Source organism: Harpia harpyja, chromosome 1 (assembly GCF_026419915.1).
Source record: "Harpia harpyja isolate bHarHar1 chromosome 1, bHarHar1 primary haplotype, whole genome shotgun sequence".
NCBI lineage: Eukaryota > Metazoa > Chordata > Aves > Accipitriformes > Accipitridae > Harpia > Harpia harpyja.
In genome coordinates this window covers 38,359,679-38,503,857 of record NC_068940.1, presented here as the reverse complement: position 1 = coordinate 38,503,857, position 144,179 = coordinate 38,359,679, and the positions used below count along the sequence as shown (strand labels likewise).

Genomic DNA, 144,179 nt, shown 5'->3' with positions numbered 1-144,179 from the left:
GACAGTGGAGGGGACAAGGTCTCCATGTGGCACCGCAGGGATGCACCCTCCTTCTCATTCCTAGACTGCAATTTATATAAAATTGAATTTTGTACCATCCAAATGACCATGTCTGTGTAATATATTGCATTCACGATGTATTTAGCACATGATTTAGTAGAAAATTTGAAGCAGAAGTATGTACACAGTTCTTAATATAAAAATTGAAGCAAAATTAACCAAGACTATCATGTGGAAATGAAACTTTGAAACTTATTTAAAAAAATCAGGCGCAGACATCATCATGCCAAAAACCCCCATCGGCATGAGTCATTTCAAGTCTCTTCCAGGGAAAAAGCACCAAAATGCTCATGTCCTGGTGAAGCATTTCACTTCTGACTGCCCATGCAGGCGGGTCCCAGCACCCCAGAAATGCTCCCCAAACCCAGGTGATGCTTTCTCAGTACCAAGGGAGAAGAAACCCAGGTCAGTCCCATGGCTGTGGCCAAGGTGCTTTATTGTCCACGGCCAGTAATTGAATCAGCCACAGGTCTTTTCTATGTTTTCTAGTATTTGACTTCCCTGAAGTGCAATGTACTTCCACAATCTATCTGTGTCATTAATAGGTTTTTATCATAATTGTATAAGAGTTTATAGTCTAGCAGGGGGTCGATAATCCCTTGCAGGACCTGCAGTCCGCAGAGTGAGTTGGCAGCCACAGGTGAGTGCGTGTCGGGGCTGCCAAGGGAGCCCCATGCTGTGGCTGGGCTTGGCAGGAGGGTTTATCTGCCGCGCTACCTGCTGTTATCGTCCGTCCTTTCACATGGGTTTATCAGTCAGTGGCCCTTCCTTTTACAAACTGTGGGGGCTTTAATTTAATAATCTCGACAAGTGGAGGGGGCTGATGACAGGAGGGCTGGCTTGCTCCCACGGCACACGTCCCCTGGGGCAGACAAGCGATGGCAGCTGGCAGGCTCCAGGGTGGGAGCTGAAGTCCCCTGGGATGAACCCATGGCGGAGGGTCCCAGCACCTTCCCCAGGGCAGGGGAAACTGAGGCACACACAGCCACGCGCCCCAGGCGAGCCTGTGCCAGAAACTGGTCTAGGACCACTTGGCTCCCCCCACCCAGGGCTTCAGCTCCAGCTTCCTGGGGGGGGGAGAAAAGGACTTATCTGAACTTCTTCAACACTCAGAATATGTTTGCTTTGGCTCTGGGTTAATATGTATCGGCTTACTCATCTGATAGAGAGATCAATGAGCAGAGCTGGCCGCAGACAAAAGACGTGACAGGTCTATTTTCTGCCCATTTCAAAGCCTTCAGCACCGGCAGCAGCACAGGGCTCCCCCTTGTTATCAGCAGCCAGTTAAAGCATCTGAAATTCAGGCTGAAAATTTTTGCACGCTTTTCCATCAAAAATCCTGACTGCATTGGGAGGGGGCGCGGGAGCTGCGCCTTTCCCAGCGTCCGTGCCCAGGCACGCACGAACAGGACGAGCATCACTGCGGGGCAGGTTAGGGGAGGAGGGAAGGGAGCTGCCACCCTCACAGCCAGGTTAGGGCTGGGCCTGGAGGGAAGGAGAAGTGTGGTGCTGAGAAGCCTTGCCCGGAGCATCCTGCCCAGCTGTGCCCGGCAGCAGCTGTGCCAAGTTCAAGCTCCTGGCTGTCCCCAGCCAGGCTCTGCAGCCCAGCTGGCCCCTCCTGCTCCCGTCCCTGTCCCCATCATCCTCCCCTGATAACACAGGGAACAATAGCAGCGGCAGCAAACTCAGGGCCAGAGCTTAGTGTGGCTGAGCAGGTAAACCAGAGGAGGGACAAAGACAAACACAGCAGAAAGGGCTCCTCCAGGCCCAAGGCCAGGGCCCTTTCAGGGATTAAGTCCCCTTGTGCTAGGGTGAAGCAACCATTTACCAAAGCCGTTGCTATAAATCCCGGCAACCCCATTGGCAAGAAGGGTTTGGATCCACCCCATGCATGCCGTGGGGCTGCGGACGGGGCATCTCCCTACCCTTGCTCCCCATCTGTACCGAGGTGCCAGCAGGACCAGCTGCCCCCACCCCAGGACCCCCGGGGGCAACAAGAGCCAGCTTTACCCCTGCGCTGGGACCAGTGCTTCATCTGCTCCCATGGGAGCTGGAGGGAACCCAGGGAGCGGGACCCCATGCAGAAGGACCCGCCATCCCCACCAGCTGCTGGACATGGCTGCGCTCAGCACCCCTGCCCACCCAGCCGCTTGCCTGCCGGAGGGGAGTGAGGTGGGAGCGGGGAGCATCCATCATGCTGGCCCAGCAGCTCCATCCAGCCCTGGCTCGCATGCCGAGGGGACCAGCATCCCTTTTCTCCACACACCAGCAGCCAGCGCCAACCAGGCTCGGGGCTGTGCCATGCAGCATCACCTCCAGCCCGCTCTTCAGCCCCCACCAAGACACAGTCTGGCTTTTCTTTCTCCCCCTGCTTTCTCTTGGCAGATAGTTCGCTGACGTCTTGTAAACTAAAAGCAGGTTGATTTGAATTTTCCGTGGATGGCTTGGAGTCACGGATAATTCATTATTCACACTTCTCTAATTAAACCACTGCCCAGCAGGCGAGGCAAGGCTGAAACCAGCCAAATGTCCCCTGGCCAGTGCAGGTCAGCAAGGTCCAATGTGGCTTGAATTTTGGCCGTCGTGTCACTTACTCTTTGCTACATGGAGGACACAGAGCTGCTTTGATAAGCGATGTCCCTGAGGTGGGAGGTTTGAAGGCAGTGCAGAGGGGAGGGCAGCCCTTTGAGGAGGGTTTTTCCAAACCTGGGGCCCAACCCAAAGCCCTGCGAGAGTCTTTCTGCTCCCGGAGAAGGTCTGGACGCAGCTCCGGTCCTGCAGCAGCGACGTGGAGCCATGCAGTGCATTCATCTAACTGTACACCCGCAGAAGGAGCTCACAGCCAGCTTGTCAGGGTTCGCACTCGCTGCCTTTGGCGCCGAGGCTTGCTTTCTAATTCCCACTGAAATCAGACTCACTGATACTATTTCATTTTTTAATTCCAGCTAGCTATAAAAAGAGAGGACCACTGCAGACAGAGGGACTGACGCCTACGGCTGCCGGAGCCAGGGCAGGGAGGGATGGGTGGGCTGCCCCAGCCTGGGGGTGGGTGCCCATCACCCAGACCAGGATGCGGGCTCCCTGCCGAGCCGGCCCAGCAGCGCTGAGCGAGGCAGCTCAGAGTGGGGAAAGGTGCCGCAGGACGAGCTGGATTAGCACATCTTGCTGCAGCAGCCCTCCCGCTCCCCAGAGCATCCCTCCGACCCCCCAGCCCAGGGGGGGCTCCGGGCAGGGCGGGCAGGGCGCCCGGGAGGAGGGCGCGTGTTCCCAGCCCTGCTGATGAGAACTCCAAATGCGGTCGGTGGGCTGCTCTCCGCAGGCAGCTCTCCACCGCGAAGGCAGCCAGGGCCATTTTAATCATTTCCAGATTTGTGTGGGAGGTCAGGGCCCTGGGGTGCTGCTCCATGTCAGTTTTATAAACACGGCAGTTTTTCCAGATGGTCTCTGGCTCCAGCCTGGCTAGCAGGTTGATTGGGCCAGACCAAAATAACAACAGGTGGAGAACAGGCCATGACTGCCTGACGCTATCTCCTTTTTCCATCTATTCCCCAAATGATTTTTTTTTTTTTTTTTTTTTCCAGAAAACAATTAAGTTTTGCCGGGGCAAGGGTGGGTGCAGCTGCCGGCCTGCGAGCTGAGGCCCCACGCCTTCGCTACGTGTGTGAGAGCAGCATCTGCCTCAGCACACTGAGCCAAGCCAGGGCCAGGGCTGGGCTGGTCCCCCGCTCGCTGCCGGCAGGGCCACCGCCGGGCTCCCAAGCGCTCGGCAGCTCTGTAGCCGGACAATTTTCCTCCATCCTCCGGCGGGGCGGCTGAGTCAGGAGATCAATTGCACACCAGCAGCCTCTTTCATCCCTCTCGGTTATTCTTCTGAGTTTTACAGTGAGGTGTATTTTTTTATCTTTTACATTAACTCCCAAAGAAATTTAGTGCCAACCGGGCAGGGTGGCAGCATGCAGCCTGCACCCCACATATTGCCAGGGCTAAGAGGGAGCCCAGCATCCCAGGGCTGCCGGGGTCCAGCCGGGGCTGCTGGATCTGGTGCTTTCCCAACACGGAGCCAGTCCACCAGGACCGCTCAGATCCTGGCAGCTCCATCCCCTCCAGCCACGGAACATGGCAGCGCTCCCAAACGGATGCTCAGCGCCCTGGGGCTGAAAAGCCAACCAGCACAGATCCCATCTTTGCCTTCGCACAAGGGCACAGCCGTGGCTCCGATGCACCCTGTCCCTCTCGCATCGTAAACCCATGAGCGAGCGGAGCACCGGTGGGAGCATGGCTCGGTGGCGCTGGCGTCGGTGCAGCACCGTCGGCTCGCCCCAGCCATGGCTGCTCAACCGCAGGCAGCGCTCGCTGCAGCCCAGGCAGAGCTTGCGGCGTGGAGACGTCTCTGAGCTGACACCCGGAGGGATGGAAAAACCACAGTTGTGTACTGGAGACGAACCGAACTGCTGTCCACATAGAGGGCCCTTTCATATTTCCCACTTGCCTTCGAGTTAACGTCTCTCCGCAGGCCAAATCTTCCCATACAGGAGATGTAGTTTTGGCCAGAGATTATAAACTGATTGTGGGTGTAAATAAAAAAATTGCATATGTAGTACTACTGCAAGCCAAGCCCAGCACATGTGCCTCCCTGCATCTGCTCGTGCTCGCTGTGACTCGCCCCACGCATGCCTGCGTCCGTGCATGTGCACAGGGACTGAGCTGAGGACAAACAGAACAAGGGGGATAAAGGAGGGAGGTTTCCGAGGACCCTGCTCGGAGGGAGGTTTCCAACGACCAAGGGGAGGTGGCCCACCATCCCCTCTGTCCCTGCGGTGTAGCCCCCCTCTCTCCACCTCCAACATCCAAAATCCTCGGCAGCATCCCCTCCTCGCTCTGTAGCAGCAACCTGGCATCATGCATCTTTATTTCCTAGACTCGGGCCAAAGCTTAATTAGCCCAGACCCGTCACTGTTCGCACAGCTAACACTGACACCTTTCTTCAGCCTGCCCCAATTTCTTCCATAGGAAACAGCCTGCTCTTGCTCCCGCACACCGACTCTCAGAGAATTGCATGTCTCCCACTGCTAATTACACAATCCCAAAATAAATCTGTATAAATTGCTCGCTGTGTTGCAATTTAGCATTTAAGTCCAATTTGTTTTGTGGCCATTAATGGAGAAGAGGCTTCATCCCATGACCAGTACAAAGCACCGGCAAGCGAAGGGCTCTGGCACTAAACCCAGCTGGGTGGTGGGATGTAGCTTGTGCACGTGCTGGATTTTCAGCCAGCGTGGCCGTCACGATGGTGCTCGAAGTGGGGGGATCCTCGTGCACAAATCAGCAGCCGGGTTTGCTAGCGTACGTGGCAATGGATGTGCACCCAGAAGTGGTGGGAGACGGGGCTGAGTCCTGCCCACTGGGAGCAGGCAGCACGGTAGCCGCACGCTCCCAGCCTCTCCCCAGCCCACCTTGTCTGCTCTGGTAAGAAAGCGGGGGGTTAGAAATGCCTAACCCTGTTTCTATCACCTCCTAAAATGGAAGTCGCAAGCACCGGGCGGCGGGTCTGGACAGCTTTACTCCCACAGGCAGGTAGGCAGCGAATCTGGAAACCCTCTGTGGTGTGGGAACCGGTGGCTCGCCTTCCCCTGGCCCTTTGTTTAGGAATCCCATTTCTGCCATGTCTAAATATGCCCTAATCCTACAAACACTTCCCCTCCAGGAGAAGGAACAGGCCTTTCACTGATTTTTCTCTGCAGCCCTTTGCACGCACCTGAAGCCTTGGGATAATAAGGAATGACTTGGCTCTGGTATGGCACCTTTTCCCCTTGAATCTTATCACCCCCTCCATAGCTTCAAAGTGTTATCAGCCCCGTTTGCAGGTGGAAAACTGGAGTTATGTTTCAGCAACGGAGGAAATCTGGTTTCAGCGCTTCCAAAGCGCTGCCACCGCATGATGCAAAGTGCTGATCCAGTGCAAACGCATTCTGCCCGAGTGTATATATTCAAAATGTTTTGACAGGTTACTTTCGTCGGGCTGGCTTTTTGCCAGCTGACATCTCATCCGTCTGTGCCACACCAGCTGCACGCCAGATCAGCTCTCGCCTGGCCTCCACTGCCCGCAGAAGGCGACAAAACTCCCTGCAACTGCAGTGGGACCAGCCCTATACTGATCTCTGCAGCCCAAGAAAGCACGAGCTATAGGATATGTGTATGTTTGATCCATACCTCTGCAGTGTACAAAGTGTTTGCCCCAGATTTCGGGAGCCCATAACAATTTCTTCTCCTATTGGCACTAACGACTTTCTGGATGCTGACACCCAGAAAGTGCGCTAGCAAATGCTGTATTTTCAGGCTTAGGGGAATTGTTCGTATAAAATCATCGAGTTTCTTTGGAGGATTTGGGAGTTCAATAAATCAAGTAACCAGGCAGGCTACAGCCAACAACACTACAGGAGTTATAATTGGAAGTGACACACTGTAGATCTTTCTCCAGAACAGTGTTGGGTGGAAATTACATCACTTGGGAAAAAGAAATGGACAGGAGGAAAAAAAAGACAAAAAAAAAAAAAGATTAAAAAAGTGCATTTTTAATAGGGACATTGGATAGAAAAGGGCCCTGAGGCCATGCCAAGCTAGGAGCAGCTCTGGCATCTGCAGCCACAGCAGTTTTGCTGCCCAGCAGTGCTGCTCCCATGGTCTGGCATGGGAATTGGGACTGAGGACCACCAAGCACCACAGCACTGCTATGACCTGACCCAGAATCAGGCACATGAGGTTAATTTTAATGCCTCCAGGAGCACTCACGCCTGGGCCCCATGCTTTGAGGGACATGTCATGCTCCAGAAGAGCAATGTCTTTAACTTGGTAGTTTCTGGACAGTCTCTCTCTCCCTGGCATCCACTTTTTATTATTGTCTGCGAAGGCAGTATGTTTCTAAAATTAATGCAGTAAAACTGCACACATACGTACTCGGGGATGGAAATGGGCTTAAACACCAGCAGACGCATTTGGAAGTGCCAGGATGGAAAAATGTCTCCAAGCGCCACATGACTGTCTTGCTACAGGAGCGCTGGGAGTGCTCCTGCACCCTCGGCCGAGTCAGGAGGGCTTATTATTCCAGCTGCTGAAGAGAATATGTTTATATACATGCACATGCATTAATGCACATACACACAAGTGTATAACACGCACGTTACCCGCCCGATCGCATTAACAACACATGCACGTGCCCACGCTTTTGCATGCACCTCGCCACAAAGAGCTCTGTGTTTGTGTATATACACGCTTGCAAACGTATAGATGCATATGTGTGCATCTCCCGCGCTCGTTCAGCGCCGAGGGAAGGAAACAAAGGCTGGGATCCCCGTGGATGAAAGGGGAGGCAGAGGAAGGGCAGGAGCAGCCCACACACCAAGCCGCCCGTGGACTGCCCCAGCGCCCCGCGTTCCCAGGCTGCTTCCAGAGGCGCGGGCGAGCGTCCCTTATTGCTTGCACCTGGCTGCTATTAAGTATTCAATCAAAAAGGGATCACAAGCCAGATATAACTAATTCGGAGGAACTTTTTTACACAACAAGCCCCTTTCAGTTTGCTTGTTTGGTTTTATATCTAAAGCTAACTCCGGCGGGTTTGAAAATGAGCAGGGCTCTTGGCTGCTGCAGATAGCGGGGGGGACACGCCACGTTTCCAGCAGACAGAGGTGGGAGTTCTCCTTTGGTGTTTTAAAAATAGCACTACAAAGACAGGCGGGCTGGGATCCTGGCCGTGTTCGGAGGGGGGTGACACAGCAGAGCTGTGCCCCAGGCCGGTGCTGGGGCCAGGCCAGGCCCCCGCAGAGCTGGAGCGTGTCCCCCAGAGCTGATTTTCAGATCCTCTGCTCTTGTCTTCCACCGCGGTGAGGATCTGGGGCTGCCTGGGTCTCCCCTGGATGCTGAAGAATAGACGGGCCGTTGCACAAGGTGCTGCCCTCGGCAAGGCTCGCCTGTGACCTGCTCTTGCACCCTCCCCAAAATTGCAGCCACGTAGGGCAGACCGTGATGTGGGTCTTAGCACCGGGCGCAAGCCACGGAAGCTCTTCCAGCCCTGGGAAAGCACCTGATGTGCAGGTCCCCATAGCACATGGCTGGCTAGAGGTATGTGGGCATCACAGGAGACTGCCAAATGCTCCCCATGCTGAGCCATCGCAAAGCAGGAGGAATCGCGGAGGACATCTGGGGATGAGGCTCTGACCCCCCAGCAGCCCTGTGCCAGCCCTGGGTCCCCAGCAAACAGCGGGCAGGTGGCAGAACTGGCCCCAAACATTTCCCACCCAATGGCTTTGCCCATATTTCAACAAGGAGCTCAAAGTGTCATCAATCATTTGTGAGACTTCCTTCCTCTACAGCTGAAGAGTCCCATCTTCTTGTTGAAACATCCACATTAAAAATTCCTTTTCTTCCACCTTCACAGAAGCCCAGCAGCAAATGCCGCCGGCTCCTCCAAAGCCTCCTTTAAATCCCCATCCTAAGGGGAGCTACTTTTCTGAAGTGCAAAAAATGAAGGGAATTACAGTAATAATCACACGTGTCCTGTAGCTGCTGCCTGCAAAGCCTCCAGAGGTGCAAGTGCCTTAACCCTTGCATGCCCACAGCAAGCACCGGGTCCCCGCACCAGCCCACCTCCAGCTCCACTCAGCACTGGGGACACACCACGACTAGTCTGTCCTGATCACCTACCCCGAGATCAGAGTGTGGCCATGCTGCTCTGGAAGTGGCAGAGCCATTCCCTCAATTTCATACCATCTACATGCAGTAAATCACCAGTTTCCTCCTCGTTTCCCCCCTCCCAGAAGAGACCAGCATGAGAAACTCACCCAGTGTGTGGGTGTCCGGGGATTTACACAAGCAGCGGGCAGAAACCAAAGGCTTCCCGCAGCTTGGAGGCTTCCCGTCCCACCAGCCCCCAGGAATCCTGTCCAAAGTGTGCTTATAGGGACCATATGCAAGGTATTCCCGAAGGGCACCCTCAGACGCACATGGGCACGCTTGGATGTCGGCTGGGACACACCGGCTTTTAGGGGAAGGCTCCAAGGAGTTTTTAATTTAATGCTGGCACTTACCCTGGGAAGAATTTCCCAAGTAGGTGGAAATTCACAATCGCCATCAACACGGGGAGAAAGGAGGAGAGGGGAAGGCATCGCCCTTCCACACTAATATTCCTCCTTTTGGGGACAGTTTTGGGTATGTACTCCCCGGACACTGATATTCCTCTTTCCCGGGAATTGTAGCTGTTTTAAAAATTTGGCCAGTATCTGCATGTTATTTACCCCAGCTTTTGGGTTCCCATGCTGCCTGCCTCCTGTTGGTAAGGGGACCCGAAGGACCGCAGGGGCTTTTTGGGCTCAGCTCAGGCTCGGGCTCAGCTCCGGGGTGGGAGGGAGCTCACTGGCCAGCTGGTTTGTTTTCACTCAAGATCAAACTCACTGCTTGTCTCGGTGGCTCCTGACAGCTCATCCTCCCACGGCCGCTGCCTCCTCCGGGAGGGCACAGGCCATGCCTTTGCTGGAGGTGTCCCCGGGAAAACCAGCGTCACTGTGGCCGGCAGCTGAGGGACCCCCCCAGCCCCACTGGCACCCCTCATTCGGTGGCCCCGCAGGGGAACGGGGCTTCCTGGCTCCTCGGGATGATGCAGGCAGCATCCCTCTCGCTGGCCCCAGCCTCCGATGGAGGGAATTAAGGAGCGGATTTGGCTGGGAACAGCCCCCAGATTGCTCTCACAGGGAAAGGGGGGAAGGCAGATGTAAAGCTTTGCCCTAGGAAGGACATTAAAGACCTTGCCCTGGAGAAGCACCACGGCGTTGGGTGATGGCCAACGTGACTAAGCCTCCTCTTCCTCTCTCCTCACCCCTCTGTCTGCGCTGTCAGGACTTTTTAAAAAGCACCTTTAGTTTTGCAATGCTTTTGCTCAGAGCCCCATTACTCAGGCTGAGCTGGCCCTGTTTCCTCACCGAGAGCTGCATCCCCTGCCTGATAAGATAAGCTCCCCAAAGAAAGGTTTTGGGACCCTGACTCACTGGAGAAACTTTTTCTGCGGTGCATTTGTACAGCTTCTAACACACTTAACTATTTGATGGGCTTATCACTGAAATTCAAATGTTCATCTATGTTCACTGGAGGACAACCCCTTATCCAGGAGCAAGGACATCCCCATCAGGTGTTAAGCATGGAGACTCGCCCTATCTGCACGCCTCCAGCCTCGATACATATTCAAAGCCTTTTCTCAGTCCTGTCCCCAAAACCCTCCTGCCCAGGCCTCCTGTGGGGACTCTCCCAGTACCACTGGTGCTGGAGCCCTGTTCAGCTCGGGCTCCGGGTGGAGGGTTAACCCCCCCACGGCAGAAGCCCTGCACCTTCTGCAAGCTCCCAGCCCTCCCCAGGCAGTGCGGAGGCTGTCTGTGCCCCTCGGCCGTGGGCTGCAGCCAGAGCAGCTCCAGACTGCGATTCCCAATTTACAGGCAGGATCTGGCCCCGGGTTATCGCTCCTGCTGCTTCTGGCAGCCCACGTCTGGCTTTGCTGCTGGGCAATAAATCCCCAAAGAGAAGCAGCTATAAGGTCTCGATCCAACTGATCATGGACCCCCAAGAGAAAGCAGCTCCAGACCCCAAATATTTGCTCTGGTCAGCCCCCTTGAGAAGGCACCAGTGGTTCTTTTCCAGGTATGCTAAGCTCTCTCCCCGAATGATGCCAGCCCTGGAAGCTTTGATTGCATCAATAGGGTTGCAGATGCTGCTGATACCGGGTGGCGGGAAAGAAATCCTCTTTCATGGGCAATAAACCCAGGACAGGTTTGGGAGCGGTTTCTGGGCGTGCTTGGCTCTCGATTCTCTGGGCACTGCTAAGACAGAAGGAGCTTCAGGGATGCTTCCCACCACCATCCAAAACCAACACCCTGGGCTCACCCTGGGGCTGGCCCCAAAGCACCCCCCCATCCCCAGGGTGGGCTGCCTCGGCACTGGCAGCCACCCCACTGGGTTGATGAGTGCGTAAGGGCTCTGCACACCCAGCTGTGCCTCTGTGGCAGCAGGACCCAGCAGGTTAATGGGCGGCTCTGGAAGCCCCCAACAACTGCAAATGATCAACCCCAGGGGGATTTTTTTCCTCCCCTCGGCTCTGGAGTCAATTGTCAGCCCTGCTTTTAAAGACACCCTTGTCGGCAGCCCGGCTATGCTTTTCTGCTTCGGAGGAATTCCTCTAAAACAATAATAGTGACATTGTTCCTCACTTTGCTGGCGGTTTTATAGGGCTCACGTTGGAGAAAGGTGACCATGGCTGCCTTTTGGCCACATGTGTTTACACAAGGAAATGCATGTGGGTTTTGGGGTGGCGCCTGGAGTCAGCAGCCGCTCTCTGTACTCCTGACCCTTACAGAGCTGCTTTCTTGCTTCTGGGTACGTTTACTGCACTCCAGATGTGAGCTGGCTCCAGCAAGGCTGCGGAGCGCCAGGGATCTGGCATCCCCAGACTCATCAGTCCGTGGGGTAGAATGCCATGGTGGTTGTTTTAAAAGCTGTAATGCGTCTTGGTAACACATCATGATTTATTCAGCCCTTGTTTGACAGGGCGCCTTTATCAAAAGCTGATGCGAAGCCCGGCTGCACCGCGCGCTCCGGCTCGGTGTGGCTGGCTGGCGAGGGGCGGCTGGGAGCCGGTCCTTCCCCAGGGACAGGCTTTCTGGAAATGTTTTGGCATGGGGCTCCCGGCGAGGTGGGTCCCCACTGTGCCACCCACCCCAAGGGGCTGCATCTGGGGACACCCATGCTGCGGGTGCACCTCCGCAGTGGGGTTGATTGAGCTGGCGTAGAGATGAGCCCTGAAGGGTGTTTTAAGAAAAGCAATGTCCCCGTAGCCGGTACCGGGGAGCCACAGGGCTGCAGGACGATGAGGTGGCCTGGGGGGTGACAGTCGCACGTGCCACCATCTTGCCTGGCAGAACCCGGGCTCGCTGCTGGCCTCCCTCTCCAGCACACGAGAGAGTCGCTGAAAGGAGGGCAAAGAAGTGAAAATGGAGTTTGGGGAAAACCAGGGCAAAACTGGAGTGGAGCGTGGGCAGCAAGGGAGCCCCGGGGGAGGCACAGTGGTGGCAGGGCTGGGGAGTCCCTGCCCGCCTGCGGCTCCCATCACCCCGCCAGCTGCCCTTTTGCTAAAACCCATGCTTTGTTTCATTTTTCTGCCCTTTAACCGAATGAACCACAAAACACAGTTACAGGGGAAAAGGGGAACAAGGGACAGTTCACAACCTGAAAGCAGCTTGCTGCTGGCCCCAGCGGGCAGCGGAGAGGAGCCCGAGGAGAGCAAACCCTGTCATGGGGCCAGGGCTGTGGCTAGGAGACCAGTACAGCAGCTGGCAGACACCCGGTAAGGTTTGGGGTGAGCAGCCCAGGACAGGGCGGCTGGCCCCGGCACGGCAGGGCTCCCCCAGCCCCGCATCCCTGCTCCAGCCCCAGCCTCCTCGCCCGGTGCCTCGGAGGTGCCGTTCTCATGGGCACAGATGGACGCAGGACACTTTAGCCCCAGATTAAGAGTGAGCCTTTTATTTAGAGATATTTATTTGCTTTTTATCATAATGGGAAAAAAAATGAAACAGCAGATAGAAGAGGAAGGAAAAAAAACCCAATCTGGGTCAGAATCTCACACTGGCTAGTTCACTTCACAGTTTAAGTAAATAGTTCTCATCCCAAAACCCTTCAGGGTCATATAAATGTGCCTCTTCGCATGGAAGAGACTATTTTGATAGTAGCTGGGTGCCTGATGAATTTGCAACTTTCCCAAACTGTCGGTGTCTAGAATGTGACTCGGTTTTTCACAGTGAGATATAAAATCCTATCAATTAATCTAACTTTTATTGCACCTCTGGGGCATGAACGTGATGTTATTTAAACAAATGGTTCCCATTACCTTCAATTATTTTATAAATGTTTTTCAGTGATTTATAGGCTTCTATTAAATGGACAATATACTTCTGTGCTCCTCGAGGGGGTAAACAGTAATCTAAGGGCTCGGGCTTGCTGATCTTTTTTTCTTTTTCTCCTTCCTTTTCCACATGCATAAGAGGCTGCCGTTTAATTAACGGGGAGGTGGGGAAGAGCCCAGCCAGACGCCCTGCTGACGGCTGCCTTCACCGAAGCCCGGTCCCCCCGCGGCGAGGCGGCAGCTCCCCGCACTGACACCCCATTTGCACCGCACCCCGAGGGTGCTGGGCCCCCCCATTCGCCCTCCCTGGGAAGTCTCCTGCCTTCCCCCTCTGAAAACCCTCGCGCTGTGACAGGCCTAAGCAGGGGGATGGTTATTCTTGACTTTTTTTTCCAGCGCCTTTGCCCACCAGCTGCGCTCGTGCTGACTCGAGCAGCGTGCGAAAGGGATGCAGCCGGCTCTGGCAGGACCGGGTGTCTGCCTGGGGTTGTTGGGATTGTTCTGCAACGTACAAGCGATACAGCCCTGCTTCTGCTCAGGAAGGGACAGGGGGATTAACGTTTTGCTCCTCTTATATATGATTGAAGGAATTTCTCCTGCCCGGGATATCTCCCTGCCCGATGGAGAAAGCTCCTGGCCAGCCACTCTGCCGTGCCTCGTGCTTTGGGGACACAGTGCTGCCATCAGCAGCTACTGCACCCCTGTTTCCCTCTGCAGCCCGTGGGGACCAGCAGCCCTGAGCCCCAGCAAGGCCAACCCCGGCCCCAGCTAGCGCAGGGAAGGGATGACGGATCATTTTTTGCAAACCCAGGCTCTTCTCCGAGCAGTTTCATTCTGGGCTGGATTTCGGGGGAGGCCAGGGAGGGTCAGAGCAGCAGGACGAGCCAGCGATGGGGACGGCGCAGAGACGGCTTATCTTGGCGGGGGTCACACCGGGACGTGGTTTCTGGAGCAGTGACCCCGGCTGCCACCCCGGCACAGGACCCCATCCATCTCCCTGCCACAGCACTCCCCTGCTAACCCTCAGCGCTGCACGCTGACAGACAGGACGGCAATTAAGCCCTCACTGAACTAATTCACTTGAGCCTGTCTACATTTCAAACAGCTTTGGAGATAGGCTCTGTTTACAGAGCCTGCCGCCGTTTATTATTTTTCAGGGGGTGTTGCACTGAGTGGGGAGGGGAGATGTCATTTGGGGAAGATAAATAGGGCAGAAGACCCTGTAAAGACAAAGGCCTGAGCGTGGCCCTGCTCGGCCTTGGGACAGGGCTGTTCTCTGCAGAGGGAGCAAGTAGAGGATTTCCCGGCTCCCAGCTCTAGCTGAGGCCACGCAAAGCTCGGTGCATGTACCCAGGGGCTGCTCCCAGGCTGTCGCCTGGGCCACCCCAGTGCCGGCGCAGGCAGGAACCGCTCCAGCGCAGGGGTACTTGGATGGGCTCCATCTCTTCTAATGAGGATGATGATAATTTATAGGCGATCCCCTGGCACAGCAGGGCTCCAGCTCCACACCCCCCCCTTTCCTTCCTGCCGCTGTGCTGGGACTGGGCAGCAGGAGGGAGCTGCAAGAGGTTGCAAGGTGCCCCATGCTTCCCTCCCCGCTGGGATCCGGTGCCTCTTTGCTAGCCATGGCGCTGGAGCCACTACTCGCCATCACCACCCTCTCCCCCTGAAGTCCTGCCAGGCGCAAGACACAACCCCCTCCTCCCCAAACCAGCCCGAAAAGCACAGCTCGATGCCAAGGCAGAGGATAGTGCGGTGTGACTACAGCTACCCTTTACAGGTGTCCCTGGGAGAGATGCCAGGGAGGTGGGAGCGCAGAAGCAGGAGAAACCCCTGCAGGAGAGCTGCCAGGTTCAGGGAAAGGGGACCTTTCCTGCAAGGGAAGGTTTGGGGAGTCCTGCAAGGGCACAGCCAAGGAGGTTTCTTTGATGCTGGGGGGTCGCTGGGAGGAGAAGTTCTGGGCAGGCCTCTGCCCCACGGGTATGGGGATGCTGCAGCATCATGAGCGAGCAGGGAAGCCCAAACTTGCTCCTGCATGTGCATGGAAACCACGGCATGTACCCTACAGACACAGGAGAGAGACGACAAGCCGCTGGGGCCTGGGCCATGCGGGAGGTGCCTGTCCCACCCCCCCTGCCAGGGCTCCTGGCATGACCCTCCACCCTGGGACCTGGGTGCCACATGTGCTCAGCCCCTCCGCTGCCCAGCGAGCCCTGCTGCCCTCTGCCACCCCCCCCCCAAAGCCCTGCCGGGGGTCCCACTGGCTGTGGGGGGGCTGACCCCCTCCCCAGGGCCTGCGTTACCATCCTGCGGTTCTCCAAAAACAAATCCTTGTTTTCCCGAAAGGCAAATACTGGCCTCCAACTCAGGGCAGCATTTTTCCAGCAGCTGGCCCCAGATTTCTGCCTCAAACTACAGGCACAAAGAGCCTGCCTCGGCTGCCGGCAGACCCGCTTGATTATTTTTCTTGGCAAATGACGACTCCCTCGAAGTTGTTAAACCATTGAAAATAGCTAATAAGGTTTTACTTAATTAAACGGCGCGAGGCCTCACAATGTCGATCGTCACTTTTTCCCTTCGCCTTGCGCTGCTGCAACATCCCAGATGGGAATTACCCGGCCTCTGCTCAGGATGGGGAGTGCACTGAGGAGGGCTGCGGAGGCATGGATAAATAATAATAATAAAAAAATATCTTCACCTACCCCCTTGTCTTTCCTTTGCTTAAATCAGGTCATGTCTGGAAGACAAAAACACTGCTTGGAAGTCAGGGTTTGGAGCGATACAAAGGGCAGTCTTGTCTAAAAAGACTGGCCGGGAGTCAAAGCGGTGAAGCGATCGCTGTCCGGGGCTGTTTGCACAGCAGCGACTCCGAAATCGTATTTCACTGCAGCAGCAGAGAGTCTTCATCGGGTTTCTCCAGATTTCGGCTCAGGTCTATTTCTCGCTGCAAGGTTATTAAAAACACTTGAACCTGAAACAGTCTCATTGTGTCCACACGTTTGCTATTTATTATTATAAACAAGGGTGTCAGGGCCATTAAAAATAAATCAAAGCGGGTAAAAAATGAGTAAGAAATACAAGGAAACAGAATGATTGAAAACACCCATCCCAGCATCCAGGGCTGACAATTCCCACTCACAGGAATGCCTTCTGTGCTAGAGAGAGGGAAGATAACTTCTCATTTTTCTTTTCCACCAAACTGCATCCTTTCCCCAGCCGGGGATGCTGAGCTGCAGGGAATGGAAAGAGGAATGGATCCAACTGCTCCTGGACTCCGACCGGGATTACTGCCGGCACACGTTCGCTCCCACTGAGGGATGTGAGTGCGGTGTCTCACAGGCATCTTACCCGCTGCAAATTGGCCGGCCACCAAGCAAAAGCCAGCACGTTTCATGTGCCCACGAGGCCGTTTGAAAACGCCACCAGCTCGTCAGAGCCGGGCGAGCAGTTTCTGTAGCAAAGCTCTGTGGTGGGGGTTTGGCTGAGCAAGAAATGATGGGTGAAACCACCACCAGAAACCCACTGTCACCTTTCAAAAGGTTCTTGGGGCAGCACCTCTGCCCCCCCCCCAGCAGAGCAGCCCTGGGAGCAGGTCCCAAGGTGCCGGCTTTCCTTCTCCTCCCAGCGGGGCGCAGGGCCGGGATGTGGAGAGAAGATCGGCACTGGGGTGCAGGATGACAGAGGATGCACAGGAAACGATGTTAAAGAACAAAAGCCCCAAAATCTGTGGTTACGACTGAACTGTGGGAGCTGCAGACACAGAGAAGGGTCCAACCGGGGGGGGAGCAGGCACACCCAGGGGTTAAATGGTTGGGAACGGGCAGCTTCATTACACCACTCTGTTCAGAGCATCTCAGTTACTTGACATTCTTAAAAATCTTTAAAAAACCAACAGAGAAGCGGCATTCTGCTCTCGTTCACACCAGGACATGTCAAAAATACAGGTGTTATTGTACAGAAACGCTAAAAAACTGCTCGTGGAATTAAAAGTTAAAATTGTTCACAAAAGCAAGACCTTTTGGCTCCGACATGGGAAGACACAAAGTGCAAGTTAAAGCGAAGCATCTGGTTAAGTTCAGGCTCACCTGCACACAGGCCTGGGCAATTTTCCACCTGCTGCCAAATGGGGGGGGTGGCCCAGAGCACCCCTTTGCTCTGGCAGCCCATGCCGTCCCTCGTCCCCCTCCCTGCCCACCCCCCCCAGCATCTGTCCTGGTTTTGGCTGGGATAGAGTTAGTTGTCTTCCTAGTAGCTGGTACAGTGCTATGTTTGGGGTTCAGTATGAGAAGACTGTTGATAACACGCTGATGTTTTCAGTTGTTGCTAAATAATGTTTAGTCTAACGTCAAGGATTTTTCAGCTTCTGATGCCCAGCCAGCGAGAAAGCTGGAGGGGCACAAGAACTTGGGAGGGGACACAGCCAGGGCAGCTGACCCAGACTGGCCAAAGGGGTATTCCATACCATGTGATGTCATGCCCAGTATATAAACTGGGGGGGACTTGGCCAGGGGGGATTACTGCTCGGGAACTAACTGGGCATCAGTTGGTGAGTGGTGAGCAATTGCATTGTGCATCACTTGTTTTGTATATTCCAATTATTTTATTATTTTATTGTCATTTTATTATTGTTATTATTATAATTATTAGTTTCTTCCTTTCTGTTCTATTAAACTGTTCTTAACCCACGAGTTTTACTTTTTTTTTCCAATACTCTCCCCCATCCCACTGGGTGGGGGTGGGCGAATGAGCGGCTGCGTGGTGCTTAGTTGCTGCCTGGGGTTAAACCGCGACAGCATCCCTGCAGCAGAGCCTGCCCGGGGGCTGGAGGTAGGCTCCTACCCCCTCCTTCACATCCCCTTTCTTGGAGCAAGAGCTCCACAGTGGCTAAGCAGCAGTCGGTCAGCCCATCGCCCAGCGTTTTCTGCCTTTCTCTGCAAGTTACTGGTGAGAGCATTAACGGCCTGGAGGGCAGAGGCACCACTCAGCGGGGGGTAGGGACACCTCAAAGCAGAGTCCCCCCATTAGTAACGGCGGGGGCTGACGAGCCAGGTTTCGGTCCAGTGCCTTGCCGATGGTGGGACAGCCAAGACTCTCCGGCAAGAAATGGCATGAGCTGGGGCACATTATCTCAGCACTGCTGCTTCTACCAGCTGATCCGATAATCTCATTAAAAACATCACCTGATGATTTCTCCCTTCAATAAACCCAGGGCAGTTCACGCCCACCGCAACAGCCACCCTCATCCTCTTTTAACCATTTCCCATAGCCACTCTCCTGTCTCCAGACTGACACCAGAATCGCACTACTCCACGCCGCGAAGCCCACCGCAAACATGGTTGTACTCAAGCATTTGACTTTTACTGATGCCAAAGAGAAATGATTCAGCAATGGGGCACATACGGCAGCAGGAACAGAGCGGCTGGTGCAGGAGCTCTCTGCCCCATTGAACGTCACTGCTGTAAAGTGAGTCGAGGATGTTTTTAGAAGCAGCAGGTCAGTTTGTCTGGATTGTGTGTCCTTCAGGTGGTCTCCACAAAGAAAACAGATAGTCTTCGCAAGGAGTAACAAATCCACACCTTGATGTTAGCTGAATACTTGTTAATAAGAAAGAGGGTGCTGAAAACCCATTCCTGCACTGCTGCTTCTCAGGATACAGGAGAGACACATGCTTTCACCAAGGCAACAACAGGAATCTTTGCTTTGTCAGGGTTGATTTCATTATTTTGCAGGTTTCACCCGATTTATGACTCCACAGTCCCTCTGGTTTCATTTCCCTTCTAACTAGCATATGCAACCGTCATAGCTGCATTGCATCAAGCCAGTGGAGACGCGCAGCAACGCAATCCTGCAAACCATGCTGCGAGGGGGATGCGGCGAGGTGTGCACCATCGGCAGGGGACCACAGCCGGCAGCGGTGAGCAGCACCCAGGCAGCACCCACTGCCCCAGCCGGCCAGAGCCCACACCCCCACCGGTGCACCACAGCTCAGACCAGCGTCACATCATGAATGCTGAACTCAGCGTTTTGCCCTTAGACAGGCCACCACTGGGTTCTGCTTACGTTGGCAACCTCCGGTTGAGGTGAACTCCTGCACGAGAAGAGATAAAGGATGTCCCCAGCTCAGATGCGCTGCCAGCAGACAGACCAAAGGACACAAGCACACGGCCACACGCTTCTTGGCCAGGCGAAGCAACCTGCTGGGGCACAAATCCCTCCCCATCCACCCATTCCTCAGCTGTGTGCCAGCACGGTCTTCGTGCTTCCGACCCCACGATGCTGCCCGGCTCGGGGCTGTACGTGTGTCACGCTTTAACACAAGGCACAGAAGGACCTGGCTCGTAGGCAGGTCGTGAATAACGTGGGAACGGAGAGGGGGAAAACCAGCACAAAAAGCCCAGGGTAGAAACAGCAATCTCTGGGCTTAGGTTCTCACTTAGGAGCAGCATGATTCTGGCTCATACAATAAAAGCCACACGTGGGGATTATCAGAGTCATTCCAGCCCAAACCCTCAAAAATTATAGGTTATAACAGCACATTTCTGCCTTACAAAATTTCATAGCTTGTAAACAGAGATAACTGATCTAAACCACAGCATGCAAACTGATGGGACACCACCTTACTCCGAGAAGCTGGTTTAAAAGTCTTATTTCCCAAACTGTTTTATTATTACTACAGGTAATAATACACCCCAGGTAGGAATGCCACGAGGCTATCAGATGGATGGATTCAACCTGCAGATCACACACAGGCTGTGCAAACCCGAAACGTGGCAGGGAGAGGCAGGACCGTGACTCCCCGAGCAGGAGCAGAGGGCACTGAACGGCGCAGCCGAGGGGAGCGCTGCCTTCCCAAGGGGAACACGATTCGTTAATTAAGACTCCTTTTCCCTCACTGCTCCACAGTGACAGGGAAGATTTTGACAAGCAAGAACCAAAGGCTGCCCTGGCCTTCTCAGGTTTGGATTTTCTGGCTGTCAGTAAAAGAAATTATGGCCCCCCAATTTCAGGAGCTCCTGTTCAGCACCCAACACAGCAAACATCTCCCACAGTGATATTTTGGGGGTTTTCGACCAGAGCTATAAATAAGCTATGTGTTTTGGGGTTCATTATTTCCGCGAGCGTTTGGCCGGGTTGACTATCCCCAGTGAAGCTGCCAGGTGCTGGATGAAGACACCACCTTACACCAACCCTTCCAGCCTAAACACCAGAATTATTTTTATTAAATCCACCCTAAATACCTGAATTATTTTTGTTAAAGCCTCCCTTTTTGCCCATGCCCTTAACACCTGTAGCTTTCAAACCTTTCATAAGAAAAAACACCTCCATAAGGTGAACTCCCCCACTGCACCTCACCCCGAGCAGCTCTGGCAGCCGTCCCAGGTAACAGGGAATTCGTAGCAGGGTCTAACTGGGGGAAGCGGAGCCATCCCTAGGCAGGCGAGCATGACGCCCTCCCCACTCACACCCTCCCCGTTCTGCTGCGGCAGCGGCTCACGCCGACGAGTAACCCAGGCAGACCCGTGACGTCTTCTCAGGTTGTGATACAGCAACTTAAAAGGAAGGAGACCGAGGTCAACTGCTGCTCTCGCTGCAGGCACCAGCCCCGAGGCGCAAACTCATCCCCTGGGACCCGGCCCCAGTACGCTCTCATCTGCGGAACAGCATCTGCCTCCACAAATAAGTATCCTGCACCTCCAGCAGGACCTAGCTTTGGCATACAATGCTGTTTGGTTTAGGGCTGGAGCAGGCCAAGTCTTGGAGAACAGAAGCATTAAAACCCATTGAAAATGATGGAGAGCACTAGAAGGGTCTTGCTTCACACCAGTTGGAGAGCAGAGAGGGTCATTTCTCACCACTCAAGTTTGAACACCAACGCTAATGGGTGGCATTAGGAATATCTCAGAAAAACCACACATTAGAAACTCATTCTTTTTAATATGTGTAATAATTAAAAACATGGCTCTGCATGCTGGATTTAATGAAATCCTCCCCTTCTGGCAGGCCTGCACAAGCCAAAACCAAGCTTAAAACGAGTGGACAGTGACCCTTCAGAAGAAAGGACGTTGAAAGCGTTTTTGTTGTACTGGCAGGGCGAGGGGAGGGGAAGGGACACAGGACCCGGGACTGTGTTTTGCTGGGAAGCATGACGACATCCAGGGAAGGAAGGGAACACTCTCAGCCTTCTGGCCTAAATTATCTGCTAACACAAATAATCAAATTCCAGGGACCACACTGCTCTGGCGCCACTAAAACAAGGGGGAGGCCTGGCCCCAGCACTGCATGAGCAGGTGGCAGCCTGCGTCTGACCCGCTCAGGATATTCAAGTGCGATATACAAAATACTGATGCTCTCTAAGGAAGCCAGCATCGCTCACAGTATCGTGGGAAGTTTTTAATGGCTCACTCAAGGCAAGGCCTCTAAAATGTTTATGTTAATACTTACATGTTGGATAGCCACTCATTTGGTCTCAGCTGGAAACCAGTCCAAACAGCTGAGAAACATCTGGCCGCTAACCTTGGACAACATCTAATCTGGTAGCCCAGGGATTTAAGAGGTCTCTTCAGTGGGACAGAAGTTTGGCAGATACCTTACTGAGTTCTCTGCTCTGCTATGGTTGTTTCTCAAGTCCTACTCACTGCTCTGGGACGACACATACAGCCGGTGTACATCCCAATCCCATTTACACAGCATCCCAGTCTCTATGACTGCAAAAAGCTGTAATTGGATATTACTCCCAATTTCCAGGAATACTCCTGAAGGTGTGTGACCGTGTGTGTGCTCCCCCCACCTTGAAAGGAGAGAAAGCAGCTGTTTGCCAGCTCACAAAAACACACGTCTCTCCATTACCCTGCCCTAGTCTGCGTGTGCGCAGGATCAGTGCCGCCAGCCCTCCAGCCTCCCCTCTGCTCCATCTTCCCTCTGCCTGCCCTTACTACCAACAAATAAGCATCTATCTGCCCCAGAAAGCCTCTACCACAAAGCAAACAAAAATCCTGTTTTCTGTAGATCTGGAGACCACTATCAGGCCAATTATGAACATGTGGTTTTAAAGTAGCTCTATAAAAGGAACAAGTAGAAAGGAAAATGGGCTCATCATTTCTGATGAAGATGGCTCAAAAGTTTGCTTCCCTTTTCTTTTCAAAACTCCTGCTTGTTGGTTTGGGTTTTTTTCCAAAAAGAACTTCAGCTTTGGCTATCCTGAAACATTCTTTGGTGAGTGGAGAGCTAATGAAATAAGACAATATAAAAGAATAGATGTTGAGCAATAGAGAGGGGGAAGGGACTTCTAGACAGACCATTTGACATTTGTTCTCCCCTCCTCTTACCCATCAAGGTATCACAAGGCTTTCTAGACATGTCAGGGCAAAGCCACCAACAACCTGGCTCGAGAGGTAGAAAATTAGGACAGGACCCACATTTCTGAAAACCCTTTGTAGGCTTTATTAAAAAGGAGATAAGGATGAAAAAGGTGACAAGATGCTTGACAGATATAAAATTATGAGAATCTAGCTTATCTCCTTATCTTTCACGTCGTCTTCTGTTCTTTGCTTTTATGTTACAACAAATGTGGGAGACATCAGGGGAAATGTAAAGGCACAAGCACCAAGGACGTAGCACCAAGAAGGGAGGACTAGGAAGAAGATGCTCAATAAAGGCTAAAAAAGTCTCTTTCCTAGCAGAGGCTGAGCGTGCTCACTCTGGTCCAACGAAGCACTTAAGCGTGCGCCTAACCTAAATTTGACTTCACTTGGGCTCTTCACAGGCTTAAAAGTTAAGCACGTTCTCCAGCAATCTGCTACAGCAAGACCAGAGAAAATGAGAAGCTACTAAGGGACCTGAATCATAGTCAACAGCAAGGTTAGCATGCTTTTGGAAAGCACCCTAGCCAAAGATTAATGCAATATGGCAATTTCCACTGACTTAGGAAAACTCTTAAGCCATCAGAAAAAGCTTCTTAAATATAAAATAATATGTAAAAATATTTAGGTATTAAGAATATCACCATCAATTTCTCTTCACCTTCTTTCAGCTCAAGGTAGATAGAGCTTGAAGCAGACACACATTTACACGTATGTGCAGAACTGGAACTCCCTTGTTTCAGTGTAAGCTGGTGCCAGCTTGAAAAAAATGTTGAATTCACTGTGCTGTGTCTTGATGTAGGAAACACTATCCTGTAGGCAAAGCACCAACCTCAAATGCCTAACGGTCAATTCCCACAAACAGCAAGGTAAGCCACAAATAGCTCCTACAATTCTGGCAAGACACTACAAAGACTGGTATTTGGCAAAGGAGTAAGAGCATGTCCTACCGCATATCTCTGCTGGGTTTGTTTCCCTCGTTAAAACTGGCATAACTTAACACTGTTCCTCTACATCACATCTGCCTGGTAGTGCCACAGGGGACTGCGGTATCAGGGCTCTGAGGCAGCGCTAAGATAAAGCATTCAGAGCAGCCCATCCCTCGGCCAGGCTGTTTGCCCAGACCGATGGGCACAGCCGCACTCGCCGGCTGCTTTTCCTGCTCTGCGTCCTTGTACAAGTCTAGGGTGAGCCGCAGACAGCACCGACATCTCACAGAGCAGCTGATGACACTTTCTGGCTTAAAAATTATTACTCTAATGATAGTGGAAGAAATTTAAATTTGAAATCCAAAGCACTGCAAGAAGTTGCAAGAGCACAGGAAAGGCATATTTAAGCGTATACTCCCTACATAAACACACAGAGCTTAATTACAACAAAGCAAAAAGCAAACAACAATTAGTCTTTATTAACAATCAAAATCTCACTGCAGTGCTGGTTTTCCCCCTAGCAAGTTAATGCCTGTACAGTGAGAAAGTAATTATAAATAGGCTTTTAAAATTGAAATTGATTCAGGATAAATATGAAAAGTGATTTCCACAAGAGGACTTAACATTTAAATTGAGCAGCATTTGCACCTTACTCAGACCCAAGCCTTGTAAAGCTTGCTAGCTCCCTCTACCGTCTTCATACTCTGAGCTGACTCAAAAGCTCGTTCCACAGAAAGCACCAGCAGGTGAGGGGTTGTTATGGGAAGTGTCCAGCACATTTGGTACAAGGATGGCTCACGGACCCTCTGCAGGAAGCACTGAGGGGCAGCCACATGGCGATCTCCTGCTCAAACCCATCTCCTCCCTGAGCGCCGCTTCAGCCACCTCCAGCAGCACCTGCTCCGAGGAACAGCATTTATTTTACAGCCAATCCGCTTATTTATTATCCCCTCGTATCTTTCTCTTAAGAGACACTGGTTCAGGACATAAACTGAGGGTCAGCAGGGATCAACTAAACACTTTGCCTTTATACTGCCAGAGTTAGGATAAATACAGGTAAGACACAGTTCCGTTTCCCCACCTCATTTCTGAAACATAAACAAGCAACCAGGCTGTGGGACAACTCGTCCCTTCCACTACATAGTTTGTAGGTCACATACATTGACAAAGCTACAACACGTAGATTCAATGGCAGCTGACTCTTAGCACGTTATTTTTCCATACCACTCCTACTTGGTTGAGAGTGGAACAGCAGTGCATTGGAGCACTGACGTGTTCAAAGAGTGTAACTCCTAGGTGAGAAAATTTACAGCGAATGCCCCTTTTTTTAAAGCACCACCCAACTTCGTATGTCCAATGTTAACACATGGCTCTTGCCAGTACAGCTCCCGGCAGAGCATGGCCCAGGTCAGGGTGGAATGCCCTAACCTGTACAACCTGCAAAGCAAACCAGACAGTTTCAAGGTTTTGTTACTTGAAGTACGAAGGTTGGGGGAGGCCCCAACATGCACCAACCAGGATATCCTCCTGAACAGGGCAAGGGCACTCTTACAAGAGCTCTGAAAAACAGAGATAATCAAGCAGCACGCTGTAATTATCAAGCATTGTTCTGATTCCCATTTAACATCTTTAGATACCAAGCTATTTTAAATAAACACACACACACGATGCTGACAAAGTATTAGTCTCATTGTCTTCATACCCTCCAAGCTACCAAAGGATTGAGTAGTATTCCAGGCTAGAAGCCAGCAGCAAGTTTCACAAAGTTTCACAAAAGGTCATTCCCTTTTTCATTCCCAACCCAGGAACAACCTTGTTTCACCACAACGCTGAAGTGAATGCACGAGTACCTTCTGGCAATCCTCTGAAGTGGAGAAGCTTTACGCTTGAAAAGGCCAAAATTTCACAGCCCCATTTTCATCCAGATTTGGAGAGGTGGTCAGCTTTTTACACTTCACTATTCGAGGGAAAACAGGTAAAATTTCAGGTTGTGAAGCTCTCCTTGAACTTGACAGACAGCGTAACATGCAACTGTATGGGGATTTGATTTCCTCAGGACTACAGCGCATAAAGGTCATTGCAATGACAGAGTACCTTCAGACAGCACATGTATCTAGAAATTCATTTCAGCAGTGAAGTGATGCTAAGATTCCTTAGCATCACTAATGTTACCAATTGCCAAGTCTATGGGAGTCTGAGGTTTAAACTAAAACTAAAGATTCTCCTTGGCACAGCAGCAGCAGCTGGATAAAGACAATTGCCTTTCGCCACCAGTTTACATACTGTTAGCTAAATGTGATCTGTAGGAAGATACTTCCAACAAATCAAGAATTCCATAAGGGATCAAAATTCTAAACATAAATACAATTAAAGCCTTCTAATATTAATGCACACTTTTTATTATATTAAAATCAGGCAATGGTCTGATACAATAAAAAGGCTGCTTATGGAATACTGTTATGTTAAACTTTAATTACAGAGGATGTTAAATCCTTACAACTAATATTTTCCTCAAAAGAGTTAATGGAAACATCAATTGTTCATTGACTTGATAGCTGCTGCTTTAAAATGTGTTTATTTTTAATTTTTCTTTTTTTCTTTTTTTCTTTCTTTTTTTACACAAACACTGAATTTTTCATAAAACTTAGGACACACTAGGTTGGTTGTATGTAAGCTTGCATCCACATTTCAGCAGTTAGTGGTCCGAAACAGTAAACCAGAAAAGGCAGTGATTTGCCAGGATGCAAAGCCAATAAAGGTCCTCAATCTGCTGTATGCACTGCTTCCCCAAAATCTTCACTGAAGAGATTTCTCTTCTAAGACTTACAGAATCCTAATAAAATCTACTACACTGATTTGATTTGTCTGGAGTCATCACATCTTTAGAATGGCCAAACTTAAGTGCAACATTTTGTTAATTAACATTCTTGGGTCAATCCAAAGCACCAAAATAGAACTATTTGAGCTGGAGCATGTGTTCAGAATCTCTACGTGCAGAGTTTCCCCATTAAAGTTTGGCAGCAGAAGATTTCAGCAATCCTGGTAAATTACTGCTCTTTTCACCATGTCAAAAGCCTATCTAATAACATCAGCCGTGGCCAGCTTGGCGGTGTGGCAGCAGTGCTGGAGGGACAGGGAAAATCCAAGTTTGCGAGCAGAATAGATACTCTTGTTTCCCAGGCTGGTGAAGACTAAATTTGTTGCAAAACCAAAATGATAAGCAAGAGAGAACAGGTCAAGTTATTGCCCCAACACTTACCCCTGCTGGCCAGGGGTGAGAAGAGTCACAAAGAGGGGCAAAAAGAAAGCAGCACCCCCACTAAAAGAGGGGAAGAGGGAAGAGATTAAAAGAACCCTGAATCCCTCACCCAAAGCCCACGTCACTGGTGAGGGGGACCAGGAAGAGAAATACAATCTATGCCTTGGCCAAAGGGAAGAAGGAAAGCTTGCCCCAGATTATCAGGGCATTTAAAAAAAACCAAAAACAACCAAAAACAACCACAGTCACATTCAGCCTTTACTAGAGATAGCACAAAGGGAGGGATGACTGAGGTTAGCACACATCCCCACTAGTAGTCCATAAAGCCCAGTGTAGTACTGGAAGCAAAAACCTTTGTGTCTACTCTAATAAATAGCCCTGAGCTTCGACTCTATTGCAAAAGACAGAAAAAGAAAAAAAAACCCAGGCCAGACACACAGCAAGGTGATTGTGGGATGTATGCTTTCACAGTTAAGTTAGATGTGCCACACTGGTCTTGACAGTAATAAATTTAAATAGACTTTTCCTGATACCAGAAGTTCAGCTATGTGGACAGTGGTTACACGACAGGATTATTTGTTATAGCACAACTTATATTTCAAATGAAAAAAATTAGTATCATTTACAGTATCTCAAGAAAAACTTCCTTTGAATGGGAACTTCCTTTCCAGTATTTTGAGGTCTACAAGATGCATCTAGAAAATTTACTACTGTGGAAAATGAAGACAGCTTAAATTGAATAAGGGGGGCATGTTTGTGGTTTTTTTTTTTAATTAATTGCTGTAACATTGTCCTTCAGGTGGCTGAGGAAGTTTCATATTTTCTTTAGACATCATTAGACGCCGAAGCTCTTGCAGAACAACTTTGATACTATAAGAATTCTGCCATTTTGCTAGGACTGATATGGCTCTGGGGTCCACCTAAAATAGACAAAAAGACCATTCCTGTCAGAATCGATACGTTTGATATAATTAACTCCCCCCCCACACCCTCCAACTAAAGATCCTATAAGAAATCTGAGCAAGAGAAACCAAAGAATGCAAAAGAAGCAATTGGTTTCCTAAAAGCGTAATAAAACCCCACATGATGCAACTATTTGTGAGTTGCAAAAGGGCAGGAAAAGTCAATTCTACGTTTTGATTTCAGAACACACTTGGCTCATATACTTCCCTCCTACCCCCTTTCCTTCTACTCAAAGAAAATGGCATCAGCAAGCAATAAATAGTTAAGCGAGTTGCAAGTATAAACAAAGCATTAATTGGAAGCTGCACATGAAAACCATGTTAAAATTAGTAAAAACCAAAGACTTACCACTCCATTAGAACTATTTACTCCATTCATATTAATTTTTGTTACAAATCTTACAAATGGAGGTGCTTCTGGATACTTAGGCCCACATTCTATTTTAAGGCTGTATATTCTGTTTTCATAAATTGTCTGAGGGGAAAAGAAAGGGTGGAACAATTACATCAGGCAGTTCAATAAGCATTTGGTTAAAACAGTGGTTACTTTAGGGACATGTAAACTACTAAACATAAGGGCACCCACTTATACACTATGCTGGCTACCTCTGTTCCGGGCTCATTTTATAATATTCAGAGTATCAAATGTTACCTCTTCAGGGTAATAAATTCTAGTGGTCTTTTAAGCATCAAATCTTCATATAAGGAATGAAACTGGTATTGCTTCCCATTCACCAACTGAAATGATATTTTTAATCATCACACAGCTCAGATACCTACTTTCCAACCAATCTTTACAAAGCAGCTTTGTTTTATCAGTTTACTGATCACACACACTACCTTGAAATTGAAGCCACAGCTTTAGCTTAGGCAACTATCTGAAGTCAGCCTGTCCTAGAACTGCACTTGAAAAATATTCTTTGGTCATAAACCAATGTGCCAGTTCTCAGAAAGGGGAACGCTCCAAGATTCAACACATTGCAAAGTACATCCTGATCCCAAACAGCATTATCACTTTGTCTCCACCGCAGTAACACTCTGTTATACTTAACAGCTAATAGAAATCATGGATCGTGAGTTTTTAACTAACCAATCAATGGGTATAGAAGAGAGACAAACATTAACAAGGCTACATTGATTCTTCAGTATTTAAAATTAATTAAAAGAAACAACAACAACAATGTTATTTTGCAGTCTGAGAATAACTACTTTTGATGTACTGATCTGGTGCAGCCTGGCACAGAGCTCCAGCTAAGCTGGGCAATATAGGCAGCTGGCAGAAATATACAACAGGAACAGGATCATCGTGGAGAAGTTCAGGCAGTCAAGCTCTCCTGATTTAGAGCTTCTGACACAATTTCCTGCACCCTCAACATTGCAATGAACATTAAATTCGCAAGGCAGCGACCATGAGCAAAAATCCAGGTGAACATGTGAGCGCAGATGCCCAGAAGCAGCCAGCAGCTCTTGCTTACTTGTGGCAGCAGAGCACCACAGCTCCATCAGGATCTTAAGAATGGTTGCCCAACGTACAAAAACTTCTCACATAAAACCCCATCCAATCCCTTTCAAGGGCCTGTTATGCCCCTGAACATCTGAGTATTTTCCTTAATATTAATAAGCATTTTGATGCAAACCACTACCAAAAATATAAGAACTGACTTCCTGATTCAGCTGCTGTTCTCATCTGGGCAAATGAAGTGGCTTTAAACCAGCCTGCAGCCACCCGTGGTGGGACCAGCACCTGGCCAGTGCTGGCTGGCAGTGGTACCTCTCGGTTACTCCTCCAGCACCTCAGCCAGGGCGATGACAAACTGAATGCTGTCACAAAGTTTTGGGGAAAAAAGTCATCTGTCAGCTCTGCTTGGCCTGCCCAGGTCTCCTGATCGAGCCCCTGAGCATGCCTTGTGCACAGAGGAATTAACAGCCCAGAGGTTTGTGCAGTTTTTTCGGGTCTTTGCAAATAGCCACACCACATTAAGACTAGTGAATGGAAAGCCTTGACCGTGCACATGTCTAGAGCCGATATAAAATATGTGCACATAAAGCTGAAGTTTTGACAGTGCCACTGTTTTTAAATAGCTTGTATAAACAAGATGAATCACTGGCTGCAAAATCATCCGCACAAAGTCTGGAAAGGAGAAGCATGCTTCCATGTATGGTAGCAGGGACACTCAAAGCAGCAGCACATATCTAACTCTGCACCACAGTTCATTTTTCCCTCTGGGATGCCCAGTGTAAGATTCTTCCACCTGCTACAAGTGTGACTGCTTTCTACCCAGAAGGAAATAGGATTGAAAATTTTTTTTCCAGAGCCAGTATTGCCACATCCTATTAAGAAAAAAAATGGTAATAATATCACTGAGTATGAACAGTGCTAAAAGCAGGACAACCACTTAGCAAACAAGAATGACTGAAAGTTCCCAGAATCTCTCTCAATACAGCCTGTCGCTTTCAAGCAATAAGCTAAAAAGAAGTCAAGACACTTTTGGAAAAAAATCTATATTCATAAGTGTGTCAGAAACACAAAAGAGGCACAGCTGAATCATCTTCTGTGATAGTCCTCTAGCCCTGGTTAGCAGTATGACATGAACTAAAAATTTCTATCACTGCTGACAAGTCAGCAAGTACCTGTTTGCACATTTCAGTTTCTATTTAATTTTCTAAATTAGATTTCAAGGTTGCTTAAATTTTCCACAAAGTGTATGCACACAGTGAGCTTTCTTCACAGTCTTAATGCAGGCTCATTAACACTCTCCTTATGTTCTAAAATCAAATGCCCTTCTAGAAAATTATTTGGGCATATCATAAACGAAATGATCAGGAATGGGGAGATGTTAACAATGGCAGACAAAAAGTAAACACCACTTCTGGATGAGACAGAAAATACTGCACGTGTAATGCCATTATAATATAAATTCTTGTACAACCTCACTGTATGTCAGAAAAGGCAACTGACAGAATGGAAACACATAGGGCAGTACCATGATTAAAGGTCTGTAAAGGTTTCCATACAATAGATTGAGAACACTGGAATTACTGAGAAGTGGTACTGAGGCCAGATATAGAAGACAACATCTACTATTGCAGGAAGGAGAATCAACTGCTTGCACTTCATGGTAAGGATATTAAGGAAACAGAACAGAGATACACAGTGAAACTGGAGACAACAGACAAGTTTTGGTTTCAGAATACATACAATACACAATACATACATACAATGCACAATTAAGACCTTAAGTTCACTACCAGAGTGGAGACCCACAGTGTAGTGGGGCTTGGGGGGGGAGAAGAGAGAGAGAACGCAACAATACTACCAAAGAGACCAGTAGCATTATAAGAAGCTACTTCGGGAGAGAACATTCAGAGAAGAAACTGAATTCATTAAAATTTGAGTTGCCTGAGTTAGCTGAAACTCTACAAGAGCAAGTCAGTACTGCTGCAATAAAGAACAACCCATAAACTCAACAAGAAACAGCAGAAAGACTAGCAGTACTGAACAAAACATCCACATTTTACCTACATTAGCTCCACATGTAATCTCACTAGCCTAAGGATTTTAAACCTTGCTGTATTCAAGAGTACAGGATACTAGAATCCTGGAATCTCAAAAGTTATGTCTTAATGAATCTGTAAATATAAAGCAGACATGTAACAAAACTAACCAGAGAAAGGCACTAAAAATATTCCAAATTATAAGCAAAAAGACATATAGATACATGAAACCCATTATTATATGGAACTTGAACCTTCAACATAAATCACTTGCTAAAGCGTTTTTTCACCCATTTGTGTTTTGTTTTCTACTTCAGTGGTTAGATTAAGAGAGGAAAAGGGGGAAGAAAAAAAAATAACAGTACTATTTTAATATTTAAGTGGATACTTACTCTTGGAGGCCCAATAATCATTCCTGTCCATCTTGTAAGTGTCATATCTTCATCATCTTCGAGGCCCCAGCTAACTGTTCCATCACCTACTCCTTTCTGACCTTCTTCAAGTTCTTCCAACAGACGAAAATTACGAGGAACTTTTACTCCTGAAAACAATCATAAAAATATTTTGAGTCGAGAAATCTAGTAAAGAAATAAAGCTAGTGTAATTTCACTGATACTTCTGGTCATTCTACGGAAAATACTTTGGGTAAAAAACATAAAAATATCACTATTTTTTGAATGACAATCTTTCAACACTATGAAAAAGATATCCCCATATTTAGCCTAGATTTTACAAGCAAAATCAAGGTATCCACAACTAAACATGCTATAAGGCTAACAGGCCAGATATTAGGGCAGGCAGTAAAATGGAAGGAAATCTCTGTCCATTCAGAGATAAACACAGTATTATGGAGCTCTAATTAGCGCTTGTCTATATGATTTATAGTATAAAAATTTAGAAGATTCTACAAAATGACACCATGAGAGGCTTGACATCACTCAACTCACTCAGAGCTTTTAAAAATACCATTCAAAGCAAATGAAACTCACTCATAACATTAGTAGGTTAATCTGAAGTTAATTTAAGTGGGCTTTGTCAGCAGCAATAGCATCCTTTGTACTTATGACCTCCACCACTGAGGAAGTTCAGCACTTCTTAATTGCTGGCACATTTATCCTCAAAACACACAGCAAAACAGGGAAATTTTCTTATCCCCATGTGCTGGTTTTGGCTGGGATAGAGTTAATTTTCTTCACAGTAGCTAGTATGGGGCTACGTTTTGGATTTGTGCTGAAAACAGTGTTGATAACACAGGGATGTTTTTGTTACTGCTGAGCAGTGCTTGCACAGAGTCAAGGGCTGTTCTGCTTCTCTCACCCCCCCACCAGCGAGGAGGCTGGGGGGGGGGCACAAGGAGTTGGGAGGGGACCCAGCTGGGACAGCTGACCCCAACTGACCCAAGGGATATTCCAGACCATAGGATTTCATGCTCAGCATATAAAGCTGGGGGAAGAAGGAAGGGGGGTACATTCAGAGTGATGGTGTTTTGTCTTCCCAAGTCACTGTTACACATGATGGAGCCCTGCTTTCCTGCAGATGGCTGAACACCTGCCTGCCGATGGGAAGTGGGCGATGAATTCCTTGTTTGCTTTGCTTGCGTGCGCGGCTTTTGCTTTCCCTATTAAACTGTCTTTATCTCAATCCACAAGTCTTCTCACTTTTACTCTTGCGACTCTCTCCCCTATCCCATCGGGCCAGGGGAGTGAGCGAGCAGCTGTATGGGGGTTGGTTGCCAGCTGGGGTTAAACCGCAACACCCCATTACATTAATGGAAAACAATGGCATAGAGACCTTAGGTGACATATGCAAGGTCACACACTAAGTCCATGGTGAAGGAGGATCTTGAATCCAGGCCACAGGGGACTTAATTACTCATATTCTACAAGGTATCTGTACCTCAGTCATCACAAAACATAAATGCACTCTAGGCCACCACTTCTCCTTTGTATTGGGTTTGCGTAGCAAGGTTTTGGTAGCAGGGAGGCTACAGGGGCAGCTTCTGTGAGCAGCTGCTAGAAGCTTCCCCCATGTCTGATAGAGCCAAGGCCAGCTGGCTCCAAGATGGACCTGCCGCTGGCCAAGGCCGAGCCCATCAGTGACAGTGGTAGCGCCTCTAGGAGAACACATTTAAGAAGGGAGAAACAAAGTTGCTGCAGCGCAGAAACTGCAGCCAGAGAGAGGAGTGAGAACATGTGAGAGAAACAACCCTGCAGACACCAAGGTCAGTGAAGAAGGAAGGGGAGGAGATGCTCCAGGCGCCGGAGCAGAGATTCCCCTGCAGCCCGTGGGGAAGACCATGGGGAGGCAGGCTGTCCCCCTGCAGCCCAGGGAGGTCCACGGTGGAGCAGATATCCACCTGCAGTCCAGGGAGGACCCCACGCCAGAGCAGGGGGATGCCCGAAGGAGGCTGTGACCCCGTGGGAAGCCTGTGCTGGAGCAGGCTCCTGGCAGGACCTGTGGCCCCATGGAGAGAGGAGCCCACGCTGGAGCAGGTTTTCTGGCAGGACTTGTGACCCCGTGGGGGACCCACGCTGGAACAGTCTGTGCCTGAAGGACTGCAGCCCGGGGAAGGGACCCACGCTGGAGCAGTTCAGGAAGAACTGCAGCCTGTGGGAAGGACCCACGCCGGAGAGGATTGTGGAGGACTGTCTCCCGTGGGAGGGACCCCACGCTGGAGCAGGGGAAGAGTGTGAGGAGTCCTGCTCCTGAGGAGGAAGGAGCAGCAGCAACTGATGGCAACCCCCATTCCCCGTCCTCCTGTGCCACTGCAGGGGGGAGGAGGTAGAGAAAATCAGGAGTGGAGTTAAGCCCGGGAAGAAGGGAGGGGTGGGGGGAAGGTGTTTTAAGATTTGTTTGGTTTTATTTCTTATTACCCTACTCTGACTTGATTGCTAATAAATTAAATTACTTTTCCCTAAGTCTAGTCTGTTTTGCCCATGACCATAATTTCTGAGTGACGTCCCTGTCCTTATCTCGACCCATGAGCCTTTCGTTGTATTTTCTCTCTCCTGTCCAGCTGAGGAGGGGAGTGACAGAGGGGCTTTGGTGGGCACCTGGTGTTCAGCCAGGGTCAACCCACCACATCCTTCCAGGTACCTGTGTGAAGCATATCTCTCTCCAACAACAACGAAATTATTGCCAGCATATATTTAATAAAGTTATTTTCACCTGACATACAAAAAGGTTGGATCTGGGGTTTGGAGTTTCCCCCCCAAATAGTATGAAGTTAACTATTAACAAGCAAGTAAAAACAGAAAATCACAATTAATCCCTTTCTTCACTGTCACTTATTTAGTACAGCAGAAAGAGAATGGGAAATCAGCCTTTCAGTGTATAAAGTGAACCCAGCAAACTTCTCAGTCAGAAGCCGTGGCACTGAACTCTAAGAACATCAGAAAGGGACCAAGGGCTTTGAAAATCATCTCTGTAGCTGCTTGGCAGTGTGGAAAATGCAGGAGATTTAAGGTACTGTGAAATGTAGCAGTGCTTAAAATCGAGTAACTCTGGTAGCTTTAAAATCCCTTTTAAACATATTAACGACCTAAAGAAGCTAAATGTCAGTGATGATTTTGCTGCAGAATCAGAGCTGCCCAAATTTCATTCACTACAAAGCAAGCATAAAAGAAACCAAAAAAGCAAATTACTAAAGGAATTAGTTTGTTGGCCAGTTTCATACACATCTAACAAAATCATGTTCAAGAATATTCTGGGGAAACATGATTCAGTAACACAGCTGTAGCAACAGTATGAGGAGAAACCTGGAATCAAAAAAAGCAGCGTCAGAAGACACCAGATCTGCACTGGCTATACCAAACCACACGTATGGGGGCTGTTGAGCACGACTCAAATACAACTCCATGCCAAATCTACATCTTCAACTCCCAGCGAGACCGTGCTGTTACCATGGCTGCTGAGTAATACAAATCTTTGGCTGCGAAAGAAAATGAGTCAGTTGGGGCCGGTGAAGCCATCGCCCTAAGATTAACTGAGCCCCAAACCCTTGGTGGTAACAGGACCTCTTGGGGACCACTGTCACCTCCCCTGCATGAAAACTTCCAGTGTTTCCCCTCCCAGCAAGTCTTAAAAGTACGAAGTATGTATCTTGCGTACCTCGGGCATATGAAGGTTCAAGTATGCGGTTCATACCTGAATCATGACAGATTAGCCATCCCATTTTTAATTATATTCCCAAAGCTCTCCAGCTGTAGTTAGGAGAGGCAGAGAAGAGAGCAGTCTAGCTCCAACACAGGGGATAAGAGAGCTAGGGGACAAGAGAAACAGATGGAGTACGAGTTGAAGGACAAGGTGGCACCTTTACTTACACACACACTACCTATTTCAGTATTTTTGCTGCAGTGGATGCATGGGAGAGCTGGAGATGGGGAATGACTCACAGCTGTGCGATGCCTAAAGCTGCTGTCTGGGCGTCAGCCCTGCCTGCGGGCACCCCGGAAAAGAAACAGCCAGGGAAGAATGACAAACAAAAGGTCCTTCTGGAGGGTGAACTCCACCCTTCGGTCTGACACAGCAGCTCTTCAACAACGCGGGTGATGCCGCAAAGGAAACCGTCCGTGGCTATTATTAGAAACCCAACCTGAGCCTCTCCCCGCTCACAGAAGCGATAAGCTGAAGCCAGCAGAAGACCTGCCTCGAATGTGTTGTGTTGCCAAAAAATACTCTCTCTTCTGGACCACAACAACACAATGCTTAACAAGCATCATCTCAGTCTCCATACTTCAGTACTTGATAATACCACTTCATATTTACCAGTAGTGCAAAGACAATTTACTGATATTTAATTAGACCAAAACAAATAACCGAGGAGGAATCAGCTTTATGGCAAGAAGACACAGGCCAGACACCAAAGGAGGAAACAAAAAATATTGCCTGTCTACCCTTCCTCTGAGCATCATGCACTCTGTTCACCGAGTGAGGCAGGAATCCTGTGCGAAGAAAATTAAGCGATCATGTAATTAAAAATTACATCATCACATATATATTCGAGGAGGCCACAACCAAGGCTGAAAGGCAGTCTTAATTCTGACATTTGCTAACCAGAGCTAGGTTTGGCGTTACAACCTTACGGGAAGAGAAGGCAACTTTATTTCCGAGCTCTCCCCAGACACAGCTGCTCTGATTCACCATGAATCAGAGCCATAAAGGAGTCACACAGGATTTTAGAGTTCTCTGATAAGTCTGAGGTCTACAGAGAGCTAGCTAGTCATATCGTGCACTGGCTCCTACCACACAGAAAACATTAACATAATTTATTATTAATTCCACAGCAACTGCTCACTTGTGAGCACTACCGGAGCATCAGTGGCAAAGGGAGGTGCGAAAAGCGAAGTACATATAGTTGAGTTTTATGCGCTTCACAGTAAATAAATTATGAGATGATTGATCACTTTACAATGAACCACACTGTCCAACAGCATCATTGCCTTCTAAAAATGTTTTATCCCTATGCTAAAGCTCAGAGGAAGACCAGCACGTCAGCCACTACAGAAGGCAAGTTCAGAGTCACATCAAAGACGGTAACTCAGCTCCCTCCCTGACACATTCTCAGGAGATTCAACAGGAAGAAAAACACACATATACATATAAAAGACTATGGCCATATGATCATAAATGCTTTAAATAATTTCTAAATAACCTGCCCTTAAGTAAGGCAGAATAAAAGACCAGATTCACCTTTCTGGTCAGCCTGGAAAGATGCACAAAGCCATTAAGCCAACCCCACCTCCTCTTCATTTGCAATGGCCTGGAGCACTCACGGTCGGCCACCACATCCTGCAGGGACCCAAACCTCAGAAACCACGCAAGCTTTATCACTTGTGGTCGTACACAAACACACCATCATCATGTTTGCTGTCCACCAAGATTCCTAGAGAGCGATCTGATCTGTTCTAGGCATACACGGTTATTTGCCAAATAACTTCCATGGCTAAACCATGGCAGATTCAGAGTTAGGAGATGTCCTGCGCCAGCTGACACAACCATGAGTCAACTCCGTGTGGTCCTCCCACCCCCCAATAAATACCTTGCATAATCTTTTCAGTGTAGCAATGGACACTTTCAAGGCAGTAACCAAACAAACCTGTTTTTCTAAGAGTCCTTCATTTAACGCAAGAAAACTTAAATAAAGCAAGAGGCAATTAAAAAAGTAATCAGGTTGTTGGAAGTACTTTCAGTTATGCATTTTAATTTAGCCTTTGCTATGGTTCAAGAAGACTCTCAAATAGCAGCTCCATTTGATACAAAAATACAATCATATCTATAGAATTGCTTCACTTGCAGCTTGCCTGACTGCACAGAAATACTCCCAGAAATGGAACTGAAAAAACATTTCAGAGCAAAAGGAGGTATTTACTATTAATCGCAACAGCAAACTTATGAAAGCTAAATTAATAACTGTACTGACAAGGTAAGATCTGTCAGAATCTCACTAAGTTAAGTTCCGCACTAGGGAAGAACAGAATTATTCCCAGAAGACAGTTAAACGCCAACCTAAACTTTTAAAGACCTTAAAGCACTCAGATTTACTTTATATCGCAGCATTACTAAAGATACACAGATACACAACTAAATGTGTCTTACGATAGTTTTAAGAGTGATCTTACCAGTCGAAGATTTTTCTCATCTTAAATTTACATTCACGTGAAGTACACAGTATGTTTTTAACAAGTTAAAAACAACACTTTTTGACAGACTATGCTTTTTAATCTTCTAATTTTCCCCAGTTATATAGTGGAAGCAATTCCAAATTCAGAAACTTTATCAAGCTGAAAACAGCACAGTGAAACCAGTGAAACAAAGTGGACAATATGCCTTTGAGAGTAGATCCTCCTCTTCCATCTTTTTCAACAGTGTCAGTAGAACAAAATATACACCTCTCACAAAAACGTCAAGAATACATTCCTCTCTCCTTTCTAAAGTGAAATCAAATTACAAGCATTTCTCTTCAGGATTAAAGCACAAATATACTGCACAGAACACCTCAGCAAAGCACACAGAAAATGCACTTCACTCGTTAGGGGCTCTAAAAAGAGGAACTGTCTTTTTGCTGAAGGTTCTTGACATCTTCACCAATAACAGCTTACTTATCAAATTTAACTCTGCCTTCTGGACTAGTTCCTGATTTACAGTAGCTCAAGTGAACTGAAATAAAATAGCTTTAAACACCTCTGTTGCTTAATATTTTAAAGCCCCTTCTGTTGCTTGTTTTTGTGTATTTGATATTCAGCCTTAATTACATCTTTTCCAATATATTTCTCATCTCTTTGCAGAGATTTCAACTACTGAAAATTTGATAGCTTACCCTTGCAGCACTGCAATTGTAAAAAATAAGTAAATCATTCCTTGTCACAATGGTATATAAAGTTTCTGAAGTGATGGAATATTTAAAACTGAAAAAAGGCTTTCAGCAACTGTCACAAAAATTTTCAGGAGACAGGAGCTTTAGATTTCTTGCATCATCTTTATAGTCATGATTTCCACTCTGATAATGCAGACTGGTACTGAGAGGTTTTGCAGATCCAACATAACACCCTGAGCACTTGAAACAATCTGAAGTGTTTTCTCTGTGTAAGCTAGGTTCTGTCTTTCAATACTTTAAGCACATTACTTGGAAAGAGATCACTTTAAAACATTTGTCTGAGGTAGACTGGCAGCATCATTGAGGTCTGAAGCCAAATAAAGCTTTCCAGCAGCAGAAGAGTTAGAATCAGATGCATTCTGTGGCTTGTATCACAGCTGAAAAGCAAAACATTACCAGCTCAGCTAGAAGTTACTCTAGAAAATAAGTCACCCTGAACTAGCATCCTGGACAAAAATCTTTACACTAAATCTCACCAGTAGAAAACCCACTATTTCCTCTTTGCATTGTGAAAAGAAACGGTTGTTACTGACCGAGAGCTGAGCGCTCTCCTCCAGCTGCCTCTTCTACCCACAAAGTATCGCTAGGTTTTCTTAAATTCACACCACCCAACAAAAAGTGAATGCACAAGCAGGTTCACTGATTTTAAGATAAGCTTTGAAGAGCAAGACACCACATCGACAGACTAAAGCAAAGTTACCTGTTCAGTACGGGACTCCAGTTTTAACACCAGAGCTGACAAGCGCAGGTGGGGAGCGGCAGAGGCAGGATGCATGCCGATCCGGGCTTTGCTTCTGGGCCAGGCCCAGGTCAGACTTGGGAGGGAAGTGCACAAACTAATCAGTAGGTAGAAACAGAGTAATTTCATCTTGACTTGCAATAGTTAAAGAAAACCCCTTACAATGTGAAAATCCCAACCTTCATACACCTTACAAAATTCATCAGTATTATATCTTCTATGATCCTTACCCACTTACATATTTAATACACTAATGAATAATTTTAAATTCTCAGCCAGAGCAGCATTTTTCAAATATATTATGTAATTTATATCATTATACATGAAGAGATTCAACTGAGTATCTTCTTGCAAGAGTTTTGAACTATTTACCTTTGTATTTAATCTATTGCATCCTGCCATTATAATACACAAAGAAGCTCTGCAATGAACTCCTTTAGCACCCGCTATTTCATGTGCTTTTATAGTCCACCTTATTTAAGAAGGCATAATTTATCTTCCCATTTTCTCTTAAATTATTTTTTTCCCTTGAGTATTTTACTTACAGACTTAGAAAGTACTTGGTGGCTGGCAATATTTATTTTGAGATAACAATGACTATTGTATGCAGTGCACTCCAAAGGAGATATCACGGTCCATTTGCAGAGGCAGGGCACACCTTCTATATCCTTCAATACACAGTTTCTTCTTCACTGTAATGTCTCATTTGCTTTTCACAAGTGTCACTTTGAGTTTACAGTGAAGTTATGGGTTCCCCAACAATTACAAATATATACTTTTAATATACTGTACTAAAACCTATCTGTGCTCTTCTCTCTGTTAGGAGCATTAAGCCATATATCAGCACTACCATGACCGTACACCTAATGAATTGTCCTTCTGGAGTTCTTCACGTTCCTCTGACTCTGAGTAACTTAAATCTGGGCAAATCATTTTACTACTCAGTTCTTCCAGGCTGTTGGTAAACACAGTGTCTATCACAGCCCTGCAACAGACCCCCTAAACGGACCTATGAGAGAAAAGTGGGTTAAATGAAGTCATTAAACTTTTCCCAGGACGAAAGTTAAAGAAACAGGATTCCACAGGCCAACATGGTCAGGTTTTGATCCATTACAATACCAAGTCTACAGTGACGTGGAGCAAGCTCCTGTAGCCTAACTGCAACATACTCCACGAAGCCCAACTTCCCTGGGGGGGACGGAGTACATGAGCCTCTGAGCCCTTGATTTCTTGGCTAGATCACCTCTGGTACCTGAGCCAGCTGAGCATTCCTGCACGACATTTCAGTCTGAAGGATGGACAGACATACGCTTACAGTGTGGGTGTTTGTAGTCTTCTATGAGGAGCCTTATTAGAATGATTAAAGTCAACCCTTATCTTTTTATTCAGATATTAATTGTGTGTGTGGGAAACCCACATCATCAGCAACACAGAATTCTCCTCTATGTAAGTGATACTGGTGGACCTTACATCATAACATTTCTTCCAGGTGAGGGTTGTTTTTCGCCCTGTTAATTACTTCTACCTGTTTATTAGATACAAATATAAAGCTTACCAGTCTAATTCCCAGGACCAGCAGCACTATGACTTTTTTAAGTTACAGGGACATTTGGTACCATTTCTTCCTCTGGGTCAGTAGCTGCTTTTAAAGAAAGACTGAGTATTTTTCATCCTCAACCTCTGTTTAAGCTCCTTTGCTGAAATACTATAAACTCAGGATTATCAAACATATTTGAGTGTTTTATAAACAAATATGAATACATTAAGATTCCATGAAACAAGTATTAGCAAAATCTGTTTTACCTATGAGTAAAGATACTACTAAGCTTCTTGCCCAAAGCCCCACAGCAAATCAATCAGCAGTGGAGGACAAGAAGGTGTCACTTCCAGGCTCTATTTGTGTGTGCTAGGCAATGCCTTCAGTGCAGTGTCAAGAAGGAACCATACAAACTGCATTGCAGTGCCACCACCACTATCAGTAACTGGACACTATGTTGTTCTCTTTATCAGGAGACTCTCCATCCTTTACTAACACCACAAGAGAATGCAGACTGCTGCTGGTAGGACAGCCTATGATTTAGAGCCAGACAAAGCTCTAAGGCTCCCATCAATGTAAGCTGCTGGCCTGTATCTGAAGGTTCTCCCATACTGAATTGAGGGTTTACTGCAAAAGTTCAGTGTTACTGCAACACCTGTTTTTAAGTCACACACTGATTTATTTTTTTTTCATTCCCCCTCCCAGAAGCAGTTAAACACACAGGATACCATGAGTAGCCGAAGTGCAGCGCTTTTGAAATGCCCACATTGTTGACACAAGAAACTGATGCCCCTACTCATATCTACCTGGCTGCATATTGCTTCGTGCCTCCAGCACTGAAGAAACAAGACAGCTTTCAGAAATCCCTGACATAATAGGAAGCAATCCAAAAGGCACAATGTGGCTAGCAGATGATGGTTAACGACAGCTTATCAGAAAGACTGTTTGTTGCAAAAGGAAAGCTGTGCAGTAGGACTAGCTTTGGACTTTATCACTGCAGTCCAAGTCCCTTTCCACACATACCCCTCTGTGACCACCCAGACAATTAATTCATGAAGCTGCACTGGCTTAAAAAGAAAAATATTTGCCTTGTTCTTCCAGCCAAATACAAAATGAAAAGTCAGCAGCTTGAAAGGATTCTTGAAAAAGTATGGTAGCCAGAATAATGTGACATCAGAGGGGGAAGAAGGCTCCACTACATTTTTTGTGTATTTTAATCAAGTGTTCCAACACCTTGGAATCACATACATTCAAACACAGATCTCTAAAACACAATTCTCAGAACAACATCCACTGCATCTTAAAAGTGTTATTATAAACTTGATTACTACAAATTATCTGCATTGTGACGGTTATTCTTAAAAGCTGAAAGTGGTCATTGACAGAGACCTATCTGTAAAAAAAGAATTCCAAAATATTTTTGTTATATCTTCAAGAACAGTCTTCTGGTGATCTCATATTTAAACTTCAAAGGAAGCAATTTGAAAATAAACATTACAGGGGTGCAGTTGAAACCCTATACGGACTTCAGAAAACAGGAAAATGAAACTGGCTAAACAGAAGTGAAACTAATTTATTCGATCTGTTGAAGTTCATTAGAGGATGTCAGCAGAAAAAAAACCATTCAAAAAGTAGCCGCAGTATTCTTGTTTAATGTGCAATGATAAATGCAAGGATGGGGTTTGTTTAACTACTCAACGCAGGCGAGAAGCAATTTTAAAGGGGAAAAAAATATACCGACTTCTTGAAGCATACGTGTCCTGACAAGGAAGTTACATCCTTCTGATGTAAGAGGAAGGTATTATTAGTGAAAAAGATTTCTAAAGCAGCTAGTTTCACCCAGGTAACTCTAGTCACGGCTCAGTGACTACTAAGACTAGAGAACCCTGGGCGAGCTCTGACCACACAGAGCTGGCCAGAAGAGGAGTACGCTCCGAAAAACGCCTGCACGGCGGCTCTGCGAGGACAGGCACAAGCCGCCGCGCTGGCTGCGCTCAGGCGGCTGCCCGCGGCCGGGGCCTCCTCGCCCCAGGTCCCTACCTCAGGACCGGGGCGAGGGCCGCGGGCCCGGCCGGACCCGGGCAGGGGGTCCCGGCTCCGGCAGCCCGGCCCAGCGCGCCGCCCCAGCCAGCGCCGCTTCCCGGCGCCGGCTGGCAGAGAGGCCGGGGCAGGCTTCCCGCAGGGCCCGGGCTGGCTCCGCTCACCCCTCCCGGCCCCGGACCGGACTCGCCCCGCCGGGGCCGCTCCCACCGCGAGGCCTCGGCAGCCCCCGGGGAGGCGCCGGTCGGGCCCGCACCGGGAGCGGCGGCAGCGGCGAAGGAGCGGGGACCGGCCCCACCACCGCCCCCGGCCGGGCACCGGGTCCCCCTCCGAGCCGCAACCCCTCGGCCCCGCCGCCGCCCCCTCCCCCGCGGCCGCCGCCGCCCTCGCCCCTCCGCCGGGCGCCTCCCGGCCTAGCGCCCGCCGCCGCCCCTCCAGCCCCGACACACCCAGCCGGGCCCCGCGGCCGCCGGCAGCCCGCCGCGCCGCTCGCCCGCGGCTGCCCCGCGGCGAGGAGCGGCCCCGCCCGGCCCCCCCCGGCCCGCGGCCCCTCAGCCCCGGCGCCCGCTCACCCGCACCCGTGGTGGCCGCCATCTTGTGCCGCTGCCGCTGGAGCCCCGCCCCCTCCCACACGTCAACGCAACGCGGGAAGTGCGGCTTCGAGGGCGCGGCGCGCCGCGGGCGGGCGGGCGCGCTAAGGGGAGGCCGCGGCGGGGAGGGGAGGGGAGGGGCGGGGCGCGGCGCGCGGAGAGCCCTGTGGTGCAGGTAGGGCGCCTGCAGAGCTCCGTCGCGCGGGCGGGCTCCCTGGGAGGGGCAGAGCCCCGGGGGTCGGACGGGGGCCGCCGGCGAGGGGACGAGACCCCCCCCCCCCGGCCGGGGCAGCCGCGGGGCTCCCTCCGCCCCGCTCCGGCAGGCAACCCTGGGGAAAGCAACCCCAGCGAGCCCCCCGGGGAGCTCTGAAACACCAGCGCGCTCTCGAGCGTTTAGCAGACCGTAACAGTCAAATGCAATTAATAGGAATAATTGGCGAACTATGTTCATTACGGCCAGAACACGAGCAGCATTAGCTCTCCTACTGCTTTACAAATATTCACAGTCACTTTGTAATAATCTGACACCATTCATGCATTTGCATCCCCAAGTTCTTCCTGTGGCAGTTGAGCGAGGGCAAGCTGAGCGGGGTAATTTAACTTGCTGCGTCTCGCTTATGGCCCTCCAACATTTACAGCCGACCAGTAATCTCCACTCCAGCAGCACGCAGCCCGACACTGGGCTGTGGGAACATGCGGACGGGGGTAAGGGCCTTCATCCCAGCGGGGTTACGGTCTGGGATCGGAACGCAGCAGCAGGCAGACAGGTACAGAGACCGAGGGCAGGGGCTAGGCCATCCTCTCTGCAGAACAGAGGACGTGAAGCACGTCCACGTGGTGCTTTTTGTGTTTCAGGAGGTTGCTGTTGTCCGATACGTGGCAATGAAAAATATTTTCAGGCCTAAACTAGCTGATGTGAATGGAGAAGAGCTGTAGCCAGAAGAGACATGAGGAACATCAGGAAGATCTACAATGCTGTGTTTTAATCAACAGTGCATCTTTCCTTATCCCTCTCCAGTTAGTACAGTAAAAAGAAAAAAAATAAAAAAAGGAAATGAATTCCGCTTTGTCTTGCAACACATATTCCAAAACCTGTACCCCAAGACATCGTACGAAAACTTGCAGAGATAATTACAAAACAAAATGTTTTGGAGACTCCTTGCATTTTAAGCCATTTACCTGGTTAAGTCAACCTTAAGGTACTCAGCATTTAACAGCAAACAGAGCCAAGGTACTGGTTCTATCAGTTATTCCTTGAAGCTACTTTAAAATAGCAATGCCGGTCTTAGCAGTTGGATTTTATTTCATTTAATTCCAATGCCGCATTTTGGACATACATGGCCGAGAGGTGCAATAGCTGAAGACAAGAGCAAAGCAGCTAGGTGGCACAGGAGCTCCGTGAACCCGGCCAGGAGGTGGGCAGCAGTCTGCAGGAGAGTCCCCGCTGCTGCTGAGCACACCAGGAGAGCCATGGTTGGTATCAAACTGCTGGAGTCCCTCTCGCTCCAGCTTTGGGGGGGCAAGGTGGGCGACTAGTTTAAACCCCTACCAACCACACCTCCCCTTCCATTTCTTAGGCCTGCTGCTAGTCAAGTTCCAGGACGACTACAGACAGACAGACAGACACTGCACCTGAGCCAAAACCTCCCAGTTTGGTCCCGTCTCATCAGGGCAGGTCTGCTGATGCTGGCCATGCTGTCTTGTGCAAACAGCTGTGGGCCAAACCAGTCCTGGAGCTTTTTTTTTTTTTTTTAAATAGCGCAGAACAAAAACATGCCAGAAAGACACACTTCTGTCAATGCACTTGTGGTCCATAGGCTGCCTTAAAGAGTACCCCCTTCCCTTGAGCCACCGGTGCGACTGCCTCACGTTTATTCCAGCAAACACTAGCTCTGAGCTGGGTTTCTCCTTGTTTGTCCCCAGTATTTCACAGAGGCAGCAGACAGGTCAAGGCTGCAGACGAGCGGAGAGAACACAGATAACTTGGTCCAGCAGCAAAATGAAACAAAATTGGAGAAGTCAAAAGACATCAGAAAGCTGAGCACTTTGAAATGCATCCATGGGAACTTCAAACACCAAACCCAAGCCCATCAGGCCGTCCTGAAGACTGGCTTAAGAAAAGGCAGAGCGGGATTTTAAGGCACTTTGCAGTAATCTTCCTCAGTTTACCACAGTGCAATGCTTCCCCTTGCAGATGAGTCCCCAAACAGCTCTGCTTGTAGGACCTCTGCAACATCAGATATACATAAAGAAATACATCTGCTCCTGCTAGGCCCTCGCATCACCACGAGCAGCCGGCCAGCTGGGGGGCAACTACAGACTTGGCAGAAGTTGACGGCCTGAAAGATCTTCTCCTGAAGGTCCAGGGAGCAGGATACTCCACATCTGCCTGTGGAGGTGAGAGACTGAAATCAAATAGCTTTTAAAAGCATTTGGTTAAAGTGAAATACAGGCCATCTCTGTGGAGTTTAAAAGGAATGCCTTATTCTGCTTTAGCTCTAATCTGTTTGTAATCAACTTAAGACAAATTTATCTTAAGCCAGATTTACAACTGTTAAGAAGGATCCACACAGCCTTTTGCTCCAGAACTGCGGTACTGATTTTACGGAGGCATCCACTACTTTAAATGGCTGGAACATTTTCCAGAAACCAACTGAAGACCAAAGAACAAGCCAGTATTATGCAGGTATTCATTAACCTTCCTCCAAGGAGTGGGAAGCTTTAAGATACACCTCAGCTCATAGCAGGGAGGGAAAGATCAAGGATTACAATACCAGAACTTGCTCACAAGCCATGCCCCTCACCACTGCCTCTATGAACAGCGACATGAATATGGGACCCTGGGAGATGCCAGCCATGTCGGGTGTGTTGAGTCACTCTCAACGAGAGCTGCCTCAGGAGTCGAGCACAGCATCAGCATGTAAAACAGCATCCAGCTATTAACTGCTGTCCCAGTTTCTCATAATTAAGCAAGATTAACAGATAGTCCCAGCAGCCACCAGTATTAGTAGCTCAGATTTGTTTCCAGTAAGACTATAGATCAAGTGGCTGAGAGAGGTTTAGGCAACAGCAATTGCCTTTAACAGCACTCTTGAAGTACAAATTCCAATAATTTATGTGCTTCAGATCCATTTGTTACATACACTGCACCACTGCTGTTCACTTGGCACTTAAATTTGCAGGAAGAGATGAGCTCTCAAAGGATTTAGTGCTTAAGGCTGTTTTACACCAGAGTCCTGAGCATCTACCCAGTTCTATACTGGGCTTTGACACTGGTTTACGTAACTCAAACTGGGGTTGAGGGTGAGGGGCAGGAGAAGAAAAGTGTGAGGGCAGGAGGGCAGGACTACAGATCTGTTAGAATATGGATTATGGGAGTCTCAAAGTAGAAGCAGGCATGAGTTTAAACTTCTGTCAAGATAGCAGAAGTAACTACTGCAGTTCTTTGTACTCACAGCAATTGATGTTGTTTCCTAAGCATTACTACACCTCTAAAACTGAAGGACACTCACACTGGAAGGTGAGAAGAGGAAGAAGCATTCTTTGCTCGGGACGCATGGCAGTTTGCATCCCCACCTCACCAGCATTCAGCATATATTCAGTTCAACACCTGTCACACCTGTTATGCCAAAGAAATTTAAAGTAAGTTTCAGCCGCAAATATTAACAGATCTAACTTCACTGATTCAGAGTAATGATCGCCACGCTGACTTCCATGATAGCGGAAGTTACCTTTCTTCCCACCCAAATTTAATATTCACATCTCAATTTTTTTTAATATAAAGCTAAAGAGTCAGTGCTGAAAAATTAAAACAAGTAGAGACAAAACTACTTCTAGGAACAACTTTGAGCCAACAGGTTTGGCACAGAATCACACCTCTTAAACACCTAGACCTGGGAGAAGTAAGCAATAATTAACTAAGAACCTGCCAGCTTGCAACAATCTTCCCCAACCAAGCCTGCAACCTCCTGGTTGCTCCCCCAGGTGCTCTGTGTTCTTATACATGGTGTGTTCTTACACATGGCCTTCCTTGCCAAGGCTTTTGATAGCATGGGTGGGAGAAAAAGGGGAAAATCTGCTCTTTTCACCAAACATAGTATGAAATCACACACCCATCTTCCACAGCAACAGCATTAAAGGAGTATTCCTTCCTCCTCCTCCAATTTCAACTAAATGCATTTTGAGACTCCCACTAAAGTGGAAGTATTCTTTACTGTCAAAGCTACATAGAGACCTGGTATTGACTGTGACAACTGGAATAGACAATAGTTTCATGGAATGCTATAAAGTTCTCCAAGGGTCTGAATCATTTAAACACATTAAATATTTTGTATCCAAGGTACCAACTGTGATTTTAATCTGCAGTACTCAGCTCAGATGCATCTGCATTCAGCAGTTTCCACTGAAGAAGAGTTGCGAAGTCCCAGCCCTTTCAGAAGTTGTGGTCCTTCGTATCTGAAGAAGTTGAGATCAAGGTCAGTCTAAACCTGTGACTCAAAAACACCTTACCATGCTCTTCAGGGAAAGACAGTTTGAATTCAACACAATTTACAGCCAGGGAAGGGAAAATAGTCTTAGATTTGACCATCACTAAGCTTCCATTTAGGAAAGAATTAAACAAGATGCAAATCACATTAACTTGATCAAGTTCCTGTTGGATGTTCTTACGGGAACTTCTCCGCCTGCAATCCAGCAGAGTTACTCCTTAGCATCCAAAGCAGAATTACTTAGACTTCTTGAAAATTGTTGAAGTCTGGCATAATATAGTGTCAAGCTCCTACAATGCTGACAAACAATTGATCATTTCAACCTAAACAAGACTTAACAGGCTGCGAAGTGTTTCAGGTAGCTGGAACAGCATGAAGCATTTTGTAACCAGTGATCAGGTTCTTGGACTAAGTGCTGACAATGCATGAATGAAGAACAGCAACAAGACTTAACGAACATGATTAGTATTATCCAACTGCTTTGTTATAAATATATTATATACATTCAAACATCACATTAAAATATTATTCCATTACACCAGAAGAGATTAAGGCTTTATATTATTTACAGAAACAAGCAAGCACCTTAAAAAAAAAAAAAGAACAAAATACCAGTCATTGACATTTCCCTTCTAACATTACAAGTTTGATACCTTGAGCTCTTTAATACAGCTATTTGCAATGTGCCCAATGCTAGAACTATTTTAAACATTTATTGTCAGGGTAGGAAACACTTAATAGAAGACTCATCAGCGAGCACTCCACATGAACAAATGCGAGCATGTGTTGTACTGGGTGCCCTCCCTCTCCTCAGAGGCTTGTTAAGTTGAAGGCTTATGCAGAAACGGTTTGCTCAATTCCACGTAGATAGTAGAACAATTTTATTTTAAGGGAAGCTGAAGACACTTGAGGATTCGTGGCCCACTGGTGGAGTGGGATTCTCAAAGTCTGTTCCACATCACATCAATTAGATTTAACATGATAGCGAAGACAGAGCTCTAACTTTATCAATTACTAAGTGCATTGAACAGTGATGATTTTATAGGCTTCCATTACTCTGACACACTGTTTTCATGCAACGTATTTGGACTCAAACATGAAGTGACAAACTGTTGTCACCGTTCCCCCTATAGGTCATAGGCAACAAGCTATTTTTGAAGTGTTAAATAATGTTGATACAACACATGTTTACTATGCCACCATGTACCAATGGAGTGACTGTCCTGCCTTCTGGCTTGCCTGATAGCCTTATGAGATACAGTGATGAAGCATTTTCTAAGATGTAAGCAGACATGGCTAAACAAAAAGGTGCTCAGTAAGAGTAATCATCTTCATTTCAAGTATTGTTTTAAGAATTAGTTCTTTTCATTACAGTCTGTGTTAGCACTTTTTAGTTTGTGCTTTAGAGTCTGTTATTTCTTTGCAGGTCTTGAATTTGGCTGATGGCTTTATTTTTTTTTTTTTTTTAAAAACAACATTGGCAACAAGTTAAGGATTGCAGAAGGCTGGCAAAAGTTATTTAATTTTCTGAGCCCATTTCATATCATCTGCTCTTGGCTTCTCCCCAGTAACTCGTTGGATAATGTTCTCCAAACACCTCCAGAATCTTATCTTCTCTAATGGATAGTTCAGCCAACCTAAGTGATTGCAAAGGAAGGAAAGGATTAGTTTGTCATAGCACCCAAAGTTCAATGCCTCACAATGTTTATTTCATAACATTCTTTTAATGAAACACAAGGTAAATGTAAGGGGAGTTCAGAAGTGGGCTACTCTATGGCCATTGCAAAGCTATCAGAAAACAGACCATCAAGCTGAATGATTTGTGCTAGAAGCCAAGACATTTGTATTAGTAGCACCTTTGAGTATTGAAATTTAAGGAACCAAACAAAACCCCCAACACAACAATTTCAGCTATTTTCCCCCCAATTAGTTTCCCCATCAACAAAGCCAGCTCAGCTTTTCCCTGTGTTTCTCATTAGGTAGTACAGCAAGAAAGTAAATACACACAACATGGCTCTAAAATCTCAAATACATTATCAATGCCACAGTTTTTAGAAAAAAAGAAATAATAAAAAAAATAAAAATAAAGATTTCTGTTTGGGACCTAAACACCACTAAGGCTCAGCAAACAAAACAAAGTTTTTTCTTAAACAAAGCCTCATGTTTAGATAGTTCCAACATCAGTTTTCATTTCTAAGGTACTTAAATGTGACCTTGGGCAAAATTAAAGTTTTCATAACTGATTGCTAATGAATCCTGTGATGGGGAAATCTTGTTGTAATACCATGCTGCCTTTAACAGTAGCTGACATAGGACACTTCCCGAATTAAAAGAGCAGCACCACTAGCAGCACACTCCCAAAGCTGTACAACTCTGCTCTCAGGGCGCTTCTGCTTCCCAGTAACCAGAAAGGTTGTAACAGGGTAATGTGGGACAGGCTTTTACCATTTTATGTAAAAACGGCAGTAAGTGCCATCACTCTCCGCATGCAACAGGAATTTAATACATCTTTCCTAGCCTACAGATTTAGGGTATTTTGAATGCTTTGTAGAAACGTTGCACTGTACAGACTGTGAGGCTGGAACTCACACCGGCTTAATAGGCCTCACCCTGAATTCAGAAGAGCTTTATGCCTCAACTTTTAGGATACTTATTAGCACATTAACTTGATTTTCTGATACTGTATTTTGATGCCAACCTAACTACATGTAACTGATAAGAGAGTGCACAAAGAAGCAATTTCACAGGGTTTTACTGCATAGTAACTTTAGGCCTCTGTTTTATTAAATAGTTGTCCTGGTTTCGGTTGGGATAGAGTTAATTTTCTTCCTAATAGCTGGTGTAGTGTTATGTTTTGGATTTAGTATGAGAATAATGTTGATAACACACTGACATTTTTAGTTGTTGTTAAATAATGTTTAGTCTAAAGTCAAGGATTTTTCAGCTTCTGATGCCCAGCCAGCAAGAAGGCTGGAGGGGCACAAGAACTTGGGAGGGGACACAGCCAGGGCAGCTGACCCAGACTGGCCAAAGGGGTATTCCATACTATGTGATGTCCTGCCCAGTATATAAACTGGGGGGGACTTGGCCAGGGGGGATTGCTGCTCGGGAACTAACTGGGCATCAGTTGGTGAGTGGTGAACAACTGCATTGTGCATCACTTGTTTTGTATATTCCAGTTCTTTTTTTATTATTATTATTATTATATTTATTATTACCATTATTATTATTTTCTTCCTTTTTTTTTCCTCCACTGGGGGAGCTTAGTTGCTGGCTGGGGTTAAACCACAACAATTGTAAAACTAGGAAAACCAAAAGAAATCAGCACTGGGAAATGTTATTTCCCTGTAGAAGTTTTCCTACAACCAGGAAGAGATGGATGTACACAGGGTTATATTAGTTATCCCACACTTGGTGAACTGTTCCATAAGCACACGTTACACTTCACTCATGTACATTTCTGGAAAACAGAAGACAACAAAACCAAAGGAGAGGCAGGAATGAAGAAGTTGTTACCACAATGGAAACTGAGCTAGCAGAAGCAGTTCGTGTTAGAGGACAGAGCTAAAACGCAGGATAGCACAAGCAAGACTGGAATATGGGAAAGCTGCCGCAGAGCCAGCTCTGCCAGGTTTGAGTACCATCCCTACAGCGGTGACACAGCCAGCAGAAGGAAAACAACTGTTCTTGCTGGTGATGTCTTAGACTATGTGTATAGCTATTACGGGACAGAAATACTAAAGGGAGAGAACGTTCAGGATATTCACTGCTGAAAAATACCATATTTCTAGAGAGCTAGATTGTTCCTAATCAGACACAACTACAGCTTTAACAACCTATTGAAACAGGCGCTGTTTTCAACCACCTTCAGTAGTTGGACATGACCTTCCCTAGCTCACTTGCGATCCGGCAGCTCCACTCAACTCACTGTATACTGGTGCCCTTTAGGAAATCAGCCCATGCAATTCTCATTAACACAGCCATCACCCCTCAAGGAATGGATGACTCCTTCCTGGTGTCTAAAAATGGCAGTCAGTACGAAAGCTTTAACACTGGGAATGCCAGAAAGCTCCATTATCTGATACCTTCCCTGGCAATGATACAGTGGCAGACATTTAGGTACACAGGTCAGCTCTGAAACCAAGTATATTCTTTGGACTTGGCTGTCTACTCTTAAGTCACTAACAAGTGCATTACAATAACTAGTCCTATTTTATTCTGTAAAGGCCCCTTTTAAATAGTGTATTGATTGCGTATTTCTGTCTGCCTCCTCACTTCTACCCTAGAAGAAAGAGAATTAGGGCTGCAGAAACACTTTCCTCCACTGGAAAATCCAAGTATACAATCTATCATGCTGTGTTATGCCAGGCTAGTACGGTATGAACACTTACAAAAAGCCTGGAGTGAACAGAAGCACATGCTGGGGTTTTTTTAATGAGAAAAAACACAACTAGCCCAAGACTGCTAATAATGGTCAGGTTTAAACTTTCAGGACATAACAGGACTGAAAAAAAGCTCTTCGGGTGGCAAGATTTTTGCCATCATCTGTCAAGTTACGCTTCTTAACTGTACCATGTTTTTACATGACATTCTGGTTATCAGAACTAGATTTGTTCCTTGGCAGAGATTTCAAAACCGACATAAACTGTTGGTCAAAGCCAATGACAGAATGAAGAACCAGAGTGGTTTATTTCCAGCTGTTTCATTAATTTGATAACTTATTCAGGATTGCGCAACACTGGTGACTGAGTATACCCTGCCTGTACAGTGGGCATAAAATTGAATATAGATATAAGAGGAACCTAAAGCCAGTTTTCTGCAAGCCTGTTCACTCCTCTGCCCCAAATCAGAATGAATGAATGCTGAAAATCCAGAAGCCTTGCTTAGAAATGAGCATTCAAGGTAAGTTGCGCTTGGAGATGATAGGCTCTTTTGAAGGAACAGCAGCTTTAAGACTTTAATGAACAAAATCCATTACTAGCATGAGATTACCAAGGTATCGTGCAATCGATCTCAGTACCACTGACTATCCTATCAGGCTGAAAGTTAGCTTTTAGCCAATCACAAATCTTCCCCCCACATTTTTTACGCAACAAAAACAACTACAGTTTTGCTAAGAGCTTGTGCGGCTAAGAGCACAGTTAACTTCACCATGTCATTTTCTAGGTCTTTTAGAGGCTGTCACTAAATTACATCTTGCCAGGTGAACTGCACTAGACTACTAAAGAGAGCTTGCAGTATGAACCAGATGGCAGTACCAGTTGTAATGCAGAAGTACGTCTCGTGTGGAGACACATGATGGATCCTGTGATGCTTCCGTGGCAGGATAACATGCCAGTCCTGTAGAAATATGACCCAGCGTGGAAGACCAAAGTACGTGTGAGACCACTTGTGAATCTGGTTCGTCATGGTTATGAAGATGATAAGGGCAAAGACATAACACTCCCAAGGACATGTTTCACATAATGCCTCTGCAAAACAAGATATGTATCTTTAAATACCACTTACGAAAAGGTAAATCTCTACTAGGAAAATGACGTCTTGCCTAGTCAGAGCTGCCTGATGATGGAGGAACTAACAAAGGCCTCAACAAAGCTGCTTTGGCAGAAGTGTCACAAGAGCCAGTGAGCCATAAGCAATTCCAGAATGTCACAGGACAGGCTGGTAAGCGCCAATGTCTGTCAACTTGCCATAAACAGGAAGTCAAACTCCGAGTTTACCATCTATAAAATTAAATTAGTCCTTTAATTCTTGCACTTCTAGTTTGCAAATAAAGTACTTTTACACAGAGATGAAGCATTTTTATACACTTCAGAACAATGAGTTTCCCTATATGCACACAGTTTGATCCCTCTTACAAAAAGAGTATTTACTGTAACTTCTAATGCTTCTTTGCAAGACTCTTCAGCCACAGATTCTCTGCTGAGCTAGAGAATCTAGCTGTCCCACCTTCTAGTTGCCCCACCTTCAAGAAGAAAGTTTCCTTCCCTCCTCCCAGGAGCATCGTGCTTCCAACAGCTATTACTTGTCATCTCGCATTCATTGATTTCTCCTAGCTTCACACAGACAAATGTTCATTTAAATATCAACAAAAATGCTAAAGATGCAAAAGTCAGAAGCAACAACTTACCTGGGGAAAAAGAAAAAAATTTGTACGCCATGTTTGCCAATGGGACTAGTGTCATAAAGCAGTTGTCTCCATTGGTCTCTATAAAATCATGTCTGGTAATTGCTGTAGGGTCAATATGATGTTCTCTAAAGGGTCTGATGAAAGCCTGAAAAAACAAATTGATAAACATGACACCATGGCTCAATAATGATCTTGGAAAGAAAAATATAAAAAAAACCCCCAAAACCTCGCATGCATTCAAATCTGATGACAGAGTTTAAGAGAGTTCCATAGTACAAAGCACGTAAGCAGGATTCAAACTTTTGAGATGACAACACTTCAGATAGTTCAATTTACATTGGCAAAGCAATTCAGTTCCCAGACTCAAATCCAGTTTTTCATTGCTTTTCAGTTTTATTCTTAATTTTCACTTAGGACCTTTAGCCTCTAGATCTCAAAACCAAGGCATCAGCATCTTAATTTCACAGACAAAATAAGCCTGTGAAATTCACAAATACCAGTCACTTGCTAAGCAGCATAAACCAAGAAAACACTAAAAAAAAAATGAAAATTCAGCCTAACATTTTGTATAGGCTACAGATGACAGCATTAACAGACTAAATGCAAGTTAAATGACTAGACAAATCAATGTAAGTCAAAAAGACTATACAAAAGTCTCCTCTAGGAGTAGATATCACATCTGAATACACAATCTCAGAGGAGACAGAACAAAGGTGATAGGACTGGGACAGTAAAACAAATATACTTGTTTGCCTTAAACACATACATCATGCACAGTCTATGCAAAGGTGTCCTGTGCATAGGTTCCTGCAGTGCTTTTTTTTTTTTTTTTTTAAACTATGGTCCAGATACAGGGATTCAAAGACTACTAAGTCTACTGAAGGTGAACAAAAATAAGCCTAAAACCAACAATCTTAATTCTGCTGGTTTAGTTCATGTATTTCTGGATAATTACAAGGAATATCCCATATACTTTTTTTTTTTTTAAGAGATCCTTCTAATAGAGCACTGTGAGGAGTAATTAATGGTAGCCATGAAGAAGTTTATTTTAAAAAACAGATTATTGCTTATTATAGAAGTCAGTGCACCCTCCACTAAGCATCTGGCATTTGTAGCTGTATTGGGTTTGTGTAGCAAGGTTTTGGTAGCAGGGAGGCTACAGGGGCAGCTTCTGTGAGCAGCTGCTAGAAGCTTCCCCCATGTCTGATAGAGCCAAGGCCAGCTGGCTCCAAGATGGACCTGCCGCTGGCCAAGGCCGAGCCCATCAGTGACAGTGGTAGCACCTCTAGGAGAACACATTTAAGAAGGGAGAAACAAAGTTGCTGCAGCGCAGAAACTGCAGCCAGAGAGAGGAGTGAGAACATGTGAGAGAAACAACCCTGCAGACACCAAGGTCAGTGAAGAAGGAAGGGGAGGAGATGCTCCAGGCGCCGGAGCAGAGATTCCCCTGCAGCCCGTGGGGAAGACCATGGGGAGGCAGGCTGTCCCCCTGCAGCCCAGGGAGGTCCACGGTGGAGCAGATATCCACCTGCAGTCCAGGGAGGACCCCACGCCAGAGCAGGGGGATGCCCGAAGGAGGCTGTGACCCCGTGGGAAGCCTGCGCTGGAGCAGGCTCCTGGCAGGACCTGTGGCCCCATGGAGAGAGGAGCCCACGCTGGAGCAGGTTTTCTGGCAGGACTTGTGACCCCGTGGGGGACCCACGCTGGAACAGTCTGTGCCTGAAGGACTGCAGCCCGGGGAAGGGACCCACGCTGGAGCAGTTCAGGAAGAACTGCAGCCTGTGGGAAGGACCCACGCCGGAGAGGATTGTGGAGGACTGTCTCCCATGGGAGGGACCCCACGCTGGAGCAGGGGAAGAGTGTGAGGAGTCCTGCTCCTGAGGAGGAAGGAGCCGCAGCAACTGATGGCAACCCCCATTCCCCATCCTCCGGCGCCGCTGCGGGGGGAGGAGATAGAGAAAATTGGGAGTGGAGTTAAGCCCAGGAAGAAGGGAGGGGTGGGGGGAAGGTGTTTTAAGATTTGTTTGGTTTTATTTCTTATTACCCTACTCTGACTTGATTGCTAATAAATTAAATTACTTTTCCCTAAGTCTAGTCTGTTTTGCCCATGACCATAATTTCTGAGTGACGTCCCTGTCCTTATCTCGACCCGTGAGCCTTTCGTTGTATTTTCTCTCTCCTGTCCAGCTGAGGAGGGGAGTGACAGAGGGGCTTTGGTGGGCACCTGGTGTTCAGCCAGGGTCAACCCACCATAGTAGCTGCAGATGTATTATACATCTCAAATCTAAATCTTCAGTCATCACCATTCTAACACTACTACATTTACAATAGGGGCCAGTAGCACAGAGAACCATAAAGATTCCTTATTGAAGCATCTTCATGTTTTACAAAACAGCTTTTAGAGTTTAGCCACAGGAACAATTTGCCACATCTCTGTGTTTATTGGCCTTTTTGAAGATCTAGACTAGTCTAGCCAGGTTTCTATGCTTGTGGTATCACAGGCCATTCCCACAGTACCTTGGGAAGGTTTGCAAACACTGCTATTGCAAAACTGTGTGCAAACCTTAAACAAGGTGATAAAATGGAACAGTGTCACCTTGCACATGTCACCTAGGGCAAGTGTAAACATGGCACTTTACCAGCAATATACCATGCCATTTAGCAGCAGAGGGTTCTGGAGGTGGGGGAGCTGGTTACAATGGCAAGACTGCAAGAAAGAGACAGTTTATATACACTGTCCAACACAGCTGGGAATACCAGAAGCATTTCAGAAAAGTATTTCTTAACTTTTTCTAGCTTAAGGATAAAAATCTCAAACCTTTCCAACTATGGGTAGCTCCACAGATCCCCAGGTATCTGCTCCCCAGTGAAATAATCCTGATAGAAAGTCAGCCGTAATAACTCCTGCAACTTGAATGAGGAGAGAGAGAGTTAGATATACACAAGCATTTTTACTGATGTATTCACATTTTATACTCTTTTTACAAGTTTACTTGTTTATCTACCTCTTAGATATTTACAACCACATGAGATCTACCCAATCTGAATAAACATAAGGCCAGGCAACTTGGAAAAAGAGGTTAACAAGACACCATTTGGGCAGTTACAATCTTCATTAAATCTATAGCAAGATTTTGTGTTTAACCCATCTTCTACAGAAGAGCTTGACAACTCTTCACAATTGCTGGTATGGAAAATACTAGTAAGTTAGAACTGAATCACTTAGATCTGCCTACCTTCTTCTTCAGTAGTGTTTAACAGATTACTTGGCTATAAAATAAATAGCTGCTAAAGCCATTCCAACAGACAATACTATCTGCAGACCCTTCCTCTTCTCCCTTGGTCCTTTATGTCTGTAAACAAGAAGCACTGAACTCCAATGACTACAGATAAGCACTAATTAAGAAGCCACTCCTGGGTACAGCAATACTATTTACAAAATAAGATCGGAACATCAAACAACTTCCACGACTGTGGCATCTGCAAAGCTATAGGCAAGGCCCCCAAAACCATGCTAACGATTCTCTTAAGAGACACCGTACACTTGCAATATTTGCATACTAAGTTAGATACATCATTAAACAGAATTTGTTGCAAGAAGTATAAAGATTTTTCTAGCTGCCAACCACAATAACTTTAAAACTGTTGTCAAGTAAAGGCGATTTTCAGTTCTCGCACGTAACGTCCCATTTTTGCCTTCATTTCTGGATAATCTATCTATCCAAGTTTCTGGCCAATCCTGACATTTAAAAGTAAGGACATAAGACATGTTATTTGATCAGAACAGCTGTATATTTTCCAGTTAGTCATAGATCTGTCAGATAGTGTTTAACAGACACCTATAACTCTTCACCTGAAGAAGTCGTCTGACTCCCAGGTTGCCAACCCCTTCAGTAATGAAGTCTCCAACACAGTGTGAGATACCCTCCTGCATGAGCTCTACTGCCAGGCTCTTCATGCTTTTGATGAAGAAAATTCAGAGAAGATTGCCGAAGAAGTTCCCTTGGTTTTAATGTGGAGGCCAGGGGAATGTGGCATACAGCATAGCAATGTGGCTATAGCAATGAAGCAAAGAGTGAGATACTGCCTTGGGACCTCTACGCTTGAGGGATTTAAGACTGTCAGACCCTGCCCTTCAAAGAACAGAAACACCAGGAGGTACCAGTTCAGGCCTGCACATCTTGCTCTGAGCACGTTTCAAGACGGATTAACCAGGTCTAGATGGAGTCTAGATTTGCTGAAGAATGAACCAGACTAAGAATCGGGATCCTTTTTCACCACAGTGCCATCCTTCCAGGTTAATAAAAATATCAGAAAGATCTTTCTGTTCGTTTTTTCTGAGATCGACCACCCAGTGAATATGTATACAAGCATACTTGGTGATTGTGGAGCCAGCATTCAGGCTCTGAAAGGGGAAAGCAGCACACACTTCTCACCTGCAGGTCTGGTTAAAAGAATTCTGTAGAAGCATGACCCAGATTTCAAAATAGCTACTGCAGACTGTGCAAATATGATATACCTGGGAATTGATAGCATCCGATCTCAGCACAAATCCCTCAAAATCATATACAAAGTTCATGCCAATTAAAGCACTATATACTGATCTTGCAGTCTATTGTTAAATGAGTCACAGCAACAGGAATACAAAGATTATGTGTTCAAAATGTATGTTTCAAAGCAGCTCAGTTAGCAATTCCCTACTCTCATTTGGTGCTCAGAGCATAAAGCACAGTCACTTACTATTGGCATGTCTGGCAGTTCTCAGAGAAGCCTCTGAGTCCATGCAAACCACAGAAGTAATCACAGGGCCAGATCAGAGTGGCTGGAAAATAGCTCTCTAGTTTTCCCCACTGATATTTACAAAAATCGGGTTGTTTACAGAAGTCACCCATTGTAACAGTCTTTGCACCAGAAACAGCAGGCAGTTGCAAAACTAGAGGCAATGCAGGAAATTGATTTTTTGCTCTGCCTACCTCACCAACTCTTCTTCAGATGTCTGTGAAGCTAGAATTCCTGGCTTTCTCCTCCGCTAGCCAGCATTTGTTTCTCTATGTGTCTGAAGACTTTCTTCAAGCACAGCTTCTCATTTATAGTATTGAGGCTTTTTGTGATGCACAGGTACCCCTCTGCCTGGTAAGCTGTTAGGCAAGACAATTCCAACTCACTTGTAATCCAAACCAAAAGTTAAAATTGTTGCTATACTGGTTCACCTTGCTTTGACTCCAAGGCATCTTGTTACTCCTCCCTTTCTCACAGAAGCTTAAAAGCAATCCGAGATATGCCAGGAAAAAAAACAAGAAATGCGCATCTTTCCCCATAAATCACACAACTTTTATTTACCCTGGTCATGATCTGGACTTTGCCTGATTTTCCTACTCCAGTCAGGATACTTAAGTCAGCTGCCTTGACAGTCCAGTTTAATGAAGTTCTTGTAACATTAGCAGGATTGCTAAAGAGCAGGTAATTTTTAGATCGTGAAAAAGGACAAGGTTGTTCTGTTACTATTGATCAAATGCTCTCCATCTTCAGGGCACAGCAGTTACCTACAGTGCATGCAGCACAGCATATTTCAGATATACCCCTCCTTGTGGTTACCTTTTGCTTAGCTGATTCCTCACCTCTGCAGTCCTTTCCCTCATCTTTTGTTTTCAAAAAGGGAGAAGAAATAAAATCAGGATTAGTGTGGCACCGTTACTACACCAAAAGGCTTTCTTTTCATATTATAAATCAATCCCCACTGCTGAATCCACCATCTAGTTGGCTCAAACTCTTAAATACAGAAGGACACACTTCATCCTTTATGTATCACCTTATGATACTGAAGACAGCTTATTTTTTAAGCAGTAAATTCTGCACACTTGTTTTTGTTTCAGACCACACATGTAAGCTACAGTGAGACAGGGCGGAGCACAACAGCTTTTTATATCCGCACCTAGCAGCTGAAAGAGCAAACAGCCTTGATTCGGGGGGAAGATAGCCAAACAACATTTCGATTTACAACAACTAAAATACCATTCTTGCTGAGGTAATCACCCTATTAACCCACATCGCCTCCAGCACTCTGCATTATCAGAGCTTGAAATAACAGCGGGAAGAACAACAAAAACAGAGGCAAAATACTGACAGTTCAATTGATATTTTGCATGTTACTTTGATGTCTGCTGGTAGAAAGCTAAGAGGAAAGAATGAAGGGTGCCTGAAGCAGTGCATTATACTAAGGCAATCTGAAAAAAACCTAACTACCAGAAACCGTATTTCAGCTGTATTGCAGAAGGGCTGGCTCACTCTTCAGCAGTTGTGTATGAGGAGTTGTAATAAAAGAGCAAAAACTGTACCAAAGGTTAGACATGACTAGCATCATAACACTTAGTTTGCAACCTGTCTCCAGACTCAGAAGGCACATCAGACAGCAGTGAATTGAACTCAATATTCTCATATACCTAGCTAGCACTGCCTTTAGTTAAAATGGGAAAACCAAGGCACAGGTGTTCAGCTACTTCTCTAAGGTGGTATAAGATCTTGATACTCCTTCATCAGGGTTGGGAGGGTGAGATAAGATTGACAGCCCTGAACATGAATCAAGAGTTAATCATAAAGTCAGAAATAGCAGGATATCCACAGTATAGATATATATGAACTGCAAATGGTAGATTCACACACATTACAAGCAAGATCAATAAAGCATTAGAGAAATACTGCTCCGAATACATTAGTGTTACTCCAGCCTGTCGAGTGGTGGGATCAGCCCGTCTACAGCTTATATCTGAAGAGGAGGCGAGTACTTAAAAAACACAGGAGGGGAAGAAGGCGTTGCAGTTAAGGAAGCTGTAGAACTTGCTCAAAACACCAGCATTTCTTTGTTTTGGAAGTAGACTGCTGAATCAGGAGAAAAGGCCTAGCACAGAGGGGGACCAAAGGTGTACAAATGAACTTCAACCAGTAGCAGATGTTTTCAAGTAAGTGAACACATGACTGACATACACATTTGCTAGCATGGCTGTTCTTTTCCAGCCACTCCATACTTGTGATCCTTTGCGCAGGCATGCCTACAGGCACAGCAGCACCCTCGGGACACGGCCGAGGAAGCAAGTGCCTCTTGCCTGAGTCAGGGGACATGCCCCAGCACAACCGCTGGCACCCAGGCAGCCAAGTCACCTGCCGGGCGGTGGGTCGAAGGGCTTGAAGCTCAACTGGCCCAAACATATAACCAACACAAGATGGCTTTGCTCCCGCTTGTGCTCTGTTCAGAAACCAGGTAATATGTAGGGGTTTGTGTCACAGAAAAGCCCCCGCTCCTCCTCTTCCTTGCTTAAGTACCAAACTGAGAGATTACAACTTGCAACCTTAACGAAGGGCTGGCTTCCCTTGTGAGCGAGTCACATATCACTTCCTGCGACCCGGCTGCTCCCAGGCACGAGCGGAAGGAAGCCAAATGAGAGCGGGATATTTGACGTACAAGGTGTTCAAGAGAGAAAAACTATTTTGCATGTTTCCAACAAAAAGTTGTACTTCACTGAAATTTTACAGAGCCAAGTGTAAGCCTGGCTTTGCATAGATAGAGTTCTCAAATTATAACCCAGAAGCCTTACAGTAGAGTATATAGAGTTTCATATTTACTGTAAAAATTCAGTTAGAGTCTCTGGAGGAAAAAAAAAACACAAACCAGCATAAGATGTTATTAAATAACGTGATGCTATTGTGCAACATCATTGAGAAGTACAGCCACTTTTAATCAGTGACTGTACGAACTAGTTCGAGCACTAAAGACTCAGAGGAGTGGCTAATTCCACAACAGGAAAATTGGTTTCTAAAAAATCAATATGCTAAAGTGACAGCAGTTTTTTACTTATATGCTTATAAAAATAAAATAAAAATAAAATGCCTGAGTCATCTGCATTCCACATTTAGCAGCTTTCAGTACAGAGAAGGCAGGGGTTTGGTACTGTGGCAAGTTCGGAGGCTACGAAAATAATCCCTGAACATTTCAACAACTATAAAAAGTGTAGCAGCATAAAAGCAAAAAAGAAGAGTTAATAATTTTGGCTATTTAAAGCTGAGAAACATTCAGTCAGAACTGAACCTAACAGTACAAGTAAGCAGAGAACACAGCTGAACTATGAAATAAAAGAGCCTGGATATTTTATGTATTATTATATATAGTAGTTACATTACATTATAACTGGGTTTTCAAATAAGCTATGTCTATAATACACGCACTCCAGAGATGGGAAAAGTCTATCCTAAGTCACACAAGCTTATTTTGCAAGATACAGCAGACATCTCTTCTCCTTCCCCTGTATGCTCCAGTTACTCCCCGCCATGGGAAAGCCCTATAACCCGCTGCCTCCCAGCAATGCCACCTGAGAACGGGCCACATCTCTCACCTCAACTCTAACTGTGACAGACCTGAACACCAGCCTCAGGGCAGAAGCCATGGAGCTTGTGACACTGCCAGAAGCTACCAGTAAAAGGAGATCCCCGAGGAATCAGGATATCATCTCCCCTGAACAGCAGCAGATCCTAAAGCAAATACTCATCTACCAAAAAGCACGACTTGGCTAAGAATCACTACCTGATAAACTTAATGATAGGAACTGCCAAATTTTATTTTCATGTCTTTAGTCTTAGTCTATTAGCACAAAGTAAGCTATTCCTACTATTCCTCCAGCTGATGGGAGTGCTTGCGAAGCACCTGGCACATTTAAATGACAAAATCCTGACAAATTTACCTAGGCCTCAGGTTCTTAAACAAAAAGTACCATTGTGTGTACTTCTCCCCGAAAATACATTACTAGAAAAAGCAATTAAGCGACCCCAGAAGAAAGTGCTTAAAAGAATGGAGAACAATGGATACTAAATGATAACAAAGAGCAAATTTTCCCTCACTAAAAAAAAAACCCAATAATTCCATTAGTATGACTAATCAAACTAATCCTCTGGTTTCATCCATTTCAAGTGCTCCCAGGAACGAAGCAGGGTGAGCTCAGCTCTTGGGAGCACCGGGCAGTTTTGTGCATGCAAGGTGGCACCCAGAGGAGGACTAATACCTGAACGCTTGCCTGGCAGGGGACATAAGCAGTCTTAATGCTGGTTTTGTTCAAGGCCTGCACTCTCTCACCGAAGCTGATCGCTCTCATGCCACTTGCTATAACCCACTCCATCAGGGCAACACTCCAACATGTGTTTGTGTTTTGAAGTGCAAGAGGCACTATTCTGAGCGAATCAGGGCCACTGAGACCTATAGTTCTTAAATCCTGGAGCCAAAGTCCCCTGCAACTTTAAGAGAGCCCCCGACAACTCGGCAAGCACACAGAGCTTTCTTTGTCCCAGACCCCGCTGCTGACATAAAGAGCAATAGCACATCCACTGCCCACACAAGTGGGAAAGCACAGATGGGGCCGTACCACCAGCTTCACTCCGCTACCAGGGTAAGCAGTCTCAGGCAGGGAGAAGGGCTCATCTCTACCCCATCAGGGTACAGCCTTCACCCACCCTGCCCGAGAACAGCTGCTAGCACGCTTGAGAAGTTCGTCCCCTAAACCAAGTTACATGAAGAACAGGCGACTGGTGCCAACACCACCTGCCTGAGTGCAAACCAGCAACTGCACTCTGTAATTCCACTTTCAAGACCAACAGCCTCCAGCATCCTTTGGTGCCAGAAAGGCCTAGAGCTCCTAAGTTTACACACACAACTACTACAAAATGGATCAACAGAAGACAATATAATACAAATTGTGTCAGTGCAATGCAATTTTATTTGTGCAATACAAAGTGTAACAAAACATAGAATCAAAGCTTTGCCTATTTAATCACAGCTTGTGGAGTCTCCATCTTTAAGAGATGATACAGTTTAGGATGGACAACACAGTTACCTACAGCTATGAAGTAACTGATAGTTACTTCAGGGGGGTAAGACAGCAGGCAACAAGGATTTGGCTTATTTGGACCAACAATGAAGTTAAGGATAATTTTGCTTTGTTAACTGAGGTTTCCCTGGTGTAATTTCAAGGACCTTTTAAATCAAAATTTCAAGTGGAAATTCATTTTAACATACAAAGTAAATCCAAAGCGAAGTGACATCGTCACAGTTCTGTCTCTTGCTGTAGGGCAGCAGGACTTTGAAGCGGCTGATCCACATGCACAGCAGTCCATTTCATAAAGCGTTGATGGTCTCTAGAGTGCTTTTACTCCAAGGTGTGCCAGAGCTTTCATATGTATTACACACTCATCATTGGCTCTGCAAAGCAGCTAACCAAGTGCAGCTCTGCAGAGCTACTCAAGCTTGAAACAAAAAGGTTTTAGGCCTTGATCAGAACAAGTTTCTGTTTTGAAAGTGAACTAAGCGATTTCTTTCTGCACACTCTCTCTGGCTAACCCACAACATCTGCTATAATGAAACATGTACCTCAAACAGGTTTAAAAAATTAGCTTCCCATCTCTCAAGTCAGCAATGATTAATTTTATCTTGTGTTGTGTCACGAGATGTTTCTAAAGATATCTGCCCTACGTGGGGCAGTTCTTACGAATATAAAGAGGTTACAACACAAACTTAACTGATTTTTTTTTTTAGGCTGCAATAAACCGTATCTATTAAGAACAAACGTGGCTGCAGATAAAAGTCAAATGTCAGAAACAAGTCAACCAGTTTGGAAAAAAGGCTTTAAAACCCTATACGAAGACATGACGAGGGAGGCAAAAATGAAAACCAGAATCCATGGTGTAACTTGCCAAACTTTTTATCTAGATGCTATTAATATACCACCTATATATACACAACTCATGTATATTGAATAACATGCTGAACACCACAAACTCACCTGAAGGTATAAGAGCTTTCAAGCCTAATCCTACATGTTTTGGTGAGGCTTTTCCGCTTATCACACAAGTAATACTTATGCCAGCCTTGTCCCCAGCACTACTAAGCTTCTATTACAGTGGCAGAGGCCGCTCTGGTTCTGCAGTACTGCTAGGGTGGTGTCCCACTGCAGCAGGACAGTTCAGCTGCAGCTGAAAAAAATGCAGGTATTAAACCTCCATCACACCCAGCCTTCCTAACCAAGGTTGCCCTGGAGTTAACCATGTGCATGCAAATAAAATACTAAATTCAAATCTGCATAATTGCTAGCTTGCACGAAGAGGAAAATTTTCATAGCACCTCAGCAGCAGAAGATACTCAGAATAGGGCATGACTGGATTTAACACAGAAACAACAAAATAAATCCATCCTCTGCCCTCTCTCTTTTTTTTTTTTTTTTTTTTTTTGATAGTGAGGAGGAGAAAGGAATTGCCTCATCTCTGCTAAACTAGCCTGGAAGACAAGAGACTAGCATGCCTTTTCCTTTCCAGCAAGATCATCTTTAGTCAGCAGAAAACAACCCAGCTCAAAATGTATTCTAAAACAACGCCATAAAGTTTCCCCTCACTCCACAGCATGAGTACCCGTAGGTGATTCAGCACAGTAAATGACAGCATGCCACATGAGTTCATTTCTTAGCAGACTGCCTGCTCACATCACACAAGGAAGTGAGTGCTTTCAGACTGCCAGCAAGAGGAGGATCAGATCTTTTTTGTCCCAAGAATTTCTAGGTTAAGGTATTTACAGTATTACCCATGTTACAATTACATGTGCCTTTAAAGGCATGCAAAAAGAAGATATAACACTGCCTTTAGTTATAGATATAGGGTTTAAGTTAGGTGAAATGATGCAGAAGATTCAAACTACTCCCTATTTCTTAAAACAAAATATATATTTACATAAGAGTACACAGGGGTCCCAACAATGCATCTTAACAAGTCTGTGCAGCAGATCAGATCCAGCCCATGGGATCACTGATCACTTTCAGATTTCCAAAGAACTGATGTGAACTTGATCAACAGCTATGTATTTAATTAGCAGAATGTTTATTTTGTGATCTCAACTCAAAGGTCAATATTCCAATCTAAGCTTCAGGAAAGCTCTCCATAGGAACACATCTGACAATGTCTGTGACTCAATATTCCCTTTCTTACCCATTGTACTGCATGCTGTATTTATGAATCAGGACATTTATGGAGATGAGTTTCACAGAACTTAATAAAACCTAATCATCACTGGGAATTATAGACATCATTCACACTTTACCTGGAGAAATAATGTATCGAAGGAAGACAGCAAAACAAGATAGCGTGCAGCATTTATTATTTTATTGCACTTATTTTTGTACATATTATCAGTTATTTCCACACTACTTTATTTACACAGAATCCAGATTCTGCTACTTTAATCATTCACTACAACTTAAATAATATTATCAGCGAATTGGCTGCTTTATCAGTTAAACTGGTAACCAGGATATCAGAGGACTCAAGCTTTTATCAATATTAACTTTGAGATGAAAGCCAGCTGCAAACAGATTGCCCTACAGGTTAACCATCATTACTGATTCTCTTGTCTACATCTGTCCTCATCATAATGGAGCAGTTCTCATGCCATGTTCTTCTCCATTCCTCCCAACACCTCCACCTCATCAGCTGAGAGCAGGCAAGACTAAATTAGCCCAATTGAGCTGGTATGATTCATAGTGGGAGGACACTGCTCCCCCTTAGCCCCAACACAAAGCCAGTAACCTTTAAACAGCCATCAGGAATTGCCACTTCTCAGCTTTGGCAAAAATTCATAGCAATTATCATATACCACTGTTTGAATCTGCTGTTGTGCTTTTGCTTCTTTTTTTTTTAAATCATTAGCAATTTACAACAGTGATTATAAACAAGTACCATTCTCTTCTAAAACATACAAGACTTCACACAGTTTATAGAAAAGTTACTTTTATTATAAAGCATGGAAGCTCAACACCTGTAGGTAGCTTATACAGTGTCCTAATGAATGACACCATTTGTTCTCCTTTCAGTTAAAAAGGCAATTCATATAAAAATATGTAAATATTTATACACACCCAACACAAGAAGTTAATATTGCATTCAATATGCATCGCAAGTACAGCAGACAACTGGTGAAATGCTGAGTTACTATTCTCTTCCCTCTCTCATCCCATATTGGAAGTTTACCAGAAAGTTATGAAAGGTATGCCTTGCAGATCTGACTCTTCCGATTTCTAAATTTAATCCTCTTTCCTTTTCCAACATCCCCTCCCACACATACATACACGACCATACAGCTACCAGTAACATTTGCTGCCCAGATAATGCCAACAGACTGAGTCAGCCACAGATGACCACCTGCTTCAGCTCAGCCTGCTCCACTGTCCTCTCTTCTGCCTGTTCTCAAGAAAGTTTCTGTGCAACAGCCTTTCAATACTATTCTAATAACACAAAACTCAGGTAAACACTGATATATTTTGCTGAGTGTTAAGCAACGTTCAAGTTGTACACAGGTTTAGGCTTTGAATGATGTAACGAATGCTGCGGAGTCCCTTTTCACCCCCAGCTTATTCTGAGGCAAGTTTTTCCTTCAGCTAATTGCATGCAATTTCTGATTCTATCAGTAAAGCTGCACAGCATCAAACTAGAATCCTTTACTAGTTCTTCCTCTCCTTCACCGAAAAGGTGAAATCACCAACTCACACTGCATCTAGACCAGCTAGCTCTGTACTGCCAAGATCCAGCCAATTTAAATACCTCTACACAACTAAAGCAAAGATATGAGACTGAGTTTGCTTGTCTATGCTTCCAATCAAACAAAATCCTAAGAGACCAAGAGTCACTTTTATTACCACAAGAAAAAGCTGCAACTTTTCTTATATTGCTGGAAAAAAAGTCATCATTCAGGATAAAGGCCAAACTTTACATCCTGACATGAAAACATAATACTCTAAAATACTTGTTTTTAGTTACCAGTCCCAAGAAATCAAGCCAGTTTGATGCCTGAAACACCTTTTGTAAGATTTCTCTTGGGCTTTTGCTTTCTGAAAAGTCCTTGTAAACATTTTTGTTGACCAATGTATTTTGTTTCCAACTCTGACAGTCCTGACAGCTATTCTCCTCCTCAATAGTCCTTACACTTGCAATGACTACGTAAGAACACCAAACGTAAGTAGCTACTTTACAAACTTCACCTTTGAGATACTGCAAAGCCACTGAAATGAAAGACAGAAAGCAGTAACAATTTTTGCAGGTGGTCTCAGTTTCAGAGGCACTACAATTGCACACACACACAAACGACTCTCTCCCTTTCCAATAAGTCAAGCCTAAAAGATCACACATTTGTTTCCACCATTACAACAGTCTTGCCTTGTTCACAGCAGTGAACAGTTCCTACTTACATATCCCAACAATAACAGAGGGTGTGTGTTCCAGTCGCAAGTAGAAGAGAAGATTGTAAAAATTGAAACAGATAAGAGAGAAGCATAAGATGACAGAGATCCATTCTTGTAGTCTCTTTCCTGTTGGAAAAAAAAGGAAAAAAACATGTTTTACTTTTATCTGATGGGACATTTTAAAGTCTGAAATAATACAGACAGACTATTCTACTGCCTGGATGACTCACTCCATTTGTCTGACAGGGAACTGAAACAGAAACTTATTTATCCATGGGAGCTGTGCGTATTTTGTTAAATGACATTCCCCTTCCCCAAGCCACTACTAACCCCTTCCCTCTGCCCTTGCCCAAATAACAGGGACAAATTAGACATCATCTCATTGTCCTAGTTTCCTTTCCCCTGTGGTTGCTGGCATAATGTTCCTCTGCATCACATCTTTTTTCATATTTGCATTTCATTCAATATTCAGTGTTGCTGGTATGGCTGAATCTGGGAGCCAATTTCTGGTCTCAGATGCCCTGTAGTTAAATCACCTTATGATCTGTAACATTTAAAATCTCAGAGCTTGTAAATAAAGCTGTTGTACTAACAGGAAAAAGCATCATCCTGTATTTGGTGGCCCTAGAATTGCCTTCCTAACATCACAAGTATACTTCTTAAGCTTGCTTACTTAACTCCTGCTCTTGTCTTTGCCTTCCTGCTCCCAGGAATAAGGCTGCGACCTCTCAGCCATTCTGAGATGGCAAGAGACAGAATAAGCAAAGAGAAAGAACTGGCACAAATTCTCTCTTGCTGTACTACTTCGTACCTCTACAAAAACCTCATTTATTGCCTATAAAAAGAGAACAGACACATCAGAGTATGGTAATGCTTTGAATATTCAGATCAGCAGCAGAAAGCTTCTGCCTGTCAAGCACTGCTAGATCCTCACAAGGCACTGATGCTGAGAGCAAGGGAACACTCAGTGCAAGACCTGTACGGATTAAGGCATCAGAAACAGACCTTTAATGCCTAAATCCAGGAAGGAGATCTGAGCTGCCACCTTGGCCCAGAAGGGCCCTGGCTGTAGTTAGCTCTTAACATGCTCAGCAGCAGACAGGTCAGTCTTCACCTATTTTAGGGGGCCAGTCAGCACAGCTGTCTCTTGCCCAGGGCTTCCCAGAGCAGTTAACCCTGCAGTCCATCCCCCACTCCCTCCTGCAGCCGTATACACTTTGCACCACTCGAGTTTGAGGCAAAGCAACATGCAGGGGAACAATCAGGAAGGACTACACGCGAGGCGCATGTCCTCCCACAGGAGCAGAGGCATACTCACATGTCTGGCATGTGTTCAAGACAGGAGCTTCCTTCCTACTACTCCTCTGTGTTGACCTACTGCCTGATCAAATTACTCCTCCTAAATGCTAAATCAAGTCCTTCTTCTCAACTATACCATGCAATGAAAAGGAAACTAGGAACATCAAAGGAGGATCAGTATTATCCCCAATGTGCCTACAATGCAATATTTTAAAGAAGTGTGAACAAAGACTTTTACAGTTCAGAGTTTTGTTCTAGAAACGCCATGAGTCTATAAATTAACATCCTCCGCGGTAGCAGAGGAGAGAATTGTAAAATTAAATTAAGACACAAGAACAAGCATATTTCAAGACAGCATCAGGTCACAATGTGGGAGATTCTATAAAGAGATCCCTGGAGTAACAAAAGAAAGAGTTAATTAACACTCACTTCCTGCATAAGAAACCCACAGCCTGATTAGAGGAGCTAAGTGGGCAGATCCTCACAGAACAATTAGCTGACTGCAGGAAACAGTAGGCTCCTTCCTAGCAAGTCCCACGAGTTCAGTTTATGCAAACACCACTGTACTCTGAACATAGGGATGCCAAGACGACTGTCTGGAGATATCCGAGTCGAGAAATGCAGCCCCAGCTCTCGACAGGCTGGGAAGGTGAATCAGTCAAAGGAGCAGAGTCAGCACCAGTAACTTGTGTTTAAAGAGCACTCAAATTTAAAAGTACGTCCCACATGAAGGCCTAAGGCGCCAAAGCCACAAAGTACACACTTCAAGAGTCATATTGACTCTGCACAATTACATGTGATCCCCGTTCATAAGAATTCAGTATTTCCACATCATGTGCTTCCACCGTAACACATACTCTGACAATGTTTATGTAAGTTATTTATGTAATGCCACAAAAAAATTGCACATCTATTATCACAGCTCACTGCTGATAGATATCACTATGCATATACTACTTCACAGACTTCCCTGAAACTTCCATCTACAGCTAAAGGTAAGGGTGGCAAGTTGTTTGGGGAGGAAAATCTTTTCCTTATGAGCAAGAGCACAATGCAATAGTACAGTTAGTGACTGCTCTTCTGTAAAGCACAAGAATCAGTCACAGCCTGGATCAGAACTGCATATCTAGATCAGCTGAAAGACGTCACACACCACCTTCTCTCAAGGCAAGGAAGTGATGACCAATACAAGCTGAAATGAGCAGACTTGCCCTCAACAGTCTAGAAAACTGAAACTAACTAATGCCTTTGTTCTCCTATCATTACTTGGCTCTGTACAAGTAAGAACACCTGTTTTTCCAGTAATTGCCTTGAATATGCGAGCTAAGCTGTTCAGCTGACCTGCTGGACACTGTGAGATGCTGAAAATGTGTCTTCCCTTTCCTAATCCTTCACCTGTGAAGGAATTCAATGGCAAGAATACCTAGCATTGCTCACACTGTGAGCCAAAAAATAAGTGATGTATTTTATTGTAAGGAGTTTCCAGTTATTTCCATAGCATAACCGAATAGCTGCTGTCACTTCGTTGAGCTCTGACAAAGAGCAAGCTTCAGGAAGACAAGACCAAAACAAAGATTCAAACACCCCTCCGCCCCTTCCCGAGCTGCCAGGACTGGGCATCTCAGAGCAGCTCACTGAATAGATGTTCTGAAGCGAACGCTTCTCTTGCTACCTTGCTCAGCAACCAAACCTGTATACCTGCTTTTGGACGGAAAGGTTAACTTTCTGTCCGTACGTTTTTAAAGGGGAAAGCATTCGTTCTGGGCCGTTTCTAGTTTGACGACCTCCACCCCGGCAGCGCGGCCCGTTTCTTAGACCCGCTTTAAGGACCCACGCTCCCCAGCTCTGCCCAGGCCGAGAGGAGGGCGGGCGGCAGACCGACGCGGGGCCGCCAGCACGCGGCATCCCACCGCCGACAGCCCCGGGCCGCCTCGCCCAGCAGGGCCCGGCCCAGCCCGGCCCGGCCCGGCCCGCTCCTCCGGGGCTCCCCGAAGCCGCGCCGGGAGGGGCCGCGCTGCCTCAGAGCGGCCGGCGGCGGGGGCGAGGAGAGCCGGGCCTGAGGAGAGGTACCCGGCCCCTGAGGGGAGGGAGCCGGCCCGCAGCCCCCCGAGGGGAATCACCCGCCCTCCTCCCCGGACGCCCCGCAGGGCGCAGCCCGCCGCCGCCGCCCTCACCTGGGGAGTAGAGCTCGGCCAGCTCGCGGGCCCCGGCGTGCTGCGCGCCCCACCGCCGGCTGCCGCCCTCGGGCTCTTCCGCGGCCTCCGCCTGCGGCCCCGACGCCTCCGCCCGGCGCGGGACGCTCTCGGCGGCGGCGGCGCCGACGCCGCTCGCCATGGCCCGGCCCCGCGGCGGCGGCTCCTCCTCTTCGTCGTCGTCGAAGCCGGCGGGCGGCGGCGGTGAGCGGCCCCCGAGCCCCGGCGAGGCGCCCGGCGCCAGCGCTGCGGCCCGCGGCAGCATCGGGAAATGGGGCCGCGCCGCGCCGCTGCGGCAGGCCGGGGGGTGGGTCGGGCGGGCGCGGTTAGCCACGCCTCCGGCACCGCCTCCCGCCTATCACCGGCGCCGCCGCCGCGCCAATGGGCAGCACCGCCCGGCGCGGAGGAGCCAATAGCGTGGCGGCAGCGTCGCCGGCGCATCTGGAGGCGTCCCGCCCCGCGGGCCGCAGCTGGCGGCGGGAGCGGGCGGCGGCGGCGGCCGGGGCCGAGGCCGGGCCGTGTCGTGGCGGGGCCGGTGCTGTTACCGGGGCCGCGGGCGCTGGGTGTGGAGGTCCCGGCCGTGCCCCCCCCCCCCCCCGCCCCACGCTGCCCTTCTCCGGCCGGTGCCCCGCGCGCGCCCCTGGCGGCGCTGCTGCCGCGTGCTCCCCTCGGCGGCGCGGAGGCGGCCCCAGCGGCCCTCACCGCGGGTGCGGGGGCTGCTGGTAGGCGCGGGGCGTGCGGCGTTAGAGAGGAGCCTGGCAGCCCCGACGTTTACGGTGACGCGCCCGGACCGTAATCGTGCCAATAAAATCATTTTCGGTCCCTCCGTTTGGTACTGCAGGCCGCGCCCCTCCGTGGAGGTGCTTAAAGGCACCCACCGGTGTACTCACGGGTCCCAAAAAAAGACGTTCCAGCACGGGAAAAAGAGCCAGGAAAAAAAAAGCCCCTAGCAATATCTAAGTACTACACCATGCCTGTAAAAAACAATTTCTGCAACAGATTTATTGGAATATCAAATAAAATAGCACTAAAATAGGAAGTGTTTCAAGTAATTAAATAGATTTCACTTAAACATTAAAAATGGATCCCTTTACAGAGGGTGAAATACTAAACCAGACATCTGTTCAACCCAAAGGTTTGAAAACGATACACCACAGTGAATAAAATGCTTCTCTATGCCTTGACAGCAAGGCCAAAGTGACAGCAAAGAACAACGTCGGCCGGGCCCAGTGGCTGTACCCACCCGAGGCACCTGCGGACCAGCATATCACACCCACCCGAGGGGTAAAGGCTGATCCTGTTCCTGCAGGACGCTACACGGGGGCTGCCCTGCGGGCTCCCCCTCCAGAGAGCCGGGAGAGAAATGCACCAAACCACCCAGGAACTTCCCAAAACTTGACCTAGCCGACAGTCAAGGACTGCTCCGCACTGTCACTTCACGGTGCTCTGAAATCACCGCGTTTCTGAAGCAGGCTGAAAGGCACGCTGTGTGCCTCCCAGAGTCTGCCCTGCCGTTTGGAGGATCACAAGTTAATTAATAATTAGCTGGAATCACGTGCTCAAATTAGCAGTTCTTAATGAAAAAAGAGCTCAGGAATTCACTAAGTCCTGGACTCATCAAGAGTTTTATATATATATATACAACTCAAAAGTTCTGAAAACTATAAATGACAATGATTTGCTGCTGACACAGAAGAAGGTATTTATCTGAGAAGGGGATTTTTCTGTTTTCTGTTAATTAGGTCATAAGCCAATTAAAAGGCATTAGCGTGGGGTGCCTCAGTTTGTTGGACCGGGGCTGTGTTTAGACTGAGGGATGGGAATGTTCTGGCATCGAGGGATGCTGATGTTTTCATTAGACTTTTGTGAGGTTAGGCTGCTCCAACGCTAAGGGGTTTGCAAAGATCCTCTTAGGGTTACAGTGACCTCGATAATGCTAGTACGGAAGTGGTGTAAATGTGAGTGAATTAATGTCAATTCAGTAGGATATGGCACCTTTAAATGTGTTTTGAGATATGTGACCATCTGTCCCCATTATGAATGTGTGAGTTAGGGGAAAGACATAAACAGTTTTAGTTGAGGTGCGGTTCTTGGGCGTGTTTCCCACGATACCTTCAACATCTGTTAGTCACCTTATTTTGTCAAGGCAAAAGGGCTGCCAGTATGAAGAAAAGGCAGCAAATTGCCAGCCAGGTTTGGCTTTGGATGGGTGATCCAATTTTCTTGGAAAATGGTTATTAGTTTTGCCTTGGTGTCGGCTGGAATGAAGCTGCATCCTTCTGTAATAACATCAGTGTAGCTGCCTAAAGACAAACCTTGCAAAAGGAAAAAGGTGCTTTGAAGCCCCTTCTGATCTCACCTCAATGTGACAAGACAGAAGACCATCGAGGGGGCGGTTATTCCTTTCCTAGGGACAAACCGACGCTCTGGACACATCTGAAGAATGTTCCTTTTTTTATCATTATCTGGGGGAGGAGGGAGAAACAGTAAGTTAGTTCATAGACTCTGGTGAACCTCCAAGAGCTGGTACAGCCGCCGTACCCCCACACCCCACAAAAGGGTGGAGCCCCGAGGGTTTAGCATTGTGTGAGTGCGACGGCTTTTACAAACACGACCTTAAAAGTGATGGATTAGGCAACCTGCTGGTGACCTGGTACAGGCATCAGCATGGCTAGGACAAGGCTGCCGAGACTCTGAACGGAAGTCTGTATTAAGAGACTAATTCCGCAGGAAAACCTGGATGCTGTTTGGGGAAGATAAGGACCATATGGGAACACGACAGGCCGTATTACCGTAAGGGGCCCTTCAAAGAGCTAAATCGCCAGCCGGTTTATTTAGGGGCAGCAGATAGCCAAACCCCTGCCGTGCTGTTCGTTTTCAGCTCCTTCCTGTGAAAGGTCCCCCCTGTCCCTCGGTCCCCTGGGCATCAGCCACCCGCCAGGCCCCGGTGGCACCGGGTAGACAGAGGGAACGGAGGCATCCCTACCGGCCACCGGGGGCAGACTGTTCTCTCTCGTCCCGAGATGACATCAGCCGCAGCCGCACCTCAGCCAGCTCACCTCTGCTCAAGAAAAAACAACTGTGAAAAGAACGGCCCGACGGGCCTCCGGGGGGGACCGTTCCCGCCAACGGCCCGGCCCGGCCCCGCCCCGCCGCCGCTCGGCCCCGCCCCGCCCCGCCCCGCCCGGCCGCCGCTCGGCCCCGCCGCGGGCCGCTAGGTGGCGCTCCACGCCCGGTGACGGCGGCGCTGCCGCGGCGGGGCCGTGCCCGGCGGCGGGCGGAGCCGGGAGGGGAGGGGCGGGCGGTCCGCCGGGCCTGGACGGAGCGTGACGGGTGCGAAGGCCCGTCCCCTGCCGACGCCGCCGTGCTTCGCCTCCGCCCCGCCCTGGCGAGCCATCCCGGGGACGGGGCACGGGGCGGCGGCAGCAGCCGCGGGAAAACCTTCCGCGCTTCGAGCTGCGCGGCCCGATTGCCAATGAGTTGTTAGAGGCGTGAGCCAGAGAACGAGGTTTTGTACGTTCCTCGTGGAACTCATCACCTGGTCCTCCGCCGGCCTCCCGCCACCGCCGGCTGCAGCCCCAGCGGCGGCCGAAGGGCGGCCGGCCCGCCCTACGTGAGGACAGTGGTTTCACCTGGCGCAGCCCTGGCTACTGTCCCCCGCTGCGAACTCGGAGCAGCCAGGTCACCTCCAGTTCTCTGCATGCTCCCCCCTTACACCTCTGTACCCGAGGGCTGCCCACCCACAAGGTCGGCTCGCCGGCGCAGGGCCGCGCTCGGGCTCCTTTCCCTCGCCTGCTACCCTCACTTACGCAATTCTGGTCTCTTCCCGAGCCACAAGGCACGAAGGGAGCAGAAACTGGCTGCAGCTCCCTTGCTGGACTCTCTCTGGCATGGGAAAGCGTCAGTGGGTGGGAGAGCTGGAATAGCCACTCCTACGGCTCCCGTCCAAAGCCATAAACGCAAAGATAGCGACAGGGACCGAGAAGCGAGGTATGCGGAGGACGGCACGCTGTGGCTATCCCCCCCCCCCCCCGGTACCCAGTCCACCAAGGCCAGCTGCCAGATGACACAGACCAGCCCAGGGGCTGTTCTTAGATGCCAGCACTCAGAACCAACAAGTCCTAACTCATTCCCTGGCAGCCCCACTTTCCCCGTGGTGCTCGACACAAGATGAGAACAGATTGAAAAAAAAAGTGTTTGTACAATCTAGGGCACAAACCTTTAATGCTTTTAATGAAGAAAAACCTTTCTGTTCTTCACTTAAGCCCACTCTCCTGTCACCCTCTCTACGACTTGCCTCGGTTTATATTGCTCCTGGCAATACACACCATGGCGTTCTAGCTACCTGGCCTGTAGCCTCAGGACCTCTGAATTGTTCTCCTCTTTTAGAAATTTCCTAAATGAATTACCAAGTTCTGTTACTGGGAACTTCTGACTCTTGGCAGGGTATCCTGGAACGATAGGATTCCTGTTCCCTTGATGGATCTTTCGAAAGCTTGGATATGCTAGAAAAAAGCATTAATACGTGGTCTGTAACAAATTCATCAAAGTCAGATGCTATGATTACCTAGGAAATGTTGGACAACTATGGAGAACTTGTGGAAAGTTAGTGGGCAGCAACTTCTCTGCCATTTTGGGGGGAATACAAGGAAACAGGCTACTCCTAAAATACAAAGTCCCCTCTTATTGTCCCTGCTCAGAAAGACAGCCCACGTCTTGCCAGCCAAATGGCTTCAGCATGGACTTTCTCTGCAACACAGGACTGGAGACTGGAGCTTCTGCTTTGTCACTGCTCCCTTCCACGGGCGTTTGTGTGCGCTCTGCCTGTCCCTCCTTTCCTTTCTTTTGCAGAGCCACAGAGCGGGTGCTCTGACCTCCAATTTGCTCTGGAAAATTTTCAGCCTGGTAGGGGAAGGTATTTCGCTCATGTTGTCCCACCGGCTGGAGGCAGTGGTGCCAATCCCCAGGTGTCATCTCTGCAGCACTCGGTAGGGCAAAGAGCAACATGTAGATAAAGCGGGGATTGAGCAACCCAGCACTGCAAAGGCCAAGCATGCTAGGTCAGAGGTGAGCAGAAAATCAGCAGAAGACCAACAAATACCTGAGCATCACCATGTCACATGGGAACAAGGGGTGAGGGAGCACTTAGGGAGGGGGAGGACTCTGGTCTGTAACAAAAGAACCGAAGGAGGCCAGGAGACATGGACTGCAACCGCCTGGGGAGCTGCCTGCCACTGGGGACTGCAAGGCAGAGTATTGCAGCTGCAGTTTCAGAAGAGAAGAAAGCATGTGGCAATCGTTTTTTATGTTAAAATGAGGCAAAGTCTCGAGCCTGGCCTGAGAGCTGGGGGAGACGGAAGGAGAGCCAACCTCTCTCTGAGTTGAGACACTGTCCCTGTCTGACATCTCATAAGTGCTGGTTTTTTTACTGTGGAGAATGGTAAGTGGAAAGCAATAGATTGAAATCTGGCCTCTGCCAGGTACAACTTACGAGTTGTTGTTGGCTAAGGTCTGCGGCTATATAAAGAGGGACCTGGGGCTAGGAAGAAGAAAAAACAGAGCACAACACGCTCAGAAATAAATTTCGATTTTACTTCTCTATTTTTCAGCCTTTATTGCAACATTGCTCTACTTAAGGCAGTCTTTCAGGCAAGGTCCCCTCTTACCCCCCTGAGACCTTCCCACACTACCTCTGTGCTCTCTCCCGGCCTGCCTGCTTGCATGGATACTACTCCGCTCCAGAACCCCTCACATTCTCCTCTTTAGCTCACCTCCAACATACTACCTACAGCATCTTGTTCGTTGATGCAACTGTCAGCTTCTGGCATTAACTTCTTTCCTCTTTGCCCCTCTTCTGCCCCTCCATGCCGTTTTAAGACTGCAGGTCTATGGGTGAGCAGCTGTGTTCACACAGGGTTTAGCGTGATGCAGCTCTGATCTTACTGATCTGCTAAGAGCTACTGCAAGGGAGATAATACAAGAGACAGGTCTGCAGCAAGAAGCATCAGAAATTACAGACAGCCTTGTTCTAGACTATGATCCTCAGTCCACAGACCTTCTTACAAACACTTCAGCGTTTGAGCCGTCACCATTAAACTAACAGCATCTCCCCAAAGCTGGTGTCCTTCCAGGGACAGCTGCTGTAGACCTGGAGCGCGTGAACTGGAGAGCTTGCAAGAAATCCTGGAAAAGAAGACAATTTCCAGGAAGAAAATGCCTCCGCAATGCTTTATTGTAGGTCTGAGCCTGGAGCTGGAAAGTTGTGGCTTCTACAGTACAAAAGGGAAATGGGAGAGCAGAATTTAATTCATGACAGAAATGAGCAGTGAGAATGAGATTCCTCCCTCCAGCTTTTCACCATTCTGGTATCCTTCTGCTACCCTCCTGGTACCTATATTGTTTCACACATGAATGTAGAGGAATCTGGAGTCTATTGCATCAGAATTTTTTTTTTTCTTGCTCAAAAATGTTGATGTTCTTACTAAGTAATTTGTGAGTTATGCTGTCTCCTTCCTCAGCTGACTAGCTCTGAAAAAAAGAAATAATGAAATCACTAGAAAAAAGGTGCTTTTCACAGAAGTGTTGCCTTTCTGCTGCAAATTCCTCTGTTGGGAGACATGCTGCGGAAGGGCTGCTGCCCTTGGGTTTTTCACAGAGTGAGAGACCAGTGCCTGGATCACTTCACCAGGAATGTCTGCATCTCTTTACCTATCTAAAGCATCTCTCTGAAGAGGTTTTCCAGGACGATCATTAGCAGCCTCTCCATATCTGGCCCGGCCAAGCCATGGCCCTTCGCAGGGACAGAGCTCGGTGTGCCCAGACCTCCGCCCAATCCTCTGTGGTGCGAGCCTCGCTCTGCACCTGTTCCCATTTCAAAAACCCCATTTCTGGCCATGCATTTGTTATGACAAGTGCAGAAACAATTTAAAAGAGACCAGAGTTAGCTCAAAACCTGCTTGCCGAATGCTAGTGTTTTGGATAAGTGGTTAGTCCCGCCAACAAGGTTCCCATGAGAAGCTGAGAATGGACGTCGGCTCCCTGAGAGTGGATGTTGGGATTTGAGGTGAGCTGGAGGAAGTTTAAAGAGATCCAGGCACAGCAGGGAGGTGAGGGGGGAGAAGGGAAGGAGGGGACAAGCTGGGCATCCAACCTCAATTACCACCCTGGCTGACGTGTGATCTCGGTGACTATGGAATTACTCAGCACTGGCCTGGAAAGAAGGTGTGGGCCACACCATCCCTGATATAATCTGTTTCACATGACAGTTGCACAGACATTTTATTTTGTTAGGGAAGATCAGCCCGGGCAGGAGTACAACTTTCTGCTGCAGAGCGGCACAGAATAGGGCAGAAATTTGAAGAGGGCAAATTTAGATCTCCCAAAATATCCTGAAAAACGGCCCAGGAAATTTACCAACCAGCTTTAGCGTTCAATTTTAGCCAACAGCCGTGGCAAGCTGGAGACCTGTCAGGGTAATGCCAAGAAAGACCAACCATGCATTTCAGCAGGTCACCACGGCAGGAGACCTCCTGCCTGTGGGTCCCTGAGACATTTTGGAGGCAGGAAGCACATGAGACCGATTTTAAGAGTTCAGTTGCAAGGGCCAGTTAGGGCAGCCACTGGATGTAACTGCCAGATCAGAATGCAGGATAAAGATGCGGAACGAGGGAGTAAACAGCCAGAAGAACAAGCCCTGGCTCACTGCAACTTGCCAGTATTTGCACCCAATACAGATGTTTGTATTTATGAAGGTATGGGCTCCAACTACAACCTCCAGACCCAGCGCTCTGGCCAGGCCCAGCTCCAATTTAATCTCTGGTGCATTCACCAAAGATTTACTTGGTAGATAAAGATGGAACTGGAAATATCTGAAGCCTGAAAACCTGTTAGGGTACTTTGTTATGGAACGAGAAATCCTTTTAAAACGTGAAGAGAATAAGCAAACGAAAAAAAGAAAAGAACGAAAAAGTCCTATGATCCACTGACTGATTCTTGAATTCTTCCTCTTTTCAAAGTTCTGAGGTTTGAACATTATGAACAGTTGACTGTTTGAATGGTATAATGCAATACCTGTTCCTCTGGCTTAACGTTACAATATTTCCCACACCGCAGGATTGCTTCACATTATTCTAAGAGGCAGTGTCATTTTCCCTGCAGTGCTAGGTCTTCTTTACTGAGGCGAAGGACACTCCTACTTCCTTTAATTATATGTTTTGTTTTAAATTAATGTCCTTTATTCTGGGGATGAATCACCAGCTTGTAGACAGGTAAATGTGGGAGTAAGAGAGTGAAAATATAAGTTTGATTCCCAAGGTGGGTGTCTTTAATTAAAACGGACATCAAGATTCAGTCTTCCTTCCCAAACTTAACCCCGCCATTCTAAAAACACGCGGATTCCATGTTTCTACGCACGTATCTCCCTTGCCTTCTGAATCGTGTTACACACGGTCAGCGCGCAGAGAGATTCCCTGTCGCTTGCGTACCCTGACGGTTGCACCATGTCATGTAAAGTAAATACGCCAAGACAAACTTTAAGGCCACCGTCCCCACGCGAAGAGATGGGGAGGGGGGCTCTGGGTTCGCTCGGCTCCCCGGCTGCCGGCAGCCGCCAGAAGTCGAAGCCTGCTCCGACTCCCCTTTGCTCGGCTCCGTGCACGTCCGTGCGGCCCGTTCTGCCTGCCCTGCCGGGGGGATTCACCGAAGCGAGCCCGGGCCGGAGAATAACGGGACCTGCCTCCCACTATGCAGCTTTTCCCCCGCCCCGCCGAAAGGACTCGGAAAACTCCCTCCTGCCTCGACTTCCCCAAGGACAACGCGGGCGCCGGGCGGGATCGTTGCCCACCTCCCCGCGGCCCCGCCGGCCCCGCGCCCCGCCGCCCGGTGCCAAAGCCGGCGGCCACGCCGGCGCGGAGGCAGCGGCAGCGTCCCGGGGCACGACACGCGTGTCCCCGCGGGGCCGAGCCGCCGTCCGTGCCGGACCTGACGGCGGCGAGCCCCGCTCCGCCCCTCACCTGCAGCCCGCTGCCCTCCCTCGGCGGCAAAGCCCCGGTTTTATTGCGGCCGGCTCGGCGGGGCACCGCACCGGCACACCCGCCCCGGGTGCCTCCTCCGGGGCCGGGGCCGGGGCCGGGGCCAGCAGTTCCCGAGCGTGCAGCGTGGCAGGCGGCCAGGCGGTGACGCGCCTGTTGCTATGGGATCCACCGCCCCTATAAATAACTGAGGAAAGGAACTTTCCTAAGTCAGAGACTTTAGGACGCGGGGCCCAGAACCAGATGGTCCGGAGGAGACGCGCCAGCTCCCGCCGCAGCACCCGGAGCGGTGAAGCCCCGCCGCGCCGCAGGAACTGATCCGGCCCAGGTGGGCAGCGCAGCCGGGGGCCGTGCCCAGCGCCAGAGACTGAGGCAGGGTCCGGAGCCCCCCCACCCCGACGGCGGCAGCTCGATCCTCTGCCGGGGGGGCCCCCCCTGCGTCGTCTTCTCCTCCCCGCATCCCCCTTTGCTTTCATGCAACGCCTGGTGGCCTGGGACGCAGCATGCCTCCCCATCCAGCCGCCCGCCTTTAAATCGATGGAAGTGGCTAATTTCTATTACGAGGCGGACTGTCTGGCTGCTCTCAACAAGCTGCACCCGCGGGCGGCCGGGGGCCGCTCCATGACCGAGCTCACCGTCGGGGACCACGAGCGAGCCATCGACTTCAGCCCCTACCTGGACCCCTTAGCATCCCAGCAGCCGGCGCAGCCGCCTCCTCCCGCAGCAGCAGCAGGGGGCAACTTTGAGCCTCCCTGCAGCAGCGGCGGCGGCCAAGATTTCCTTTCCGATCTCTTCGCCGAGGACTATAAAGGCAGCGGCGGGAGCAAGAAGCCCGACTACACCTACATCAGCCTCGCCCGGCACAGCCACCCCTGCGCCAGCCAGAGCCACAAGCCGGGGGGGCTGCCGGGCTGCTTCCCGCCCCAGATCGTGGAAACCAAAGTGGAGCCAGTCTTCGAGACCCTGGACTCTTGCAAAGGGCCCCGTAAGGAAGAAGGGGGAGCCGGGCCGGGACCGGGGGGCATGTCCTCGCCCTACGGCAGCACCGTGCGCTCCTACCTGGGTTACCAGTCGGTGCCGAGCGGCAGCAGCGGGAACCTGTCCACCTCGTCCTCCTCCAGCCCCCCCGGCACCCCCAACCCCTCCGAGTCCTCCAAGTCCGCCGCCGCCGGCGGGGGCTACTCCGCCCCCCCGGCGGGCAAGAACAAGCCCAAGAAGTGCGTGGACAAGCACAGCGACGAGTACAAGCTCCGCCGGGAGAGGAACAACATCGCGGTGCGCAAGAGCCGCGACAAAGCGAAAATGCGCAACCTGGAGACGCAGCACAAAGTCTTGGAACTGACGGCCGAGAACGAGCGGCTGCAGAAGAAGGTGGAGCAGCTCTCCCGGGAGCTGAGCACCCTCAGGAACTTGTTCAAACAGCTGCCCGAGCCCCTGATCGCCTCCTCGCCTCGCTGCTGACCCCCGGCCGGGCCGCGGGGCGAGCGGAGCCGCCGGCTCCTTGCCCTGCTCAGCGCTCCTCCCGGGCCGGGGCGAAGGGAGAGCCCGGGGGGGCGGGTTGGTTGGTTGGTTTTTAATTCTGGTTTTTTTTTGGTCTTTTTTTTTTTTGGTCTTTATTTACATGTTGGCGGAGGGCCCCGCCGCCGCGCGGGAACCTCACCGGGGGCTGGGGGCTGTCAGCGGTGGGACCTCACCGGGGGCCGGGGGCTGTCAGTCAGCGGTGGGGCCCCGGCCCCGGGCGGGCTCTGCAGGCTGCTGGGCGCTGGGGTTATTTAAAAGAGCGAGAGGAGAGCAAGGGCAAAGTGATGCAATCCTTTAAGCATGGCTGGGAATGCTGTGTACATGATGCAATCTCGTGTAACTGTCAGTCATGAATTGAGTAATCTGTTAAAGATGTTCCTACAGTTTTTTTTATTATAAAGAATAATCTATTTCTATAAGAAAATACATATGTATATTTTGGGAATCTATGCATTCTTGCTACATTTGAAGCATTAATGAACAATTTTAATAAACTTTATGACTAGGTTAAAAACAGTAGCTTGTTTTATTTTGAAGGCACATTTAAAGTTAGATTAAACGCAGGGTTGACATTCTAGCTGATCTGGCTCAATGCTGTGATCAGGGATCAGGATTTTTGTTGGTCTTTTGCCTTTCTCTGTGACTCAGAGAAAGGAAACAAAAACAAAAACAAAAAACAAAAACCCCAAGAGAAACCCAGCAAAGAGCAGAGCTGGAAGCTTTAGCCCGTTCTTGTTGCCTCATTTTATTTCCTCTAATCACTTGCTTTAGCTGCCTGCCGCTTGGGTGTTGTTTGGGGAGGAGGTGTTTGTGTTGGGGGTTTTTTGCGCTTCTTGCTGTTCTGAACGTGTAGAGCAAGATGTGCTATCCAAACCATGACCAGTCTTTGGCAAAGTAACACCAAGTCTGAAGTGGGAGGGAGGAAGAAAAAGTAAGGGAGGAAGCTTGAAATGAGTTTTTGTTTGGGGTTTCTTTTTTTTTTTTTCTTTACAGAGTTTCTATTCTCTAAGTTATGATTCAGCATTTCTTATGTTTGTAGTTTACAGGAATAAACATGAGAAAGTAGCATTTCTGTTGGATGTCGGTAATTTCGGTCATTGCTCAGGAAGCTCTCATGAAACCTGGCCAGGTGAGAGGCATATGAACGACTCCCTTATCTTTTCTCTTGAGACATTTTTCTAAAAACTGTAGATAGAGTTTCTCTGATGAGATGTGTTTGTTTCTGTGTGCCTGGATGTTTGCTGGGGGCAAGCGACAGATAAGGGGGGGGGGTGGCAGAGGAGGAGGAAGTTTGTAGCAGGCCATAACTTTATTTCAAAGAAAACTAAGGCTCTGCCTGCTGATGGAACAAGCCAGCCTTGCCAGGGCTCCCAGGTTGTGTTATTTGTGTATATAGCTGCTGTGTCGAGGTCTGTAAGAAGTTAACAGTCTCAAGCTGGTTACGTGGAGGGAGTTGGGCAAATGATCGGGTCTTACTCAGCATTTTCCATTTTCCTGTTAGGCCAAATTTAAGCATTAAGTTTTTAGATCCAGATTCCCAGTGCCCCAGAAAAGAAACTCCTTAATCATCTATGCTCTGTTTGACAGCTGAACACAGAATGGGTTTTCAGTATAAAGACAGTAGACTTGAATTTGCTGCTATACATTCCAGTACAGATTGCAGAAGGACAAATCTTCAATTTGTTGCTTATTTCTAGTGTTTCTTTAAGGAAAGCATGTTTGCTCCTGAAAGAACTGTTTTGCTTTTTTTGACACTTAAGATAATAGCCTCCTGCGGGTGAATCTCCCAGAGCTCTTTCTGGAATTTGTCACATATTCCCTGCTCCCGCAATGCCTCCATAGCTCCTGCTAGGAGCTGTGCAGTAGTAAGCAGTGGAGTGTTAGTCCTGATACAGATTTCACCCATTTGCTTTTTAATTTGTACAGTGCAGTTAAGTTGTTTTTATGAGACCCTAAGAATAGATTTTCTTGGGTGAGCTAGCTCCTGCACCAGCATGACTCAAGTTCTTGCAGGCAAGATAGACGTTAGATCTTGTCTTGACTGTCCCTCGTGACGATGATTACTCCAGCCTCCTGTGGCTGTTTATTCTACTATTCTTCTAGTTACGAAACTTATCCACATCGTTAGATCCTATTTTCTTGTTGTGCTGTAGGCCATGTAATGTTACCCAAACTTACAAGCAGTGTTCCCAGTCAGAACCGAGTGCTGCTGAGGGTGGAATTGCTGGAGGACTGAAGATGTCCTCAGATACATTTCTTTCTTTCTTTCTTTATAAATGGTAAAGCTTCCAACAAAAGTTCAGTTTGTGGGGGCTGGAAGGCAGGGTAGATTGAAAGATAAGATGTACTAAAGGTATTTATATTTGTTTAAATAATAGTCCGGTTTTGGAGATAGAGCTCTATCAGGCATGAATGAGCTAATCCCCGTCCTTAAACTTTGCCTGCCACAGTTCAGGATAGCCAGTGCGGTGTTCCTGCAGTTTAAAGAATGATGTTTAAATTACTGCTTTATTCCAATGTATCTCTTAATTAGCATTACAGATTTCTCGTTCAGGAGGAAACTTGTGCAGCAATGAGTTTTTGCCAGAAAGATGCAGTTACAGACAGGAAAGTTGAGGACATAAATGCACCAGTTTTACACTAGTCTCAGAAGGAATCCGTGAAAGAGTCAGAAAGAGAATTCCCGAATCCTTCATTCTTAATCTTGTATTTCCCACATAACTTACATTTTAGGAGCTTTGTAGCATGATTAAATGCACGGAGGTCATGAAATACCCTGCTTTATAAACAAGCATATGAAAAAGCCCCTGTAATTAAAACATTTCCTCGAAAAAAATAATCTGGAAAAAAATAGTTTGGAAATGAATCTGAGAAAACTCCAAGCACTAAAGTAGACAAAAGATTCCAAATACCATTTCTAATCACAGTGGGGGAATTGGAAAATCCCTGTCCAAACAGTGGCTCAGTTCCGATTATTGATACAGTTTCCTATTACAAATAAGATTCTGTTGACTGAAAGCAGTACTGTGGTACGTCTCGGTTGTCTTCTGACAGGGTCTCTTGAGCTTCTTTTCCTAAAGTGACTTCGGTACAGCTTGTGGTAAGACTTTGCAGTCTATCTGCAGGCAACCCTTGCAGAGTAGTTAAGGCACTTACTCCAGTAGTCTGTTTTGAATTTTATGGAAGTTTATAAACAGCATTTTGTTTGGGCTTTTTTTTCCCCCCCTTTCAAATTATTTATTACATTGACTGATTCATACAGGTTTTTCTTGTTACTACTAAAATAATAGTTTCTTCCTATGTACAAATAAGTAAGATCAAATCCCTAGCACTGACATCCCCTTTGCAAAGCATCTAGCACTGTTTCATCATTTGCTAGGTGTTTGAATTCAGTTGTGCTTAGTTCTGCAAAAGGAATCAAATGTATAATTTTAAAACAAAATATTTAAAATACAATACAATTTTGTTAGCAGTTCATCTATCTATTAATAGAAATTATTAACTCTCTGCTTATCTGTCCAAAGCATGTATAACCCCGTGCAGCTCTGACACTGTGGTGTTGCTTTTAGACTTTTCCCACTGCCTTCCATTAGTGACTGTTGGAAGATGCAGGAAAATTTACGCTTGTTGCTATACTAATCGTTTCTCCTCTATCAAATAAAATCACCCAAATTGCACACATGCACCAAAGGGTTATTGGGCGGGAGACTTGATCACATTTGATAACAGTATGGTTTTTTCCTCATTGAAATTCTGCGATAGCCTTCAGATATTGAAATTACAACCTGAAAAAAGCTTTGTGCACAATGTTAACCTTTACCATTTCATTGCTAGAACAACTGTCATTGATGTGGATGTGTATAAAAATATGAAGTTACTCTCATACTAGCTAGTTTTCAAGCAATGTTTCATTAGCTGTGACCAGAATAAAAGTCAATGCAACTCAGTATCTGCTTTAATAAAGAGAAAAAATTTATATGAGGCCAAATCACACATCTTCTTTTTTTATTTATAGTGGTATCGCTTAAGATACAATAAGCATTGTCTTGCATTTTCCTGTCATTCATACTGATACAAAGCGAGTGTAAAGCACCACCAAACTGGAATGGCAGGGTTCTGCATTCAGTTTGTACTGGATATAGATGATTATATGGTGGATGGGGGGTAATGATGAATTTGGTTCTAACTCTTTTTGCTGCTGATTGCTAATGCAAAAAAATTTTTATTACTACCCTCCTGAGTGTTAGCCTTTTTTATGTTTAAGTCTACGCAAATGCTTAACAGTCAGAACTTTAGGGCAAACCTCTTGTACTAATGTGAAGTGTGAAGAAAAATTTAAACTTTTGCACGTATGTTGAAAGGGTCCTAGCACATTAATCAGGAAATCCAAACAAAACTAGGGATATAGTTAACTACTCCCAAGGAAACAATTCTGTTCAAATTCTGAACACTATTTTTAATTAATCAATAAAATAAAAATAAAACCATGTGGCCAAAACTGTACATTAAATATGTGAGGGCATTAGTTCTCTTTTGAGAGATACTCACTGAACAGAGAAGTGAAATCATTAAAAGAATGCAGTTCTATTTAACTCTTTGCTGGGACCCAAAACATAGTCTGAGAGTTTAATCTTTGCAGCACAAAGCTAAACTTTGGTAGAAGCTGTACACTTGGATAATATCCTGAGGTTCCTGACTCTTTCATGTGAACTGAGGCTGTTTTGTCCCAGCCTGGGCAGATCAGCAGCACAATTTATGGTGAGTATGTAAACACCTAAAAAGATTAGATATAGCCTTGGATTGACATCAGGATCATGTGAAATTTATGGTGTGGTGTTAGCCTGATGCAAAGCTACGTGAAACTCCCAGGTTTCTCTTTGAGATGATCCTGGAAGCAGCAGCGTGGCCGCCTGGAGCACCACACCACCCCTGGGGTTTGATGCCAGCATACCAGTCCTCAGGAGCTGTAGTCAAGCACAGCTCTCTGGTTCGGCGTAGCCGTAATTCTGATTTGGTCTGACCTATTGGAAACTCTATTGGAAACCAAAATGCCTTTTGTGATCGTTTTCCCACCTGCTAAATTGTTCAAATGTTTTGTTTTGAATAAAAGGCTTTCCTCCCTTCCTGGAAATGTTGGTGGTTAGATCTGCCTGGATGTGAAAAACCATAGGGCTGGAATTCAAGACGAGGATAAATGGGTTAATAGTTGCTGAAGCTAATTGATTTGCATTTACAATAGGGACACATTTAGTTCCAAACCTTCTAACTGGTTGCCACAATTTCACAGAGCAGCACCAAATTTAACCCTCATTTGTTTTAAAATTTTCACAAATTTATGTATTTACTATTAAAATGATTCATATAATAAATAATAATAAATTCCAATAAAATTTTCTAGCTAATTAAAAGCTAAGGAAGACTTTGATCTACATCCAGTTTTCACCTTGCCCTGTCCTTTCAACTGTTGCCTCTGGGATTCCTGTATCACACGTTACATAGCTATCAAAGCACTTCTCAGAGTTCGGGGTATTTAAATCAGAGGTTTTCGTTAGGTCTCAAAATTTCATACAGTTTGCAGAATAAATCCTCTAAGAACTCACTCATTCCCTTCATAAGGCACACTGTAGAAGTGCTGGCTCGGTCAGCAGACCTGGTTTTGATGAGCTCGCATGCAGACACCTCTGTACATCATGCCAGTCAGAGTAAAGAACTGAATTTTTGATGGAGGCTACAAGATGCTATGGTTCCTGTCCCCATACAAACCAAGCGCAATGGCTTGTTTGTTTTCTATAAATACCTTGGGTTTGCTAGTGTATTGCACCAGCAGTTCATTAAGCCTGCAATAAGTAGCTCATTGATGTTGTCTAGAAATTACAGTAATAGGAATCAGTCTCCTTCAAGAAAAGCAAAAACCCTTCTAACACCTCATCTGCTGTATTCCCCTGCTCCGTTAGCTCACCTGGGATCTGGGTGCACAAAAGTTTTGAGATATATTTTCTATGCACGATCGTAGGAGCCTTGGTTTTAGAAATGAATGTCATGGTGACACGATGGGAAAATATTTCTGTGCAACATGATGAAACAATTACTTGGCTGAAGTAATTCAGGAAGGGAATCACAAGAACAAGAGAAAGTGCCTGGAGCCGGTTTGAGAAGCAGAAGGAGAGCAGTGGTGGCTCCCTAGCAGAAACATTGTTTTGCCAATTTCCCCAGCCTCTGCCATCTAGACAATAACTCGGGGGTGGATATTTCTGACAGTGAATTGCCACGCTTCTCTGAGCCTAGGTGTCTTACTTGAAACAATAAAATACAGATTGTCTCTCTTGTTTTTTGAAATACAAAAGGCCAGAAAATGAACAACCTGGAATGTAATTTATTAAGATACTTAAGCATGTCTAACATTTAAATGTACAAGGAGCAGAATAAAATCTGTGGGATAACTTGGCACAACGAGATGAGTAGAATTACAAAAAAAGGAGTAATCATCAAGGAGTTTGGTTGCTTAAAGGAATGCAAGCTGGACCATAGCCACTTACACTTAACTTCAGCACACAAACCAGCTTTCATGCCAGCTCTGTGAAGAACGAACTTCCGAGCAGCACTGCTTTCTTGCCGTTGAGTTATTGATGACCACTCATGGTGGCAGAAAATATTTTTGTGCTTAAAGTTAAGAATAGTGCTGATTGCTGGGTTGAGTCCCCAGATCTGAAGCAGTAGAAGAGAAGGCAGAAGGCCTTTATGTATGACTTTAGCTATTGGATGCACAGTGTCCTTAACCACTTTCAAAGCAAATTACATAGCTGCAGAGTTAATGAGTGCAGAATACTGACTGAAATTTAGATGCAAGGGATAAATACTGAGCTTTGAAACAAAAGAGACAGTTTCTGGTCCTGGCTCTTTATCATATATCTTTAGATTATCAGTTAGCCCCTAAATGTAGTAGAAGCTGTATGCACATATGTGCATCTCTAGTTGTAAGTGCAGTTGCCATAGCTGCAGGTATATTTGCCTATTGTATATTTAGATCCTGATCTTACATATGTGCTTCATTTTATACATGTAGCTGTAGTGATTTCAGTGGAACTATTATTACTTGCATGATAAATGCAGTAATGATACATGCATAGATCTGTATTTACATGGATCTGTATATATATGGATCTGAGATCACAGTGTCTCTGGGAAAATTTTTGTGCCTTGCTCAGTTTTACAACACATGCACTAGCAAATTTTGAGCACTTTCATTTCATGTGTTTTCAAATTCGAGAGAGCTACCCAAGCACATGGGCTGATTTGGCTGTCTCTTCCTGTACAAGAGGAGATGACAGTAGCTTCAGCATTTTTGCATTTCCCAGTGTCCTGGGTTTGGCTGGGATAGTGTTAATTTTCTTCCTAGTAGCTAGTATAGTGTTATGTTTTGGATTTCGTATGAGAATAATGTTGATAACACACTGATGTTTTCAGTTGTTGCTAAGCAGTGTTTATACTAAGTCAAGGATTTTTCAGCTTGCCATGCCCAGCCAGCAAGAAGGCTGGAGGGGCACAAGAAGTTGGGAGGGGACACAGCCAGGGCAGCTGACCCAGACTGGCCAACGGGGTATTCCATACCATGGGATGTCATGCTCAGCATATAAACTGGGGGGAGCTGGCCGGGGGGGTTACAGATTGCTGCTGGGGAACTAACTGGGCATCGTTTGGCGAGTGGTGAGCTATTGCATTGTGCATCACTTGTTTGGTATATTACAATTCTTTTGTTGTTGTTGTTGTTGTTGTTGTTATTTTCCTTTCTGTCCTATTAAGTTGTTCTTAATCTCAACCTATGAGTTTTACTTTTTTTTCCCGGTTCTCTCCCCCATCCCGCTGGCGGGGGGAAGTGAGTGAGTGGCTGCATGGTGCTTAGTTGCTGGCTGGGGTTAAACCATGACACCCAGGAAAAAAAAACCAAACAAACAACAAAACATCTGACAAATGGGGTACAGCCTATGTTCTAACAGCTATTGTTGGGTCCCAATTTGACAAAGTACTTGAGTGTATGTTCCACCTCAGCAGAAGCAAAACAATGCTGAACACAAGCTTTAAAGTTTTGGATGTGCCAAGTGCTCTGCTGAAACACATCCTTCTAGAGCCTCAGCTGCAGCTGCCTGGCCTCTGGATTATACTGCTGTGATGCAGCTGTGGCATGGGCATAAGTCCTGGGAAAGAAAACATGATAGAGAATCCGGATATCCAGAAAGATGGTGAATGACATGCACTCAAACAGGCCAAAAGGAATCCCAATTTCCTCCTACTGTACTGAAGGAGCCCATCCAGTTTGTATGCTGGCCAGGTCTGGCGAGCCACTGTTCAGAGCATGGTGTTAGTACCTGGCTGCTGATCAAAGGATTCTTAAGCAATAACCCACTCCACATCAGCAAGAGCTGCTTGCCAAGAACCGTAGACTTCTATGGGCTGGAAGACAACTGATAAAGCAGATGCTGAGAAAAGCAATGATGCCTGCATTGGGCAATCTGAGTGGTACAAATGGCTACTGGAAAATGTTATTTTTATTTTAGTTCTGCAATTTCATAAGCCCGATTTGCTAAAGGCTCACAGTGACATGGCATTTGTACAGGGCTTGCTTTTTTTGGTTTTTTTGCAAAGCATTTTACTTAGATGAACAGATGCTCCCACTTTACAGGGGAAAACCACTACTCCTTGGTAGTTCTTCCTCTGTCAGTAACAAATATGGGTCAATTGTGCCTTTCTCCAGAATTAGCTCCTGTGGATTTTGGCTTGGGAAGGATGGGGCACTCAGAATAGCTGGGAATGATGCACTCAAACCTCTTGTAATACAGTCCTGTGCCTGGTTGTAGGGGATACGGCTCATGAGCGAGGCTGACAGATTGGAAAGGGTTTGGCAAAAAGGACAAGAAAGCATGTGTCCATGTGGTGAAGAGGCCTGAAAAGAAGGAAGTGATACCAAACAGTACATGGTTCTGGGAAGGCTATTGCAAGCTGTGGCAGTGATGGGAACCGTTTCCAACAGAGGCTACAGGCAATGAACTATTTTCCCACTGACCTCATGGTAACATGAAGTGAAAATTCCACTCTAGTGTTTTCTGCCAAGTCCTTAAAGGCAAAACCTTAGCAAATGGCTCTTGCTTTTGCATTAATACACTAACAGGTGCTCTTCTGCACGAGCCCTGCAAGAGCTTTATTACCAGAGGTACACTAAGTATTAAACAGCCATAAGCTTAACCTGGTATTTACTGTAGGACTGTGCCTTTTTATTGCGCAGAGGGAGGGAACTCCCTTCTCAGCCCTCCAGGTGGTCCCTTCAGGGCAGGGTTGAGGCACATTGGTGAGAAGGGGTGGGGTTGGGTGGGAGAGGCTTTCATTGCTGCCCTACCTGTTCTGGGCATAAATTGAAATGATCGGTCTCTAAATCCTGCCAATTAGGCATGCTTTACTGGCATTAGAGTCGGTTTACTACGATAGGTAAAACGAAAATGTTTCTCTTAAAAAAAAAAAAAAGGAGGCAAAATCCTGCTTTAACACATTTAACTCCCAGAGCAGGGGTAGCAGGGGGCAGCAGTGCACTCTGTAGGGTACCTGACCTAGCCCAGACAGGCAGGAGCAGGTCAGCGTTCTGCAACGCAGAACGGCTCAGGGACAAATACCTCCTAATGCGTTTGTGTACCCCCTTCCAGCAGTGACTGTCTATTAGGGAGCCCATGGAGTAGGGCTGGAGGATGCAGTCTGCAGTCCCCTGCAGCACCCTCTCCTCTGCAATAACTGCACTTTAGCAGTCAAGGTAGCATTAGATGTGGAAAAAAAAATAGTGGTAACCCTTTCCTAGGCTCCACCTGTGAACGAAGCTCCACCTACTTGGGAGAGCAAAATGAGATGCTTTGTACAAGATTGTGAAACTGCTAATCAAGGTAGTACCTGTGCTCTCAAGTTAGTACCTTCCTAATCTTCTGATCGACAGATTCCTATAATGAAGAGGCAATATGGACCTCTCGGGTCTATTACTTCTTGGTTTCTGGAGACTGAGGCAGACACTGTTCTATTTTGCGCACACTGCTCCCAGTTTGAGGGTTATCTGGGTTACTATAAAGGCCAGAAATGATGGGGTTGGTTTTCTTCCTCAAAGAGAAGTTATCTTTGCAGCATGTGTTTCTGCCTGTGAAAATACAGGTATGCTGTGCTGCCATGCAAAAGCACAAGCTGACTTCATCCTCATCTGCACTCAAAGAAGAAGATGGTGAGGACCATCTCCCAACAGCCCTGTATTCCTTTCTTATGAACCACTCTCACCACTGAAACATTTAGTCTCTGCTGGTCCAAAATAAGCATTTCTGATACCAGCACTTCAGACCTTTGCGACCCTCACTTGCTTCAAAACAGACTTTATTCTTCTGAGAAGGGTTTGTCACTGGCACTTGGGTACATGCAAGGCTTTTTTAGGAAGTAAAGAGGACAAATGGGAAAATCAATTAACCATGTAAAAAACATTTTGTATTGCGTAAAGCTCGCCTGTGAAGAGTGCTGCCTTTCACTCTCTTATGTCCTGGGAACTCTGACTCAGCCTCCTGTATCCACAGCTTGTCAAGATCCACGGTTGTTTATAATCAAATCTTTTGTACAAATCTAGGGCAGAAAAGCCCACTTATTATAAGCTTCTTTACAAATGCAGTAGTAGGTTCTTCCCTCCTCTACCTACCACCATGTCTTGAGGGCAGAAGGGAGGTGAATGTGACCTCCAAATAAACACCTCTCTCAGCTAATTTGTGCTGTCTTCCAGCCTCTCCCCAAGGATTAAACATTCGCTAGGGATCGCGGGAGGGCTTTGGCCACACTACACAGCCAAGTAAGCTGGTGGGACCTGGCACAGTGCAGGAGGGCGCTGCACTGGCTCCGTGCTAAATGTTAAGACCATGTGGTCGCTTCTCAGCCTCTGCCGCAGAGACTCTGCCCCGTACTAATTAGGTAGGAGTGATGACCTAGTAGTGATTCTGGAGTAAGGAAAGCAAAGTCCTGTATCTGGCATTGCTGCAAACTTGTTTCAGGATCTCAAGCAAGTTACTTCACCTTTCTTTGCTTCAGTTCAGTGATTAATCAGATACTTCCTGCATGTGTCTTGGGTATTATTTGTTTAAAGAACTGTGAAATACGAGATATGAGACCTTGACAATACCATATATTAATTATTTAAAGTTTATATTAAAAGCTAAAAATCTGAATGAATTCAGCAGGGAAAGTCTTCTGGTGAAAATGACTGGAAGAACAACTGTCCCTCTCTCCAAACACTTCCAGGCAGTAACATGACCACACAGAGCTTGGCTCATCATATATGTAAAATAGGCAGATGCTATTAGGAAGCAATTTTTTTCACCCAGTGAGAAGAGAAGCCTATCCCTCATGATGAAATCCTCTGCAGGGGCAATATTTTTATCATGCCTCATACTTCTCAAGGTATTTGAAATCACCCTCAAAGTTGGATACTGTCTTCCCTTTTCTCCCCTTGAATCTGAACACTGCCTTCACAGAACTTCACTGAGTCCTCAGCATTTTCCTTTCAAATTCCCTTCCCTTTGACAGTATGTAATTCCTGATGTTGGTGGGTATCGTCACAGTTTTATTAAGTATGTAATAACAGCCTGTTTAGGGACAACATGTCATGATAATAAACTGTCCATGTAATTAGGCCTGACTCATCAATCAACATGGAAAAGGACTGAATGGAGTTCATAAAAGCACCTTTAAGAGGCTGATGGAAATGTTTAAAGAAAAAAGAAATTAGCAGTGTTCTGTATTGTGAAGTATTTTGCAGAGCAGAAAATTAATTAGCACTGGAGAGAACACACTCTTCTGGAATGTCCATGTGTGGCCCATTATATCGCGTTTTGCCCTCTGAGTCATCCCTTCGCAGCCACTGATTCAGTGTGAACAGGAGCAGTCACAGTGGGATCAAGTTTAGCGACTTACTCGTGTGAGTTAGCAGCCATAGAGGGAAATTTCCCCTTGAGCAGTCGCCAGGGTACCATTGGCAAAAGGTGGTGAAATAACTTTTCTAGGCAAAAAGAAATAAATCACATTCTTGCATATCATTATTTTTACTTTTTTATGTTTCACTTCAGGAATTTTATTATTTTAGAATAAATGCTATAAACGTGTCTCCAGTAAGCTATATAAATCAGAAGTCTGTATGTATCCCAGACTGATGATCTGAAACATCTGGCTCTTATGCTTGGGGCCTTCTTGCACGGGAGAAATTGCCCCCGTGAAGAGAATGCACACTTCCAAGATCTAAGTGAAACAGAAATAACAAAATAGTTGCTGGTGTGCTTAAGCCCTGAAACTGCACAAGCAAGTTACCAAGGCCAAATCCAGCTCTCTCCAAGTCTAGGTGAAAGGAAGCAAATTATTGAATTACCAGCTTTGCAGCAGCAGAATAAACTCTCACCAACTGATTGACTAAGACAGTGGGATATCACCCCTAGCTATTGGCAACTGTCCTCTCATCATTAGCCTTCATTAAGGTGGTCATCTCCAAACCAAACAAATGCACAGTTCAGTTACTAATATAAAAGACATCAATTAGATTTATATAAGTGTATTGCAAAATATTAAATAATAAAGGCTGCTACCAAACAACAGCAGGAAGATTCATTGCCCTACAATGTCTGCTTCTCAAACAGACAAAGCCTGGCTATTTTCGGGAAATTACACCTTGACCGGTGACAACACTTGCTTTGTGCATTTGATGTGGGGGAGAGGGGGTACTGCTGGCATACTCTGTCTGTCTAAATCTGACAGCAAGGCTAAGGCTGGCACTTAACTGTATGAATCACCAGCTACTGAAATTTAAAAGCTTGCATATGCAAATCACTAATTAAACATATTAGCATAGTCAGTTACCCAAACTGTAATCTTAATCGTATCTCCAAGTTAGGCATGCAATCACACACCCATTTTGCAGATTTGCATTTGTGAGCATGGTTTCCTGAGAGCTAGGTCCAGAAACTAGTCTAATCACCAATTTTTCCTCATGTAGTTCCAGGAAGGAAAAAGAAGAGTGAAAGTATGCTGAGTGGCTTCCTCTCCTGAAAAGTAATGGGCAACTGTACAAAATCAGAAACTGATGTGGACAGCTGAATAACAACTGAGAGGGCTAGATGGTGAGCTATGCATGCTCTCCTTTAATCTAATGCCCATCTTTGTGACTGCTTCGACCCAAACAACGTGGATTTCCCTCTATTAGCAAATATTCAGACACAGGAAAAGACTATGTGCCAGATTTTTACTTTATTTACATTGAATTACCTGAGATTAGAATCTGAAACTAGAAACTTTCTTTATACAGTTACAAATAGCTATATTATGCAGTTTTAAGGGGTTAAGAAAAGGAGGAAATCATAACCACAGAAGTCATAAAGGCAACTTATCCCAAGCCAAATAGTTTTGTTTCTAACGCAGGGCTTTAATTATAACATGTCATATAATGATGACATAGTGCTATAATAGGCAAATATAATGCATTAATCTGATATTATATTTTGGCTTTAACAATAGGTGCAGCGAACCAGCCTTAGTGGATAACTCATTCAGAACCTATCTGCACACTCCACCTAGATACTTATCTGCCTCTTTAATTAAGTGGAGGGAAACTTCTTGAGGCCATACCCATAAAGCCAGTCTCTGATGATAGCAGAGTTACTGGAAGCCTTTGGTAATCGTTTACACCCACGTATTGTGGTTAGCTTCCAACTTTGGCTCTTTCCTCCTCGCTTTGGAACCACCTATTTATCCCCTAGTGTAAATCCCCTATTTTTTTTTACCAAAAGGGGTACAAAAGATCTCTGGAGGTTTGTTTGAGCAACACGTCAGCATACCGTCATTGGCCTCCTCAGGACTGAACCAGGCTTCCTAATTGCAGCGGTAAAAAAAGAGAGCTTTGGCAAATTTTTCACTTACCAGTATACTTCTTGAAACAGTAGGAACAGACTGCAACAGTGAACACAGTACGGCCAATGCCATCTTTCCATAATGCAAGTTCCCCAGGTTGTCCTCAGCATGCACTCATGGCAATCAATCAGAGACACTACAGCAACTGACTTCAGTGGAAGGAGGAGTGGGCCTCGTGGGATAAAATCATCTTTCCTGATTCCATGGGTCCTATGTAACTTTGTGTACATTGAAAAACACCCTCTTTGGCTTCTTCAAACACAAAGAGTTTATAGGATTTGCATGGTAAGCTAAAAATAAAATTTTAACTAATATATTAGTTTGGAGAAGGTGGTTCCCTGATATGCAGTGCTTGCTCTCTACTAGGAATTTTTGAGAGAAATACCCTGCTCTGAAGCAGTAATATACAGAAATCATAAAGACCAACCATATAAACAGCATCTGAAGAAAGTACAGGGACAGCAATCTCAAGGCCATGTGAGATAGATAACTTTCTGAGGTGACAATAGTGTACAACTATAGTCCCTGTAGCAGAATAAAGGCAGCTGACATGAGGTCCCTATACTTCAGTACTAGCTAAGCAAGCCACACAGGGTGAGTACAACCAAAATGGCTCCAACAGCTTACCGCCTCCTTTTCCTTTTTCTCTCCTTCTGCGGCTCACTTCGTACTCTCCTCCGATCTTTTCCAGTATGAAAGGCTCTGCTAATGACCTTTGAACAGAGCATGTTGAGAATGTCACTGCAGAGCTTCTTAATCTTATGGTGGCGCCTAGATAATATGGTGATGGGTACTGAAATGCTGAAAAACAGACAGACAGATAGCTAGATAAGATTAGATATATAAGTAATTTAGTCAGTCATCATACAGAGCAGCTGACATAAGTTCATTTGTAAAGCCAACTGCTAAAATTGCTTTAGAAGTCCTTACATTTTAATTCTGTTGAAAGACAGACCTTTGATCTGAATTGTTTTGGTGGCATGTACATTATTTGAATGGAACTTCACCTGACCAGGTAATACCAGACTGGTCATTCCTGGCATACTGTTGTCACAGGAGAACAGTGTACATGCAAATCCATACCTACCAATAGCTCAAGGGCAGACAGATAACTGAGCATCATGGAACAGATATAGACTGAAAGCATGAGCACCACTTTATGCTGATATACAGAATGAATCATGGCTAATAAAAGGCTCAAACAACCATATATATAACTAAATGTAACCCCAAAACACTTTTAAATTAAGCATGATCAGAAAATACAAGGAGAAAAATTAATAGATAAACGTTATTGCTTCTCTTTTTCATGAATATTTATTAATTTACACTGGGGGGAGATGGAGGAGGAAGAGAAATAAACCAGACCTGTCAGATTTGCTATTGTTTATAGGCAGTTTTATATTTCAGCTCTCAGGTACTAGCAAAACACTGGGACGTTTGTACTGCATTCACTGCAGGGAAAATTATTTACATTCACATGTTATGTTTTTTTAATTCGGCATTAAAAAAAAATTTCAAAGACACTTCCTAGGGCAGTTTATTTTTGAAGTGGGTTATTTGTTTTCGCCCTAAATCTGAGGCCACGGCAGTATTCCCAACTATGGAAGGGGTAAGAGAGTTAATATAAATGTGTAGAGTTCATTAGTCCATGTGTTTCTCCGAGTGACATTCACCCCAGCACTGACACTTTGCACCGCAAGTCCCACTAAAGCAAAAACTGCTAAGTGCAAGGATGAACCACAGATAAATGGTTGCATGTCTTAATTAGTGATGGCTGAAGCTCTCAGAAGATTCTGTGGTTGAATTAGAATAAGCATTCAAGAAGTTCAAATGTTAATCCAAGCCTCTTTAGTTTATAATGATGGAAGTCACTCTCTAGAGCTGGCTTACTCATTCCGTTTTTAATATATCCTGACTGAAGCTGGGTTTGAACCGCTGCACAAACAGCAGCTGTCACAAAAAGTAGCTCCTTCCTTCATACCCACTCAAAATCAGTAATTGCAGGTGTGCAGAAAAATCAACTGACTGAACAGCAGTCTCCAGACAGCACTTGCCACAGTCTTGTGTCCTTCTGTGACATTTTACTTTTGCATATACTCAGCTCTAAGGCTTGAAGGCTTGGATTAATCTTACTGAACTGTTAGAATCCCCGTTTCCTTAACATTTGGGAAGCTCAACCTCTTTTTCAAGATACCTGCCTCTTGCCAGTGACTACAGTGAAGGAGCTAGACTCCTAATTTGAGCATCTCATTTATTTGCCTGTACTTTGGAAGGATCAAGGTCCAGATGCCTTGTGAAATGCCTGATGTTACGATATCTCCCTGACTGGTAACCTGTCCCTCATAGCTAGTCCATTATGGGATATTTCAAGTCAGCTTTCCTGCACATTGGTGTACTATAATGGACTGTAACACAGACTTGATTCTCTAAACAGAAGTGTTCATATACAATATACCTAGAGCCTGATTCCCCACTGTCTTACGAATGTGCAGTCAAACCCATGGACTCATAGCAAGTCCACAGGGTGTGTAAAATGCTGTCTAGCACACCTGGAAGTGCCAGGCTCTCAGTCTGCTTAAAAGCAATGGAGGATGAGGCCAGTAGTTACAACAATTGTACTTATATGCCTAATGTCTGCATGAGCAAATATCAGGCTTGTTATGTATATATTTGATATCTGCAAAGAGTTGTCCAGGTTAATGCATAAACGGAGCAGGTGCATATTTCCCTTGTGCACCGCATGCCAAATATGTGCAAATCAAGCACAAAAGTATGCCATCAGCTGAGACAACCATTTAAAAACAGGTATCTAAAAGTATTACGTAGTAAAGTGCTAAAGAATATAGTTTTAATTTTCAAAATTGCCAAGCAGCAAGCAGCTCTTGGTTTTTTTGAGAGTCAGACCACTCACACATTTCCTTTTGGGTTTTGGAACATGATTTTATATACTTATTTTTTGAGGAACATTGGCCAAATTGCTAGCTGTTGGCCGGAGTCTTTATCAGGAAATTTGTAATTGAACATTCCAGGCCAAGATGCATAGAAAACAAAACTGGGCAGAAACTTGTATAATATGGTGGTAGTTACACTGGAAGCAGTAAAAAGGATTAAAAAACCTGCTTCCATTAAAAAGCCCAGTTCAGGAAAAGGGACAGAAATGTACTTTTGTGAACTTGAAATGTGTACTTTTGTGTTTGCAGTGATAACAGCAGTCTTCCTTACAGCATTGTGCACTTTCAAAGCTTTGAATGAATAACTGTAGCTAATGAATAATAGTACCTTTAAATAAAATCTTAATTGCAAAACAAAGGAATAATAAAGAAAAGTTAGTACTTTTAAAATTTTTTTTATTCAAAGCTTAGAAAAGTTTAGGTTGGAGTTTTGGGTGAAGGTTTGGTTGCTGCTTTTTCCCCTTTTATCTGAACCAGCTCACTCAGACCTAATCTTCATCATCTAAACCACATGATTAACACACAAAATAACTTTGGAGCAAGCCAGGTCCAAGCAGGAAGCTGCAAGTACTATCATGTCTTCATGATATTAGCCAGCAAAATAACTGTGGTTTCTTCATTTTTTTGTTTTTTTAATTCTCTACATTTATGTTTTCCTTGAAAGGGGCTTGCGTTTTTGTTTCTTCTTTGTGTTGGAAACTTTCAGATTTACAATCTCACTCCCGGAGGGAATGCTAATTCTCCTAGACAATCCCCACAAGACTGGGGCAGGCCTGGACCCTTACGCAAAATGGCTAGGGACAACTCTCACTCTGCTCAGTCAAAACCAAACTGTCCAGCCAGATGATAGTGCCTCTCCCACCTGGTCAAGTTTAAAAGAAAGTAGCTACGCCTGTATCATGTGAGGGGACTGGTCCTGCTGGTCTGTATTAGGCTTTTTCAGAATATTCCATCTGAATTGGCTGTCCTGAGAAAATAGACGCTCCTTTACTTCTTTCAGGATCCCAGTGGGTTTTAGGTGGGAACTCTGTACTAAGCTGCTCAGATCACAGCAGTTCTGGGCATGTCTAGACATAAAGTTGCTGGTACTGGAAGAAATGTTATCCTGAGCAGGGAGGAACCTACTGAGTTGTAGGTGCTTAAGTCCTCTTTTGCATCTGGCCCTAACTTGCAAGAGAGGAAGAGCCAAATGCTCAAAGGCAGCTTCCATTTTATGGCTCTAAATTATGCAGAAAAATTACGGACTCGATAATTTTGCGCCTGCATTTGTATTGGAGGTGAGGCAGAGCCTTGACCAGGCAGGGAGAGGCTCTGATTCTCTGCCCTCTCTCTGCTCTGTGAATTCAGAGGGAAGAGAGGCCTCATGCCAGCAGAAATCATGGTCCCCATGTGTGTCATACACTCCTATGCAAAGCTCCGCGGTTGGTACTCTGGGTGCTTGTTGGGCAATGGCATGGAGAAGGCTGGTTTCCTTGGAACATTTTCTGTTCATTGTACTGTTCTTTCCCGGCATTTCATAAACCACCACAAAGAAGATGACAAAAAGGGGGAAAAAAACCTTCTTAAAATGAATTGTGTTGTCTCTTCCCTCACTATCCCAATGGCCTTGGCAAGCTCATAGGAGCCAGGCAGAGCTGGTCTCTGCTGGATGTTACTCTTTGCACAATTTTATGATAATTTGGGGGAGTTTGCACGATCAAATGGTGCAAGCACAAGGAGATAAGTCAGGACTCTTAGCCTTCATTGCTGGTTCTGCCACCGAGATCCTGTTTGTATTGGAATGACATACATAAACTCTTTTGGTTGCCCCATTGAGGCTCAAATAAAAACAATAGCAAAATGTCCCAATTTATCTGCAAAACAAATTATAATCCTAAGAACTATGACCTCTCTGCTCTGATTGAAAGCCTGGTAAAGACAATGCAAAGACATCTGTTGACTCCAGTATACTTCAGATTACAGTGCAGGCTCTTGATCAGATGGAAAAGAGAAGGAAGGCTACTAGAACTCAAGGAAGCAGTGGGAGAACAATGATATATATTAATGGGAGTAAAAACACTCTCAAGAGATGCTGGAAGCAAGACTTGGGCCAAGGCTTGGCTAGAATACACAAGTTTAGGGACCCAGCTTTTGCAGCTTCTTGGCTCATCCTAGGAAGAAAACAGCTTCCTGTCTTAACCTCTTAACATGAGTTCTATATCTGTAATTTTCATACCTGAAAGAACAGCTCAGTTCTGCTTTAATGGCAAAATTCCCAATGATTTCATTGCAAGCACAGCACAGCTCACATCCTTTTATTCTCTGCTGTTGGGTCTTTTTCACATCTTTCCACACTGTGAGGCTTGACTGGTCCTCTCCCCACTTATGCTCATTCTTGGTCTCTGTTTCTTTGACACAGGTAACAGTTGTTAACTCCATCTAAAGATCATATTTGTTTCTGTAGCAACCAAAACAGAAAAAAAGGAAATTGATTCAAACACTGTCTTCTGCATCCACTCAAGGCATCTCCTGCTTATAGTGATGTGTCTTCTCCTTGCTTTTCATCATAAGCCTTACCGTTAAGTTCAGCTGTTCTCAGATGGGGCTTATGGAGGAGAATAGGGCAGCTGGACAGTCCTAGCTGCCATACTTGCAGAAGTAGTCTGTAAATGTAGCATGTGATCATCCCAAAGCACAAATAAAAAAAGGAAGAAAAGAATGAACCAAAAATGTATTACTGTTTTTGAAAATGAAATCTCATGATTTCACTACATAGCACTGCTTTTCAGTATTGTGGTTTTCAAAACAGTACTAACTTTGTGGTCCTTCTTTAAGTATCTACTTCCCTGGGGTTGGTATCTACAACTGCCCTCTCTGCCTTTCAAAATACTCATTTAAATTAACAAAGTGGTTCCAAACAAGTGGTGGGCTACACATAAAATCTGGAAGGTTTATCTAAGAACGGATTTTTTCCTAAGTTACTTCAGTCTTTATCAAAATAAAAACTGCAAAGATGCACAACCATGATCCACTAATAACCATGTCATCTCTAGTCCATCTGCTATCATGGTGCAAAATGAGGGCATTCAAAGAATATGAACACTGATTATATAAGGAGATGCTTTGGGTTGTGATCGGAGATGGCTCTTTCTTCTAAAAATATACTAAATTTGATTCACTAGCAGCAGCAACAAAAAAGATATTTTGGATCATAAGGAAACACTTTGATTCAAATATTTAATTTTGCTTTAAGGGTTTCTAAAAATATAATTAAGCACTAAGCTAAAATGGAAACTCTGAATCCCAAAGCTAAAACATTTCACTTAGAAAATGCTAAAATTGTATAATTTGATTTGTTTGGAATTTCAGGGTGATATAACTAAAACAGCCAATTGAAACTGGTTCTGGTTCACAAAGCATTTCAGTTTTCCTAGATTTGAACATTTTGGCTAAGATTATCCAATGATAAATAATGAGAGGATGTTATTGTGAAGAAATAACGTGCTGTCAGAATCAGGATTTCAGTATTACTGGATACAGCTCTATAATGGCAGCTTACTGCATGATTTTATCAACGATATTTCCAGACCTCTCAGCTGAAAGGCTGAGTGGGTACAGTTAACAAGTAAGTCATGGTTTGCTTTTAGTATATTATTAGCTATGGCAAAATTACATCTCAACAACTCCGTAAACTCCACTTGACAGGAAAATACCATGCACATCTGTGATGCCACAGAAATAAAGTATCATGATTAAAAAAAAAAACAACAAAAAAACCCCAATGGTTCTTTTCCCTCAAGATTTTCTTTAGACCTGTCCTCAAAATTAATCCTAGGGCAGGTAATTTATTAGGACATTTAAGCAGTGTATTTAACACAGTTGCAGTTCATACTTTAAATTCAAACATAACATCAATCCAACAATTTTTGGCAAATAAAAGGCAGCAATGGAGTGTCAAGAATTCAAGGAGACTCCTATCTAATTTAAATGGTGTTGCTCTCAAAAGCTGGCAGCAAGGAGTGCATCTTTTTAAAATGTTTCTATTAGAAGCTGATGTTTATGATCGCTCTCAGCTTGGCAAGAAAAACACTCTTCTAAACATTTACATTTCACATTCTTTAGGCCAGTTGAAAAATGTTGGCTTGCAGTTCTCCACACTGCAGAGAGGTTGCGAGGAATGTTATAGTAGAATGTTAATAGCCATGTACTTTTCTTGTTCTTTGATTTACTGTGTGGTAGTTTTTATACTAGTTGTGTTCTTAATGTTGTCAGTCCTGATCTGCGTTTCACTCAAACATGAGCCTAGGTTTATTTTTCTAGCTAACAAAACCAAAGTCAATTAATTTATTAATAATACTTTGTACTAACGTTATAGTCACCATTTGGAGACTTTCCCATTTGAATATATTCACTACATACTGTTGCAAAACTCCCCAGCAGAGTCAGAAAATGAGCATTTTTCAAGAGATGCAGTCTGTGAAGGAGGGAGGCTGTCACTGTTCTGTTTGTTCAAACGATTTGGCCATGTTCTGGTTTGCCTACGACTCTGATCACAATGTACAGACATCAGCAACAAAAATAATAATATAACGTATAACCCCTGGTCAGTCCCTCTGACTCCAAGGTAACTACTTGCCTGAGTAAGTGCCACACTTGAGTAAGACGTTTGTGTTCTGCCTGCTGTGTGTCACACATCATGGGCCCCAGTGCACAGCTCTGGTGAGCTCTCATAAATAATACCATTAAAGCCAGCTGGACTGACTACTTGTACCTGCCTACTCACTGCCTTGCACACAGATTTCCCAATCTAACACAACCTAATAGCATCAGGGAAAAAAAAAATTAGCATTGGCTTTATTCTTCACCAAGAGCACTGTTTTCAAAGCAATGTTTTGAAAGTACAATTAAATTGTAGATTAGAGATGTATAAATGTATTCAATGTGTTCCCCATTCCACAAATCACTTAAGGATATGTATGAATCTTACTGACATCGTTAAATGAATCACTGAATTAGGACTGATGCATGGGATACGATGAAGTCCTAAACACTGTCAACTCCCAGCAAGGCCACTGAAAGTTGATGGTACCTAGGGACTACAGGATTGAATAAATACAAGAATGTATCCACACGAATAATCTTCTGTATGCAAATCATCTCACTGCAGAAATACAAGAATGTATCCACACGAATAATCTTCTGTATGCAAATCATCTCACTGCAGTGTTGCAATCAGTGGGAGTCCCCGGACTGGACTGCTCCTGTGGGTAAGCTCACTCATGGTCTGAGGATCTGCAGAATCAGGCTTGGTGGTATGTGCTGGATGCTTGTGCACTATCATTTTAATTCAGTTTGCTAAGGTGTGTACAATCTCTGTTAAGATACACGTAAGCCACAATCACAGTGGCATCGAGTCAGCTGCTTCAGGTTTTGCTGTCAGTTGAAGACATGAGGCTGATGGAAGTGGCTGCTTCTATGGCACTTGGATAAAGGACAAAATTTGCTGTATGCCTTGCTAGTAGTAGTAGTAGAGAACTCAAGGCAAGGGAATTTTACAAATTGTGAATACAAATTGTAGGTGTGAAGTTTTAATTGCCGTTCATAATTAGGCAACAATATAAACAAACTGTACACATATAATGCCCTTCGTCAGAGGAATTCAGGTAACTTCAAAAGTTTATTAAAGTCTTATCAAAACATGATGTTGTGACAGTATTATATGGAGACCTGCTGAAGCAGCTATAAACTACTTGTCTGGGCCATGGCAAAAAGCCTGGGCCTTACGGCTGCTGGCACTGTGAGGTCAGGAGTGCACTCCGTTCTGGCAGCTCCCTGTGCTCTGAGTTAGCCGAGGGTTGATGTTGTTCAGGGAGGTGCTTTTATTCAGTTGGATAAAAGCTGGGTCTTGCTGGCTTACATCAAACTTGTTTGGGAATATTTGCAGACTCATGGAAACAAAAGACAATGTCTCTTGACAAAACTTTTTAGTGTAATCCTGTGCAAGAACACTCTCATTCCAGAATAAAAATGACCACACAACGACTGACTCAAAACTAACTCCCTGCCAGCCTTTAGAAACTGAAAGTCCCATTTTAAAGTTGAAGGCACTTACAAAAAACCCATGTTTTTATTTAGCTTGCTGTTTCCAGTGTGTACATCCCCCAGAGCAAGCACCCAAAATCCAAATAAAGTGAGGGGAATCTCGAGGTACCCAGTGACGATTGCCTCACTTCAAGACAAGCACCCAAAATCAAATAAGGTCAATTGAACTTTGAGGTGCTCAATGACTCATTTCAAGGCAGACATTAAAAATTAAGTATCTTTGAAGGGTTTTGAAAATTTTAGCCTAAGTGACTGGGAGAGAGGATGAAGCTGAGGAATTCCTGTTCTCATAGACAAGTCCTCTCAGAGCAATTTATCAATTAATGATCTATATTCATATAGATTAGTATATACAGGTCTCTATAGGAAACCAGTAACACATCACAAATTGTAACTTAATAGAATCTGTGTATAACCAGTGTCTTGAATAACACTAATAACTCTGTATAAAGAAATAAAGGGAGCAGTTCAGAGTGGGTGGGAAGCAGTAGCTGACAGGCTGGCTAGGAGGAAGGGAGAAATAATAAGGCACCTAGTTCTCAGGAAGGGCCAGCAGGTGTATTTATAGAGGTCACACACCTCCTGGTCAATTAGGTCTAAACCCAGAGGAACCACTGGTAAAATATCCATTGCTGCTGGCTTTGGTAAAAGCCAATTAGAGATGCATTTATATTATAAAACCTAATTTCTAGGGAATAAAAGTGTGGAGAACTTCAAAGAGTTGCCCAAAGAAGGACGGAGCATGGTGTATGTTCAGGACTGGGACTAATGTATCCCAGTGCCTGAGTGTGTGGACATTCTTTGAGATTCCAGGGAGGATAGCTTAAAACACTGGCGTCTGGTTGCAAAACTTAAGCCAGAATTGAAATAAATTTTATTTGTTTACTTTACATTTTACTTATTTACTTCCTCCTAGTCTAGTATCTAAATGCTCAATTTTAATTGCTTCTAAATAAACACTTGCTTTACTACGAGGCTTGTCTGATGTTGGGGGTAACGTAAATGAAAACAAAGCTACGGTGTTACAGTTCCATGGAGATGATAGATTGAGTCAAAGAAGCACATGTGGGTAACCCTGAGAACCTGTACCTCAGCACAGCTTCATGAGGTTCTGCAAGCGGGAATATTTTTTGCCAGGCTGCAAAGAACCAGTGCAGGAGCTAGGAATGCCAAGTGCCAAGTTTGCAAACGCAGTCCCTTTAGTAGGCACAAACAGAACCCTTTCTGAGGCGCAGAGAGACTCCCCATAGCTTCTTGAAGCCATGGTGCTGTACAATGAGTAGACCAAAGTCATACCACGGGTTAGTGACAAAGCTGAAAAGAATCCAGATTGCCAGCTCCCTGTCCTAAATACCAAAAGTAGTCCTGCCTTCTCCTCTAGGATAAAAGTGTAAGGAAAAATACCCTAAAAGCTTTCAAGAAGCAGTGTGGATTTTGCTGTTAAAAGAAGAAAACATTATCAAAGGATCAGAAAATTCCACAAAGTAACACAACAGTTACTATTGCAAAACTCTGGGGGATCTCTTCTGTGGTACAGAGTTATTCAGCAGCTCAAATTCATAGCAGCATTTCTTCGTCCTCCACAGTCATAAATTCTTTTTCCTGTTTTGGATAAGTTCAGTAAGCTCAACTCTTCTGGCTTCAGTGAGAGCCAGACTTTGCCTAAAATTTAACATTTTTATTGTCCTTTCCATAGAACATTTATGCTGTGTTTATCAGGTTCATTTCTTTTTTCATTAGAAGTTAATCGCAATGCCATTAGCACTACTTTAATGTCATGAGAATCACACTCTGCAGGGTGCATCCTATGACTGCCTCAAAAACCTCTCCCTGTGGATATTTTGTCTCTGTGAAATACTCTGGTTCCAACTATTCATCTTTGCCAAGAAGAACAATGTTACCAATTATTCCTACAGTGGAAAATAAATCAGAACAATCTTTTGTTTTCTTGCAGTAGATTGTACATATCCTTCATCAGTAGAAATTCAGCTATGAATTAGAAAAGATTCCTTTCACCTTCCCAGCCTCTTCAGTTTGTGCAGGATTCATAGTATGCCTATGCATCAGATGAGTTATTTTACCTGGGAGGTAGGAATTGTTCCAAGTCCATACCTGCTCAAGATGTAATTCAGTTTTATGAAGGAGACTGGCATAATGCCTATCTACAAAATATCTCCAGCATTATTACATAGAGCATAGAAGAGCTAACAGTGACCCAGTAAAAGAAATCAAGAATCTGAAGGTGGTTTTGCAGAGAGAAAAGATCTGTCATTAGTGAAAAGAAATGAGGTGAAATTACTGAAAGAGCATTTCTGATCATGCAATCAAGGAAACGTAGAACAAAACTCCAGGGCACAGAGGGATCTGTGAGTACTACCTTGGGGAGAAGGTAGTACAGATACTTCTTCAGATAAGGGCATATCAAAATTCAGTGCCTGAGCTTAGAAACCCGAACATTCATATTAAAAATACAATCAGTTCATGTTCGTGTATTGGGACATGAGTAGCTTTAGGACTTGGCTCTCATGTTGTGCTTAAACATGCAATTCATAAGAATAATTCAGATGTGCCATTACCTTGAAGGTATCAGAAATCAGAGCAGATGCACACTCAGGTTATACAAACAATTGCCCTTCTGCACATGGAGTTGTGAAAATCTGGTCCTAAAGATTTTTTGCATTTATTTTCACTTTGTACACGAATTGCAGAGGTGTTGTCCGAGGTGCTGAGTCCTCCTCAGGTCACCGTGAAGCTGAAGGAAGCTGCAGGTGCTCCATGCCACCGAAAAATCACGTCATTGGCTTAATCATCAACAAAGTCTTATTACCAAGATTTGCAGCTGGTATCCAATGAAATCCAAGATACCAGTTGGAGTCCTAAGCAACTAGTAATACCAGTTTTTCTAGAAAATTAATAAATGCAAATGTTAACTGTTCTAAATTCACTTAATAAACAAGTCACCTGGAGAGATTTGTGGTTTTCATTAGAACAGAGAATATAAATAGAAAAGGAAATGGAAGGCCTGATACTTAGTGTCCAATAAACCCCACAATGTGGCCAAGCTTTTGGAGGGCTCTCTGGGTATGCAATGAGATAATTAGCAAAATGTCATTGTAGTCTTTCAATCACTATAAAACACATTTAAATGCTTTCTAAGTGTGCAGCCCATTAGTGACTAACGAAGCAACTGCAGCTGATAGGCTGGATCCTGCACTAAACAAGGCAGAGCAAAGAAGACAAACAGTGCTAAACTGCATGGCAGGCATAAGAGGCTGAGAAGCTCCAAGGAAGTGATTCTGTTCTCAGCTAGTGAAAGAGACTGGCAAGGGATGAACCTTGCCAAGTGCCTCATTAACACAGAGGCAGTGAGTCTCAATACATGTCCAGTGTCCATTCACACCCAATGATTCCGAGGCTAAGTGAGAAGACGAGCTTGAGATTCATCCCCATTCAGTTTAAGAAACAGTGTGTTGCACCGAGTCTTAGTATTGTTTCCATTCTTGCCTTATCCCCAGTACAACAGCTTGCTGTCCTGTAACAGGCAGACCAAACACCAAGCAAAAGTTTCGTATGACTGCTCAGTGCTGAAAAAACTATGCTCCTCCTGAAGTCCTGGCTCTACGAGACATATGTGGATTCCCCTGGAAATCTGCCCAGATCTAAATGTGAGTATGGAAATGGGTGTTATTGCCTGCACTCTGTGTTTGTGTTCAAACTCTCCCTTGCCTGCAGTTTCCAGATTTTTCCTATTGAAACTAGGGTGTGAAAAATTGTGCACTTGCCTCCAAAGGAAAAGGAAAAAGGACATATAAGGAGAATAAAACTACTGTATCACAAGTATAATGTCTTAGCAAAACTAAATCAAAGGGTAGATTGCATTTTGAATCTGGACAATGAGTAAGATTTTCCCAGCTTCTGCAGTGGCCTAGACATGTGTCACCTTCTACATTCCTCACCAGTCTCTCAGGAAGCAGCTGTAATGTGCAACTACAGTTCCCAGCCGTGAAGCCATCACGTGCTACCTGCCAAGTCTGGCAGAGTCCAAGCGATGACACTGCTTCACACTACTGTGTGGACTGCAGTAAAAATTACCCAGCTGACCTCCATAAAAATTAATCGAGTGGCCCTGCTCGAAGCATCATGCGTCTTCCTGGAGTTATGCATTGGAAAGGACTCTCTGAGTCATCCTTCTAATTTGCATATCCCTTTGCATCTTGGCATTAACAATCAAGAGCCATTGGAGCCAGCTAGAAAAGCCTCATGTTTGTGCTCTCCCATGCAAATACCTCTTCTCCCTATATATTAGTTACTGTGTGTGGGTTTTCTCTCTCACTCTCTCTTGCCATATGTGTGGGAGTTGATGGCATCAACTTTATGAAATCTCAACACATGCCAAGAACAGCTGGAGAAGTTGAAACAAGTTCTGGGTGAGGTGAGTTTCATGGGCAGGGACTGAAATTAGCAAAGGTACCATGGCTGCTTGCCATCCCGAGAGTCTCACATGGAGCATGTGGGCTTTGCTTGCTCCAAAAGCAGATTCCCCATGGAAAAAAAAGGATTTGATTTGATTTAGATAATTATGATGGCAGAGATAGCTGAATTAGAAGAATCTGTTCACCAGAAGAGACCATCTCTGCACCTCTTCCGTGACTGGTTCATTATGTAAATATAAAAATTTCATCATAAGTCTGAGGTAATTAATATCTTTAGCCAGCATGTAGCACTCTTCATCTTCAAAATGCTTTACTAACATTAATAATTAATCACCACAACACTCTGGGAAGGTTATCATCTTAATCAATGGGTAAACTGAGGCACAAAGATTTAAAGTATCGCAACCTGCCGGTGGCAGTACTCGTGTCCCAGCCTAGTGCTCAGTGTGTTACAGTGCGTGGCCAAGCTACCTGATACGCTTTATGATAAGAAGGAACAAACCAAGAGGGCATTCCAGGATGAATGAAATAAGACTCCCTCCAGACTGCACACAGGGCAGAACCTGTTAATCACTGGCTGCTCCCTACAGGTCTCTGTGTTCTCAAATCCAGGATGTCTGTCCTCCCCTTGTAACGTCTACATGCTTCTGTTGATCTTTCTGCATGTTGCCTTCAGCAGTCCAACAGTATTCCTGACGTGATAGATACACTCTGGCCTTAGCCTTAGCTATGACTCAGGTATTTACATCTTCTTTTTTGGATAATTTTAGAATATAAAGAACGAATTATATGTCTCATGAATTTTAGTGTTATAAATCATTTAATAACTAGCATCTGCTTTTGAAGCACTTTACATATCTGTCTCGGAAGAATTTCCAGCTTTTGCCTCAATCTCTTATATAGGAACATTTGAGTCTGGTTCCAAGTTTGGTCTTAAGTTGTTAATTTTCTATGATCAAGTCTTGTTTAGGCTAGTAAATGCAGCTTTTACCTAATCAGCTTCTGCCATTAGTTCTAGCTGGACATCTCCACTAGGTCATAAGCTATTGCTTACGTATGTCATTCCCAGACAAACCTGGGGAGAGTTGTGAAAGAAGTGACCTCCCTGCCCAATTCAGAAAATGAAACTTCAGCACAGCCTACTAAATACAGAAACATGCACATTACCTCTGAAAGAAAAGTTTGCTTGTCTTGAGGCTTCACAAGAGGGAACTGTCAAATGTGGCAGGCTGTCATTAAAAACAATTAACCTAATCAAAAATCCCTTTTCTCTTATTTCTGCTTAGTCAGGTGAATATTAAATACTAGATTTTCCAGGGGTACAGAGAAGAAGAGGAAATCAGCATCTATGTTTTCATTCAAACATGCGTATGAAGGAGCAAGTACAGATTCGCCTTTGTATACCTAAAGTATGCATGTAATTAGTATGACTGCACAGGGAGTCATGAGACTTGTATACATGACTGGCCACCTGCATGTCATTTGGGCAGTTGTCTTAATAGCGACAATGCTTATGCGTGCAACCCTAGCATTTAAACATATGGAAACACACATTTTTCTGGCAAAGTGGACTTGTGAGAGCTGCTGTTCTATCCCCACGCTCCCCAAGACTTCTGGTACCTGTTAGAACAACACTTCTCATTGAACATGTAGATTTTTGTACCTGTTTGGTTTAGAGTAAACTGGTTGCTTGTGATGTCTTAACTCCTAGCATCACCACATGAGTACAAGTACAATTCTCTCCTCAGCGCTCCCAAACCTCTTTTGTGTTTTCCAGAAGTGGAGGAGGCAAAGAAAAACCCTAGTTCCTTTGAGGTGGGAGCTCACCCCAAGGGGGCGGAGAAGGAAGCTGACCTCCAGTGCATTTACTGATCATATTTATTTTTAAAGGCACTTAGCCATAAGTCTCAGCCTATGGCTCTGCTTCCTGCAGGCACACCCTGCTTGTGGCTGTGAAGGTACTCACTAAGCACTAGTAACACCCAGCATTTATATAGGGCTTTTCATCTTCAAAGCACTTCCCGAACATCATTTAATTAATGAATCCTCACAGCCCTCTGTGAGGTATGCACAGTTATTACCCCCACATTTTACAAGTGAGGAAAACTGAGGCAGCGATTAGCTGAGGCAACACTGTGGGAATTGGGATTAGAGCTCAGGAGAACTCAGGAGTGCCTGGACCCCCATCCCATGCAATGGTTGCCAGGCTGCCTCATTGGGAAATGCACGTGGTGCCTCAGTTCAGCACAGTGTCTTGAACACAACAGTGCTGACCCTTTGGTGCATCAGCAACACCTTTTCCTTCCAGGTCCACATTGATCTTCTGTGTGGAGATCTGGAAAAATGTTCATCTTTCAGTATTAGTTCCAGATCCTGCTGTCACCCAGACAGGAGATCCAAAGAAAAACACTGGGACTGAGGTGCTGGAAGAGGACAGCTTCTATTACCTGTAGCGCTACCTAACACATTCAGTTTTAGTGCCTTCACAGTGTTTTTAAAATGACATAGAAGGGGGACTTTCACCCAGAGGTCTCAGAGCGCTCTATGGACAAAGGACAGTGTTGCAATTCCAAATCACAGTGTGGCTCTGTGCCGACTGTCAGACCCACTCAGGCTTGGCCTCAGCTGAAGATCTGATGATTCACGACCCTCAGCCCACATTCATGAAAGTTCAGTGAGTTTCACTCACATCCTCCTCAGTAACTGTGGGTTCCTCCCTCGAGAAGCCCCAGGGTATCCCAGTTCCCAGCTGACATGTGGAGGACAGGAGCAGACTTCCTGGTCGTAATGGTAGCCAGTAGGGTGAGAGAGGGCACCAACGATGGGGGTTAAACTTGGATGGTTCAACCTTGTCAAACTTGAACATCCGAGAGAACCTGCAGGGCTTGGTTCCTTTCCAGCCCTCCAGGGCTCTCACAGCCATAATTATTATTGCTGTTGTTGTTATTATAACAAAACATCCATATATTGCCATAAAATACAAACTAGATAATACACGTTCCTTGCCTGAAGAGCTCAGGCTTTAAACAGGTTGGACATTCTGAACTGGATCCCTCAGGAGAGACAGGGAAGGTGCAGACCTTTTACAGCAATTTCCCCTCTCAATTCCTTTCAAGTGCAGCTGGACCCTGTGAAGGAATACAGGACGTGGCAATAAGCAGCTGACCAGACAGCATCAGAGATACAGCATGCTCCTCCAGCTGTGCCTCAGCTTATGTTCTGCTATGCACAGCAGCTGTGGGAGAAAGATTTGTGGCTGGCAGTCACGCTCACAAGGCAGGGAACGGGGGGCAATGGGATTTCACTGAGGATGTGCTTCTCAAATCAGTTGCAGCTCAAACCTGGTACCTACCACTCGGAAAGCAATGATGTCCAACCCCCTGTTCCTGGTGGGGTAGCAGCTCCCAGCTCCTGCCGAGTTCTCACAGGCGCTATCAGGGAATTGCTGTCAATCAGTTGATTAGCAATGCTGCCTCTGTCTGAGCCAGACGGTGTGGTACCACCTGCAGAAATGCAGCAAGAGCTGCTCCATCCTGCTCCTGTGCAAGACAACCATCCCACAGGCATTGTTTCAAATGCACCGTTCTACTAAATCGAGGTGGTGGAATTGTAATGCTCAAAAGAAAACAGGAGCATGGTAGTGCATAGTGTGCTAATGCCTTCGCACAGCTGACTGCTGGGAAGCACTGGGGAATCTGTGGTTCATAAATGCTCTTCTGACTGAGACTGATGCCTTCTCTCGCCTGTGAGGTCCCTTTTGTTCCCTCCTGACAGCGCTTCTCAGTCTAATCTGAAATGCCATGAGATACTGAGCCAAGGGAGAAGTGGAAAATGTTGCAATTCCTAAGCTGCGCTTTGAAATGAAATAGTAATACTTGTAATTAATAATAATCTCTAATGAAAAAAAAAAAATCCCTGCTTATTCCAATATAGACACTTTAGGTAGTACTAGGGCGTCAGGCAGGCTTATTCAGCCTCTGGACAGACTCACCCACAAGGCCTAGCATCAACACGCCCTGTGTATACCTAGCATCATTTTGAACAACTGCACCAAAACAAAACAAAGACAAGGAGCACTTTAGGTCCTTTGTGTGTCTAAGCACAAGAGAGGGGTCCCTGGCCAGTTTTTACCAACTGAAGGCGCTGAGCCAGAAACTGTCCCTACATCTATATTCCTAACTCATAAAACAAACCAAAACAAAGAAACAACAAAATGCATTTACAATGAAGGAAACATTTCTCAGAAATGCTGCTGTTTTCATTCCCTCCAGTGCTCTATGTTCCAATGTTCTAATGTTCTCTGACCATTTGGTCACAAAGACATTGAGCAGACACTGCTGAAGTTTTTGAATGCTTAATGTGACCTATCTTAGACCTGGCACAAACCCAAGAAAATACTAAGAATAGGGGCACACCTAATACATTATTAAGGGATATAATGTTAATGTTCTGATTATTAATGAACTCCAAAGCAATTCTCATCACAGAACTTACAAGGCAGTGGGGAAACCTCACTGGACACCCAGCATAAAGGTTCACATCACCCACTGCCCACCCCTAAATCACGGCTGCTACTTCCTCCCATTCCTCCTCTCCAGGCTCCTAGTCTAGCCCCCAGCCAGGCTCTACTCTATCCCTTGGGGATTTTGTTCATACACACAGATATGTTGATGACTTAAGTCTTAATTTTTCCCCAACTCATCTGCCTCTTTATGGCCAGTTACTCCCAGCCCGCCATATTCTCCCAGATGGCTCACTGGCTACACCAGCTGAACTCCCTGCCTTTTTCCCCCAGCCCTCCTTTCTCTACGCCTGCCAACATGCTCTGCCTGTTTCTTGGCTGTAACCAAAGGAGCCCTTTTTCTTAACTGCCTTTATAGCACAGCCCCAACAGCTACTTACTATTAATCATGACAACAATTTCTGTGCACTGGACATCCGTTTACAGCCCTGACGCACACTGCGTTGCATTTCAACAGAACAGTGAAGCATTTCTTTTTTTCCCATCTGCAGAAGTTGATCCAGAAAAAATGGCTAATTTCTAAGTTAGCTTCTTGTGGTTTATGCTTCCTGTCGTAGCAATAGTTGTCAATCAAGCAGAGCTTAATCTTAACTCAGGCATTAACTTGAACACAATTAATTCTTGGCAGCAGACATAAAATGCTATGAGACCCATCTCTCCTGATGGTGATAAGGCTGACTGTCAGGACAGGCTCTGCATTCACTCCTTGACTTTAGCAAGAGTTAGATCAAGCCCATATAGACTAATAAATTAAATTACATTGTTGGCATTAGCAAGTGCAACTCTTTTAGAGTCAATTGATTTCTGTCTCACTATGCCAACCAGGACCTTGCCTCAGCTTACAGAGCTGGCTGGGATTTTCCTATTAGTTTTCAGGATAACCATTCAAATTCCAACTGGGTGAGAATAAAAAGCACAGATTTGAGGCGTATGGCCTAACCTGAAGGGAAGGTGTTTGATAGGCTGCAGCGTTAACAACACTCCCGTGGCCAGACACATGCCAGACGGTCACAGATGTGACCTGCTGCCATCTGCGTCAGCATGATCTCGCCCTGCCTTCCTCTGCCTTGTTTCTGTTGCCTCACTGCACTTTCCGCATGGCATTTTCAATCTTCTTTTATGTCATTCCACTTATGGAGCCGACTTGTGTGGCTCAAATGAAACCTTGTTAACTTTGCTGGGGTTCATAGTGATTCAGGTTATGAGATGAGGTGGCCTGGGACAGACTGTCACCAGTTCAAGTTCATTCCAGGTTATCTTCATCTTGGGGTTGAGGAGCCAGCTGGGCCATCTGTCTTGCACCACTTGCAAGCCTGACACTCGCTGTCCCACTCCCCATCCCTCATTTTTCTGGCTATCTATTTTTCTGTTGTTACCCTTATTAAGAGAAAAATTTAACCAACCTGGCATACCAGGCTGATGTACTTAGCAGATTGCGGTGTGACTTAGTACAGAACTCTTCCTCTGTTTTCACACATAAACAGAGTCAGTGGACAAGAAGACAGTGAAAAGTGTATACGATGCATCATGGAGATCGCAAAACCTTGAGGAATCAACAGATTGGAAGGTCCCTCACAAAACAGGTCCCCATTCCCCAACAAAATGCCCTATTCTTTTTTTTATTTGAACAGTCTTAAGTTTGCAAAACATCTGAGATTCATTAGGTATTCACAGGAATACCCATATTATTAAAACTCCGGCAAAGGTGTATTGCATTAGCAATATTCTGGCAGCCATCCTGAAGGGTCTTTAGGAGTTAGTTACCCATTCACAAAGCCATGTACTTGATGATCAGCGTAAATTACACCACTAATTAAGCTGGGGCAAATATTGTGAAAGTGATCCATAGGCAGAAACATATTCATATTAACCATCCAATGAAGAGTATTACACACGGATCTATCTGACTCGGGATGAAATGGCAAAAACTACCCAGGTGCTAAAAGTATGACATTTAAGATCGATTGTTATATTTCACCAGAATTATAACTTTTGGTAGAATGCATGGTCAAAAGGCCGTCTCTTCCCATGGAAAACCAGGAAGAATTTTGCTCCGCCCTACGTTGAACAGAATCTTTACCTAAAATTTCATTTGATTAGTCCTGCAAACATGCCTCAAGTTTGCACTGTTTTATAGAGCCTTTTTGGATATCCTGGGAGCTAAGGTGGCTTGTGCATTGTATACTGCATTGTGCAAGGTGTTGCCTACTTATAGTTTGCATATTATTGCAAATATGTTTTTCAACTGGCTGAAAAAAAAATTGATAGAGTCTTACTGATAAAAAAAGCTTTAGAATGTACACGGAGAAAAATGTCTTGTTATGATTTTAGTGCATATAGTCTTGATAACATTTATTCTAAAAAGCTCTGTCTTGCTAAGTTTCATACGGATAAAAAACTCACATTCAGTTTCTGAATTAATTCTGACAAGATCCGAATGCAGTATATGCTTGCAATGAAACTGTCAAGTGCTTGACTTATAGTAAGTAAAATTCTGCAAGTGGCAATATGGCTATTCTTTCAGATAGTTACTTCACTTCTGCTGATAAAACTGACGTAAAAATTCACTTACGAAAAAGCTGTTAGGATTAGTAATTTTTTTCTTTGGCAAAGCTATGCAGCACTGGCCTCAAAAATTAGCCTAATATATGCAAATAAGTAATTTATCTTCTTCAAGAAAAGAATTCAGATTCGCTTATGAACACTTACATGATCTTAAAGATATTTGGGAGACAGTTAATCCTCAAAAATAGTCTTTCTAACACATCATATATTATTTCAATGTATGAACTAGCTGTATGCCATACATGGTATTAAATGTCTCCTCTGAATAAAGAAACACCAAAGGAAATCCTATACTCATTTCATTAAAAAAAAAACCCTCCACATCTCTCATAAAAATCAGTCTCTAAGAGTTACTTCCATAGTTCCTCCATGCTGAAGTAGTATCACAAAAAACCTTTCCGTACTCAAACATGGGTTAACACTTGTTTGATTGAACACATTGAACCTGTCTTTTGTCTGCAATGCTTCTCAAGAGAATACTAGCTCTGCTCCCTTTTCTGCGTGAGCCCATGACCCGAGGTCAGGCATGCAAAGGACTGCCCAGAGTTTAAAGATGAAGCATTTAGTTAGGGGTGGTTGCATCTCAGGTCTCAGTGGAATGGGTTGAGCCCTATCCCATACCACAAGATGATGGGGGCAAGCTCCACATTGTACTGTATGACAGGCACAGGCCTCAGGCACAGGACTGCAGACAGGGAGAATCACATGCTTCTTGCCCTGCACAGTGCCACAGGCTTTCTCCAGCTCCCCATATCTGGTATGTGGGACCACAGAATTGAAGAGACCCTGAAGTGCTGGGTTTTGTGGTCCAGTCCAAGGGTGTGGAAAAAACTCCCCGGGAACTAAGAATCCTCGCAATTCTCACTATGTTCCATTCTCTTCCACTTTGATGTTGCTGTCTTTTACATGAATGTTGTTATGTATTGCATGTACAGTAAAAACAAATAAACATGAAACAGGACACTCTGCTGCACACAGTTTTCCATGTTAGAAGGGAATGAGAACAAAACCCTACAACACATTACTTATGCAATTAACTCTCCGATAGCTAGGGTACATCCATTAGTTCAACTAGCAACTAGAGAGATAAGCATGTAGTATTTTCTGTTTTGCAAGCATTATCTCTAGCAAAACAACCACCAGGAACAAAAATATAGTCTAACAGACTAAAGTCTTCATAGGTCTACTACCCTTCCACAGACAGAGTAATGTTTAAATGCAGTATTCCAATATTATAGGATAGATGTCCAAGAATGTACTCTAAATTAGCATCTATAATGGGTTCTGTCAAGGGCTTGATATAGCCAGTGGTAATTGTCCCGCTGAACCGAGCTCAAGATGAAAGTGCTGGGACAACTGTCCTTGAATTTCCATCTATTGAGGAACAAGCCCCACTGTATTAAGTATCACAGATATTTCACTGCCTCCTTAAGAAGTGAATTGTGGAGTAGCGCAAGGAACTAGAGTGTTGAGATCTCGTGTACTGTATTTGCACCTGGGAGTCACTAGGTGTACGTTCATAAATAGCTAGTGTGGCAGAGCAGCCCAGTGTGGTCTTACTTTTACTACTGAATTGCTCTGAGATCTTGTTCATCTTTCAGTATCTCATTTGGTCCTTCTGTAGCTTGGGGAATAACACTTATCTACTCCACTGAGGCACTGAGGTCTGTAACAGTAACTATGAACTGTTTGATAAGAGATGCTACTGAAAGACAAAGGTGTATTATTGCAAAATTTTGTGGGTTGGCAACTTAGCTAGTGGCACTGTATTGCATCCAGAGCCCATTTGGCTCTTCACAATGAAATGAGAGTGGGGGGAGAGGAAATCAGGTCAGAGTTTTTGGCAGACCTATTCAAGGTAAGCATAATCCAGCTGATTCATTATGTGCTGCAATCCTTGCTGGCAAAGACTCTGAAGTAAAGTAGCCTCCAGCCCTATTGCAACTCAACCTCTGTGTGTGGGTGTTGATGCTGCACATTAGGGAAGGGTGTCACTAGTGGATAAACTTAAGGGGGTGAGGGCTGGATAAAGGACGCAAAGGACTTCACACAAGTGTGCAAGCGCAGCCTAGTGTTCCCTGATGAGCAGCCCACTCTAAAAATATTGTTCCTGCCTCCTACGAGATAAGGAGGAAACCTTTGAGAAGACCCTTCTGATGACTAACACAATCTCTGTTTCATGAATCATTGGCATTGGGATGTCCTTGTGGCATAATCAGAGCTCTGGTTATTATACTCATTGATGATAAAACAAGTAAATCTTAATGAGTTGTGGGAAAGGAGACAATAGGGCCCTCTGCCAAGTCTCATTTACCTTGACAACACGCCTACAGCCCAAGTACAAAGATCGCTATTGTTTATCCTCAGTATTTGTGAAGGGGCCAGACAGTTCTTCTCATTTCACTCATTCTGATGGTACTCTCTTTATCTCTGCCTTAGCATTTCTAAGGTACCTATCACTGTGGTATCTAAGCATCTCAGCTTTAGTCCAAGGTTAAATTTATGGTAAATAAACCACTTGGACAGCCTTTGAAGGTGAAAAACTGATATATAGTTAAATAGTGGTAAATTATTCAATTTACATAGTGCCTCTTCTTTGACTAAAAGGACAAGCAAAGACTTTGTTGTTCATATTGTAAACAAATCCTCTGTCTATGATTCAGACACTAAGTAACCGGGTCTGTTACCTCACTAATACAGCTAAGCCAATCTACCAAGCCAGTAACACATGCCCAGCATGAACTCAGCTTCTGTCCCAGCTGGACTGTATTTACACTATAGACTCTTGTCAGCCTAGCTGTCTTGGTCAGGGTTACAACTCATCACGCTCCTGAGCAGAAGAGCTACAGCAGTAGGATTATATAGAAAAGAAAACAGGAGAAAAATGGAACTATTCCACCCAGCAATCTATCCCCTGTGGTACTGACAGTCAGAGCTGCTGACCTCATTGTAGCTCTTGCCCTTCTGTTGCTGGCTGTTCCTGCAAAGCCAAAAACCAGTTGTGAATGGGCCAGGAAAGCTTTTACCTGGTGCGTGCTTTGTCTACAGCTTTGTCATCTACAGCTGCTTGGGAATCTTTAATGAAAAAGATTTTTGAACAGAAAAAGAGATCTCTATCAAGCTATGTTTTTGTACATATTTTTTAAAGAAGTGTTTGTTAAGAAAGGCTTCCCAGATCCCAGCTGGATTAGGAAGAGCAGCCCCTGAATAGTCAGCATTCCAGCAGCCAGGCACTTGCCAGGGGTAGGGGAGAACCAAGATCGGCACCTAGCACTTCCTTATCCCAAATGGCTGCCAGAATCACCAGGCTACTACTTACACTGGCACGGGTGTCTTCTTTGGTGTCTTCTTTGTCTTTCTTTGTGCAGAAAGCATGAAAAGATGTGAGTTTCAACTCAGTGTGAATACAGGAACATTCTTGAATTTCTGAGAAGTTTGTCAGGATGGCAAAACACTTCCCATTCAGATCTGGAGATAAGTGCAGATTTCAAGCAAGAAACAAAAGACAGACCCTGACATTTAGATCTCAGAGTGAATTCCTTGGGACAGCAACAAGAGAAAAACATCTTTCTACTTGTGCTATAACTAAATCAGATCAGTTGCTGATTTATAATGCTGAGTTGAGAGAACATTAAAAATAGTGTCTTTTTTTCCCCTCCATACTGCCAGCCACAGGGAATTGCAGCTAGGTCAGGGATTGTCTACTGTTTGCCTCTTTTAAACAACTTTTTTTGTCCTCACGTGTTCTTGCCTGGTTGGCTTTTTTTGCTACTGTCAGCTGGAGTGCTGCTACGTGACTCACCATGCAGAAAGACAAATGACAAACCTTTCCCTTACGACAGAGACAGTGTCACCTCCACAACACATCTGTGTCTGCTGGATTCACGCCCTAAGTCTCCAGTTCACACTGCTCTCCTACAGTGACTTGATGCAAGTTTTTAACGTGACGTTTCTGCTTTTCTGATGTATAGAGGCAAGTGACAAGCAGGGAAGAATCACAAAGTTTGGCATATACAGTAAGAGCACCACAATAGTCATACAGCAAAGGTCTCAGTAGGGCATATAGAATTGTGCTTTGGTAGAGAAGGTTGCATAATCAACCAGATGCTCTTCCATCACATGGGAACTGACCCGTCTAACATGGGAGGGGGGCTATAGCCCTGCAATTTCCTTCCTCTTTCCCTTAAGAAGTCCATCACTAGGCCAGACTGCTTAAGGTCATTTCACAAATGGGAGGAATTTCTTCCCACCCTATCCTTGTGCAAAGAATAATCTCAGTCACGTTCTTTTCACATACTGAAACCACTGCTACTCATAGAAGATGCTCAAGAAGTAAGAGCTTAACAAAAGGTCTCAGTAAAGGAACAAGGCTAACGTGGAGACAAATACATACTGCTTCTGCTTGCTCACTTCTCATAGAAGCAATACTCTGAATTCTCTTTTCACTTGCATTGAAGTAAATTAAGTAGCTCAGATAAGATTACATAGCTACAAAGCTTTCATAAGTGACAGGAGAATCAGATCCATTGTGTAAGCCAGAAAAATAATTTTAGTGCTCTCCCATGGAGCAAAATGACTTGCTGGCTCCCACCTAGCTCCTTTCAGCCACAGGCAGCAAATGAACACACACAGTTTAACTCATAGCAAGCTTTCAACTCTCTAAAAGCTTCCTTACTCGTTACTTACACAGGATTCCCTTTGAAATCAGTCACCAAAAGCCAGCGAGTTCTACCTTAGCAACAGATGAGTAATTCATAATAATGATGCTTCCCCACCTCATCTCCTTCAATACGCTGAAGGGATAGAAGCAATTTCTACAGGAATTCCCCCCCCAGGTTACTCATTTGCTACAGATCTTCAGTTTGACCTGCAGGGTGAAGAAAAGCTGCAGCTTCATCCATAACCCAGTCTGCTTTCTACCAGCTTGTGCCAGATAGACTTAATAAATAGTTTTGTGGATACTCATGCTGTCACACAGTATTTTTTACCTTCTGGAAGAAAAGTAGCATGAATTTAAATATTTTGAAGACCTCGTGCAGCTTTCTGAGAAGCTGCCAACCCCTTGGAAAATCCAGCCATTAGCATCACAGAAAGAGCTGAAAGGCACTGGCCATTTTGACACTCAGTTACAAAAGTCTCAGAATGAGAGGGGCACTGCTTTGAAAATGTGGCCTCTAATTGCAAGCGTTGAACACTGGAAATCTGGATGTGGCCTGTTTTGAAATTTGGACTATCAGTACTTAACTACACTTGTCAGCTGGGCAAGAGCCTCAGAGCATTAGCAACAACAAGGCTTTTCTGGTCAAAGTAAAAAAATGTCCTGACTAAGCCAGAGTAAAAGACCAGCAAAGAACATGAGGACCCTGAAAAACACTATGAGCTAGTGAAATCATGCAAACAGCTCAAATAACACCCCCAGAGCATATAGCAAAGATCAGAACAAATATAGGTAATTTCTACTAATGAAGGACACAGTCTTCAGCAGGATCAAATCATATCAGAGCTAATCAGATCATTTGAACTGCAATGCTGTTTGCTCCATAGGGACAGATGAGCATATCATGAAGTTCAAAACTCATCACTGCTTTTCAGGGAAAATGTCTGAACAGGTAGTGGGGATGGAATTCAGTACTCGCTTCTGAGGGAGGCTAGGATAGAGACATATCCTACAGAAAGGTTAGCTTCTTGTGTCCACAGATTGAGGCTTCATTCCTGAAGTCTTCGTATGCCAAACAAATTCACCAGGCTACCTAAAAATCCTGAGTTGAGCACATGCTAATTTGTGCATGCAGCTGTAGATACATAGTGTGTAATTGTATTTGCCATCAGGGTAATTGTGCATGCAAAATTGTGCAATAAGTATTTTGTACACATGGTCATGCTTTTAACTTTCCTTTCTCTTTGTCAAGAATCAGGCACTGTTTGAACAAATACTCAGGTAAAATAGTTAAAATTATTAAACATTATTTTGACTTGCTTTAATTATAAAGTCACAAGTGAACCACAGCACTGTGCACTTAAATGACACAAAAGAGAGACACACCACATCACTGCTATGTCATTAGGATCTGTTTGTACAGTTTTTTAATTTGCCTGCAGAAAGATGGATTCCTTAGACAGAAGCTAATTTGTTACACGTTGTCTGGAATCTAAAGTCAATTAAACACGGATCATAGTTATTATGCAGTCCTTGGCAATTAACTTGCTATTTTTGAGGATTTATTTAATTTTATAGTTGGGGAAACCAAGGAATAAACCCTTCTGACAGAGAAATCACAGCTATTTCAGAAGTCAAAAACCATACAGATCTACACTCAGATACAAAGCGGCACTGTATACTTAAAGAAAATACAGTACAAAACAGACAGATTCAGCAGATCAAATGAAGTTCAGTGATGAATTTCTAAAATAGAAGAATTCCTAGCTCCAATAAGAAATTGCAAGACTGGACAGGGATATCATTACATGGCAAACCTGGACTCTCAACATATGTCCCGCAATCCAATGCTACGAGCATAACCACAAAGCAGGCCAGGCTAAACAGTGCAAATTGTGTAAACTCTGTTACCTGCACTGGCCCTAGATGATACCACTGCTAAAAGCAAACATCATCAGGAAACAATATACCATGGCACTGCATCTGTGAACACAAGATACCACTAAGTACCCACAACACGGCACTGTCACCATACAAGAGCAACAAACACCATGAAATGCAACACTGCAGAACACAGCACCTATTAGATGTGGCCAGGACATAATAACTGGATACTGCAGTACACAGCATAGTGCAGATAATAATCAGAGTATTATTTAATAAATACACATACATCTATATACACACAGAGAGTATTGTCTGAAAGGAAGAACAGTTTTGCTAGGCACAGAGAAGTGTTTTTCTTTGAAAATTAGATGTTGCAATATAAGATTCTTAGAGACACTCTGAGGCACTCTGAGACAAATGTCTGCTTGTCCAACACTAGGGAACTCCCAGTTGTTTTCAGCTCTTGGGCTGCTACTGGACCTCTCTGTTTAAGCCAATATAATTTAATAAACTGACCATAAGTGATGCAGAAAAGATACAGCCTTATCTTAACATCTGAGGTGTAACTGTATCCGAAGGACATGCTGCATTTAGAACAGATTAAAGAATCCCAGTCCAGGTGGAATCAAAACTGACACCTTCCACTTCTGCAAAGAGTTTGATGTAAATGCAGGTAAGGTTTCAACAAAGCAAGTGAGGCAAAAACTCACTGTTGCATTAGAGAACTGTATTTATCCTGCTCCAATCAGTAGCTCAGATTTGCATAAGCTTTTTACTTGGCATTATTATTTTGCTACTGGTCTGTAGAAAATGAAACAGCACTCCTTGTTATGGAAAAGGCCCATCCACAGATGGGCAAGCACCTATATATATGCAGGAAGCACATATACAGAAAACCAGCTTCCTGCATACTCACATGTGTAACACACAACTTCCACCAAACACTGACTAAGTCACACATAAATGTACAGATACACCCATATTTATTCAGAGTGTATGCACACAAACATATACATCACACATGTTTATGCACGCACCTGTATAAACACACTTGCGTGCAAGCTTAGACATGCAGCAATCTCAGAAACGCACATGGGTACTCACACATATGTGCTTACATGGATACGAGTACACACCCGTGACTTGCTCAAGGCAGCACCACCAGCCTACGGCACAGCCAAAGAAAAAAAAAAAGATTACAAGACCAGGAGTTGTCCCTGCAGCTGAAATGACAAGGCCTGTTTGCGGTCCTTCCCTTCAGAGAGGGTGGATATCTGTGTGTAGGCAGTCACGCTCAGTTAGACGCATATAGGAGCACAGGCTTGAGCCCAGACAAACACACTGTCTCACTTACCCCATCACACACTTTACAGTGGTAACATGTACATGCCCTGCCACCACTCCTCCCTTCTCCTAATCCTTTATTTGCACACAGCTTTTCGGATCAATCTGTTTCATTTTCCAAATAATGCATATTCACTTTTGTTTACAGCCGGGACACTGGGCTTCGAGTCAGTCTCTATAACCATCTTGGCAAAGCCAGCCCTGTCTTGTTTGTTTGTTTTTGCAGTGACTGAGTGTGTAAGGAATATGGAGGGTGTAGGCGGCTCTACATGTCCCTTCACCTCTTGTGGGTTTTGGCACATTCCTTTCATAAATACTCTCTTTCAAATGCAAGGGACAGGATGCTTTGTTTATATAACCACTGCTTTTTGCTGAGGCTCAAACCATCCCAACACATCTGTCTCCAGGAGGCTCTTTTGAAGAGGTCCATGTTTCTAAGTTACCTATGACATGGACTCTGGGTAACAGCACAGCTTGGAGAGTTTCTGGAAAAGGACCTAACCTCAGTCAGAGTGAACTTCAGAAAGACCTACTTTAAGCTGGAATGTGACAGTTTAGCACCTAATTTTCTCCAACTTTCTCTCACCTCAGCTGGCCCTGAGTCTCTGCGGATGCTTTAGGAAATGGAAGCTTCCCAGGACCAGCTCTGACTCTGCTGATTCTCACGACCAGCAGACAGTTTCTGTGAAACTGTGCTGCTCTGACTGGTGGGAGTTTATCCAAGCTGTAAGGAGGAGTAAGTAAGAATAAGGAAGGATGTGTTACACACAGAATACTGCATTCGTTAAAAAGGCTTAACCTACACAAAGAAGTTGAAATGCTTCAGCTAACCCCTGCAATGATACTGATTTTCCTCTTCTTTTCCTCCTCCAAGACATGGATATAATCCTACCCCTTACTCTGAAAGAGCTGTTTCCGATACATTTAGCTGTACGAGTTATTTTAGTATAACCATTTCACTTTGCATTTTCATACCCATACAACTATCTCTACATAAAGACTCATATCCAAACCCATAAACACTGCTGAATTAGAGCAGGTGCTCTGTGAAGAGCAGGCCTAAATTAACTTGTCATGGTAAGTTCCACTGATAAAGGCACCTTCACACTAGTGTAATGAGAGTCGTCCTTGCTTTAGCTGTGTAACTTTTAAGTTAAAGTGATACAAACAGTGCCTTTTAAAATTCCTTTCCTCCCTCTTCATGTCTTCTAGGTGTTCCTTTAGCTAAGATAGTGGGCTGAACAAGCAGAAATAACAGCAGTAAATGGGAAGAGCAAGGTACCACCCTGCTGTGTCATCCACAGCAGATAGTTGTCTTATATGCTCTTGTTACAGACCTATATGCTATAAAAAGCATATATTGGTATTGTTGTGCACGCATTATCATAACACAGCATTTGCTAGCATTCAGTAATTTATCATGAATATTTCGTAACACTGAGTGGGAAGAAAAAGCATGAAATAGTTCTAGGGATTTTTCTAGTACCACATTGCTAGGAAGATCTGTTTCCCATAGCTAAATTATAGACACAAAACAACCACTAACTTAACCACTTGAAGGGAAGTGAGTACATAGCTAGCCAGGCCAAGAAGATGACACCAGTAACACAGGTTGAACGTTGCCTGTCAAACACAGCAATAGACAACAAGAAAATTTTCATAGGCTTCAGTGATTGCAAAACCTAAGTCTATCCAGCATAGACTCAGGGCATTTTTGCAAACAAACAGCCTGCAGAGTTTTTGAATTAAAAAAAAAAAAGAGACAGAGAAAAGGGAAAACAATTATGCAATTAAAGAAATAGTAAGACAAAACAAAAGGCCAAAATTCTAGAAAGACACATATATTTAAAGCTAAAAGCCTTTTTAGTCATTAAACATTGCTCTAACATCCATTCTGGGATTATATATATCACACACCCCTAGAATGCCTATACTCTTGTTCCTGCAGAGCTTATAGAACTTCTCAAAGGTGCATCATCTGCATTTGCAGTCAGAGACAAGGAGGCCAAAAAAAGTCAGCATGATTTGTTAAAGTTCATTCAGACACCAGTGATCAAGGAGGCAGGAATACCTAAATCCCCTGTGTCAGCTCCGTTCTCTACTTATGGAGCAGCAGTGCATTTGCAGGCTAAATCATCTTTATTTATTTGCTGCATCTTCTAAGATACACACATTTCATTTTTATTCCCCAACTCAGCAACAAGCTGGAATTCCATTCATGATCTAATACAGCCAAGTTTTCAATACCTTGGCTTGTATCTGCCATACCCAAGATTCCCAAATGGTCTGCTATCCAACTAATATGAGGACTGCTTAAAGTCCATCATCAGATGAGTTCAGCTCATAGACTTCATCTAAAAATAAAAAGCACCAATTCTCTGTGTACACAATTCTTCACTGAGGAATAGCAGACAAACTAAATAATAAGTGATTTCCACTGTGTATTCATACTGTGACTGTGATACTGGCAGAGCTGAAAGCAGCAGCAGCACAATTATGTGGAGTGCAGCATCTAATCTCTGCACCAATCTTTACTGCTTAAGATCTCTCCTTCTAAAACAGATATCAACAGCACATTTTACTGAAATAACTACTTGCTTACAAATAGCATACCAAGAAGTGCCTTAGGCAGAAAAAAAAAAAAATCAGTCTTTCCAGGTAGAGGAGACAGGTGGGTTAAAGTCCTTCAGAGTGTGTGATTGCTGCTTTTGCAATAACAGATTTTCCTAGTGGAGTCTGCTAAACTCCTAGACCAGTTAGGGAAATTTTTCCAATTATTACTTTTTCTTAATAAAAATTTCCCAGGTCTTTATACACTTAAGACCTATTCCCACTTCCTTTATTCACACCTTAAGTGTAGCAGTATTATGTACACAACCCAGCTGAGTCACATTTGGCCTTAGTCTCTTTTGTTATCAGGACGTCCCCTACCAGTTCCAAGAGAAGGGTCCCAGAAATTAGTTAATTCCATAATCTACGAAAGAAAGTGCTAAGAAACTGTTTGATTCTAAATTCTCATTCACAGTCTTCCCACTTCGATTGCTCCCCACTCTCCTTGTAAATGGATTGTTGACATGCACCCATGTCCATTTTCATTAATGCATTTCATTTGCAAGCCTCACACATATTCCAGCTAACCATACCTGTATAGTCTTTAAATAATATGCTTAGTGCAATAACACAATCAGATTAAAACTAATAATTGGATTGCAGAGGGTTTAGGCAACCCTGGGGTCAGTGGGAAGGGATGACAAGATTGTTGTGCCATCTGTTTCAGCTGGTCAGAGTTGCCTTGGCATGTATTCTGTTATTCTTATTGCACCTCTTTCTGGAGAGCAGGAGAGGGAGATGATCTGCTGTTTGAGTTTTCCTTTTTGCCAGGGCTGCATCTGACATAACGGCGTTGTTTCAACTATTGTAGCTGGCATTCAGTGGAAAAGAATGAAAAGAACCTCAACTGAAAAGAAGCACCAGAGATAGTCTGCATCTTTTCTAATCAAAGTAGTTCTATAGCATCTTCCGGGTGCTGAGAACAGTCTACTGTAATTACAAACATTAACAATTACCAATTTGTAGCAACTGTAAACCTATATATAATTTTATCTTTTTTTTCATAAGCACCTTTAGCTAAGTCTTATATCCCCACACAACTGTAATAGCTGAACACTTCGACTTTTGCACTCCAGAAAAGTCTCTTACACAATAAGTGAAACCACTTTCTTCCGTATCTGCAAAGTACAGGTACATGGTTTAAGACAAAACCCTATTTCCATCTTTCTTTCTGTGCTCATAATACTCTTGTCACATCTCTGATACAGTGACAAACATTCCAATGAGTACAAAACAGAGGAGCTATGACCACAAGAAAAAGGCTGAATTGCACAGCGAGATATTTTGATTACTAAGCAGCTTTAAAAATCTGCTTCAACTTTGGATTCTTTAAGTCCCAACTGGTTATTTGTACTGTTGTCCCCTGCCTGTATTCTTTGACCTTCTGACATACAGTTACTGCAGTCTGTTGCATGCGTCCCCAAGCAGAAAGCAGATTGGATAGAGATTAGATAACATCATGGTGTATGGGTTGGGTACTTCTTTTTTTCTTACCAGTTTCCTGTTGATAGAATCACGCTGATAAGGAGTTTAGTTGGTAGTTGAAGTATGAAACTGCAAAAGGCTGCCTTTTAAAAGACGTGTTCCAACTGGGACGTAGATGCAGCCAAAAGATAGTTTGGTGTGTAGCTGTGCACTGGTGCTTAGGCCCATCAATCTGAATACTACACAGGAGCAATGAGGAGGGGATCAGTGTGGGTGCACAGCACTAGGTTAAGGGTTTATGAACATGGTTAGAGAAACACTGCAGAAACAGAGGAAGCTATTTGAGATATTACTTCACTCTGGCTACATCTTACCACTTTGTTTCTGAAAGTTATTGCTCCACAGTGCTTTAAGGGAAGATGAGTTAGCACAACAGTGTGTGTTTGTCTCATCTGCTTCAGTAAAAAGTCACCCAGGTTGACTCCAACTATCACAAACAGCTTAAAGTAAGGCAGCTGACTTTGCCCAAAGTGGATGTGCAGCAATGCCTCAAAGTCCTGCCAGCTGAGTTCCAGATACATGAGCTTTGGCAGTGATGTGGGAACAAACAGCTTGTGGACAGTGATGTTTCACACTTCCACAGTTCTATCTTCTATGATCATGCACAGATCCAAGGCCTCCAAGGCCCATAATGCTAACATGAGACCCTAGCGAGAGTTGGGTTGGAATAAACCTCGGAACAAACCCACTGATCACCTACACTTCAGTTTGGAGGCTTTTTATTTTAAATATCTGACCTACTGGGTTGAAGAGCTGCTGGCTCTACAGAATCTGAAGGCCAATCTTTATCTTCTACTACCTGCAAGAAAAATGAAGAACTAGCCAATGCCTTTGCCGTTAGCGGTTTGTTGGCATCACAGCATTTTTCAGTTGTAACGATGGAGGCTGTGGTTTCACATTCAGTGGCACAGGCAACCCCCGCCCTCCACACTCACCATGCTGCTGGCACAGCTGTTTGTGCAGCTGCGCAGTCAACCAGAACAGCTGAAAAATTCCTTTCAGCTGACAGTTCAGTTTACCCCATAACCATGGAAAAAGGTGTGCTGATTCAAAACAGGGGCAGTGCAAAAACTAGGACAACTAGCTGCGGGGAGAGAAGTGGTCACTGAAAAAACTGACGTGAATTCACAGCCCGAGAAACAGAGTTTGTCCTGGAGGACCTTGATAGGAAAGCTCAGCAAAGAAAGGGTCAGTCTACACATGCAGCTCCCTCTAAGGCAGAAGGGAGTTGCAGATATGAATTGGGGGCTGTGCAAGCAGCAGTACAATGTAAAGCAGATTTGCTTTGATTAGCCATGGCCTCTAATCTCTCCTGTGCCCCCCCTGCAGCGAATTCCAGAGTTCAACAGCCCCCACTGGACTTTCCTGTTAAGGCTCAAATCATTAAAAGTATTTGTTTAGTAAAGGCTAAAGCACTCAGGTCCCAGTGCCTGAGAGCTCTGTGAGGTTAAATGTTGTCAACCTTTTGAATGCAAGCCATATTCCACAGGGTCTCAGTGATTTACTGGTAGAGCTATATGGAAATTTTATCTCTAGACTTCACTCCAGCTCATTTCAGTAGCTAATGAAACTGCTTGGACAAAATGAGCTAGCATGGTCCCAAACATAATTCTGGGCCTGTGGCAAAGCCTCTGCTAAAGCCTGCATGCTCAGCGGAGATGCCACAAGCTGGCCTTCTCTGACACCCAAAAAGGGATCTTCAGCTGGCTGAAAGCTGATGAGCTTCATGGCAATGTAGTGTTCAATTGTGTTGACCAAAACAGGTGTAAAAAAGAAAAAAACCCTGACCTACCAGGCTCTCCATCAGGTAACTTTCTTAAATTTAAAATTTCACATCTCACATGTAAATCAAGGATTTACACTGCCCTAGGACCAGGTTTCTTTATCCTAACATTTTTTACTGATGATGATGATGTATTCCACGTGAACCAGCAAACATGGTTTGAATATTGTGAGTCTGACCCACATCAGCTTTGACTCAACACTGTTGTTTAGGGCAGAAGGTGTTCAAAGATGGGAAGGATCAGTTCCCAGAGTGATCCAGGATTCAATTTGTCTATAACTTCCAGAAGGATGAATATTTCTCACAGAACACTCCTAGTTACACCCTAAAGAATATTCTTCAACTGGCCTCATTTCAATTTCAAAAGTAACATCAGTGAGATCGCCATGAGTTAGTGGACAAATTCACATTCCTGAAAAAAAATGATACTTTGAATTGAAGCTGAACATGATATGGGGCAGCTGGAGAGTCTGCATACCTGCCCTCCAGGTGAAATGGCTGCCTGACCCTTGGAGGAGACAACAGGTGGGAACCAGCAAGCAAGCCTCCAGAGCTCAGAGCCCTCGGGGAAAGCTGCTCCCAAGCAGCCTGCCTTGGAGAGCTGCGGAGGGGTCAGTGTTAAAGACTGCTGAAGAGCCCAAGCCTGGCAGGCTGCCCAGGATGCTGACGATCCCAGCAGGTTATGGGAGATCCATTAGTCTGGAAGACCTAGCTTGAAATAGTCCAGTGATGGGCTGCATAGACCTATAGCAGTCACCCCGATTAGACCTCCAGAAGCGGACAGGTGACAGCCAAGAGATTTGAAGAGCTAGAGATGGGTTTCTGGCTTTCAGCTCTCTGTCCGTCTGTCAGCAGGCTCCCTAGGAGCTGGGCGGGTGAGCTGGAAGGATATCAAGCAGGTTTTTAAACCTGCCTGGCAGGCAGTGAAAATCCTACCTGGTTTCTGTCAATTTTGCAGAAAATGTCATACTCCCCCAAGTATCCAAGCTGAGATCAGCAGGAAATGCTTTTCCTTTCCTGTGAATATTTTTGAGATTTCAAAAACTCCTGGTACCTACTTGGAAAAAATGTTGATAATTTTCACAAACTGAAAATTGAGGAAAAAAAAAGGGGGATGAGTCAATACAAAATTTTGTTTCAAAAACATTTTCTTAATTATTTTTTTCCAAGACAAAGCATTCACTGAAACCAATTCTGCACCTCTGAATACTTCCATTTTAAAAATCTGACATATTCAGATGAATAAGATGTCCTGTTCAGTAACAATTGTACTCTTAGTTTGAATGTCTGCCTGCATCATTTAGCTATTACTGAGCATACAGAGAGTTGTGAAAATTGGGGGTTTAGTTCTTAAGCCTATTTGTACCAGTGTTTATGTACAATGTCTATGATATTTCCAAGCAAACAACCTTGAAAGCCTAGACCTCACAGAAGTATCAGACCCTGCAGAACATTTCACTGGCACTTAAGACTTACTTGCCTGTAACAACCAATCCCTTACTAAGAATTTCACACTGGCTATTACCTTGAAAAACAGCTAAGAATAATCCACGGAAGGTCTCTTTCACCCCAGTGAAATAGGAAGGATTTGTTAGTCATGACCAGTTTCTTCCTTCTGTCACTTTGCCAGGTACCTAAAGAGAGGCTGCTCAATTCAAAATCCACACTGCAACACAGATTAACCTTCCAGTCTCCAGCACGCCAAATCCTCCTGCCTGGCTCACTTAAATCCTAGATAAGGCAGGGGTCTAGTATTGGCAAGTGCTTACTATGAAACATGCCTCACTGAAGTTTACAGCACTTTGGCACTCCTGAAAAATCAGGTCAGAAACAGAAATTTTTATTAGATTTAAACCCAAATCCAGGTGGTTACATTTAGACAGGCAGACTGGTATTAAAGGAAGGTAATGTGGCCTCACAGGAAGACACGATCAACTTCCACTTTGAGCATATATTTGATGAGAGAAATTGCCAAAGAAATGTCATGCTTTTGACCAAGACCTACTTTTTCACTTCCTCTCCAGCTCAGCCCTGTGAAAGACCCAAGTACAAGCTAACTTTTACCTCCAAAAAATATCATTATGTCTTTGACCTTTACAAACAAAACAAGAAAACAAACCACAGAATCACAGGCCACTCTTAAACAATGCTTGGGTTTGATCCAGTCATTGCTTTCTGTTTGAAAAGGGAGAGTAATATCTGCAAATGCACAAACTAGTCATGTGTGTAAATACAGAGAATCAGGCAGAGCACTGCCATCAAAACAACCACCTAGCCCAGGTATCAGAGCAGCTTGTGTCTATTACATGTGGTGGTCACCTGCACAAAACAATTAAGCAGTTAATTGTTTTTCTAAAGGACAAAAATGAGGGTGATGATGTGGTACCCAAAAAGGTGTTACTTGTTCTTCCTGGTCTCATAATTCTTCTGGTTTCTATCTGGTAACAATTTGGTATGAGAACCACCTGAGAAAGAGAACACCATAGAGCTGGTTGTTTCATTTGGGAGATGAAAAAGAATGACTTTGCTGATGTGTGCACTGAACTGGACTCTTCTATTGTATACTTTAGGGTGGGTTCTTTTGCTTTAAGCACTTAGGGAAAGAGAGGAGGAAGTATCTTCCAGAGGGCAATTCAAAAGTAATTTATTTCTTTCCATATGGGGAACCTAACTTTTAGTTCCCAAACTGGGCACATAAATTTGGGCAGTTTCACATGATCACCTCTCCTCTAGTCATCCTCTGCTGATTTTTGTACAGTTTCTATTTCTATTTATAGTTTCCTGGATGTGATGGACATCTTGTTTGACCTTCTGCATAACACAAGGCCACGGAATTTCACCCAGTTTTCACTGTAATAAGCTCATCTTGACAACAACATGGTGGCTGCTGCATAACATTAAACAGAAACACGTTCAGAAATGCACAGATGAAGTCCCATGTGCCTGAGAAGGAACAGGCTGTATAGAAGCAAGAAATGCCCACAGGTAGTATTTAAGATGATCAAGGCAGACACAGCTTAAAGAGCCATTACACAGTCCTGTCCAACACCCACTGCAGTCCTTGGAAGTGGACACTGAAATGCGGTCATAGTAATCCTAACATCGGTTGTCGAGGGGAAGCATGAAAAGATTCTCTCGATCAATAGGAATATACATACAGCACTGGGAGAGGCACGCTGAACCCACTATCCAGACCGGGATAACTGTCTGTACAAACAAAGAACAAGGAAGCCTTCCAGAACAAGTGGGGCCCCAGGCATACAGAACACCTGGTGGTTTGGCATACCATTACACAGCTTAGATAAACAGTTCTAGAAGTATTCTGGGACCAGGGAGAGTATTCCCAGAATCTCATGTGACATTTAAAATGGGATCTTGTGCTATATGTGTTTGTGTCTAGGGAGATAAAAGTCTCACTTTCAGAGGGGGAGATGGGCACACTCTTCATACTGAGTACAGCAGGCTGTCAACCCAACGGCTGATCTGTTTTACCTACAGTCGAAAGAGGTCTTGGCTGGAAGCCAGCTAAATAGGAGAGATGTTAAGTATCAAAAGATAACCATTTTAAGTCAAAAAACCCCAAAACATCTAAACCCCAAATTTAATCTGACAAGGCCAAAGTAATTTGTAGTCTATTTTATGGTGCTTTTATGATTACCATTACTGTTTAATGCTTAAAGTGTAGTAGTGGTGACAAACAGATCTGAAAACTCACTGTGCACACTAGTCACTGTGCAAATAATGATACAGTCAGGATGCCTTTGGAGTCATATTCACTGGTACATACATGAATTGCAAAAATCCAGCTCAAAGTTACCTCCTGAAACCTTCTTTCAAGATACATATTAATGTCAGTGGACTTTCCAGGACTTGTGGTGCAATCAGGTGTTGGAGAGTGATTGGATTTTGAAGTGGTTGGCTTTTCAAAAGGGACAAAGTGCTCAACCATCAGCAAATAAAATAAATAAGGCAAAAGCTAAGGCCAGCCTTAGACCATTCAAGCCATCTGCCAGCTCACGGGGTTGAGCTGATTTCACCGCAGTGGAACTTTGCCAGGCTAAAACAAAGAAACCACAAAACTTATGGGCAGCCGCTGCAAGGAGGTGGGGACCGTTCAAGAGCTGTTGAGTATATACCCTCCTCCCTGGATCGCAGGCTACGTGCTCCCAGAATGCCCGGGCGTTTGAACTGCATAGTGCAAATGAAAGTACAGGGAAATGAGTTACAAGAAATCAGCATGCCATGAATAAAACTAGCAAGAAACAAAAAGGCTAGAGCAGCTGATAAATGCCTCAAGTGCAAGGGGTTGATTAATACAAACAAGACCAAATCTAAGGATTTTGAAAGAGAAGCAAAAAGGACGAAAAGGAAGACAGAGTTAAGTTCCAGTTAATATTATTCTTGCTGTGTTTAAACTAGACATTACATATTGGGGAGGGCTGAAGGAAGAGCTAAGAAGAACTTCCTTGCCCAACTTAAAAAACTTTTACCTCTTCCTAAGATCTCAAAATTCAGTAATATTCCAGACAGGAATGTATTTCCTTTATAATAAGTGTTATCTAACGATTCTTATGTGAGACTGAACTCTTGTTTTCTATTCCCAGCAGCAAGTGATACTGGACAAATAACTGAGCTGAACTGTGCCTCAGTTTCTCTTTCCACAAAATGGGGGAATATCACCTTTTATAAAGCACTTACAGCTGTCTGAAGTGCAAGTTAAGTGTGTAAGTTTAAAACACAGTTACTTACATTAAATCATTCATTAAGCCAGCCTGTATGTTCCTATTTTCTCCCCACCCCAAGCTCGTAGAGGAACATTCTGAAAAAACTTCATCTTGAACAATCAATAACCAAGTTACCCGTAAAGTCTGTATTTCATAAAAGATCATTCCGCTTACTGCTAGTGGGAGACAGAAAGCAGAGTTTGTTGGGGAAGAACATGTTGGGTGATAAATCTCCCCTCCAACAGTTCAGGCTTCCCTGAATTTTGGAGCTGAGAAAGAGGCCTATCATGAACCGTATCCTTTTGGGGCTGCATGGAAGATACCCATCCAAACCTAGATGGTGAGCACAGACAAATAAAACCTTTTTATAAATGTTTTACTAACAGAGGAACCTGTCCACTGTCTTAGCACATGGAAGGAATTGAGAAACCACAGAACATACTCATCAGAAAGAAGGTGAGCAGGCAAAGCCACTAGTTTTTGCATTGTCCCTTCTCCTCCCTGCAGGTACGTGGACAAATACATATTTTATACAGTTGGTCTGCACCGGTAAAACTCTGGGGAAAATATAGACCACATCCTGGGTTCTGAAGGTCAACATATTGAGAGCACAATGTAGCCAAGGAGAAAAAATAGGTAGGGTTTTCTTACACTAGTTGGTATCTGGCCTCTTCTTTTTACATCAGGGACTTGAAGGGAAAGCACAGTCATTTACTCAGAGTGCCTCACAAATATGGATCCTCACAGCAATAACAAAAGTGAAATATCCTCCCCTCCTCATGAGATGGCTTCATGTCTCTGAGCAGAGCTGAGAAATTCTCTTTACTGAACATAAAGCTTGTCCTAATGGGACCTTGTCACACTTCGGTGGGACATAGTCACACTTGAATATCATGACAATGGGGGGATACATCACCTTCACGCCCTCTATTTTGCTGAATGTAGCTAGCAAGGTCTGCTGCCCATTTCTATGTACAGATTTGGAATGGGATGCAACTGATGCTGTTGCCTTCTCATTCTGATCCTGTGCACTTGTAATAGCCAGCCCTGCACATTGGGATGGAGACCTAACCTTCACCAGTGCTGTTCAGAATGTATCAAAATGTTCACCTCCCAGCATCATTCATTTCTTGACCAAGACTCCTGACTTCGTTACATTCTAAAAAAGTTACACTGAAACAGTGGGTTCCGAGTTCCGCTCCCTCTGTGTTGTAGGTTAACCAGCAGTGCTCACAACTGTGTGCCCAAGGTAGATTGTCATCAATGACATAATCTTGTGCCAAGGCTTTGGTGGTCTACTTCAATGAGGAGAACTGAACTCTAATTCTGCTATTGTAGTCTGCCTCCCCTGGTCTACTGGATCTGAACCAGAAAACACTTTCACCAAAAATGACCTTGGAAAAAGCACTCTTCCTTTATCCGGTCAAGAGAAAAGCTAGAAATTTTTGGAATGAACCATCACTAGGACACTTTCCAGAGGCCAAATGTGCACAGATGTTACACATCTGCACAACCCAGTCAGCCAGCCCTTCCAGCAATATCTACTTGTTGATAAAGTACTACAATTACAAAACCAGCTTAAATGATGGAGTTTGTTCTCTTTGATCAGGTTTCACTGCTTCGTTCTAGCTGGTTGTTCAGAAGTCTTCCACATATATGCATGTTTCTGTGGGATTATTTTCTACTTCACTGAAAAACTCCATTTTCCAACTGACGGAACACCTTCTTTTCTTTCTACTGTGCATTACTCCCAAAGCAGGCAGTGAGTGAACAAACGAACAATATCATTTTTTCTGGGAGGAGACCAAAGAACTAGTGCCTAGACAGTTAAAGGTTTCTACAAGCAGGACTGAAACTAGCATTATCACTGGACATCAGAACAGCAGTGATTCATGCCTCCATGCTCTAACCTAGGCCCCCCTGTCACAGATGAACACGGGAATTGCCATTCTGCAACAGAAACTCATGAAGGGATGTGCTGTACCACCTATGCATCTAGCAAGTGTTCAGATAGTGCCACAGAACTGTGACCTGTGGGATATGAGGCTGATGATGGAGGATGCCAAGGCCAAGCCTGGGAATTTGCTAGAACAGGGCTTCATTTTATTCTTTCCAGAAAAGCACATGTTAATCACAGAGTGTAGTATTGTACTTTAAAGGTTGACATGATTCTCATCATAGGCAGACATGATCTTCCACATGAAGGACTTTTCCAACTTCCTACAGATTCATTCTAATTGGAAAATGTAAGATTTTATATCCTTTGCAAAATCCATTTGTTACCACTAACTCTGATAACCCTGGCCCACCTTAAGACATGCAGCCATGCCAGCATGCTTTCGGAACTCACAGAGGTCTTGTCACAGGGAGATCCAAGCTTAATTACTCATGGAGGAAGTATAACTTTTGTGCCCCAACTTTGCAAGCAATGTTTTGTACATGTGTAGGAGTTCCTAGAGGAATTCACTGGGATAGAATACCTTAGGCAGTTTGGAAAGTTCTGTTCTGTTTTATTCTAGTCCACAAAAGTTAGGTACATAAATTTGTTAAGTTCAGAGGCTGGGGTTGAGACCTGATGAACTATTTGAATGACAGTCTGAAAACTGTCAGTGTTCAAAGGGTAGGAACTACCTGAAAAACAAGTTAAAAAAGGCAGTATCAGAGTTTCATCCCATGTTAGAGCAGAGTTATGTGTTGGCAAGGGTCTTAGGCTGGGTTTTCAATAAGGCAGCAGGGAGGAGAATGGGTGAGACTTGTACTGGTGTTCCAGAAGTAGGACAACTGGCCGGAAAGAAGCAGCTGCACAGATAAATTGGACCAGCAAACCCTCACTCTGCTAAGATGCCTGAAGCCAAGGCTGCCTGAAAGGGGGAAACTATGGCCCCACTTCAGAACAAACAAAGAAGTGGAAAGGCCTCAGGCTGGGTCATGCCTCGTGAAAATGACAACAATGTATTTTTAAGCTAAACAAAAAAAAAAAGGAGAAAGAAAAAGGAACAAGGAAAATTCAGTCCACCCACTCAGCCATCCCTTCACACAAAATACTAACAGCATGGAGATGGGGGCAAAACATACTTATTTTTAGTGCTGCTGTTTGTTTACAAACTGCAGCACCCCCAAATATGGGGTCACTGACGTAAGAGGTTACATTCAGCAAAGTGCCCATCCATGTGAAACTTGCTTCCCGTCTGAGTCCTGACATGAGCACAAATTTCAGAGATTTGGAAAGAGTGACTGAAATTCTCTCCTTTCTCCAAAGAACCTAACCTCAGAGTCCAGAGGATCTGATAGAAATTCCCATCTAAACAGAAGTGAGCAGAACTGCAGTTCTGGATTTACTGGGACCTTCAACACAAAATGGATGGCAGAGAGCTAAGGGAAGAAAGGAGGGATTAAATCCAGATGTACGATGAAACCCTACTGACACTTAAGGATGCAGAATGAAATATCTCCCCTCAAGTATCTTTTTAATGTTCAGGTTAGACAATCTGGAGAGGGACTCACTGCAGAATTGAGATGGGATGGTCTTCAGTTCCAAGAACATCAGGCATCCTTGGAGGGAGGAGGAGGTTCCTCAGATAGGTGTCACAGAGGAGGCTTTGGCTGAAGTCCAGAATGATAATAATGCCATGGAGGATCCAGAAAGAAACAAGCTGAACTGTAATAGGTCCTAGACCTGAGTATTAGGGAGTAGATTACACTCAAACCAGTGTTGCCACATTTAGATGCATGAATGAATGGGAAAGAGATAAAAGGAGGGAGGCCACAGCTGTCCTAACAATCAGTGCTGTGCCCAAAGGAGTGGATGTGAGCATAAGGAAAAATTATTGGACAGACCCTTACCAACACTAGAGTGTGAAGAAACAACAGGGTGCCATCCTCACTCTAAATTTTCCCCACTCACTGTAATGCACAGCTTCAACCAAGAAACTCAGACGCATGTGTGGCAGCATTCACCAAGTCACAGGCTGTGTACAGTTGCTCTTCCTTCTCCTTTTCATTTGCTGGAGGCCCCTGCCTTCTCTGAGAAGCCTTTTCCTTCCCTGATTTTTTGAGTTGCTGACCTAACGGTTTCCTTTTTTTTTTTCTCCAGTGAAAACATAGCAAAGAGGAGTAGCCCAAGCCTGACCATGGGCAAGAGGGGTGGGTACATTACCAGAGGGGTGGGTACATTACCAGAACCCTCTGTGAGACTCAGACAGTTCGCCTTTGACCATGATTCTCCCATGGCTGCCAAGGGAATACAGAGAAGGTGGCCAGGCAGTAAGGAGGGGGGTTAATGATGAAAATGGGGTTATCAGGGTCTGTGTGACTTCAGTGTCTGTTTTTGTTTGAATCTCAAAGCAAAGGGAAGGGAGAGGGAAGGATAGGGAAGACGTACTGCAGCCTGCTACCATCTGCCAAGGAAAAAGGTTCTGCCTGGAGCAGGAGCAGGAAGAATTCCCCTAAGGATGAAGAAAACAGCTTACCTCTAGGAGATCCTAAACCGAATTAATGTGTGCTCACCTCAGTGCTACTGCCTCTCAATGCTTCAGATACATAAAAGGAAGGGGGAAAAAGGCAAGGTGTGTCTGGCAAAACTGCTAGTGCTATGCCTAGCAGAATGGAACTGAGAACAGAGAACACAGGACTGCAAAGTATTCCCGCGTCACTGAGTCAGGCTCCTGCTATTACTGGTAGGCAGCACATGAGCTAGCTAGCTGAAGACTAGTCCTGTATGTCCAACTACACTTTAGTCCTATATATGTGTTCCTCCTATACACTCATAGGAGGTCAATTAGTGGTCAGGTACAATGACACCACTGCCTTTCCTTTGAGCCCCTCAACACGAGTAAGAAGTAGCTAACTTGCAGGGCAAGGAGGAAGGATAAGGCGGAAATGCCAGCCACGAGAGTTGGTCCAAAAAAGTTGGAAATCGCATCCAGCTCAATTTCTAATTTTAGTCACTTTCTGAGGCCATCAAACACAACATCCTACTCTGCTCACCAAACCACAAATTTAGTAAGTGGCTAAATCCTGAGGAGAGTATGATACTACTCTCGTCTGTGCATACAGCAATCACATGCACACCAGGGACATCAGCTGGGCAGTGGCTTCTGTGAAAGAACAGCACTAGCCTGTGTTACTTACCGTGGACTCATCCCTTCTCCTCCCTACTGCTGAAGCTTCAGAGTAGGCCATGAGTAGCAGATAACTCCTTATTTGTTTACCTTCCCTTTTGTCTTCCTTCAGAACAGTGGGAAGGAGGTCACAAACTCTGTCACCCTTGCCAATAAATGGCTCTAGAGCGCTAATGACCTTGAGGCCCAGCTGATCTGGATCAGGCTGGAATGAGCCAACTGGAGCAACTGGGAAAGCTTATACGGCATCATCTGTCATCTTTGGCTTGGGTTTGTCCTGAGCCGAAGTTATGCAAACAGCTCATGATCTGAGGCCAGTGACAGACCATTACTCACAGGCTGGCCTCTCTCAGCACTGAAGTTTGAGCTCTTCATTCATCACCTGCTTTGACAGCTCTTTTTGGTCAAATGGAGGAACACATTGCCATGTGATACTACTGTGGGCAGAATTTGACAGCACTCGTGCATTAGATGTACGTGTGAGTAGTAGAAACATCCTCAAGACATTAAGGAGAAATAAAAATATTACTGGTTTGCTGCAGTGCTTACCAAGATGTCTCAAGCTAGAGAGCTACTTCCTCTTTCATACTGGGTAGCTTCATGTTTACCACAGGGTAAAAGTAAGCACACAAGGCAAACCACAGCATAGATGATACGCAGCAAGTTCACACCCTACCTTACCCCACAGTAACATATTCACATCTCCCTACCCTTCGAAATACCTATTTTTAATACCCCCTTAGGAGTTTTTAATAATACATTATGCCATCTAGAAGTTGTTTAAAATAGGGCGCTCTCTCTCTCTGGTTTAATATGAAGAAAGCCTTTATGCTCAGTGTGTGCTGACTTTTTGAAAACAATGACTACAAGGTAAGTGGTACATTACAAATACCTTAGTCCCATCTTGCAGGAGTATTCTGTGACCCCCAAAGAACTGTGGGATCGAGACTTTTTTTTTGTAGAGGCAAAAGCTACTCCTAATTAATTCTGAGTGGATGCTAATTTGGAATCCACTTTGGAAGTAAGTAAAATTAATTTGCATTACAACACTTATACCCTGGAAGAGTATCCATGCCACTGAGGAATAGTGATCCATTTAAAATTCATACATAAGACTTAATCCAAATTAATGACTCCGTATAAACAAATCATTTTTACTCAGCCACAGGGAGAAAAAAAACATAACTTGTTTCCCAAATCATTTTCATAGGCAACTTTAAACCTCTCGAACCAGTGAGGCCTGCCACGTCTGCGTGGGCCAAGCAAGCGTAGTGTGGTCACGACAAACTTGTTGACAACCGTTCGGGCAATTCAATCATGGCCTGGAGCAGCTTCTGCTATTCCGGTCCCGGTCCCGGGCTCGGGCTCGGGCTCCTCCTGCCCAGCCCGGCTGGGCTCAGCGTGATCCCCCCCGCCCCTCCCCCGCGCTGTCCGTATCTGGACACCGCAGCCCCGGACCCCTCCATTTCGGTTTCGACCCGCAGCCGTCCCTCCCCCGCGGAGCCCGGCCACGCCGGCGCGGCAGCACCCTCTCCTGTCCCCGCACGGCCGCCGCAGCCGGTGGGTGCCAGAGCCCGGGCCACCAGCAGCCCCCTCGGCCGGCTATCGCTTGCCCGCCCCGGCCCGCCGTGGCTGCAGCCGAGGGCTCCGCGGGCCCGGCGCTGGGCGCGGTGGCGGCGCTGCCGAGCCGCCCTGCCCGGCTCCGCCCGCAGCGGCCGGCCCTGCCTGTCCCGGCGGCGGCGGCGGCGGCGCGCAGAGCCCCGCGCTGGCCTTTTTCGGGGATTTCCCTCGGCCCAGCTCCACTCGGCTTCTTGTAACTAGAAACACATGACGGTGAGTGGTGAGGCTGCTTACTGTTACTGCAATTAAGTCTGTTGGTAACTGAAGCTGCATCACCTAATTAGAGCAGCACGAAAAGCAACTCCCTGCAACGCGACGCCTGGGGCTCGGCCTCTCCGGCAGCCGGAGACGGCCGCGCTCTGCAGCCAGAAAGCACGCGGCCTTTGCACCGCCGCTGGCGAGCCGCAGCCGGACCCCAGCCCTCCCCGCCTGCCGCCTCCCCGCCAGACGGCCAGGCCGGGGGGCAGCGGAGCGGAAAAGCGAGGGGGTGCGGGCTGCCCTCCTCCCGCTTCTGGGAAAGGAGCTGAGCGGAGCCTGTGCGCATCGGCCGGCAGCGGCAAGGGCAGAGCGGCTCGCCCCGAGGGCCTGCGCACCCGCGGGGGCCTGCTGCTGCGGGGGGCTCTTGCTCCGGCCCTCCTCTAGGAGGCACCCCGCAGCCGGGGGGCTCGCCGGGGGGCTTACCGGCGGTGCCGGCCTTGCCGGCGCAGACATTTAGTGTGGCGGTGCTGCACCCGAATCTCAACGTGGCAGAGCCAGCGGAATTCAAGAGTACGTGTATGCGCACACAGTCGCAGTTAATCTCTCCCAGACGTGCATGCGGCCCCTCCAGTTGTACTCTCGCACCCGCACCGGCACTCGCGCGCTGCCCATCCACGCAGGATGGCAGCCCTTGTTACTCACCGGAAAACACGAGTCACGCATGAGTTCTGGGGCTTTTTGCACTTGCAGGCTGACGTCCCCTCCCCCTCCAGACGTGGGAATCTGATGGTACATGTGCTTTCACTTTTGCATTCAACTGACCTACATTGTAAGCAGTCGCTTGGAATCGCATTGCTTTCCCAGCTGATTTTGAGCTCAGACTTTCAAAAACAAAACAGTGTCTTAATACTTCTAATGTCCCTGCTGATGCTGCACGCATGCCATCGTTCAGGCAATCCCTTTTACAGAAACCTGCTGTTCTCGTTACACTGATCCTTGACATCAGTCCTGGCTCAGAGCCTGATCATGATGAAAAAAAAATACTGTGTGTTTGCAAGCATTCGCATTATGACAAGGAAAGTAGGATGAGGAACAGTTAAATCCAAAATATGCTCAAACACAAAGTGAATGGATTAAGGCACCTTCCAATACCGCACATTCTACATCTACTGGATCGCCAGTCCCAGATGTTCGCAGAAGTATGTGGAAGTATGTTCATATAGTCAGCTCACCTTGAGTCTGCACAATGGTTAAGTTATAATGAATACTAAGCGAGGTAGTAATAAATTGAACAAGTAGCTTGTTTCAGTCTGTAACTGCCATAGCTTGGAGCACTGCGGCATTCCAGTGAAACTCCAGCAAGATCTAGGAAGCAGAAAAAGGAAATGCGTCTATTCAGCTGTGTATTGCTCAGATCTGGCAATGCTTAACAGGAAATGGGAAGAAGATCCTTAATTTTCAAGCAGTGTTTCCCCAAACCATTTGAAAATCTACTAAGTCTTGGAGTGCTGGCAAATTTACATAGCAATTCTGCAGCGGTAGAGCTTCAAAGGCCTCTCTGTGTGAGTAAGCCTCACATTTGCATGTGCAAACAGCACTAACGCATACAAAACACAGGCCCAAGTTTTCAGAACTGTATGTGTGCTTTTATGCAGCCAGTATGCACATAAAATTACTGTAATGGTACTTCCATATTAAAGGTATGTACCAACCCTTTTAATTTGTATAGAGATCACTGTTTAATTACCTGCACTATGCTATAATCTAACTTCAAGAAAAATTGTGCTATAACAGTATATACAGGCATCTAAACACATATGTGTATACTGCTTGTAAATATGAGTATTAGCTGATGTATTCACTGTATCCAAAGAAAGTAAAGAAGTCTAGGGTCTGCATACAAAAATTAAAATAGATTAGTACCCAAATGGAGCCTGGTTTTACAAGATATTTATTGTAGGGAGAGTTATGTGCACTGTGCCACTCAACATCTTTACCTTTTTTTTTTTTTTGGATGGTGAAATTAGAGCTGAAGTAGAGGACACCATTTTTCTTGG

At 45.3% G+C, this 144,179-nt stretch overlaps 3 protein-coding genes across 6 annotated transcripts; 1 reads left to right on the top strand and 2 right to left on the bottom strand.

Moving 5' to 3' along the window:
- Positions 1 to 23,732: 23,732 nt before the first annotated feature.
- Positions 23,733 to 43,341, bottom strand: UBE2V1 (ubiquitin conjugating enzyme E2 V1). Of its 3 annotated transcripts, none has more exons than XM_052787934.1 (4): positions 43,259 to 43,341; positions 31,388 to 31,536; positions 27,850 to 27,975; positions 23,733 to 27,458 (listed from the first exon to the last, which is right to left on the bottom strand). In XM_052787934.1, exons 1-4 carry the CDS (start codon positions 43,278 to 43,280, stop codon positions 27,312 to 27,314), a joined length of 444 nt encoding a protein of 147 aa, XP_052643894.1. In that variant the 5' UTR covers positions 43,281 to 43,341; the 3' UTR covers positions 23,733 to 27,311. The 3 variants fall into 3 exon arrangements, with proteins under 3 accessions (XP_052643894.1, XP_052643905.1, XP_052643885.1); XM_052787945.1 differs by having other exon boundaries at positions 43,265 to 43,330; XM_052787925.1 differs by lacking the exon at positions 43,259 to 43,341 and adding an exon at positions 35,142 to 35,184.
- Positions 43,342 to 47,602: 4,261 nt separating this feature from the next.
- Positions 47,603 to 71,939, bottom strand: PEDS1 (plasmanylethanolamine desaturase 1). Of its 2 annotated transcripts, XM_052787903.1 has the most exons (6): positions 71,622 to 71,939; positions 68,155 to 68,274; positions 56,712 to 56,803; positions 53,894 to 54,038; positions 53,022 to 53,234; positions 47,603 to 49,400 (listed from the first exon to the last, which is right to left on the bottom strand). In XM_052787903.1, the coding sequence occupies exons 1-6, from the start codon at positions 71,902 to 71,904 to the stop codon at positions 49,279 to 49,281; spliced, it is 975 nt and encodes a 324-aa protein (XP_052643863.1). In that variant the 5' UTR covers positions 71,905 to 71,939; the 3' UTR covers positions 47,603 to 49,278. The 2 variants fall into 2 exon arrangements, with proteins under 2 accessions (XP_052643863.1, XP_052643873.1); XM_052787913.1 differs by lacking the exon at positions 68,155 to 68,274.
- An 8,871-nt stretch (positions 71,940 to 80,810) lies between these two features.
- Positions 80,811 to 86,177, top strand: CEBPB (CCAAT enhancer binding protein beta). Its single transcript, XM_052787843.1, has one exon. The coding sequence runs from the start codon at positions 81,143 to 81,145 to the stop codon at positions 82,127 to 82,129; it is 987 nt and encodes a 328-aa protein (XP_052643803.1). The 5' UTR covers positions 80,811 to 81,142; the 3' UTR covers positions 82,130 to 86,177.
- Positions 86,178 to 144,179: the final 58,002 nt, after the last annotated feature.

Bases quoted from the DNA above. Each gene is read 5' to 3' on its own strand.
- UBE2V1 (XM_052787925.1), bottom strand. From the start codon at position 35,169: ATGGGATGGCTAATCTGTCATGATTCAG. The intron at 27,976-31,387 runs GTAAGTATCCAC...TTTTCCCCTCAG, and splicing joins TGATTATTGGGCCTCCAAGA to ACAATTTATGAAAACAGAAT. The intron at 27,459-27,849 runs GTAAGTCTTTGG...TGTCTATTTTAG, and splicing joins TAAATAGTTCTAATGGAGTG to GTGGACCCCAGAGCCATATC.
- PEDS1 (XM_052787903.1), bottom strand. From the start codon at position 71,904: ATGCTGCCGCGGGCCGCAGCGCTGGCGCCGGGCGCCTCGCCGGGGCTC. The intron at 54,039-56,711 runs GTTTGAGATTTT...TTGTTTTTTCAG, and splicing joins AGCTACCCATAGTTGGAAAG to GCTTTCATCAGACCCTTTAG. The intron at 53,235-53,893 runs GTAAGTTGTTGC...CTTGTTTTGCAG, and splicing joins ATTTTTTTCTTTTTCCCCAG to AGGCATTATGTGAAACATGT.
- CEBPB (XM_052787843.1), top strand. From the start codon at position 81,143: ATGCAACGCCTGGTGGCCTGGGACGCAGCATGCCTCCCCATCCAGCCG.